The 126,535-nt window shown below is 43.8% G+C and overlaps 1 protein-coding gene across 1 annotated transcript; it reads right to left on the bottom strand.

Annotated features, from left to right (window-relative positions):
• Positions 1–24,280: 24,280 nt before the first annotated feature.
• Positions 24,281–98,457, bottom strand: LOC145392970 (uncharacterized). The gene is made up of 4 exons (XM_080267264.1): positions 98,373–98,457; positions 74,778–75,017; positions 55,064–55,283; positions 24,281–25,846 (listed from the first exon to the last, which is right to left on the bottom strand). The coding sequence occupies exons 3-4, from the start codon at positions 55,256–55,258 to the stop codon at positions 24,419–24,421; spliced, it is 1,623 nt and encodes a 540-aa protein (XP_080123390.1). The 5' UTR covers positions 55,259–55,283; positions 74,778–75,017; positions 98,373–98,457; the 3' UTR covers positions 24,281–24,418.
• Positions 98,458–126,535: the final 28,078 nt, after the last annotated feature.

Raw genomic sequence — 126,535 nt, 5'->3', positions numbered from 1 at the left:
CCGCCATATTGGCAAGGTCTTCGGACTGAAAATAATGGAAATCCATGAGCAAAGACTGCAGATGCTGACGTTTTCTGACCATAACTTTCTTAATATTGCATGTATTTCCTTATGCGATGGCGTACTTTAAAGCTCATAAAATATTCTAAAGCAAAATTAAATGCACCTTTTCTTACTTGGTCCGTGTTTGCCACAAGCTCATCTCCAAAGCAATCCACATCAACAACATGCAACATGTGCTTCTGAGCAAATACAGTGAATTTATTGATGAAATTTGGATGAAACTGAAGTGCCCACCCCCACGGGAGACTCCGGTAGGGGTGTCGCAACACCCACCCCAGGGGCAGACCACGGGGAGGCGCATATATGGTGCGCGTAAGGTGCAGATGAGACGGGTCTATGTCCCCCACGACCTTGTACCCCTCTTTCCCTCAACACGATCACTAGCAGGAACGCTGCCCCAGCAGACTGCTTTGCAGCCGGGCCAGCCCTTGCCAGGATCGGCTTGGGACCTGTCTTAGTACAGTCCCAGGCAGCACAACGACAACACCCACCGTCCGCATCAGGAAGGAAGAAATGACCACCACATGCTCTTCTACTGCTACCCCCTGCAGGACCACGGTGACGGCCACTGTCTACACTGGGAAGGAAGGGATGGCTACCGTATGTCCTTCGCCTGCAACTGTTCCTGGGAGCAGCACCGCAGTGACAGCCACCGTCTACACCAAGAAGGAAGGGATGGCCACCATACACCTTTCGTCTGCCACCTCCTCAGGGAGCAGGACCTTGGTGACGGCCACCATCCGCACAGGAAAGGAAGGGACGACCACTGTACACCTTTCGTCTGCCACCTCAGGGAGCAGGACCATGGTGACGGCCACCATCCGCACTGGAAAGGAGGGGATGGTCACTGTACATCCCTTGTCCACTGCCCTTGTGACTACCCCTACGGAGGAAGTTCCTTGCTCACTTCACCACCCACCCAGAGGCTGAACAGGACACGCTTCAATCTCTCCCCACAGGTGCAGTTCCCCGGAGGAGTAGCAGCTGGAGGAGCTCTGACGAGGTCCTATTGGGAGTCTGGGAGTCAGTGCCTTGCAGCAAGGACCCAGGCGACGCCCCCTGCTGTCAGACTGCATGGAGAAGGGACCCCGCAGGCAGCTCCTGACGTCTACTCGACCCAGACGAGACCACAGCCCCCAGACGCCCAGGGTCACTCCCAAGACCCACCAGCAGGCAGTCCTCCTCCAGGAGCAGGTGGAGGCAAGCACGCCTGCTCGCCCTGTTCGGTGGCACTATTTCACTGTGGGTAATTACTACTTTAACACTGGGGCCTGTGTATGATCTTAGTGTGGTGCGGCGTTACTATTTGGTAGAGTGTTCACTGTGATAGACCTGTATTTCACTGAATTGCTGTGTTCACTGTTTCACTGTTACCTTGCTTATTCCACCACTCTTTTATATTGTCACTGATGCTTTTCTCATTGACTTCCTTTATACTGTTAATTCACTGTTCTGCCTTTACTTCACTATGTCACGGACACTGTGCTTTCACTGTCACTCCTTTCGGGTCTGGGCATCGTGGCGGTCAGGTACAAGGGCGGCGGAGGTGACTCAACCTCATTACTGACAGGGCTGAGTTACGCCAGGGGCCTCTGTGTTCAGGGGCCACGGGATCACTCGTAGGGGCGTCCACTCTCGTATGGGGCTGCTGGTGGTGAAGGGTCCCACGCTCTCGGGGCTTGGGGCAGAAGTCTGGCCCTCAGGGCTGGGGCCGAATAGCTGCCTGAACTTCTCGCTCAGGCGCCTGACAGAAGACAAAGATCTCCAGCATCTGGATGTAGGGAGGTCCTTCCCGGGGATCCTGGAGGCGGTCTGGAGGTCCCAAGGGCTGTAGTCCCCGGTGTTCGGGGAGGCCATCAGGAGGGGGCTGCGGCATTGGTCTACGTCAGGGCCCATCGGGCGAGTCCTCTCAGGATCTGGCTGCAGGGAGAAGAGCCTGGTGGTAGTCACGGGGCCTCTCCAGTACTCCTTCAGGCTGGGGGCTCCCTCTGGGTCGAAGGTTGGTGGGCAGGAGTCAGCACCTGACGGAGGAACAGCTACCGGCCGTCTCCTACCATAGGGCCCAGCTACTGGCCATGGCCTTCTAGGGGCGTGGCTACCGGCTGTCGCTAAGGCCCGGCTACTGGCCATGGCCTAGGGGAGGGAGTGGCTACAGGCCGACTCAGGGGCACCTTCAGAGCGGCTACCGGCCGTCTCCTGAAGAAGGTGGGAGCAGCTACTGTCTGTCTCCTGGTTACCTCTGGAGCAGCTGCAGGCCGTCTCCTGTAGGAAGGTCGAGTGGCTACAGGCCATCTCTCGAGGGGCACCTTCAGAGTGGCTACCAGCCATCTCCTGGTTACCTCTGGAGCGGCTGCAGGCCGTCTCCTGTAGCAGGGTCGAGTGGCTACAGGCCGTCTCTCGAGGGGCACCTTCAGAGCAGCTACAGACCGTCTCCTGTTTACCTCCAGAGCAGCTGCAGGCTGTCTCCTGTAGGAGGGTTGAGTGGCTACTGGCCGTCTCAGGGGTGCTGACTGGAGCTGGAGTAACAGCTCCACCCCGTGGTTGTTGATGGTCAGCTCGCCCGGAAGGTAGTCTCATATTCCTGCTATGGTGGCGGCGGGCGAGCTCCGGGTCATAGGGGTGCACGGCCCAGGCGGACCTATGTCCTTGTTGCCCGGAGTCCAGGCACACTGTATATGTTCCTCGGTGGGCTCCTTCTGGGGGTGTTGAGTTGCCCTCAGTGACATTATACTGCATTTTACAAATAAACTCAGTGTGGAAGTACTGCACGTCTGCATGCATCAGTCTGAGCAGTGCAGGGCTATTTGTTTGTATTGATTTTATAGTATAAATTGTACATATTTACCTTTGAAAAGTTATTCCCTGTTGTCTAGTGCCAACTGTTCGCTTGTTTGTGTAACACTGTGGCATTCCAGAGAAGTTACAGGCGGTACATTTATAGAGTACACCATAGGAGACGATGTGCACTCGACCTTTCCAACATGGCGGCCAAGCTGGCGCATGTTTTGTCTCCTCGTTCGTTTACAGATTCCCTGCACCTATAGCGCAAGCCGAGCCATACATTAGCCCGGTCAGTGGGGTATGGGCTTATTAAAAAATTGTAAGGAGGGAGGACAGGACCTGGGGATTGCCAAGCACACATGCCCTGTCTCCTGACTGGCTTTGTGGTGTGTGTGTCTCCTCGTGCGGCATCTATGTTTATATATCTATAATGTCAACGGTACGATAATTTTCAACAAACGGTAGTTGACACCAATTCCTCATAACAGCAAAGAAACCGGGGTTAATACACATTAAAAATGTTTCATTGATTTGTTGCAGAGTGTAATAACCTGTCAGAAGCTTTAAGATGTAGTTTCTTACGCTTCCTATGTAACAAATATAATATAAACACTGGGAAATCTTAAGAAGTAGAGCCAAGAAACTCCTTTTTTATTGTTACCAGTATGTAGTTATCAATTCTGTATAAGAAAATAAACAGACCACCATATTTCAAAGAAGTAATGACTGGATTTTTCCGGCTGACGAAAGGAAGAAAACAAATTGACAAGAAAAAGTGTGCAGGATGTGGAATCAGACAATCTGTTTTATAGTGCCGCTAAATTTCCTACTATGTCTCACTGATCAGCCTTGCCTGAAAATCATAAAATGTTACCTTTTAAACATTTACAAAATGCTAAGAGGGAACTTCAGTTTTACAAAACTGAAATGAAATATGAGAGTACTATTCGACCAAATTCATGCATATTTTGGTAGGCTATACAGTGCTGTATATGAAGACTTGTCTCCCATTTTTAATATGACTCAAATATGGTCAGAGACTTCCTGGCATAGTAAGCTACTGCACTGTGCAGTTTTTATAACACAAATGAAAGTCCTCCAGAACTATACAGATTGGTACGTCTGTCTTTAGCTAATAGTTGACATTATAAGGCATACTGACGAGGTTAAATGCAATCACTCAAATCAGGATTATTAGTGTTATGCTAGGTGTTTAAGGGTCGGCTTCCCGTCCCTTGAATGTCTATGCTGCAGCTGGGTTCCCTTTCTAGACCGGAGCTTAGGAAACTAAGAGAGACACAGGGCACAAAACTCAGGGCAACAACCTTACACGTATATTGGTATATTCTAAATGTGGAACGAGTAGATGTCACAAACAGGAATCTAGACAATCATAACATGTACTGAGATCGGGAGTAGTAGTACAGTAGGTTCACACAGTGCTTGTCATCACAGTGCGCGATTCGCATTGTGCGCAAGTGACCAAAAATCATAACCAAAAACCCTTGAATGCGCGAGTTTACCGCACAGAACGAGAGGCAGAGGCAAGGAGTGGCTCAAAAATGCCATTTTCTATTAGTGCGCGACCACCCCTTACACAGCGTGTCACGTGTCGTCATGTTGAGGATATGGAGGATGCAATGTCAGAAGTGTCAGCATTGGACTTTGAAGGGTTTATGGCCGAAGTGAGTGACTTTGATGCTCCTGGGGAAGGTGCTCAAGAGGAGTCTGTGGAGGGAAGTGTTGGTGCGGTGGGAGGTGCGGTGGGGAGTGCGGCGCTGTAAGTGTTGCCGCGCCTCGGAACCCCTGTTATTTAAGGTCATCAGGCCTGTTGTCTACTGTTGTTAAGGTGACTACCCATATTTTTGTTATTGTAGCTATAGCTTTAGTACAATGTCTGAAAAATATGACCTTTATTATGTCTCTAAGGGCCAAAAAATGTCCAGGTATGAGGGGGTACTGCCCATATGTAATTATTCCCATAAGATTATGTATTCCCAGTACGTGAATTCCCAGTGCGCGAGGTCGTGGACCGCCCAATCTCTTGCACACTGTGTGAGCCTACTGTATTTCGGAGGATACTGCTTGGACAATAGTTCTGGATAAAAGTCAATAGTACAATGAACAGCCCTTAAGGTGTTGGGCAGGGGGAATCAGTCACTTACATTGAGGGAATTTTACACTGTGGTCAGAACAGGCAGCTTTCCTATAGGTCCTATGTCGCGAAAGAATTATATTACTAGAGCCGAGATACACATTCACTCAGGTCGCTGTATTCACTGCTCGGCTACTCTTGCCCTGTCACTATTTCGCTGTTGGTCTATACCTCCGGCACTACAGCACTGATAGGACTTAGGCTTAGTTTCCCTCTAATATCTTAACACACTGCCTGATGTCACTGCACTTCCATTGTCACTCACTGTCGGGGCTGGGTAGGGTGGTGGTGCTGGCAGAGGGCAGTGGGAGAGCTCACAGCCCGGCTCCTGATGGGGGTTGAGCTTTGCCAGAGGTCTTCGTGTCCTGCGGCCACGGGATCACTCGTAGGGGAGTCCTCTCTTGTCTGGAGCTGCGTGCGGCGAAGAGCCCCGCACTATTGGGGCTGGGAACTGGGGTTCGGCCCTTGGGACTGGGGCCGAAAAGTTTCCTGAAGCGTTCACTTAGGTGCCTGATGGAGGACGAGTGTCATCTGCGTCGGGGTGGGGAGAGGTCTCGCCCGGGGCTCCTGGGGGCGGCCTCCAGGGCTCATCGGCTGCTGTCGGGGATGCCCTTAGGACTGGGCTGCAGTGTCGGCCTCCGTAGGAGTCCATCAGGTAGGGTCCCTCTGGAGCTGGCTGGGTGGAGAATAACCCTGGGGATAGTACAGGGCCTCTCCATGCATCCTCGAGGCTGAGGCCTTCCTCCTGAAGGTTGCCTCGCTGATAGTGGACAGCAGGGTTGACTGCGCCCCCGCCGGTCGGTAGTTCTGATGGCAGAACGCCCTCTCGTAGTGGAGTCACAGGGGGCGAGGGGCTTTGGTGCTCCTCCCCAGCACAGCTGCCGGCTGTCACTGGGTTCCCGTGGGCAATGAAGTGAGGGCAGCTGCAGGCCGTCCCTTTGTCATAGGCATGGCTACTGGCCGTTGCCTGGGCCCGACTCCCTGACGGGGATGCAGGCAAAGTGCAGCTACTGGCTGTCACTTGCCTGTCGGCACGGCTACCGGCCGTCGCCTGAGCCCCATGTGGAGGATGACGTGCCGACAAGGAGCGGCTACAGGCCGTCTCCTGTGTCTTGTCCTCTGAGGCAACTACAGGAGGAGAGGGGACGTATCTTTCTCTCCCCAGCGTGGCTACCGGCCATCGCTGGTTCCTTTAGGGGGGTGTAACAGCACCTGATGGGGGAGCATTTACCAGCCATCTCCTGCTGCGTGGCCCTGCTACAGGCTGTGGCCTTTTGAGAGCGCGGCTACTGGTCATTGCCAGAGCCCGGCTACAGGCCATGGCTCTTAGGGGGGAGCAACGGCCACTAGCCATGCCAGGAAGAGCACGGACACCACTCATCTCTCACCCCCTGTGACTTTCCCGCCGGAGGACGTCCCTTGCTTGGCCCGCCCCTCCTATGGCCAAGCAGGACATCCCTTCTGTTCTCTCCACAGAGGCAATCCCCAGGAGGAGCTACAGCTGGAAAAGGTCTGGCAAGGCCCCATCGTGACCTCGGAGGTTTGAGCAGTGCAGCCAGCGCCCAGGTGAGACCACTCACTGTCGGACTTCCAAAGGAGAGAACGCCATAGACCACCCCTGACGGTGACCCGACCCGAGAGAGACTGCAGTCCTCAGACTCCCTGAGGCGCCCCCAGTACCCTGGGGTGTGACCTCCCCAGCCCCAATGGATGACAACCCCCTCCCCAGAGTGGGTGCAGACAAGTGTGCCTACTCTCCCTGTACAGTCCCACCCCTAAAGACCAAACTCCCCACAGAGGCCCCACTAGAGAAGGGCCCCTCTCCACACCACCCAGCAGCCCACTCCAGATAATGTGGCCCCCGAGAGTAGTCCCGTGCCCTCTAAGGGAAGGCACACCTGACGGGACCCCCTCCCACACCTGGCCGACACCTATAGGCAACTCGAGACTTCAGCAGACCTGTCAGAGTCCTCCAGTCCAGACAGTACTTCTGAACCTGTATAGTGTACTGTATTGTGACCAAATTGTATTCACATTGTGTTCAGTGGTGCACGAATATAAGATAATACATGTGTAAGGTTGGTTGACAAGAGTTTTTATGCCCTGTTCCTCTCGTAGTGTATTCTAGTTCTGGTCTCGAAAGAGAACCCCGGCTCAGTAGCTAGTGTTCTTAGGACGAGAAGTCAACCTAAAAACACCTAGCATAACAGTCTGCCACCTCCTTAAGGAACAGCACCACGGTGACGGCCACTGTAAGCACTGGGAAGGAAAAGACAGCCACATCCGCTCTTTGGCTGTTGTCTCTAGGGCCTGTAGAACCACAGTGACAGCCACTGTATGCACCGGGAAGGAAGTGATGGCCACCATACGCCCTTCGTCCACTGCCCTTGTGACTACCCCCTTGGAGGAAGTCCGTGGCTCGACCCACCACCCATCCGGAGGCAGAGTGGGATGCATTTCTCTCTCTTCCCACATGTGCAGTTCCCCAGAGGAGTTGCAGCTGGAGGAGCTGTGGCGAGGGTCCATCACGAGCCTGGGGATCTGTGCCCTGCGGCTAGCACCCGGGCTGAAGGACTCCACCAGGAAGGGATATCACAGGCAACTCCTGATGGCAGCTCGACCCGGCGGAGACCGCAGCCCCCAGACGCCCAGGGGCACCCCAGGGACTCCGGGGCGTGACCTCCCCAGCCCCACCCGCAGACGATCCTCCTACAGGAGCAGGCAGAGGCAAGCACGTCTGCTTGCCCTATTTGGCCCCAGTCCAGAGGGCTGCCTTCCTTATCAAGGCCTCACTAGGGAAGGGCCTCCCCCCACGCTGACCAGCGGCTCAGTCTGGACGACACCGCCCCCAACAGTAATCCCATGCCTCCTACGGGAAGGCACACCTGACAAGCTACCTCCCACACCCGGGCGCCATCTGTAAGGAGCCCAGACCCACAGCAGCCCAGGCCAGTGTCAACTAGTTCAACTGTGTACCCCTTAACCTGTCTGTGTATATTATTAATATTGTACTGTACTGATCGTAACTAAGGTAATAAACGTGTAAGGTTGGTCAGTCGAGTTTTTATGCCCTGTTCCTCTTGTTGTGTATTCTAGTTCCGGTCTTGAAAGAGAACCCCGGCTCAGCAGCTAGTGTTCTAAGGACGAGAGGTCGACCCAAGAACACTTAGCATAACAACCTGTATGCCAGTTCATATATACTCAAGCAATATTCTTCATCATTTTGTGGAAATACCGTACCTGATGGAGGATAATCAGTGTGAAATTTGGAATTAGCAACCCGTAAATACATGAAATAAGTAAAAATCACTGAAAGAACATTTAACAAGTTACATTTTGCAGACCTGTGTTATAACTGTTTAACCCAAGTTTTACTTAATTTTAGGATAAAGGGGGTTTTTCTTGATTTTCTCCATTTGTGTCCCCTGCCCCTTTGCTATGCCCGTTACAAATGCCCTCTTAGACTGTCACTGGGGCAGCCCTAAACAACTAAACACTTACCATATTGCATTCACCTATCAGAGTGTGTCGTATTACAGAACATATTCTTTGATTGTTAAAAAGAATGTGTTCAAGTTTCAGGAGGACTAGTGTTCAAACTGACAAATGTCAAATTATGTCAGTGTCGTTTGCAAGCTCAAGCTTTTTTTTTTTTTTTTTTTTTTTTTTTAAGCTAGAGCCCCTGCCGGGCCTGCCCTTGATTCTGTCTGTATACACGCCACTGATGTCCATCAGCAGAACAGGTATGTTTCCACTTAAGTACCCGGGGCCCCAACGCGACAGGTCGAAAGATATGCAGCAGTTCCAGCTCAAATGGGGGCAAGAGAAAATACGTGCAGCCACCCCCGAGTCGCAGGGATAAGAGTGTCCGTCCAAGAAGGACACAGGGAGCCAGTGACGAGGGCTTGTCAACTTAGTGCTTGCTAGAGGCAGCATAGCCGAGCTTGTTAGATGAAGTTTGGCATCGCAGAAGGAGTTCCAGTGCTCCAGTGTGTTTGCTAGATCCCGAGCCTGCTACAGGCGGCTTGGCAATGCAGAAGGAGTTCCTGTGTTCCAGTGTGCTTGACAGATGCAGCACCCCCGAGCTTGCTAGAGGCGGGTTAGCAACGCAGAAGGAGTTCCAGACCACGCATTGCCCAGAGTCCGGCAGGCTTCCCCAACGTGACACTGAAGCTGGAGCAAGTCCCCCACACACGTACACATCCCCTCCCACAGGTAGAGTCCCCTCCTACCTCTGAAAACGAATCTCGGGCATGGTAAAATAAACTTGTTGTCCCGAGTGTTTTGGGTCCCTTCTAACATCACTGCTAGACCCACTCTGGGCACAAATCACACAACGCTATCACCAGACTGAGGGAGAAAGAGCCAGACATAGGGCTTTCACTTTTCCGGAGCCAGGGTCGTAGTTTATCTACCCCTTGGCCTTATCGCCACTAATTCACCACACTACAACACCTGTACAGCCGTAGACTTAACCCCGGTTCCCTTCCTTTTCCAGAGAATACCCCGGCGGCGAGTGTGTCATACCCGGGACTTCTCCCTCCAGATTTCCCCTCCCCAATTCCCCTTCTCCCCGGCTGACCATTTACTACAGATAGATCTCCCCATCTCGTATGTAGTGCTGTGCATAAAGGCTGGTGAAATAATAAATCTCTCGCCTTGCCATTTGGAGTTTCTGAGTTTACTCTGTACTCTTAAGGTGTATAAAGTCCTGCTTTGGTGTTCCTCCCTATTTAGATAAACCCCATTGGACTAAGAAAATTCTAGTATAACCTCACCCTTTCTTGGATCACTGCAAAGGGACATAGATAAGTTACTTAATTTTTCACACTGATCTTGACATGGAAGCTTTGTGTTCCATTTGTTATCGCCCGCCTTTAGCAAGACGGAGCGATAATGTTTTTGCCGGCCTGTGTGTGTCTGTTGGTGTGTATTTCCCTAGTTGTGATATACAGGAAATGAGCTACGCTCGTGGGGTCCCGTTACTGTTTCTGTATGTCAAATTATGCTTTGAACCCATAAGTTTTTAGACTGGACGAACTCTTTGTCCAGGCTATTCTGCAGGCCTATGCATCTATATGGAAAACCATATTTCTTGATATCCTTCAGGCAACTTGTTTTTTTGAGTTTCATTCCGTGTTCTCTTGTTTCTCTTCCACCCTATACAAGCAGATCTTCTCTCTCAATTTTTTCTACTCCCATCTTGGCCCTGAACATTGCAATCATGTCGTCCCTCTCTCCCCTTTCTTCTAAAGAAGGTTGGTGTAGTTTTTCCTCCCTTTCCCCGTATGACAGATCTGCCAGGCTAGGGACCATCTTGGTTGCTGTTCTTTGTAATTCTCTCGATCTTGTTTATATTGAAATACCCACTCGGCGGAGCGAGCTGGACACCACCACCCCAGGAGGAGGGTACAGGGAGGTGACCCCCGCCCCACAAAGAGATGACGGGGAGGCTGTTCTGCCCTTAGAGTGGAAACGACATATCTCCCCTGTCACCTGATGTTGCTCTTCCTCGTAGCCGGACCACCAGGCAGTACGCAGTTTAAGTGCAATACACTCCGACGGAGAAAGCACTCGCCAGAATCGGGGTGGGACTTGCAACAGTCGAATCCCAAGCAGGCCCTCAAACGCCGTGTCCACCAGATCAGCCTTCACAAGAGGAGGGGACTCCACTGGAGCCTCACGTCCTGCAATACACCAGGGGAGCAGTGGCACAGTAGCATCCTCCGTATCTACTGTGGGGTGAATGACCACCGGTTCTCCCTCTGCCACCCACCTTCGGGACCCAGCACATCGGCACGTCTCCCAGACGACCTTCGCTAGATCTCCCCAGGAGGAAGGCGGGCCCAGGGGTGGTATCCACCGGATCTACCTTCGAGGGGCAGACCACCAGTCGTCCCCCAGCTGCACCAGCCCCCGACAGCAGGAGGACAGAGTCCACCGGACTGGTGGCGCCTGCCAGGAGACACATCAGGCCTCCCCCTCTGGTCGTCCCTGGGACAAGTGACCACCCGAAGGTGTGTCCTATGGATCTTCTTCAGCCACTGCCCCAAGTAGGAACCTAGGCAGTGCCTACCGGGTCTGTCTGGACGAAGGAGTACCCGCTGGGTCTCCATCTTACGCCCCAGCACGGAGTTCTGGCAGGGACCGTCAGGCCCACCAAGCCAGGGAGCAGACCACCGATTGCTCCCCCTCCATGACCCGAGAGGTTCCTGCTGAGGGTGATGCCTCTTGCTTGGCCTGCCCCTCCTGTGGCAGATTGAGGCGCCCCTCTTCCTGCCCCTCTTGTACGGAGGGTGGGAACTGCTCCCCCACAGGTACCCCACCAGAGACCAGCCAGGGTACCACCCGGAGGCCAGGCATCCTGTTGCTGCGGCACCACCCTCACCACCCCCAGACGCTGCCGGACTCCCCCAGAGCGAGTGGCCACAGACTGCCCCTGACAGCCTCCTCCCCGAAGAGAGACTACAGTCCCCGGTGTCGGTGAGCCACCCCTACTGCCCACCGCAGCTGCCAGACTCCTCCTGACACAGGCTGCCACAGCCAACCCCTGATGGCCGCCTCACCAGGACAGGATTGCGGCTCCGTGAGGGTGCTGCCAGACCCACAGCCAACCCTCGGCCTGGGCCTAGCCAAGTCTGTCCCCAGGACCCCCACCACGACAAAGAGCAGCCACCGTGCTGCGCACCTCCTGGCCCTGTTCAGCCCTAGCCCCAAGGGCTACCCTTCTCCCAGGGCCTCTACTGAGAAAGGGCCGCCCACCACTCCGCCTTTCAGCTCCAGCAGGACCCATGGCGATCCCGACAGTGACTTACACAGGGGGCACACTCCTGACGGCCTGCTCCCTATGCCCGGCCACCACCTGCGGCTGCCAGTGTAGCAGGCCCCCGGCGCACTCTAGCGCCCCTCACAACATGTACTCATGAGAAGAAAGACTCCAAGATTGTTGTTGCCTCCTCCATGAGTGTCACTGTACGACCCTGTGTGAAACAGACCTTCCCTAGTGCCCCTAGTGATACCCCTGCCCCCCTTCTTTGTGCATTGAACTGTAATTTCAGGGAAACTAACGCTGAACATTAGTGTTGGTACAAAGGCATGAGGCCCCGGCCGGCTTCCACGTGTGACCCCCCCAGTGTAATATACAGTGGACTCCCTTTAAGTATCAGTGTTGTGCCTCTGCTCCTGAGTTGTCATACACTCCCCCCCTCCCCCCCATAGTCCTATCTCGGCTATGCCGGGTGAATGCATCAAAGGTTTCACGTTCTGTGTCCAGGTTATGCAAGAATACTGTCACAATAGTGTCATCCGACCCTGTCGCATGAGTAGGTAATAGGTGATATATCTCTCCGTCCCATGTCACGCGGGTGTAACATAAGACAGCCTATATCTCGTCTATGTCACGCGGATGTGTTATAGTTGGTATGAGGTTACATCTATGTCATACGGATGTGCTATGGAATTAGAATATATTCCTGTCCCTGTGACGCGTTGTGTATATCGAGATAGACTAAAGGGGAAGTGTTGTGTTACTCCCACTTCTGTGTATATGTTAATGAGACACATCTGACATATTGTATGTTTTACGCGTGTATTGCAATGCGGAATTACCCTGTGTAAGTGTAAGGTATATTTCTCTGTATTGGTCAATTTTCTGTGGTCACTAGGTTTGGTCATGGACCGTAGCGTGTATTGTTTCGTAACTTGCTTTATTGTTAATATAGGTGTGCTTTTGATCAATCAGTGTTTGGGCTTCCCCTCCTTGTCTGCTTACTCTGGCTCTGTCGTGAACAAAGAACCCAAGGCCCGCACCTTACCTGGACCCAAGACGTCGGGCCCAGACTATGCTGCATAACATATATCTTTCTTTTTATGTGGGCACCACGCAACTGCCGCATATTCCAACCTGGGGCGAATCATGGTCACTGTCAATTTTTTCATCGTCTCCTCGTCCTTGTAATAAAATCCTATTCTTAGTGTTATACAACGTAGTCTGACCCCGACTCCTCAGGTTCAGGTACGGTGCGGGCCTTAGGTTCTTTGTTCTCGACCGGGCCAGAGTATGCAGACAAGGAGGGGAAGCCCAAGCACCAACTGATCAAAGGCACACGTACATTAAATGCAGAACAAGATACAAAGATTGGTACAATGATATACATCACGGTCCGTGACCAAACCTGATCAGTACAATACATTAACCACTACACAGAAATATAGTACACACTAACATCGAATAATTCTACGATACAATGCACATATGGCACTTACAATACACTGGGTATGTCTCACTAGAACATAAACAGAGGTTAGGATACAATAGAACCCCTAACACAGTCTCACTAGAATATACACAGACGTGAGGATTCAATAGAACCCCTGACACAGTCTATCTCGATATGCATACATGCACGTGACAGGGACGGGAATATTCTCTCATTCCATAACACATCCGCGTGACATAGATGCAACTTTATATTACCTATAACACATCCGCGTGACATAGACGAGATACAGGCTGTCTTATGTTACACTCGCGTGACATGAGACGTGGGGATATATCATTTATTACCTGCTCACGTGACATGGACGGGAGGTGACACTATTTCACATTATTTCTTGCGTGACATAGACTCACGGAGTATTACCCTTGGCACACTCACTTGGCACAGATGGGATATCACTATGGGGGACGTATTGTATACTACAACTCGGGGGGACAAAGACACAACACTGATACGTCTATGGGGTTAACTGTGTATCGCACAGGGGGGGGGGGGTGCACACGTGAGGTGACTGGGGTCTTGTGCCTTTGTACCACTATTGGCCTTAATGTGAGTTCTTTGCTGGATGCACCATTCACTGGATGGGGGGGTGGGAGAATATCACTAGGGGCACTGGGAGGAATCTATTTCGCACTAGGTCGTACTCTACCACACGAGGGGGAACACTGGCTGGAGATATAACAATAGTCTAGAGTTCTTTTACTCATGGGTACAGGCAGTGAGTGGTGCTAGGCTGCGCCGGGGCCCACTATGCTGGCAGCTGCAGGTGGCGGCCAGGCGTAGGGGGTCGGGCCATCAGGAGTGCGCTCCTGGTGTGGGTTGTTGTCAGGATCGCCAGGTGTCCTGGAGGAGCTGAAGGGGCCCTGCGAGAGGAGTGGCCCTCAGGACTAGGGCCAAACAGGGCTAGGAGGCGCACAGCACGACGCCTACCCTTCATCATGGTGAGTGTTCTGGGGGCAGACCTAGCTGAGTCCAGTACAGGGGTTGCTTGCAGGATGAGTGGTGCCATCCAGGAGCGGGAGTCGCTCCCAGGGGAGGCAGCCGTCAGGGGATGGCTGTGGCTGCCTGCACTGGGGGGAATCCAGCAGCTGCAGCCGGTGGCAGGGGCGGCTTGTTGGCACCGGGGACTGTGGTCTCGCCTCGGGGAGGAGCCCGTCAGAGATGGTCTGTGGCTGCTCGCCCTGGGGGAGTCTGGCAGTGGCTGTCGGTGGTGAGGGTGGTGCCCAGCAACAGGATGCCTGGCCTTGGGGTGGTCTCGCCCTGGTGTGTCTCTGGCGGGGTACCTGTGAGGGAGCAGTCTCCACCCTCCCTACAGGAGGGGAGAGAAGAGGGGCACCTCGCTCTGCCATGGGAGGGGGAGGCTGAGCAAGAGGCATCACCCTTGACAGGAACCTCCAGTGTCACAGAGGGGGAGCAACCAGTGGTCTGCTCCCAGACTTGGTGGGCCTAACGGTCCCTGCCGAAACTCTGTGCTGGGGCGCAAGAGGGGGGTCAGGAGGATGCCCCTTCGCCAAGGCAGACCTGGTGGGCAATGCCTAGATTCCTGCCCAGGGTAGCAGCCGAAGGAGATCCGGTTGATACTCCTCCAGGTGACCATTCATCACAGGGACAACCAGAGGGGGAGGCCCGTAGGGTCTCCTGGTGGGCGCCGCAGGTCTGGTGGACTCTGCCTTCCTGCCGTCGGGGGATAGTGCAGTTGGAGGACGACCAATGGTCTGCCCTCCAGAGGTAGATCTGGTGGACGTTACCCCTGGGCTCACCACCCTCCTGTGGAGATCCAGCGAAGGTCGTCTGTAGGATGTGTTGACATGCTGGCTCCCAGAGGTGGGTGGCAGAGGGAGGAGAACCAGTGGTCGCTCCTCCCACAGTAAATCCGGAGGATGCTACTGTGCCGCTGCTCCCCTGAGGTATCGCAGGACATGAGGCTCCGGTGGAGTTCCCTCCTCTTCTGGAGGCCGATCCTGTGGACACAGCATCCGAGGGCCTGCTTGGGACTAGGCTGTTGCAAGTCCCATCCTGATTCTGGCGAGAGCTCTCTCCATCGGAATGTAGAGCACTCAAACTGCGTACTACCTTGTGGTCCAGCTGCGTGGAAGAGGGACGTCAGGTCACAGGGGAAATACGTCATTTCCGCTCGGAGCGCAGAAAAACCTCATCATCATCTCCTTGTGGGATGGGGGTCACTTCCCTGTGCCCTCCTCTTGGGGTGGTGGTGTCTGGCTTGCTCGCCGGGTGGATTCTTCACTTATGTTCATCAAGAGATTATACGTCTCTCTATCTTGTTATGTGTTTTTCAGGTGACACATTATCTTGGACCAACACTCCCAAGCCCTCCTCTTCTCTCATTTTTGTGACTAGTTCATTACCCATCAAATAATTCAATGATGGTCTTTTGGTACTTGTACTCATTTCCAATATTTAACTTTTTTTTTTTTTTTTTTCCCCCACATCCAGCTTCAACTGCGAATCCTAACCAGGTCCTCCTGCTGCATTTTACAGTCTCCTTCAACTGCTACTCTCCTTGTGATCTTTGCATCGTCAGCAAACAGACATACAAAACTGTTTATTTCATCTACTGTATCGTTTCCATAAATCAGAAACATACGGGCGCTAATACAGAGCCCTGTGGGACTCCACTTGTTACTTTCCTCCATTCAGACCCTGTCTTTTATTACTGTCCTCATTTGTCTATTGAAATACCTACCACGGCAACTGAGCACCACCAGGACATGGGGATACCCCCCCAAAGGAGACCACGGAGGGGCTCTGAGGGCACACGCATTGCCAAGGCAGTATGGACCTATGTCCCCAACTATTTTGCGCCCTTATTCCCTGGAATGGACCTAGCGGTAATGTCGCAGTCTGAGTACGTTAACCTCCAACCGGACCAGCCCGACAGGTTCGGGTTGGGGCTAAATACTCAGTCTCAAGCAGCACCCAAGTGACGGCCTTTAGCCGCACAAATAACTTGATGGCCTGTAGCTGCACAAAACAAGTGACAGCCTTTAGCTGCACAAATAACGTGACAGCTTATAGCCGCACAAATACCAAGACAGCCTTAAGCAGCTCAACTGCTGCAACCCCCCCCTTCTCCTGCAGAACCGGTGACGGCCTCCAGCTGCACTTGAGGAGAGACGGTAATGCTCTCTCTCAATCTGCAGCTGCCACTGAGAGTAAGACACTGGTGACGGCCTTCAGCCGCACCTCGACGGCACGTCACTCCCCGTGCAGGATACTGGTGACAGCCTCCAGCCGCACCTGTGCACAGGTGACAGCCTTCAGCCACCTCTCGACCACAGTCCTGCCTGGAAGTCAGGCCCCAGTGACGGCCTCCAGCCACACCGACAGGAAAGGGATGGCTTCCAGCCGCCCTCCTTCTGTTGCCCACGGAACCTCAGTGACAGCCTGTAGCCATGCCAGGGAGAGACAAGCCAACAAAAGTCTCTCATCCCCTGAGACTTCCCCTGTGGAGGACGACCCTTGCTTGGCTCACCCATCCTGTAGCCGAGTGGGAAGCTCCTCTGTTTCTCCCTACAGAGGCAGCCCCCAGGAGGAGCATTAATTCCTGTCTGGAGGTGTGGCGAGGCCCAGTGCTGTTCCTGGGAGTGTGTGCAGTGCAGCCGGTGCCCGTGGGAGACGACCAGCTGATGGTCTCCCGCTGGAGATGACGCCGCCGTTCAACTCTCACTGCAGCCTGACAGGAGGGAGACCGCAAACGCTGGACTCTCTGAGGCACCTCTCTAACGCTGGGGTGCGACCTCCTCAGCCCTAGATGACGGCGACTTTCTCCCCAGGGTGGGTGCAGACAAGCGTGCCTACTCACTCTGTTTAGCCCGAGTCCCGAGGATCAGACCACTCAGCATGGACCCACAAGCAGAGGGCCTCTCACCACGCCCAGCAGCAGCCCACAGATGACGTCACCCTTGAAGGTCATTCTGTGGCCCTTACAAGAAGGGTTACCTGACAGGACCCCTCCAACACCTGGGGGCCATCAGACTCCTGCATCTCAGTCGGAGCTCTCTGGTCTGCCCAGTGTAAGAGTGACTGACTAGTGTATAGTGTGATGCTGGACTTCATGTTGTATACTGTGCCAAACTAGTGCTCTGGTGACTGAGGAATATGCTGTGTCTTTCATATTCATATTGTGTACTGTGTCCGACTAGTGCCCTTACCACCGCATAGTATATGATGTAATACCTATATTCATATTGTGTACTCGTGACCAAATAACATACTGTGTGAGACTTACATCCATCTTGTTTACAGTGTCCGGCTAGTGTCCTTGCGACTGGGCAGTGCTGCCAACCTTGGGAAAATATCCCCAGATTTAGGGAATCGATGGTCCGAATGGGGAAATGGGGAAAATGTCTCAATTTGGGGAAATTTGGGCGTTAAGAATTTATTGCGTAAATAATGCAATTTATCGACAAAAAAAAAAGAGAGAGATTTCCATTTAAAAGCTTGATACTCAAGAACATCAGCTTCATTCATCCCAGAGTAGTCATGGAAAGGAATGTAACCTCCATTGCACCACTAGCTAGTTTAGTTCCTGGGATAATAGGGCATGATCAGTTGAATGAGGTAGACAGGGAATGGAGGGTGTTGAGAAACACTGAACTTAATGTTCCAGATTCCACTGATGTTGAAGAGTTTTGGCATATAATTAAAGAAAGGAAGAGTGGTGATGATACACCAATGTTTCCAAATTTGTCACAACTTGTTTCTGGTCTGCTCTGTCTTCCTCATTCAAGTGCCACAGCAGAAAGAATTTTCTCAGCTGTGAACAACCTGAAAACAAAACAGAGGAACAGTCTTTCAACCAAAACACTTGTAGGATTTCTCCATTCCAAACGGTATTTGGGGGATGCTAGATGTGGCACTTTTTCTGTTGATGACAAATTAATAAGTAAAATGAATCTAGGTATGTATGAGCGTGATGCAAGTGAATCGGATTAATCAGCAACTAACATGATCTTAGCCTTCTTTTAACCAAGAGAGTTTTTTCCTTACAGAAATGTGAAGCAAAGTGTTTTTATTTATGTTATATTTGTGCAGTGTGCACATGAATATGTATAAAGTAATGCAAATAGCTTGTACACACTCTTGTTTGTAAAAAAAAAAAAAAAAAATATCTTTCCATCCAGTTTAAGGTTTTCTTTCCTACCATAAGATACATTATTATGAGATGGGGAATTCTAGGGAATTTTTGCTCGAGGATTCAGGGAATTCTGGAGCACTTTGGTTGGCAGCACTGCGACTGGGTAGTATCCTACGTGGTACTGACACAACCCAGTCCAGTCAGATCCCTCCAGTCTGCCTAGCGCATTTGAGACTGAAAAATGCATTGTGTGTAACCTACTGTATATTCATACTGTACACTGTGAGTTGTAATATAGATAATACACGTGTAAGATTGTTGTCCAGAGTTTTTATGTCCTGCTCTTCTTCTTGTGTTCTAGCTCCGGTCTCGAGAACCCCGGCTCTGCCGCCAGTGTGTCTAGGATGAGAAGTCGGCCTAAAAACACCTAGCATAACATTTGTCTCTCAAGGAGTCTTTCATCCACTCTAAGAGAGAGTGTGTGTGTGTGTGTAATTCACCGGGTCGGTCAGGATCACTTGATGGTCGTGATCGTCAGCTTTTACCCTCCCGGAAGGGAGCTGAGAGCTCATATAGTCCGATCTAAGGGCAAGACCGTGACCTTCACACACGCACACACCCGTCCCCTTGCTCAAGGGGGACGGTAACCACCCACTTCGTCAGTGAAACTTTTCGCAACCTGAGCGAGGCGCGAACTCCCGTCCACCGGTTGGCAAGCGAGAGCGTTACCACTGCACCAGCGAGCGGTGTGTGTGTGTGTGTGTGTGTGTTTTACTATTGTCAGTGTATATTCCATTATATCTCATGAACGGCTTGAGCTATCTGTATGAAACCTTCAGGATAACAAGATATGGCCAATATCTTGCACAAGTTCGAAAATGGGCACTCTAGGTCAAGGTCACCAAAATGGCAGCTAAAGGTCTAGTTTTTATCGCCCGCCTTCAGCACCATCTTATTCCATGACGGCTTGAGCTACTGACATGAAACCCTCAAGGTATCAAGATATGGCTAAAATCTTGGACGAGTTCGAAAATGGGCACTCGAGGTCAAGGCCAGAGTCACCAAAAATGGCTGCCAAAGGTCATCTAGTTTTTATCGCCTGCCTTTAGCACCATTATAAGATATCTCATGAACGGCATGAGCTATCAACATGAAACCTTCAGGGTATCAAGATAAGGCCAAACTCTTGGACGAGGTCGAAAATGGGCACTCTGCATCAAGGTCAAGGTCACCCAATGGCTGCCAAAGGCCAACTAGTTTTTATCGTCCACCTTTAACACCATTATAACTCATGAATGGCTTGAGCTATCATAAAACATGAAACCTTCAGGGTATCAAGATATGGCCAAAATCTTGGACGAGTTCGAAAATGAGCACTCAGGGTCAAGGTCAAGGTCACCAAAATGGCTGCCAAAGGTCAACTAGTTTTAATATGGATTGGCTTTTTGTGAAACATGGTGACTAAATTCTGTAGAGTTTTGTTAATTTTCTTCACATTTGGTTTTTAAGTAGCTTATAACTTGCCCAAAAGCATATTGTGGCAGGCGATTAGCATTCGGCTCCCAAATGCTTTTCTTTCATTTTAGACAAAAATGTCTCAGCGTATTCGAAGTTAATAATCCCAGTTGTAGAGGTGCATCATTGGATGGCTTGTGATTCATAACTGTTAATATTTCCAGCCTGTATTAGTAACATTTTGTTTGTCTTGGAAAGCATTACAGTAGGTTTTGATGAGAATAATGAGTTCTTGTCATTGGCAACATCTATCGCCTATCTTATATCAGTAAAGTAATGCTTGAGATTAGGCATGCTCTTTCTACACTGTGTGTGTTCTGGAACTTTCTTAAACTGTAAACTCTCAATTATCCAGCATAATTCAGCCAAGTCCTATGCTGCATATTGCATAATACCCCCCATTGGCTCAATACTCGGCACTGAGCTGGATATTGCGTTTTCATCCATCTCACCTTTCTATCCTAAAAGCTTTCCCATTATTAAGAGATGAAAATTAAGTGTAAAATACAGTAATGATAAAATACAGTAATACACTGCTGGTTGGCTACCGTTTACAAGCCGGTTGATACACCTCTGTGCCGGATATTGCACAGAACCGCCAGTTCAGTGCTGGATATTGCATAATTTTGCCCGATATTGCATAAATAAAGCTGAGCCAGCAGCACTGGAAATTGCATTGGGTCAGATACTGTGACAACGGATAATTAACTGAGGGTTTATTGTATCAGCATCAAGCCTTTAAAATTTCACACTTCTTTTCCAGACTCATGGGAACCCATCACCTTCCCCAACAACATCCTGCCTGTTGTCCTGCTCACAGCAACAGCATCAGCCAAAGACCAAAGCCAAACACTGGATCCACTGTTCCAGTCCAAACCTTCCCTGTTCCAGCCCAATTGCTCATTCACCAGCCAGTTATAATGCTCTCTCCAGACATCTTTAATATCCTGATTGTCCACCACTACCTTTTCTTCATCATTCTGCACACACTGTTCACCTAAGTTCATGTGCCACAACAATGACATCAATGCTGTCACTGCCACATCACTGCAAGCATTTTGAATGTCAGTAGAGGGAAAATGAATATTGCTCAGCTATTTTGCGATTCAATATGTGTTGGGGTAGACGTTAGCAGTGGTGTGTTAAATGTGATTTGCGCAAACTCGTTGAGGGGCCGTCTTTGGCGGCCTCTGCTCGATGTCATCACTTCCAATCTTCAGGAATGAGTCATAACTCAGGGACTGGTGGCCCAATTGGACTGGCAATTATTTTATTCTACAAGTATGAGGATTTTAATGGTACCATGCTGTAACAAAAATCGCACTACCTTGCATCGTCATATTTTTTTAAAATCAAACTTCCCATAATGTGTACTAATTTTGCTCGTATTACATATTTCTAGTCATTCCAAACCATTTCAGCAACACTGAATCTTGTTTGTTTGTGCTTGTTTTTGTGAAAATATAGATATTTCTTATTGTGGTGCATTTGTTTAGTTTCCACAGACGAGTACGCGGTCATTTTGCAAATTTTTCAGCAATTCATAATAAATTACAGGATGGGTTTAGGAAGCTAAAAATTACATTGCCAGGTGTGCCACATGATTCTCTTCATGTTGGTAAAGAAAACAAAATATTTTTGAAACTTGAAAAAATGGTCCTGGAGCCAGCGTAATTGTGGACATTTCTTAGTGTGACGCTTTTGGTCAGTTTCCACAGGTGTGTATACAGTCATTTTGCGAATTCAAGAAATGAGTCATAACTCGGGAACCGGTGGCCTGATTGGACTGGAAATTGTTTTATTCTTCATGTTAGAGCATTTTAACAGTACCTTGCTCTGACAGAAATTGAGCTACAATGCGCCGCTTTTGCTATGTTATGGTAACAGTTGGACAAACAAACATACAGAAATTGGATCATTATAATATAGGCCTAGATGGAGCATGCACAAAATGAGGGTCTACTGTACCTTTACTAAGCTACTACTGAATTTATCGGGTTGCAGTTTTATAAAGTAATCCATCCATCCATCCATCATCTAATCCTACGTTGCCCCACAAGGAGCGTAGGAGCCCGGGGCTAGGAAAGTTGGTCCTGGCATTTAAGATGAGAGTGACCAACCTCACTCATCCCTGAGAGGCATTATGTGAGCAATAAACCCCAACCATCCCTTGGATATAAACCTTCACTGGCTCAATCTGATTAGAGCACCTTTATTACCCACTAAACCACCAGGAGCCAAAATTTGGTTATATGGTTACCACCCAGTGCAGTAAACCATTTGGCTTGTCACTCAGTGTAGAGTCACCCACAGGCAGAAGGAAGAGGAAAGAATGAAGGAAAGAAAGACACAAAAGGGAGTGTAAAGTCAACCGCAGGCAGAAGAAAGAGGAAAGAATCTCTCCAATAACTGATGTAATAGAGCCAAAGTCATGTCCAGAAATTGGGTTTGTCCAGGAATTGAGAAAATGCCTCCTGGACGGGTACTTATGGACCCTAACCCAGCCTAACTCAAAAAACCACCTACATAACTCCCCACCGGACATGTATAGCACCTATTTAAGACCCTATTCACACAAATAAGGGACAGAAAGCATGAAATAAATGAAAAGGAACCAAAGAATGAGGAATTAGAAGTGAGTATGGAAAATATTTAGCAGTGTACAAGGTACTTACAACTTGTCCGTGGCCGTTACAAAGATTAACCCGTCTCCTCTAAGGCTCTGGCAGTGGTGAAAATGCTCTTGAAGCACGTACAGTAATCCAGTGTTATGCTGCACTTAATCCTTTGCACTGTGAATTTTAACTATTTAACAGGGCACATTCTGTTCTTACTTGCGCCATGCCAGTTGCAACATGCCAGTTTGCACTCTGCACTTAATCTTTTACACTCTGAACTCTAATTTTTTAACACTGCACAACACTGTAAATTCCCATGTGGTCTAGTGGCAAGGTATTACAGTTTATTCACAAAATCGAGAATGTGCGGCAGCCATTGCGACAAGTGTCTACTCTAGTCAGGATGGTAATTAGGTGGTAACTGGCGAGGGGAGGAAGCAGGGGGCTACCCTACTATGCGTGAAAACACAGCTGTTCAGCGCCGGCACCAAGTTCAAAGTACGATTGAAAAAAAAAAATGTTGATTTTCTCTTTTTTTACTTTTCTTGCCATTTTTGGGTTCTGAATGCCCAGCCGGAAATTGGGGTGTCCAGGAATTGGGCATCCAGTTATTACGGGGATTACTGTACTCTGATATTTTGCAAACTTACAAAGTGTACACAACATAAATGATATAATAAAAGTGTACTGACTGACAGATTTATTTTTATCTAATAAATTACATGACTAAACTTTCTTAATATTATGCTGTACTTGGTTCTGTACATACTGAGTTCACTTATTTTCTATATATTCATTGCCTACTGTCTTTGGAGTAACAAGGTGTTTTACTTTTAAAACTGATCATCCTTGACCACTTACCTCTGCCCAGATGACAATCAACACACCAGTGCTTCCATGTGTAAGACAATTTTGATGAGTTCAGTAAAGAAACTAATTCCATGACTACAATAAAAGTAAACTGAACAATGATATTTGCATTTAACATTCAGTAGACAGTCTTGTTTAATTTTTGTTACTTACAATCAGTTCTTGAATACTGACTGTAAAAGGGAAAACTTGTAATTCATTACTGTACTTTCATAAGCATCAAGCAGTACAGTACTGTAGTGGGTTTGAGCACAAACTGCTGACATGGAGGCTGAACATCTGATCTCACCCAAAAGCCACTTGCTCATGTAAGAAAGGGTGTCCATTTGCAGTGGTACAGTGCCCAAACGAAAGTCCTGTCAATATGGACAATGTCTTGACCCCACAAGAGGGGAGTGCATTACATACAACAGATTCATCATCAATGCAATTTTTCTTGTTTCTACTGCAATCCTTCCTAATAAGCCCTCACAAAACTGCATAATTATGTGTACAGTACAGTACAGTACTGTAATGTACTGAGCTGTGTTATGCAGAATGATTAATATTTTGACATACTGAGTGTTTCTATACCTGATCATACAAAAAGCACATGTAAACTGAAACAAAAGGATGATTCATATGATGAAACAGGTTCATATCTGTGGGTTAGGAAATACAGTAAACACTTTAACATACATACTGATAAAGCCAAAGCCTATATGAATGTGAAATTTACCCAAACCCCCCCATAAATCATACAATTGCCCAAAAAATTATCCTTGCCACAAAAGCACAACATATTAACACAAAACATGAATATAAAATATGCATTAACATATAATACTGTACAGTACAGTATCTGGATACTGGTCATACATTTTGTTTTTGTTTTTCCTGTGTGGTAGCGGCATAGAGATGATTACATCTTCTCCCCGTCCTCTGCCCTAGAGTCAACTAAAGTCGACTGATACAGATAATGACATGATACGGATAATGCACATACAGATATTGGGAAGCTTACTGTACATAAAACACTGCAGTACACTGCCAGGTATCTTCACAATATCATCAGGTGCATCATCTCAGGCCCTTCCACATTTAGGTCCCAGTTCTTTGTCCTGATCTCATTGCTTAATTTTATTCTATCATTCTTGTTTATAGCCCAAGATGAGAGTGGCCCAACAGTGTGTAGGTAAGGGCATTCATCCAGAAGTCTCCGGAGGGCAGCAAGGGTCAGCATTGGGCGATACAAAAATAAAGTCCACAGATTATGTAGGCACCCTGTAGCTAAAAGTCTGTACAGCACTTCATCCTCTAGCATCTCTAGGTTGTGAATGAGAATGTGCAATTCTCTTAAAAGTCTGCAATGGCTGACCAATACTGTCAGGTCCTCTGCTGTGATTGTGGCACCCTCAACCATCAGATGTGACAGGGACTTGAAGTGTGACAACTGCCGGCCAAAAGAGGTGTAAGGCACATCAGGCTGGATTGGTCTGTTATTGAGCTTTAGTGTAAACTTAAGGAGGTTTGGGCAAGTCTGAATCACATTCTGGAGGTGAGTACGGGTGAATGTGAGGCTGACAGGTGCCATTGTAAGGTGCTGGATGGTAAGAGATGAGAGACTCTCACCCTTTTGTTCCAAGTACCATAACAAGGCTTGCATACTGCAGTTCATTACATTTAAGGATTTCAGTTTCAGGCATAACAAATTAGCAAGTAAATTTCTGTCCATTCTTTCCACCCCATTACATCGTAACATAACCTCCTCCAACTTGGGACAAGTTCTGACAATGAGAGCTAAATCATTCTCATGAAGCTCCATGTTAGCATGTATAACTTTAAGAGAATATCGTGCACTAATTTCCTCATGCCTCTCTGGATCATTACCATGCAATGTTGTAAAGACATCACCAATGTTAACATCTGGGGTTACATTTAACTCCTCTATATTAGGACAGAAATATAAGAGCATTACTGCACTCGCTGAACAGGCTAAAGTATATTCTAAATTTATTCTTCTTAACTTTGTACAAACAGATTCAGAAGGCATTTGAACCCCTCTTTTAATCATGGAATAAGTGTCTGGTGTCGGGATATGTCCTGCAAGATGAAAGATTCCCTCATCATCAACATCAGTACACATCTCAATATCTATATCCTCTAAATGTGGGCATGTCTTTGAGAAGAGTTGAAGCATGCTATTACTACACATCTGAGAACACTTTAAGGTTGTCAGGTTTGTTAATGTTCCAAGAAAACTGTACAATGGCTCAAACTTAATGACTTGTTGATAATAACTATTCTTCTCTGAGTCAAAATCCATATGGTCTTGAGCACCAGTCATCTTGAGAGTCTTCACACTATGCCCATTCATTTCCTTCATCAGTGGCATGATGCTCTGGCTGTAACTGATCCATATGTAGCTGGCATGTAGCTTTGTGCAGATCACTAAATACTTTTGATTGAGTAGTTCAGGAAATACAATCTGAAAGTAAAAGATCTAGTCATACTCTGCAAATATTCAAACAACAGAATAGTATGAGTTAGTGCATTACATATATGCATAGTATGTTTGCATTAAAAACACACAGTATTAAGACTGATCAAACATACAGGCTTCAGCATACAGTACTGAAAGTGAATATATATCAAGTCAAATTTACAATGCCTTGTCTTATATGAAACATGTTATACATTATTTGGTAAAATGTTTATATAAAATACTACAACATTCTAAATTTTGTGAAAGTCAGCTTCTTAAAATAGAAATATGTCTCTCTTCATTCATTTGTTTATAAAGGTTCCAACATGTTTGCATGCATTGGCACTGGTCACCTAATGGTGGCTCTCCATGCTGCTCAATCTCTAGCAGCATCTCTATTCAATCCCGTTTTCATGAGGTCACATTCTATGACCTTGTCCCAGGTCTTTTTCGATCTGCCTCTTGCAACCCTACCTTCGCGATGATACCTCTTACCCTCCCCAACCAGCTGTCATCCCCCATCATCTCTACATGCCCAAACAATTACAGTCTACTCCTTCTCACCACAGAACTATACATTTAAGTTCAATAGTTCAATCCTTCCTCTCGACTTTTCATTTGCAATTCTAACCTCCCCGTGCCTGTCTTTCAAGGACACACTACACATCCATATCATCATTATCATCTCCATATGTTTGAGTCTATGAATATCCTCTTTCTCTACTGCACAAGTCTCACTACTATAAAGCATTACACCCCTAACACATGCTGCATACAATGACCCCTTGGCATGGTGGGAAAGCCCACACAAAGTCAAGAGAGACAACTGCAACACCAGCAGATTTATTGATCTATCTATTGTCAGATGCCTTAATATCATAAGGAGGTGGCCACATACGAACTGCCTCCATGACAACTTGTCTTCTGGCATCTGGCTGTCCTCTTTCCAGCCCATTCCCCCATCTCATCCTTGGACTCTCTCTTCCTCTCCACCTCATGCTTTCCTACTCAGCTTCTCATTCTCCATCTTCTCCACATGATCTAATTATCTCAATGTACTTCTAATGTTTTTAGCACATCATCATCATCATCACAGCACTCCTTCACTTCCTCTTTTTTTCTGTCTGCCACTTCATTCAACTCCACATGCTCCTCTCAGATACTGTAATTCATTTCCACTGCTGTAACTCCTGACTTGTGTACTTACAAGAAGATCCAAGCTTTACATCCATACACCAGAGTGACTTTTTAATTTCCATATTCACTTTTCCTATTCCTTGCCACTGCTCTCAGTAAACCAGCAAGCTTTCTTGCTTGTCCAATACAGTATTTTATAAGCAGTCTTCAATATAATGTTTAGTACCAGATGATGATGATGTGTAATTTCTATTTATTAAAAAAAAAAAAAAAAAAAAAAAAAAAATGCTGTCAATCAACAGCTAAAACCAGTCTACAGGATCACTGAAAATGCTGGTCACATTATCATATTCTCATGCTTCTTAACCTTTTCACTGCTGGATTTTCTTTGAATTCATACCTTTAAAACATCTGATGTTGATGTGTAGAAAAATCTAACTGCCCAAAGCACAAACTGTTAAATCGGAAAAAATGGATAACTTTTTGTCCTCTCTATAAGATTTATGATTCTGAAATATATGGATGGAAAGAAGAGCCACAGGTGGGGTATGCATTAACTAATAAAAAGGAGATTTGTCTGAAAGAAAAAAAAAAAAGTTCCATCTTAGCACTGGCACACTTGAAGAATTTTGAATAGTTAGCGGAGTTAAAGAAGAGTCTGAAGTACAGTGCTTGACAAAAGTATTGTGCGCCTATGTCAAGGTGTGCAATACTTTTGGCGAAAAAAGAATCACCCTTTTTTAGGAGAAAAAATTTAGCCAGAAGTTTTGGGAGCTAATATGACGTCACGGCAGCCTGAGGCCTTACTGCACGCTGGTTGGCTGGCGCCTCAGTTGCCTGCGGGCTGCGTGAGAGAGGGGAACCCAGCCGCTCCTCCCATTCTTGTTGCGCCATTTTTTACTTAGTGAACCGCAGTGTTTTGGCTTTCGCTACTTTAACTCCTCAGTGGCCGCCAGCGTTGAATGACGTTTAGCCGATAAATGGCAGCCAGCGTCGTTTGAGCGCGGCCTATAAAAAACTGCAAAATTTTTTGGGAAGTGAATGGACGTTCTGAACGTTTTCGCATTGATCTACACTACACTCCCATACACCCTATCCAGCAGTTCAGAGCCTGCTGCTGTGATAAGTGGATTTTCGATTATTTCACTCCTGGCCATGCCTTAACAAGCATAACTACACCCATTATCTCGACCCAGGCAGAACATATCATCTTTGTCCTCTCTTGCAAAATACACACAACCACCTGTTTACGATTAAGAAGTAATACAGGCACATACAAAAAAAGACATGATAATAACAGAAAAATACATTTTTGTCTTGGTATCTTTACCTATTTGCTCAGGTTTGCTGTAATGGTTTGGATCATTTGATGTAATGCAACTTGTAGAAAACTGTGAAAACTTTCGGGAAGTGAATGAAAATCTGGCACATGAGACTGACCTTGACTTCACCCTCTCACGTATCATCCATCAGTTCACCACCTGCTGTCGTGACAAGTGGATGTATGATTTTTTCGCTCACGGCCATGCCTAAACACACACAGTTACACCCATTATCTCGACCCAGAAAAGAAAATACAATCTTTTTCTTCCCTTGCAAAACACACACAACCACCTTGTTTACGAGACAGCAATTTATATTGTGCAAATAACATGGTAAAACAAAAAAGATGAATGTAAAATGATAAAGATGAACATGTTATTACGGAAAAAATACGTTTTCCCTCGTCCGTAAACATATATATTTCTGCTTTGTATCTGTATTCGTAATAATTAGACTTATTCTTAGTTCTGAAACTGCATTATGATTCTATTTTTAGCCATGCTCGTGGTGTGGGAGCTGGAAGTTGCGACTTAACTTCCTTATTGCTAATCGGACTGACCCTCCACTTTATTCTCCCGTGGCAGAGTCTAGCCTTGAAGGACGTGCAGTTTTCTCATTTAGGACTGAAAATTCAACTCTTTCGCTCCCTTTTCCAAGCATGGGCACAACGATAACGTAAAAAATAACTCGAAACTACCATAAACATATTTTATATCAAAAAGGTGAAAATGTATAATACTGTATTTTTTTTTTCCAGCCATTCCTAACAGATTATGTACTGAAATCATTCAATATAATCATATCTCATATATGCATAACATTTCAGCACCATTCGCATTGTTTTAGGAGGTAAAAAAAAAAATAATAACACCTGCCCAGTTGCGATGCGGCAGTGCCCCTGGGCGGCGATATCGGTTGCTGATATTTCTGCAACTTCTGCGCTTCACTGCAAGCCACAAAATGCGTCTAGGAAGCTGGGATTTGCACTGTTAGGTGCATCTGAACTTTCTCTTCAATATGGCAAGAAAAAAAAAAAATCAATTTTCGAAACTTCAAAAAATGGCCCCGGCGTCAGCCTGGGGTGCACAGAAAATTCCAGGCCTTCGGCCACGGAGGGGTTAATATGGCCTCTACCCATGAACTGTCTAGTGAAATAATACCACAGATCATTGCTCTAAAGGAGGCAGGCCACCCCACAAGGAAATTAGTGATTTGGTTGGTGTGGCTTGGTCGACAGTGCAGAGGCGGTGTGCCCGTTACCGAGTGGAAAATAGTGGTGATGTTCCTACAAAGAAACCACGGTCTGGTAGGCCCAGGAAAACTTCCCCGAGGTCTGTTAATGTGCTCAAATGTGCAGTGGAGTCTAATCCTCGTGTGACTGCAAGGAGAATTAAGGAGAGCAACCTGGAAGTGTGTGGCGAGGTTTCAGTGCACACTGTTTCTCGAGGAGTCTATGAACTTGGTTACACAAGCCACAGGCCTGTGAGAAAGCCTCTTCTTACAAGTAACCAGCGACTTCGTAGGCTTGCCTTTGCTAACAAGTACCTTACCTGGGGTAAGGAGCAGTGGCTGTCAGTGTCGTGGTCTGATGAGGCAACGTTTACCGTTACCTATAATCGAGGAGCGCGCATGTACCGGCGCAGAGGTAGTGACCCGCTTGACCCTGTTACGTGGAGAGCGCAGTTAAACACCCGATTCACTAATGGTATGGGGTTGTTTCTCTGGTAAGGGGTTGGGGAAGCTTGTTGTGCTTTCCAGGAACTGCAGAGTGAATCAGGACGTTTACTTGGAGCTGCTTTGTGATCATTTACCTGAATCCTTTGAGCTCACTGGTGCACAAGTGTTTCAGCAGGACGGTGCACCCGCTCATAAAGCCAAATCTGTCACCAACTGGCCTCGTGACTGCGAGGTCTCCTTCATGAAAGACTGGCCAGGCAATAGCCCTGACATCAACCCGATAGAAAACCTCTGGTACCTCATGAAGAAGAATCTCTAAGGGAAGGACGTGAGCTCTCTGCCTAAGCTGGAAGCAGCCATTCGTGAGTCCTGGGCAAGTATATCACCCCAGCACCTGAGGAACCTGCCCCTTTCACTTCCACGACGTCTCAGGTCCGTGAAGAGGTGCAAAGGAAACCCTATCTATCTATCTATTGCCAGACGCCTCAATCCCGTTTGGGGTGGCCACAAACAAATCACCTCCAAGTCGCCCTGTCCCCTGCCATTTCACTGCCCTGCTCCCAACTCACACCCCCCTCTTTCATATACCTCTCCACCCCATCCCTCCATCTCATCCTTGGCCTCCCCCTCTCTCTTCCTCCCTCCACCTCACTCACATACACTCTCTTCGTCAGTCTTTCACCCTCCATCCTCTCCACATGGCCAAACCACCTCAGTGTGTTCCTCATAACGCTTCCTATCACATCCACATCCCCACCACAACGCTCCTTTATATCCTCATTCGTCAGCCTGTCTCTCCATGTGACTCCACAGGCTCCTCTTAAATAACTCATTTCCACTGCTCTCACTCTTGACTTGTGTCCTTCCAACAACGTCCAAGCTTCACTTCCGTACGTTAGAGTTGGTATCACAATATTGTCATGTAATAACTTTTTCACTTCCATGCTCACTTCCCTGTTTCTTATCACTGCTTTCAAAGAACCAGCAACCTTTCTTCCCTGCTGTACCCTTTCAAGCACTTCACCCTCCAAACCTCCATCCTTACTCATCACACTACCCAAGTACTTAAACGTACTCACATTTTCCAATTCCTCACCATCCAACCTCGCTGTACATTCACTGACTTCACCTCTCTCAAAGACCATCACTTTACTCTTCCCTACATTCACCTTTAGATTCTGTTTCTTACACACTCTCCCAAACTCATCCACCAAGCCTTGCAGCTCCCCTTCGTCTTCACTCAATAACACAGTATCATCTGCAAACAACAGTACAGGGAGTTTCCAAACACTATCCTCTCTCACCAGGGCCACTCCAATATCCACTACCCTACCTTGTACCTCTTTTATTACCCCATCCATGTACAGATTGAACAACCATGGAGACATGACACATCCCTGTTTCAACCCAACTTTCAAAGAGAGAAATTCACTTAGTTCACCATCCACACGCACTGCAGCCTTCACACCATTGTACATACTCTTCACAGCATTCAACAACTTCCCATCTACTCCATATATTCTTAACACTTTCCACAATCCTTGTCTATTCACCCTGTCATATGCTTTCTCCAAATCCATGAAAGCCGCATACAACTTCTTTCCCTTCTCTAGAAACTTTTCCACGAAAGATCTAAGAATGAATATCTGATCTACACAACCTCTTCCCTTCCTAAAGCCTCCCTGTTCTTCTCCAACTAATTTCTCTGTTCTTTCTCTAACTCTGTCAATAAGTATCCTACCATACACTTTTCCTATTATACTAAGAAGACAAATGCCCCTATGATTACCACACACTTCTTTTTCCCCTTTTCCTTTGTACAAGGGAATAATTATACCTGACTTCCAATCCCCCGTGACTCTACCTTCCTCCCAGGCCAATCTGCACATCTTCCGCATCCATTCTACTACCAAGCATTAATAGTAATTATAATGCAATATTTACATGTTTTTTCCATAGTTGAAAGGTTTGTTTTGTTGGGGGGGCACTGGGCAAGCAATACTTTTGTCGAGCACTGTACATTTTAGCAAAGTAATTAGAGGCAGGTATGATAGAAGGAAGCCAAAGTTTAGAGTCTGAAGTACAGTACACACTAGCAGTGTAGTTAGGGATAGAGAAGATAGCAGGAAGCCAAGGCTTAGAGATCTTAAAGATTAATATATATATATATATATATATATATATATATATATATATATATATATATATATAGTATATATATATATATATACATATATATATATATATATATATATATATATATATATATATATATATATATATATATGTATGTATACAGTACATCCCCACAGTATGTGAGTTCCGAGTACGCGATCGCCCTTGTACATGAAGACCTATTTTTTTTTAAGTTTTTGTGTATTTTTTATTAGTATGCGAACTGAACTCCTTGTAAGTGAGACGGGCAGCGAAGAGTGACCCAAATCCGGGGTTACCCTGAGTACGCGACATTACCCCCCCAAGAAGCGATAACGGTTACTTACACTCTGCCCACCTTGTGACGTCGATGCTGCGCACTCGTCACGTGATGCCCACATGCGCCGCTTAGAGGGGGTAAGAGTCCCAACAGAGGAAACACATGCGCAAAGAGGGTACACTTGCTGTTCCAGCTATGTTCCTGTGTACTCTGAGGCTAATTTTTTTGTGAGCCAAGATGTCTGCCCCCTCCTCCGAGAAGAAGTGAATCACCCATGCCATGAAGATGCAAGTCATTTGGAAGAAGGAGAGTGGGAAGGGTAACACGACCATTGGCAAGGAACTGGGCTTGGCAGAATCGTCCGTGCGAACTACACGGGCTAACAGGGAGGCCATAAAGAAGACTGTGAAGACATATGGGATGGTGGCATTGGACAGGAGAAGCAGGCTGACCAACTAGGCTATAATTCTTATGAAGCAGTACCTGGCTACATTTACCCTGAGGAAGGAGAAGGAAGGAGTTCCACTAAACAGGTGCTACATCAGGGACCAGGCCAAGATTTTCTACAAAGCTATAGCTCTAAAGCTTGCTGTAAAGAAACCATTTAAAGCCTCTGTGGGATGGCTCTGCCGCTTTCTGAAGAGAAAGAAGCTACATCACATTCGCCTCACGGGGGAGAGTGCATCAGCGGATGAAATGGTGGCCAGGGATTATCCAGCCATCCTAAAGGGGATAATCGACAAGGGTGGCTACAGCAGGGACCAAATTTATAACAATGATGAAACAGCCCTATACTACAAAGCTATGCTGAAGTGTACTTATATCAGTAAACAACAGTGCCAGGCCCGGGGCAGACAAATCGTCATGTTCGCTGTGAACTTACCAGGCTCACACAAGATTCATCCTGTTGTGATGCATACCGCAGCACACCCCAGATGTTTCAAGAATCTTCGCTGCATGGATGACAGCGGGGTATACTGGTACAGCAACTCCATTGGTTGGATGACGAGTAGCATCATTTTCGAGTGATGTTGCGGCACTTCATCCCTGATGCCAAGGCTAAATCCAGGGAACTTGGCATCCCCTTCAAGGTGCTTCTCGTCCTCGACAATGCCCCAAGTCATCCAACCTGGCTAGCAGACCTCAGCAAGGAATGAAAGATCATTTTTCTGCCCCCAAGAACGACCTCTCTCATCCAACTGCTAGACCAGGAGTTGATTGCAACAGTCAAGCAGCTATACCAGCAACGCCTCTACGATCACCTCCACAGCAAGACCGACAGATGTGAGGAACTGCAGGCAATTCTTGACTTGAACACAGTTGGGAGTGATGTCATGGACGCCGAGGATGTTTGGACTCGCCACCCACTTCATCCTCACCACGCACAGCACCCGCACAACCAACTTCAACTCCTGAGAAGACTATTATGGCTTTTTGGCGGTCAGTCAACCTCAAGGATGCCATCACTCTCTTGTTGCCCTCTTGGGCAGATATAACCACTGCAACAGTTAACCATGCTTGGTGCCTCCTCATACCGCACCTGTGAGAAATCGCACCGGGAAGCAGCTTTCAGTCCCTGGCCGCTGCCAAGGCAGCCACTCTCACAAGTGCACAAGCTGTGCCCAGGTTTCAGGCCATGTCGCTGGAGGAGATCAGGGGTTTACATTCGCAGCAGAGCAGGATCCCCAGGAAATCGTGCAGCGAGTGGACAAGGCCGACGCAGAGCAGGAGATCGCAGCAGAAAAGCCAGCAACACCATTGATGGAGAGTGAAGATATGTCCATGATGGAGATCAGCAGGGTACTGTGTGCCCTTGATAAATTCAAGGAAGAATTCAAGGACATCGAACGCTCTCAGATGCGAGTGGAGGAGATGTCTTCACTGGACAGAACCTTCTGCTAGTACACCATCAAGCACAACCAGGAAGTAAACAGACAGAAGCAAACACTCATCACCTGTTTCCTTTGGCTTGAACAAAATGAGGAATCACTCCCTTCAACATCAGAAAAGCCATATCCTGAGGAGGATCAAGAGGCTGATTCGATGTTTGAGGTGTCAGAAATACACTTTGATGGGTGTATGAACGAAGTGAGTGCATTAGGTAGTGAAAGTGTCGAAAGTGCTGGTGACGAAAGTGGTGAGGAAGGTGGTCTGTCGGGTGGTGTGGTGGGTGATGCAGGATATGCACGCCAGGTGCCTCATCCTGCCTCGGATCCTCTTCTTACCTCCATCATGCCTGTTGTTCTCTTGGGTAAAGGTGGGCAGCCATATTCTTGTTGGTTTAGTTAAGCCATATCCTTGTTGATTTACCTAGTAAAGCCATAATCTTGTTGGATTACTTTATCTTAGGTAATATGTCTTAGACAGTTTCCCTGTACAGCAAGTTCGCCCCTAACATGAGGGTTTCGTTCCTAACGTGGCGTGTTTGGTGCGAATCAGCGTAAGTTTTAACTACTCCATATTTTGCTCCCTAGACCCCCTAAATGTGGTGTTTTGCAGTTTTCTGTCATTGGTAATCATTATGAAGCACTTTAAGTGGTTAGAACGTTTATTTAATGTTATACCTTACAAATAGAGTACTGCACAGCAAAACTTCAACGTACAAATACATAAACACAAGGCAACATTCCAACACCGATTGGTTTCGGGACCATCACAACAATAACAAGACAATTCGCCGTCATTAATGAGCACAATATATGACTGCTATTTACAGAGATAGGTAGCATGAGAACAATGGCAGTATGGACAGCAGAGGCAAGTCCAGAGAGAATCTGTAAAATTAAAGCTGGGACACTGTGACACTGTGTATACCTTTCTGTCCTAATTCCCTCCCAGACTACAAGGAAAACTGTTACACTAACTGAGCTTCCAGAACACAGATACATTTTCTACTTTACTATTACAAACTTTGTACATGACAGTTACATTATTTCAGCAACATAAATGGAAACAAGTCACTCAATACATGGAGATTTAACTCAATTACATATTATTACTGACACTTTTACTGTTCCATAATGACTCACTTATGAGTATCGCATATTTACATGAATTCTTACTTATTACAGAATATATCTATCTATTGCCAGAGCCTTAATCCCATAAGGGGTGGCCACAAACAAATCACCTCCATGTTGCCCTGTCCCTTACCATTTCACTGCCCTGCTCCCAGCTCACATCCCCGTCTCTCATATACCTATCCACTCCATCCCCCCATCTCATCCGTGACCTTCCCCTCCCTCTCCCCCCCTCCCTCCACCACACTTACATACTCTCCTCATCAGTCTCTCACTCTCCATCCTCTCCACATGGCCAAACCACCTCAATGTGTTTCTCCTAACGCTTCCTATCACATCCACATCCACACCACAACACTCTTTCACTTCCTCATTTATCAGTCTGTCTCTCAATGTGACCACATGCTCTTCTCAAATAACTAATTTCCACTCCTCTCACCCTTGACTTATGTTCCTCCAACAAGGTCCACGGTTCACTTCATGTACTACAGAATAACCACTATAATTATCCCCAAGATCAGGGACTAACATTAATTATTGCTGGCTATCGAGCAGAAGCTAAATGGTGTTTTTAACTGACATTTAGAGCTTGTGAAATTCCCTTGTCTTGCACACTCACATTCTCCCCATCTTAGCTACTTCCATTCACCAGAGTCCTACACTTTGATCTTAGCAAAAAGGCTACACACAGATGCATGCACGGTCTCCTGATATCCACCCTTCTGAATCCTATCTCCCTCGTGAGGACAGGGTCCACCTGGCCAGGCTGAGATGTGGGCATCATCCAGCCCTCTTAAGTTACCAGAAGAGGCTGGATGACTCCGTCGCTGATGCCTGTCCAAGATGTAACACAGCACCCCATACTATTAAGCATATTATGGAAGACTGCATTGTGCACAATCACCTATGCCAACAATACAACAGACACTCCTTGAGAGCTCATGGGAAAGCCCAGTCTTGGCTGTGGCCTTCCTTAGCCCCTAAAGCGCGGCCAATGGACAGCCGACCCCCCCCCGGGTGGCAGAGTTGTATTGCGGTCTGAGTACCTGTAGGAAAATATTAGCCAAAAATCAGAGATTAACCCTAGAACATTATACTTGGTATGGCAGATAGTACTTAAATTCAGCTTTCTCCAGAGACAGGTGTTGAGCCTTCGTGGACTACCCAAGGACTTGTGGAGATTTGCAAAGTTGGGTAACAAAATCTTCACTTTCACACCTCCAGCAACCCGGTTTCCCCTCTACCACAGCCTCATTCTGTCACAGTAAACTTTATACTACAACGTACAGGTAGTTTGGAATCCGTATTTGTACAATAAGCACTGAAAATAAGGCTAAAATCAACGAAGCGTATGGCTGACATGCAGCACGGCGGCGGTCTTCCCGTCACTCAACAAACATTTCCATTTTCACAGCTAAAAACATGTATACTATATTATTTTCAATCATATTACATCCCAAAAGATCACCGCGGCGTGCTTTTTATTCTGCCTTACGCCTGTCATTTTATTCTCGTTCCTGTCGGCCGCTCGCACTGACTCGGAAGAGCTAGAACTCGCCACATTGTCACTTTGAAAGCCTGCGGTAAACTGACGCTAAACAGGGGCAAACCGTGAGAAAAAAAGCTAGTGTGACAACTGGGGAAACAAGCGTTTCCTATTAGCATAAACTGCTTGTGAGAGGAGAGCGCAGATTTACAGTTCTGAGTAGTCACAGCGCTGCCATGTATCACAGCCAGGCTGGCCGGGCCGTGGTGGTGGGTGGGGGAGGGGGAAAAACGCGATACTTGGCAACAACGGAGGTGAGTAGTACAAAGGTTAAGTATGCTAATTGTAGCTAAAGGGTGGTGGTACTGATAGACAATACCAGCTGGAACATCCTTGCTCGCGTTGATTCAAAATTAACTCGAATTGCAAACGCGACGATCCGCCGTCATGTCTTTTTTGGCGAGCGTTGCAAACGCGACGACCCGCACTTTAGGGGTTAGGGACTCGAGGCTGTTTGGCCAGACTGCCTAGGGAACAACAACTACTAGTGCTACTACCACCACCAGATTCTTTTTGCTGTCCATGGTCATGTGACCATCTACTCCTCTCAGCAGACCATGCTGTGTCCTGAGACATTCCCAAGTCTGTCCCGCCTGCCAGCCACCTAAATCTGTTCTCTGCTGTTCACCCTTATGACTCTGCTTGTATCTGGTTCCTGGAACTGACTTGCCCCTCCCTCGAACTGTCTAGCTCAATATCTGAATCACTTATAATAAAATTAATGATGCTTTTAGCGGTACCATTCTCATGACCTCTTACTAAAATTAAAGAAGATTGACTCCATGCCCCACAAAGGATCCTTGTATTCCACAAAAGTCAGGCCTACGTTAAAAGGTTTCAAGAACTTTTGCATATTTCACTGTTCTCTCCTATTTTCACTTCTTATTTCTTCCCTCTTCTGCGATTTTCCTTTGCCCCATAAAGGATCCCTGGTACTCCACAAGAGTCAGGCCTATGTTAAAAGGTTTCTAGAACGTTTGCATATGTCACTGTCCTCTCCTATTTTCACTCCTTATTTCTTCCCTCTTCTGCGATTTCCCTTGTCTCCCACCACCTCTAAGTTTTCAATGCAGCTTCTCATGCCTCCTGTGCTTTTGTTCTAATCTCCTTATGGTGCCTACTTTTAACCGCTTTATGGGCCACATTCAGCAACTTGCGACACTCTTGGTGCATAGCAGTTTTTTCCTCTTCTTCATTTTCTCCTCCTTCTCCTCCTCTGTTGTTGTTGCCTGATCCTACATCGAGATTAATGGGTGTATCAGGCAGGCTCAGAGGTCAATAGGGAGACTGCCTCGTATGTTTATTTGTTTTATAAGTTGTTGCCTCACACATGATCGCTTTGGCATGGTTGGGATCAGTAGCACCATCCAGTGTTTGGCTGTCCCAACAATTTATTAAAAGGGAGTGAAGTGTGTAGTTAAATATGAGTAGAACTGAAAGCAGGTGGCTACCTACATAAGTTATGGAACACAAGGGAGACAGGCTGGTGCCACCTGCATGCATATATACGTAAACACTTTATGACATTCATCAGATGGAGCTACCTGTACAGGCACTAAGTGCTCTCATGTTACTCACTGACCATCTTTTGTCGAATCCCACTTCTTGAGAGACTGGACATCCCTTGGGTGCTTGGCAGGAGGGGGAGACATGCACACACATACCGGCACAACGGCAAGCAACACAAGCCCCTGCAAAAGCTCTGGTATGGCAACAAAGGCCACACTCTCCATGACAAACTTAATGCACATTACCAGACAACTTACTCTCTGTGACTGACGTGGATCAGGCAGTGGCCTTTGTTTTGACAGGCACTGTTAGTGGTGCGTGGGTTATGTATAGCAGCTGGCAGCATGAAAAATTTGGTTTCTATGTACACCACTGATAATTGCATTAATAATCTGACATTGCTTTAATTCTGCCAAACACTTTGCTTTGTCAGACAGTGATGTATGTTGGATATGCACCATCAAATAAACAGGGAATTACTGTAATATTTTTAAGTTGTGTGTCTGAGGTACAGTGGTGTAGTGTTTGTGCACAGAGGCTTGAGTTGTGGTGGCAGTTGTTGTGTGTGAGAGTGGGAATTGTTGGGAGGGGGTGGAGAGATTGGTAGTGGATGTGACATGAGTGTTCGTGGAGATGTTACATATATCACACACCCCTGTGGTGTGGTGTTGTCTGATACAGTAACACCTCGATATACAATACCCCTAGATGCGATATCCCTGCTTAATGATGGGGGTAGAAATACCATCATACCCCACCTAACGATGGGCAAACCCTAGTTTAACAAAGGGTTTTGATTTTTTTTTTACCGATTTTGATTATATTTTAGACTAAAATTGTGTGTTTAGGTTGATTTATAAACTGTTTTTAGACTAAGATTAATGTGTTTTAGCCATAGGTGGGGTGAACACTGTCATTTTGGGGTACATTTTACTAAGCTCGATTCCAAACTTATATTTGATGATTCTCAGATTTTATTTGTTGGTTTTAACGAGTTATTTACAGGTGTTAGGCTTAGGTTAGCTTCTTTTACAGCTGTCAGGCCATTTAGATTGGCTTTAAACTTGTTTTTGGACTCATTTGGGTGTGTTTTGGACTCGGTTGGGGGGAAACCCAAGGCTGAAAAACGCATCCCATTACATGTTAAATCTACCACGATATACGATAACCCCCCTAATGATGGGTTTTTACCTAATCAATTGCATCACTAAACTGGGGTATGCTTGTATTTGTAAGTGTAGTGCATGTGGTGTAGAGTCATTCTCTGCAAGAAGTGCACCGAATAAATCTGTGTGTACATGTAGTGCCTGTGATCTGTAGGAAGCAAACCACTCAGGTGTACTGTGTTTGGGGCATGGGATTGCTGTTACTGTCTCCTGTGAGTGTGATAACACAATTGTTTTCACCTAAGGAGTCCAGCAAATTCTCAGGTGTACTGTGTTTGGGGCATGGGATTGCTGTTACTGTCTCCTGTAAGTGTGATAACACAATTGTTTTCACCTAAGGAGTCCAGAAAATTAGTGCGTATTGGAAATGGAAATCTGTCCGGGATAGTCAGCGCATTCACGTGTCTGTAATCTATCACTGGTCATAACTCACCCCCTTTCTTTGGAATGAGAAATAGTGGACTGTTTCACGAACTGTCAGAGTGTTCAATGACCTCGTTGTCCAACATGTCCTGAATAAGACGATCGGCCTGTTGGCGTTGGCTCTGTGGTAAACGGTAGGCAGGTATATATACTGGCTGAGCTCCAGGCTGTAATGTAATGTGATGCTGAACTAAGCTTGTTTTGCTCATGTTCTCACCGGGTAGGGCTATGACTTCACAATAGTCTCACATGAGATTAAGCAACTGACTTCTGTATTCTGGGTAATCACTGTATTTCACATGTGATTCTAGATTAGATGGAATGTCAGTGGACCGAGTAACTGAGCACACATCTGCAACAGAGAGTGGGAAGTCTTGGCACACACATACAGCCACTGGGTATACCAAGAAATCATCAACCTGTGTCCCCATACGCAGCTTAAGTGGGGCATTAAAAATGTTGGATAAGTGCAGATAGCATAACCTATCCTCCAGCACCACACACAATGTTGACTCATAAGCTAAGCCATTCACACAACACGTCTCAGGTAGGGTTAGTACATCCACTCTTGCTTTCACACCCACAACACGAACACGGACTTTGACAAATTTAGGCGGTAACAAAACTGTGCACTGATTTGTTACTGCACGCCTTGTCTCTGCGTGTTGTAAAACATCATTCACGCTATGTGAGGTACAATGGAATTTCGAATTTAGACAGTTTAGAATTCGACGATTCGAATTTCGATGCGTTTTGGAGTGGTCCACCTACCACACTTTTCGATACAAAATTGCGCTTTTTGATGCTCTCAGGATCGGACTCCAACCAAAACAAGCAAAGATAATATTTTTGATGCAAACCAAAATGCTAGAAGTGAAGGAAAATTATAAGAAAAAGTATGAGCCTAATCAAATATATGACATGTGTCAAGAATGAAAATCAACATCATTTATTCATATGTGAAGCATACAAAGATACAGTTCCGAGACAATTCACCGTTCAGTCAATTTGCCGTCAGATAATTCCCCGTCAAAACATGGACGCAGTCAAAGGAGAAATTGCAATACAGGAAAGGGCAGACATACACCACGTATACACTTGCTGACAAGGCGACATACACTTGTTGACAGTATGGCAATACAATGCAGAACTACAGTTACTCAACCACAATTATAGTTCATAAAGTTTACAGGGGGTGTGGGCAAAAAATCATAATTTTATGTAGTTAGGTTTGGAGGCCCCAGACCCAAACTAATTTTTCCCATAAGAAGTTCAGTTTAAATTTTGATTATTTGAATTTTGTGGTGATTTTTAGGCACCTATGCCCGTCAAAATTCGAAATTCCACTAGAGTTAAATGAGACGTGTCTGAGTCGGCAAATGTGCCACTGTTAGAGGGGTTGACATGATCCATAGTTGAATGCTCAGAGGGTGTATCCACCGATAAATGCTCAGAGGGTGAATCCACCAATAAATGCTCAGAGGGTGTATCCACCGGTAAATGCTCAGAGGGTGTAGTACTCAATGTTAGTGAATTTAGCTGTTTTTGTAGCGGTGTGTCTACCTCTTTACTCTCAGGTAATGGTGGAATCACGTGAGTGAATAACTGAGTTTATTTGGGAGAGTACCGGACAAGGATATTCCATGCTAGATATCTGGAACCCATTGATATCTATGCTATGACAAGCCAGTAATAGGGCAATTGCTTGTTAAGCCATTGTCGGAAAGCCAATGAGAGTATCCGCTGGATAATTAAGGTCATTGGTGACATGAAATTCAGTGTCAAAGGGTTTTAAGGCTTAATCAAGTTGTACTTCTAAAGTGACATCCCCTTGATCTGAAATTCTGAGTCATTCACGCCACGTAGGTGAATGTCAGGTGGTTCGAGGAGCCCAACCCTTTTCGCTGTTTCCCTAATGTTGTTTAGAGAGGTATCGATCAAATTTACAACAGATCCGGTGTCCATGAAGAAAGACCTTTGTACCCCTTCGCTCCCTCCTAGAATGACTAGGCCTAAAGAAGTTATGGATCCCACCTGGCGAATGGGGAGTTGATCTTCTGTTACATTACTTTCAGGCACAGGCGGATCTTTCACTATTATGTTGCATTTTTCCGATTCGAGCACTTTTCCCCCGACTGATGGCTCTGAAGGCAACGACACTCGTCAGTGGAGTGAGTTGTACTATTCTTGTGATATCTGCATGTAAGACGATGGGATCGCAAAGGTGTGCGCTGCTGTTCCTGTGAGCGAAATTGTCTTTGTTTCCGTGCACAACTAGACTCTCGATGACCTACGTTACCGCAGTGCCAGAACACAATCGAGGATTGTTTGCTTCGTCGCACACTAGATTTGTCATGACTGCTAGATGGTGATCAATACTGTAAGTGAGAATGATTACTAGGTTTGCCTTTCATAGTTGGCCACGAACGTGAGGAATCCGATGAAATAGTGGTGGTGTGCAGTACTCTTGCAATACTGCCCGTGGAGTGAGAGGCTGAGGTGTGAGTACTGACTAGGCGGGTGACGTTTGATCCTGATCTTTCTACTATGGCCTTTGAGATGTTAACTATTTTGTCACCGGGATTAAAGCCAATCTGTAGGGCTATTTCCCTCTAGTGATCTGTGAGCCGGTTAATAAATCTTATGTAATCCCACAAATCTCCAAAATCGTTTAGGGTAAGCATAAGCTGGCCATTGACTTCGATTACCCATTGAGTACCACGGAACAATTAGCGCATCTCAGAACTCATTGCCTACATCTAGCGGCTGCTTCAATTACTATTGCATGTTGGGGAGGTATTGTCATGCCCTCTTCCATCTGTTTAAGGAGATTTGTCAAACCAATGAGAGATGCGGCATTGGAATGTTGACAATAAAGCTGAATTAATTGTTGGTGGCACGCATCAAATGTCTGACAATCTTCGAAGTGCCCTGCAAGAATAGCAGCTCCTATTAGTGACCTGCCTTGGTGTAGTCGACCCATTAGATAAGAAACGTTTAAGGGTTCAGTTGTGATTTGCCGATTATGAATGTCTGTTTTGACCTCTCTGAGGAAGTCGTAGATGGAAACTGTACTGTCATCTCCTGTAAATTTGGGTCAGTTAGCATCGTCCAAATATATGGACTGGGGAGGTGGGGGGTCCTGATTCGGCATTGTAGGAAGAGGGTAAGGCTGCGAAAGTGGGGAAGTAGGCACGGTAGTAACCTGAGACGGTGCGTGAGAAGGAACTGTTGTAGCGGTAGTGGTGAGTATCGGGGTTAGTGGTGGTGTATGTGTAGTAGAAGGTAAGGATAGAGGCTAAGGAGAAGGCCGTGTAACTTCAAGAGAATCGGTTGGGGAAGATGATAGAGTATCTGGTGTCGATATATCTGGATTAAGGGCAGCAGTAGTAGGGCTGGTATAGGTGGTAGTAGGTGAGGTAGGAGAAGTAAGAGTAATCGTAGTCGTAGTTAGAGAACTTACGGTATTCTTGTTGTAAGATATGCCACCACGAAAATATGTTATATCATTACTTTACATGTTAAATCTACCCGATATAGGATTATAGGATATCCCCCCCAACAATGGGTTTTTACCTAACCAATTGCATTGTTAAACCAGGGTATGCCTGTATTTGTAAGTGCAGTGCATGTGGTGTAGATTCATTCTCTGCAAGAAGTGCATTGAATAAATGTGTGTGTACATGTAGTGCTTTTGATCTCTAGGAAGCAAACCATTCAGGTGTACTGTGTTTGGGGCATGGGATTGCTGTTAATGTCTCCTGCAAGTGTGAGGAGTAACTGCCCCCATGTAGTAGACAGTGTCCTGGCAGGTTCATCAAGTTCCTCTACACCTGCAGTGCCAGTGCCATTTCATGTGGGCTCTCCCCCACTCCTTTAATTGATATAAATACAGCAATTTTGGGTTTCACATGCATTAGTTTCACTTGAAAATATTAATTGAAGTTGTTTTTGGTGATAGGTGGTTTTACAGTATAATTATGGAATCATGTTTCGTATTTACGATGCAGAGCAAAGAGCTCTACTTTGCAATTTCAGCTAACTTTGTAGAAAATGGAATATGAATCCTCACAGCCATGAAACATCTGAATGAGGTTAAATATATACAGTAATCACTCAATTATCCTGATGCTCCATATCTGAATGTTAATCCTTGGCTCTATTATTTCTGTTTCCAGATTTATTTGCCCATATCTGAACATAAAATTTCCGACATCGCGGGTTGAGCAGCCCACAAATTTTAAAAATCGGTTTGGCGGCTGACCAGCCTCTATGACCAAGTGCAGGTAATAGAATCTAACCAACCAGCTACGCAAAAATGGCTGTCTACCTCCTCACCAAACAGTCAAACTCCCCTGGCTGCCCGGATCACTCAGACGCTACTGACCACGTGTGAGTAATACAGACCCTTACCCACCAGCAGAACAGAAATGGCTGTATGGCTTCTCACCAAACAGTTAAGTCCCCTGGCCACCCAGATCACTCAGATGCTATTGGCCGCGCATGAGTAACACAGACCCTAACCCACAAGCTAAGCAACTATGACTGTTCACCTCCTCACTGAATGGTCAAAGTCCCCTAGCCGCCTGGATCACTCAGATGCTACTGGCTGTGTGTGAGTAACACAGACCCTAACCCACAAGCTGAGCAAATATGGCTGTCTGCCTCCTTACCAAATGGTCAATGTCCCCCAGCTGCACGGATCACTCAGACACTACCGACTGTGCGCGAGTAATACAGACCCTAACCCACAAGCTGAGCAGATATGGCCATCTGCCTCCTCACCGAACGGTCAAGATCCCCTGGCCACCCAGATCACTTGGATGCTCCCAGGCACGCGTGGCCATCTGTTTCCCTACCGAATGGTCAAAGTTGCCTGGCTGGCCGGATTGCTCAGACATTCCCCGAGGCCCTGATATACAGGGATCCAGTGTTTCTGCCGTGTGGCAACACTTGCCTGGCTGAGCAAAACTGACCTTTGAGCTCATAATCAATTTGGCACTTTTTACTTGTGTACTTATAGCCAAGAATGGGTAGAGACATGGCAGCACTGCGTTCACGTGGTAGTACTGCACCTCAGTTCCCACCTTTCTCTCGCAAATGTGGACATGCTTGGTCTGGTTGTAACCATGGCTACTTCCATTGTTGCATATGTGGTGGCTCCCTATTTTCTTCAGGCCTTGATTTTCCTCTGTGGCATTCCGGTGTGTGTGATGATGGCCCCACCACAATCCGAGACGCAAAAAAGGAAGGTTTTGACTCTGGAGACGAAACATGAGATACTGTACAGGCATACCCCGGTTTAACGATGCAATTGGTTAAGTAAAAACTCATTGCTAGGTGAGCTATTGGGGTAGATTTAACATAAAAAGTATGGGGATGTGTTAAGGGTTTCTCCCCCAATCAAATCCTAAACCCACCCAAATGAGTCCAAAAACAAGTTTCTAGCTAACCTAAACCCCCAAGTAGCTTTAAAACAAGCTGAGCTAAGCCTAAAAGCAGTTTATAACTCACCTAAACCCAAAAATAAAATTAGAAAATCATCAAAAATAAGTCTGGAGAAAATCAAACTTAATAAAATGTATCCTCAAATGACAATGTTTACCCCACCTGTGGCTAAAACACATTAATCTAAGTCTAAAAATAGTTTATAAATCAACCTAAACACAATATTTAAGTCTAAAATATAATCAAAATTGGTTAAAAAACAAAAATAAAAACCCATTGTTATACCAAGGTTTGGCCATCGTTTGGCAGGGTAGGGTGGTATTTCTACCCCCATCGCTATGCCAGGGGTATCGCATCTCAGGGTCTGCCTGTACTGAGCAAGGCTGAGTGGGCTGAACCACTTCACGCACTCTGCAGGAATATGATCTGGCCTGTTCAACCTTGTCTGATATAAAAAAAATCACGGGCCATGGGGACCTACACAATCCCTGACACCCTCCCTGTCAGTGCCAGTAACCGTATTAAAGTCGCCCAAGACCAGGAGTGTACAATATCCTGTGAGGGGCACTGATCCACAACAGAGTCAAGTTTGGTGTTGAACAGCTCTTTCTCTTCAAGATCACTCATGTCAGCACCATGCACTGAAATAAGAGAGATGAAGCCCAAGGAGTGCTTCAATCTCACCAGCATTATACGCTCATCAACCGGAGTAACCCTGTCGACACAAGAGACAAAGTGAGCAGCAATTGCCACAGCAACACCCCTAAGATGCGCACCACTGTCACAGCCAGACCAGCAGTAGCGTAACCATCACTAATGATTTCACCATGCCTAGGTCACCTCACTTCAGAGAGTGCAGCTATGTCAACCCCTAATCGCTCCAACTCTCATGGCAACAAAGGCAGCTGATCATCCTTTGAAAGGCTTAGAACATTCCATGCCCCCACCTGCAGTGCCTTCCAAAGGTTAAACCTGTGCTTGGGGCCTTGGGCTTGTGCATCCTCTGCGATACCACGACGCGAATCAAAAGTAGAGTCTGGGCTAGGGGGTCCCCCCTCCATCATCTGGTTGCTTTACCCAGCAACCATCATGGTGGGTGCCAGCATGAAAGGGCCCAAAAGACCCTGCCAGGCCGTGGCCTGAGAGAGGACCCCCTGCAAAACTGGGTCAGGGTCAGACAATATGCACTCACCCCTATTCCTCTTCCTTTTCTTGACATGTGCAAGGTAGTTTTTTTACAGGGAAGAGATGCAAACCCCACCTCAACCTCCCATGTCAGGAGGGGGCTCACCACTAGCCTATGGACAGGGGCATGAAATCCCTGATCATGACTATCCAGGTTTTACCTCAGAGTTTTCCTTCTCCTAGCTGGATTGCTACCCCAGGCTAACAAGCTCCACCTACCCTACTAGATGGCTGCTGGCATAAATTACTCATCTGCCCTTTGACAGGCCTGTTTTTCATCCTGCACGGTGTCTAGTCACTGATGATATATGATAAATCATTATGCGATCAATGTTTTTCAAATGCATCCTCATCATAAAATGAGGGTGTGTTACATACATACATACAAATAAGCACACACACACACACACACACACACACACACACACACACACACACACACACACACACACGAGAGACATTGCAGTGGTATACGTTCCCCCTAAGACAAAGGCATGGAAGGACGATGAATATCAGATATTGTCAGACATGGTTAGCTATCTTAAGAAAGTGACTGAGAAAAGCAATAACATAAGTATGATGGGGGATTTTGTCTGTAAAGAGGTGAACTGGGAGGAATGGGACTCGGGAAGCAATGAAGACTCCTTGGGCACTATACTGTATTGTTAAATATTGCAATGAATAATGTTATGACCCAATGGGTCAAAGAAGAGACTAGATTCAGAGGAGACGACACGCCAGCAAGATTAGGTTTACTACTAACTACAGAACTTTATGTAGTTGAAAATTTAAAATATCAGTGTCCTATAGGAAAAAGTGATCATGTGGTCATTGAGTTCCAGATGATAAAATGGAACATGGTGCCAAGAGATGAGCTTTATGGGCAGGGAAGATACAACTATGGGAAAGCAAACTTTACAGGATTGAGGAAATATTTCGAAAATGTGAATTGGAGAAAATACAGAGAAACAAGAAAGATGCAGAGGAAGTGGGATATCTTTCTAGACCTCTATAATTTGGGAATCGAGAAACATGTTCCAAGAGTAAATGAGAAAGAAAACAGAAAGAAGGATTGGTTTAACAGAAGGTGCATGATAGCAAAAAAAAGAAAGGGACATGGCATGGAACAAATGGAGAAAGAGAGGTAATAATAAATTAAAGGAAGAATATAAAAGTACTAGAAATGAATACATGAATATGCAAAGAGGAAGAAAGGAAATTTGAAAAAGATATAATTGACAAGTGTAAGGAAGAACCCAAATTGTTTTATAGATTTGTTAATGGCAAACTGAAACAAAAGGAAGGAATCACCCAACTGAATTAGAAGGAGAGGTCTACAAAGATGCAGCTATGCAAGCTTAAATAATGAACAAATGTTTCCAATTGGTTTTCACTAACGAAAGGGATTTTGTGGAGGGGGAGGGTGTGACTAGAAATGTAGTGATAAAAGACATAAAAGTGGAAGTGCAGGAAGTGCATAAATTACTGGAAACTCAAGATGTAAGGAAAGCCCCAGGACCAGATGGAATCTCTACCTGGGTACTGAAAGAATGCAGAAAACAACTGGCATATAAGATTCACGATTTAATTGTGTGTTCTCTGGAAGAAGGGAAAGTGCCTTGGGAATGGAAGAGGGCCAATGTGGTACCAATTTATAAGGGAAGAAACAAGGAAGAACCCCTGAATTATAGACCAGTGTCCTTGACCAGCGTAGTTGCAAAATTGTGCGATAGAATACTGAAAGACAGATGGATAAAATATCTGGAGGAGATGAACATATTGTCTGAGCCAGTTTGGATTCAGAAGTTGAAGGTCATGTGTTTCCAACTTGTTGAACTTTTACTCACAAGCAATTGACATGCTACAGGAGAGAGACAGCTGAATGGATTGTGTGTATCTAAATTTGGAGAAAGCCTTTGACAAGGTATCCCACAAGAGACTAACGTGGACATTGGAGGAAATGTCCTGGAGTGGATGAGAGACTTCTTGAGAGACAGACAAATGAGGACAGTAATAAAGGGCAAGATGTCCGGATGGAGGGAAGTAAGAAGTAGAGTCCCACAGGGCTCGGTGTTAGCGCCAGTAATATTCCTGATTTACGTAAATAATATGGTAGACAGAGTGGACAGTTATGCAAGTCTGTTTGCTGATGATGCAAAGATCTTGAGGAGAGTAGAAGACGAGGAAGACCGTAAAATGCTGCAGGAAGACCTGCATAGGATCCAAGATTGGGGCCAGATGTGGGAAATGAAATTTAATCCAAAAAAATGTAAAATATTGGAAATGGGTAAAGAATGCCAAGAGGCCATCACTGAATTACATAATGGGTAATGAACCAATCAAAAGTAAGAGAAGAGAAAGATTTGGGAGTGCTGGTCCATGATAGTTTGTCACCAGAAAAACACATTAACAAGAGAGTTAGAGAGACATACAATCTCTTGACAAACATATGAGTGCCATTCCATTACATGGATGAAGAAATGATGAAAAAGTTGATATTGGCCATGATCTGCCCCAGGCTGGAATATGTGGCAATGGTGTGGTCCCCACACAAGAAGAAAGATGTAAATAAGATCAAGAGAATACAAAGAACAGCAACCAAGATGGTCCCCACCCTGGCAGATCTGTCTTACGGAAAGAGGCTGGAAAAGCTGGACCTGCCTTCCCTAGAAGAAAGGAGAGAGAGGGGAAATATGATTGCAGTGTTCAGGGCCATGCTGGAACTAGATAAAACTGATAAAAATTATCTCTTTGTATGGGATGGGAGAGTAACAAGAGGACACGGAATGAAACTGAAAAAGCCAAGTTGTTTGAAGGATATCAAGAAATATAACTTTCCATACAGATGCACAGACCTGTAGAACAACCTGGACAAAGAGATCATTCAGTCTAAATACTTAAATGAAATTCAAAGCAAAATTTGACTTAATGAGAAAAAGAGACGGGACCCCACGAGCGTTGCTCATTTCCTGTATATCACAACTAGGTAAGTACAACTAGGTAAATACACAACCTATTTATATCTGCATCTATATCTATCTATCTACAGTATCTGTATATATACAGCATTTGTTACAGTCAGCAGGTTAAAGGCATTGCACAGTTGTTTCCAACTTTTTTGTACTCACAACCCCTTTCTCTAAAGCCTGAAACACATGTGACCCCCCTGCCATCAGCTGATGCAGCTTTACAAATTTTCTGAGAAGGAAAGGGGAAGAAAGAGAAAACAATCATTAATTCATCAATTTTTACAAAGTTCTTCTCCCAAGACTACCAAGTTCTCCCAAGGCTTTTCAATCCCCTAGCCAACCCTCTGCAATTCCCTGGAGAGTTGCAACCCACAGGTTGGGAATCCCTGGCATACCATTTCACACTGACACAGAGGTTGAACCAGGACTAAGGCAGGGAGGGTAGTAAAAGGCTCCAGTCTCTTCAAGTGTGTCAGAGACCACCAGCTACTTCAACAATTGAGCAGTCATTCAAACAGTGCCACAAGAGTCCCAAGCATACATATTATTCACCTGTACAGCAGTTGACTGGAGAATAGGCAGGGAAGTAAATTACAGAACTTCACCTTATAATTAAAGGTTAAAGAGGCTGCCGCTCTTAGTAGCCTCAGACAGCTGAAGCTTGGTCAGAAAACAAAGTTGAGACCATGAAAACAACAAGGTATAACAAGAGATGAAAAAATATGAAAGCCTAAGTTAATGATGTTGTAAGGTGTTGACATGGAGGGTAGAATGTGAAATGCAATTTTTTTATTGATGTATTGTACAGTAGGTCCCTGCAACTAAAATTTTTTTGACTAGTGATTTCAAGTCTAGCAATAGGAAAGAAACTGTCTTCACTTCATAACTAGTGAAAAAACCTCAAAACTAATGACTCCGTGGCAATCGTTGTCTAGCGAGTGAGCCGCGAGGCACATTTTGACGATTTCCTAGTGAGCAAGTCTCGTCTACAGAGTGAGCCACACCTGCCGAGTGAGAAAGTACAATGTTGAAGACAAGAAGAAAATCATTACACTCATAGAAGATGGCTTGAAAACCTGTGAAACTGTGAGGCAGTTGAATGTTCTGGAATCGAATGTGCTTAACATAAGAAGAAACAAAGGCAAGGTAATGGAAAGTTTGAAAGTGGCAGACAGATACTTCACACATGCAAGTGGTAGTGGTGGTGATAGTGGTGGGGGAAGATGAAGGGCCAGATGTTGCCCCACTCAGCCCCACTGAACCTAACAACTATGAAGGGTTTGAAAGTGATGATGAGATACTACAGGAGATATGGAGAAAGGCTGGTGCTCGAGAGGGTGGTAATAGTGGAGAGGAGGTTAGCAATGGTGGTCATGGCACTTCCAGTAAGCAGGCACACTCCCAGCCCCCAACTTTTTCTTTCAATAAACTACATTTTGAGCATTTAATGGTGACTTTTTGTTGCTTTGTCCTATTAATTATAATAAATATATAAAACTGTGACTATTTAGTGGATAAAAGTACACATAAATGAAAAAATAGTCAAACTTTCTAAATGTTCCAGTCTATTTTTATTTTTCGCTATATAAAGTTTGCCTCCAAACTAGCGGTTTCACGACTAGTGAGGTATCATCAGTCTCTTAACCCCTTAAGACCGCAATTGTTTCAGGCAGGGTACCTCCCACAACCGCAGTTCGGGGGTGTTTTGGCGAATTTCACCAAGGGCAAACTGACTGTGTTCTGGCTAAAGAGGAAGAATTTACACACCTGACAATGCAATCCATACCCCCGTAGGACTAATGGTTACCGCACAATCGCGTCAAAGTTCAAAAAAAGTTTATGATAGTTACCCATCAAAAACAATCGAAACCATGAAAATTTTGATAACTACCTATTTTTCTTATTGAAACAGGTCATTTCAAAGTGTTTGTCACACCAACCATGAAAACATGTGTATGTAGGTGTGGGGAGATTACTAGACCATGGGGAGATAAAGCAGGCTGTGGAGAGTAGGCCTACAGTATAGGTACGGGGATTGGAAATAACCAGCTTTTCACATGAAAAGAAAGCACTTCATTGTGTTCTGTAACATCTACCATGAAAACAGGTGTTTATGTATGTGTGGGGAGTTAACTAGTGTGGGGAGTAGGCCTACAAGGCCTTGGTGGTACTTGGGGAGAAAATTTTTGGCAACAACCAAATTTTCTTGTGGAAACCCTCCACTTCAATGGGATTTGTCATACCAGCCATAAAAACAGGTGTGCATATAGGTGTGGGGACATAAAACAGGTGTGGCGAGTAGCCCTACAAGGCCTCATAGTCATTCCAAAACTAACACAGACACATATAAATGTTTATAACCATCAAGGACATCAAAATAAAGTTGAATAATGCTATAAATGCATGCATAAGAAAGGAAAAATTAAAGCAATAATTTGTTTCCGATTTCTCTCTTTACTGTCCCAACTTATCATTACACATTTATCACACAATTACAATTATCACATTATCATTACACTTCATCACGCTTATCATTTCAGTTTCAGCAACAACCAAATTCTCCTATGGAAACTCTCCATTTCATTGGAATTTATCACACCAGCCATGAAAACAGGTGTGTTTGTATGTGGGGTGATGAAACAGGTGTAGGGAGTAGCCCTACATGGCCTCATAGTCTTTCAAAAACTAACACAGATGGACACTACTCAGAGGTGCTAATCTGGGCAGGTAGGGAGAATGAAAGGAAAAAAAAAAAAAATAATAATAATAATAATAATAAAAAATAAGATGAGTCGTATGTAGTACAACATACAGCATCCTCCAACTATGTATGTACAGAAACTGGAAACTGGTAGGTACGAAGTGAGAAATGAACAGAGTAAGGTGTAAAAATTTGGGAAGAAGTAGAAATAATATGAAACAGGTAAGTACATCAGGCCTGACACTTGGGGACCTGTTGCGGGTTGGAAGGGTAGTGAGGGACAAGGAGGGAGAGATGGGGTGGAGTTTGGGGGGGGGGGGAGTGGGGCAAGAGAGGATGGGAGGGGACACAGGTTATTGTGGGAGTAGAGAAGCAGTTGCATTGAGGGGTGGGAGAGTAATGGGGGACAAGGAGGGCGTGACTGAGTGGAGTAGAGGGTGGCATGGAGGTGGCTGAGAGGGGGATGCCCCCCCACCGCCCGGGTTGGTCCGATCCCCCCCTCACGCTACATCAGGGGCGAGTTCTCATTGGCCTGAAGTCATGTACGTCATAATCGGGGGGGAACAAGCGCTCCGCATTTATTTACAGGCCGCATTCAATTGATGCGATTAGGCATTTTGACATAAAACTCAAATCGCATCAACTGATGCGATTATGCATTTTGGCATAAAACTCAAATCGCATCAATTGATGCGATTAGCACTTAAGGGGTTAAGATCACAAGTTGCGAGACCCTACTGTATATGCTATCACGAAATAGTTTTTATGATAGTATATATATCCAAATTATGGTGCCTGGTGGTTTGTGGGTAATCAAGGCGCTCCAATTGGATTGTGCAAGTGCAGGTTTATATCTAAAGAGTGGTTGGGATTTATTGCTCATGTAATGCCGATCAGGGAAGAGTGAGGGTGGTCACTATCATCATGAATGTCAGGACCAACTTGCCTAGCCCTGGGCTCCTACACTCTTCATGGGGCAACACTGAATTAGATGATGAATGAATATAGAGTACAGTACATAAACTCGTCTGTTAGGTAACAACATATCATAATCTCAGCCAATTTTCCCACACAACAAATTTATAGTGTCCAATATCTGTTATCTTAAACAATGTTGTTAAATGCAATGTACTACAGTTGAAAAACCGACATACTAGAATACAGATGAGATGAAATGCAGGATCTGTAAGTACAGGTTAACGATACTTTCACAGCCTGCCATATACAGTAAACTATGTAATATCCGGACGTCCAATTCCTGGACACCCCAGTTTACGAACATTTTGGGCTTGGGCCTTCTGAACACAAAAATGGCCAAAAAATGAAAAAAATAATAAAAAAAAAAAATCCAAAGTTTTTTCCCACCCGTAATTTGAAATTGGCACACGGTGCCGAACAGCTGTTTTTACCATGGCTACCGGCCCCCTGTTGTTCCTCCCCCCTCTCCAGTTACTGCCTAACTACCCTCATGAGTAGATGCTCACTCATCGCAATGGATGCCACACATGCTCGTTTTTGTGAACAAACAGTGAATAAACTGCAATACCTCGCCACTACATGACATGGGAAATTACACTGTTGTGCAGTGTTAAGAAATTAGAATTTAGAGTGCACAGGATTAAGTGTGGAGTGCAAACTGGCAGTTGAAACTGGAGTGGTGCAATTAAGAACAGAATGTGCAGTGTTAAACAAGTATAACTCACAGTGCAAAGAATTAAGTGCAGCACAACACTGGATTACTGTACATGCTTCAAGAGCATTTTCACCACTGACAGAGCCTTAGAGGAGGCGGCCACAGATGTGCTGTAAGTACCCTGTACACTGCTAAGTATTTTCCATCCTCACTTCTGATTCCTCATTCTCTGGTTCCTTTTCATTTATTTCATGCTTTATGTCCCTTATTGGTGTGAATAGGGTCTTAAATAGGTGCTATGCATGTCTGGCAGGGATTTATGTAGGTGTTTTTCTGAGTTAGGCTGGGTTAGGGTCAATAAGTACCAGTCCAGGAGGCAGGGGCCCAATATACGGATGGGTCCAATTTCCGGATATGTCTTTGGCTGTATTACATCAGATATTGGGAAGATTACTGTATATGCATATATTTTTTACATAAAATGAACAGAAAAAGAAAAAAAAAATACATACAGCAGATTACTGGGGTCCTCCATTTAGGAAAAATCTGTAACAGTTGGACTTGGACTGCTGTAGACTGAGTTTGCGGTGTAACTGATTTGGGGAAGTGAGTTCCAGAGAAAAGCAGTTCTGGGAGTAAAGGAATGTTGATATGCAGAAGTTCTGCAATACGGCAGTCTAACAGTCATGTGCTACCAGATGCCCATGTAGTATGGGGGAAGGCATGGAGAGGTGACACAATGGATGCAACTTCATCTAAGCATTTGCCATAAAGTATCTGTAAAATAATGCAAGGGAGGCAACATTCCGTCCTATATATTTTATTTGCAATTGTCAGGTTTAATTATTCTCACAGCTTTGTTTTGAATTTTGTCCAGATGTTTTAAAGTAACTTCTCCACATCCACTCCACAAGGGTGTGCAATATTTAAACCGGGAGTGCGCACGACTCTTGCTCGTCAGTGATGAAGTTATAGATTCTGTACAGTAATCCAAGTTACTGTAATATGAGATCTAGACAAATAGCTACTGAATAACATTATACACATACCTTATGTGAGTCATGAAGAAGTGTATGACAAATATCAGCTTGGATCTGAGGAGGCAGATGAAATCTAAAGTGGTCAATGACAGGTTTCAGATCCTCTACTGTAACAGCACAGTCATAGCACAGCCTCCTAATTAGATGTGCCACAGTTCTTAATGTTAATGTCTGCAGACTGCTCACTGGTTTGAAAGGTGGCATTATGCTAAACCCTTCAATTCACAACCTGAAATCAAGATGTCATATTTAATTTAAAGTTGCTTACGGATTATTTTAATGTACCTGGCAACAGTTTAGGTATTAAATCTTTTCACTGGAAAAAAATGTCTATGGTATGTATGAACTATACTGAAGTAGCGAATAACTGTTACTCTAACTTCAAGATAAATTTACATTTTACACTAGTGACATAGAGTACATTACTGCATTTTTTCAGAATTAATATTGAAAACAGAGATGAGGTTGAACATACTGTACCATCTTGCCCAACCCCTTCATCCATGTAAATAAAACCTCTAGCATTAATAACAATAATAATAACGACCGATCTTTTGTTTCTCAAAAGTGCCAGTTCTTCTAAGGCATTCACTATTGCTCAAGAGCTTGAAATAACACAGCTATCAAATCATATATAGTACTGCATCAGAACAGTAGCACCTACAAACTCTGTAATCCTCCACCAACAGGATCATAAAGTTTTCTGGAAATAAAAATCTTGAGTTATGTCTAATGATTCTACTGAGGCTGGCTGAATTATTGATATGAGGAACTTTAATACTCTAGATGCCATGTAGAAAAGGGGCATCCTACAAAAGAACATCCCCTTACTGCTCTAGGCTCCTAAAGATGTAAAGGATAATCACTACTACAGGTACTAGCAAGAGGAGATAACCTTTCACCAACACAATTACCTGTAAGTTCACCAAATTTACAATAATCAACAACCAAGAAAAGAAATTACAGTAAACTCAATCCTGACTTTTATTGGAAACCAATGCTCTCTGCTTAAGAATGGAATAATAGGAGCCCTTAGAGGAAGACCAAAAATTAGTCAAGCAACCATGGTACTGACTGAACCTTTCTCAGCAAATAATTACTTACTGGACGGCAGATTTACTCACAAAGATTCACAGAAGTCAATGCAAGATATAATGAATGAGTGAGTGAGTCAATGTCTATCTATCTATCTACCTATTGCCAGATGCCTTAATCCCATATGGGGTGGCTACAAACAAATAGCCTCCATGTCGCCCTGGTCCCTGCCATTTCATTGCCCTGCTCCCAGCTCACACCCCCCTCTCTCATTGTCAAAGACTTAAAATACCTATGAACAATTTCACAGCATACAGATTTTGCATATGAAATCTGCCAGTCTTTGCTAAGGAATCTACACACTCTTTACAGACCAGTTTCAAGTTAAGGTACTATATACAGTACTCCATTATAAAATTCACAAATTGTCCTCAGATTGAAGAAATGAAAGGAGACCATTTCTAACCCATTCAGTCCAAGGATGTTTCTCCTCAGCTAAGTAAAACTGTTTGGCATTAGACAAAATATAAGACAAAAGATGTTCTTGGACTGAGTGGGTTAACATTACTTAAGTGAAGGGCCTGAATATATCATTTGCAACTAAGGACTTGACCATATCACACGGGCAATAAATTCTGGCTGAAGATTCCTGGTAATTTCCTATACTGTACAGCATTATGAGAAACCATGATGACTAGACCTGGAGCGGCGGCATTTTCGCCGTGGGTCTACCCCCCAGAGGCTGTCGAAGCAGAAGAGGAGGACAGCATGGGGGGCAAACCACCACAAACCCCCCAGCCCCTCATGGGGCCCGAAACCTGGGAGTGGCTTCAGTTGCCCAGGCGAGTACCACATCTCTCAACACAACACACACAACAACACCGTTTTTTCTACATTGAGAAATGACTCCCTGGTGGTTATTTCTCGACAACTTCTAGACAGGGACATTGACAGCAATCCAGAACCCACCAACAAATACATATGTCCAATGTGCTCGAAACCTATCATTTCGAACCAACAGTCAAAGGATTCAGTTCAGTGCAATTCCTGCAAGAACTGGACCCATTACACCTGCACAACACTTACATCCAGAAAACATTACACAAACACCTGGACCTGCTCCTTATGCTCCTTCCCTTCACCCACTAACCCCCCCACCAACCCTACTCCTACTTCCTCCACACCTCATTAGCTTAACCCACTGATCCTTCCCACACCATCCAATCCCCCAACCCCTTTCATTCCATCCCAACCTAATCCACCCCAACCCTTACCTCCATCACTACCTTCTCCCACCCCTTCCCCTCCACCCACACCAACACATCCCCCCCATGCTGCAGCACCCAACACACATTGCACACACAACATAAACATCCTTCAATTAAACACAGATGGCATAAACACCAAAAAACAAGAACTCACACAATTCATCAAACAACAAAACACACACTGCCATCTTACAAGAAACAAAACTACACAGAACACAAAAAAACACCTATATTTAATAATTACACCACCATTAGACAAGACTGGGTCGACGGCAGTGGCAGTGGTGGTGGACTCATCACCCTGGTACACAAATCCATCAACTTTTCAGATACAGTACCAGTGCACACACAGTCACTTCTTCCCCCGCTTGACACCACAACAGAAATACAATCAATTAAAATACGCACTGGTAACAAATCACACATAACAATCGCCAACACATATATTCCCCCCCAGTTGTCCCCCACAGTACTACACAATTACTCTCCACAAATACACCACATCACTAACATATCCAACATCATTCTAGGTGGTGATTTCAATGCCAAGGCATCAGCCTGGCATGTCAACAACCCTGACACAGACAGAGGGCTGGTACTACAATCCCAAACAGATAATCATTTCATACTGAATAATCTCCATCAACATACCCATATACCACACCAAGCCCTCATCCTCCCATCATCCCCAGACATCACCATTCGCTCCCCAAACCTTGTCCCCACAAATCCTGGAGAGTGGTCAAAACCCTTGGCTCTGACCGCCTCCCGATCATCATCACTATTAAAACCAAAATCACCCCAGCTGGCCACAGACACACATACACTAATTATAAGAAAGCCAACTGGGAGGCCTTCACAACTGAAACAGAACAACATTTCAAAACACTAAACAGTACACCCATCACAAATGTCAACACTGATGTGCACACTTTCAAAACAATTATACAAAATGCAGACAAAAGACACATCCCTAGAGGCAACAGAAAGACACAACCCCAGCTTCACACCAGAAATTCAAGGCCTCATCAGTCAACGGGACACACTACGATACTCCCCAACACGACATACACAAGACACCATACAACAAATACAAGAACTCAACACTCAGATAAACAATAAAATATCAGAACAGCAAACACTAAACTAGAATAATTATCTCTAAACACTTGACCACAAAACAAACACCAGCAAACTCTACAAAACACTAAACAGCATCACACTCTCCAACAGCAACACTACATAATCATATGCTGCCATCACAACAACAGACACCATACCTTCAAACAAACAATAAGCAAACGCTCTCATCACTCACTCTTCATATGTCGGCCATATAAACCCTCATCGCAACTACCAACATATCATCCGACATATGAGACAGTTCTCCACACAACCACACTTCGCACCTTTCACTTACAACCTGACGAAGCACATCATTAGCAACCTTAAACACTCATCTGCCTGTGGACCAAACAACATAAGCAAAATATACCTTAAACACCTTGGACCACAAGGCACACAAGCACTCACCAACATATCAAACTACAGCTACTCACACAACATAATATCCAACATCTGGAAGCATGGCATTATCATCACTATCCCTAAACCCAATAAAGGTCCCACGTTACCTTCCTCACACCACCCAATCACACTCTTCTGCACCTCCTCCAAAGTCACTGAACGACTGGTACCACAACTAGTTACATCTTACACCCCCTCTAGCCCCATCACAACACGGTTTTAGGCCACTACACTCCACAAACACTCTTCTTACAGACTTTACATAGAGAGTTTTTGATGGCATGAATTCAGCCAAGCCACCACACAGAGCACTCCTAGTCACACTAGACATTAGCAAAGCTTTTGATGCCAACCCCTACCACAACCTCGCAAACAAAATATCAACACAAACATGCACAATAACACAAAAAGACAGCTGGCAAACTACATAGCAGGCAGATGTGCACATGTAACATTTGCCGGCCAGTCTTCGAGCATCAGAAACTTCACAAATGGCGTCCCAAGGATCTGTTTTGTCCCCTACACTCTTTAACCTATGCATGCATGACATATCCACACCCCACACAACACAGATACACATGGCTCCCTATGCAGACAGCATAACACTTACATATACACACCAAAATGCAAAAACAGCCGCACACATCCTCAACACACTACACGAATGGTTCACCACAAACAAGCTCAAAACACCCCCAGCCAAATCTACAATGACCTTTCTCACAACCTGGACAGCAGAACAGTCACATTCTACACCTCACCTTAAACAACACTCCCCTACCACATATACACAAACCCAAAATCCTTGGTGTAACATACGTCAATGTCATTTAAACAACACATCACAAACATTAAAGATAAATTAACACCAAGACTCAATGTCTTGAGGTCATTTGCCCATATAACATTTGGACACAACAAAGAAACCACCACCACAGTATACAAATAACATATACATTCAGTGATGAATTATGCAAGTCCTGTTTGGGCTCCTAACCTCAATAAAACACACTACACCATACAGAACAAGACCCTAAAAATAATCACAGGCTGCACAGCTACTACACCCACAGACCACCTACATCAAGACACCAAAGTCCTCAAAGTCAAGGATCATCTAGACATGAGAGGCACCCAAATTCTCACTGCAGCCTCCACAAACCCACAACATCCGCTACTCTACATGGCAGCACAACCACACACACACACACACCAAGGAACATCAAAACAACACCCAGCACACAATATCATGTACAAATACTGTCATCTCTCTCCCCTCGCCCACCTCAGACCAGCTTCCAGACGCATATCCATACTCAAATCACTCGCCGCTCCATTTAGTCACTTAAAGACAACACACAGCTGCATGCACGGCCTCCTGATATCCACCCTTCTGAATCCTATCTCCCTCGTGAGGACAGGGTCCATCTGGCCAGGCTGAGATGTGGGCATCATCCAGCCCTCTTAAGTTATCAGAAGAGGCTGGATGACTCTGTCGCTGATACCTGTCCAGGATGCAACACAGCACTCCATACTATTAAGCACATTATGGAATACTGCATTGCACACAATCACCTATATCAACAGCACAACATACACTCCTCTGTGGGAAAGCCGGGTCTTGGCTGTGGCCTTCCTTAGGGACTTGGGGCTGTTCGGCCAGACTGCCTAGGGAACAACTACTACTACTACTACCAGGATGACTAAACTTTGCCTACAGTTGTCACTACTGGCCCATGGCAAGGATAACAAACTACCCTCCTGAAGGTCACAACTTCCGTCAAAATAAAACTGTATCTAGAGCGATAATTTAACAGCAACTTATTTCTATAACAAAAACCACAATGAGAAAAATGGTATTCAGTATGCACCTGCAGTATCATTCTACTTTCCTTAAAGGATTCTAAAGACTTATACAATTCTAGATCTGTATCTCATTGAATATCAGTGTTGCTATAGAGTAAAATATACATGAATTTTATTTCTTTTTAAAAATTACAGTCATCCTTTAACATTCGTGGGGGTTAGGTAACACAGACACCTGCGAATGTTAAAAGTCCGCGAATATCTGCTGCTCCCCCTTAAAAACACCCCTGGACCCCCCATTTCCTTATATAACTAAAGAAAAACCCTATGTTCATGTTTACAACCACTTCTTTTAATACAAGAACACTAAACAACTACTTTATATAATACAAGAACACTAAAAGTTGAAATTAATGAATAGTGTACTCCTGCATGGCCTCTTCTGACAACTGTGCTCATCCCAGCTCCCTCCAAAAGGAAGAGCGTTCCAGTATATTTCATTCACTGGATAATGCCATTACTGTACTAAAACAGCCAAAAACTGTGCCTGGGATAATGTTACAATGTCAGGAGAGTTCAATGAGATTTTTTTTTTTTTCTGTAGCCATCCGTGGATATTCAAAACCGTGAATGTCAAAACCGCGAATGTTAAGGTATGACTGTATAACCACACACGAAAAATTCATTTGCAACCTGGAAACATTTATACAGTAATCTCTCATTGATCTGGGCATAATAGAGCCAAAGGCATGTCCAGGTAATGACAACATCCACATAATGAACACTATTCCCCTACCATACCCAGACCCTACCTATACCCAACCTCCAACCTTTACCTAACCTATTTGTACAGTACATATACTTAATTTGGCAGTGTTTTTCAGTCATTTGGGCATATTTAGACTTCAAAACACACAAACAAATAACCAAAGTAATGCTAAACACCAAGAAAACCACACAGAAAAACCAATGAAAACCATAAAACACCCTACCTGTACAATGCTGTATGTACAGTACCCCTCCTTATTTTGGCAGTGTTTTCTGGTCATCCTCCCATATTTTCTATCTATCTATCTATTGCCAGACGCCTCAATCCCACACGGGGTGGCCACAAACAAATCGCCTCCACATCACCCTGTCCCCCGCCATTTCACTCCCCTGCTCCTAACTCACACCCCCCTCTCATATACCTCTCCGCCCCATCCCTCCATCTCATTCTCGGCTTCCCCCTCCACCTCACTCACATACACTCTCCTCGTCAGTCTCTCACCCTCCATCCTCTCCACATGGCCGAACCACCTCAGTGTGTTCCTCCTAATGCTTCCTTTCGCATCCACATCCCCACCACAACGCTCCTTTATATCCTCATTTGTCAGCCTGTCTCTCCATGTGACTCCACAGGCTCCTCTTAAATAACTAATTCCACTGCTCTCACTCTTGACTTGTGTCCTTCCAACAACGTCCAAGCTTCACTTCCATTCGTTAAAGTTGGTATCACAATACTGTCATGTAGTAACTTTTTCACTTCCATGCTCACTTCCCTGTTTCTTATCACTGCTTTCATGGAACCAGCAACCTTTCTTCCTTGTTGTACTCTTTCAAGCACTTCACCCTCCAAACTTCCATCCTTACTCATCACACTACCCAAGTACCTAAACGTACTCACATTTTCCATTTCCTCACCATCCAATCTCACTGTACATTCACTGACTTCGCCTCTCTCAAAGACCATCACTTTACTCTTCCCTGCATTCACCTTTAGATTCCGTTTCTTGCAAACTCTCCCAAACTCATCCACCAAGCCTTGCAGCTCCCCTTCGTCTTCACTCAACAACACAGTATCATTGGCAAACAACAGTACAGGGAGTTTCCAAACACTATCCTCTCTCACCAGGGCCACTCCAACATCCACTACCCTACCTTGTACCCCTTTTATTACCCCATCCATGTACAGATTGAACAACCATGGAGACATGACACATCCCTGTTTCAACCCAACCTTCAAAAAAAAAAATTCACTCAGTTCACCATTCACACGCATTACAGCCTTAACACCATCACAGATACTATTCACAGCATTCAACAACTTCCCATCTACTCCATATACAGTATTCTTAATACTTTCCACAATCCTTGTCTTTCCACCCTGTCATATGCTTTCTCCAAATCCATGAAAGCCACATACAACTTCTTTCCCTTCTCTAGAAACTTTTCCACTAAAGATCTAAGAATGAATATCTGATCTACACAACCTCTCCCCTCAGTAAAGCCTCCTTGTTCTTCTCCAACTAATTCCTCTGTTCTTTCCCTAACTCTATCAATAAGTATCCTACCATACACTTTTCCTATTACACTAAGAAGACAAATGCCCCAATGATTACATTTTCAATTCCAAGAAAACCGCACAAAAAAACAATGAAAACCGAAAAACACCCCACTGATATACTACTGTATGTACAGTACCCTTCCTAATTTTGGCACTGTTTTCAGGTCAATCTGGCACATTTAGACATCAAAACACAAAGGAATATCCAAAGTAATGCTAAACACCAAGAAAACCATAAAAAAAAAAAAACTGAAAACCAAAAAAACACCCTACCTATAAACTACTGTACTGTATGTACATTACTACCCCTAATTTTGGCACTGTTTTCAGGTTAATCTGCCATTTTTAGACATCAAAACACACACTGGAATATCCAAAATAATGCTAAACAGCAAGAAAACCATGAAAAATAACCAATGAAAACCAAGAAACACACAACCTATACACTACTGTATGAACAGTACCCCTCCTAATTATGGCACTGTTTTCCACTCATTCTGCCATACTGAGACATCAAAACACACATAGGATTATCCATATTAATGCTAAACATCACAAAAACAATGCATAACCAACAAAAATTCACAAAAAACTTGAAGACGGTTTGAAAATCAGTTATCTGTAATGAGCGGTTGCTCTCAGGGCTCAAAAAATATGCCGCTGGAAATAGGTTATATTGGTATAAATGGTATACCATCATCTTCGCTAGTGTTTATACTAAAAGATAAGCTAATAAAAACATATAAAACTGATAAGTAAAAGTACAGAAATGCAGTGACAACAGGGTTCAGGAGTAAAATTTACTTTCATATAACTTCCCACCAACCTAGTGTAACATTTTGCCAGCACCTTCCAAGAGTTAAGCATATGTCTAGATGCAGAATTTCATGAGCTTTCTCGTGGTCACTTTGGGATTTCGATATGACCAATAGTAGTCAAATAAATCACAAAAAACTGTGAAAATTCATGAGTCAATATCATCACCACTAAGGAGGGTAGGGACTGAGGGAAGAGCTGGGAGGGTATGGAGGAGGGACGAGAGGAGGGTAGAAGTGAAGCTGTGGACAGGATTCTCCCCCTTCTGTCAACAGGAGGACAGGCACTTTTACTGTACATTTACTTGTGGCTTGCGGTCTGTTGGATCCCGAGTTGCCATGCGGAAAAACACAACTCATGGTGACTGGGGGGCTTTTGACATTCAGTAGAGAGGTGGACCGCCACTGTCACTGAACATGTACTGTACTTGTGGCTTGTGGTCTGTTTGATGGTGGTGGCAGATGGGAAAGACTTAGCCTGGTGGCCGCGCGACACTGAACATTCGGTGGGGATGTGTACGGACGTTTTGACACCGCGTGTGGGTTACAGTTGTATTACTCGGCTGCTGGAGGTTCATTGGGAGTGATCGGACAAGTGTGAGGTTTTGACCATTCAGTACTGGGGCGGACAGACCTTTTAGCTCTGACTGTGGGCTACAGACTACTTCCTATTCACGGCTTAAGCCCAGCGGCCACAATGCCAAATGTTTGAACATGTCGGTTGGCAAGCCAAAATTTTGGGGGACTTTTACGTCCTATGGTTTAAAAGAGCCAAGGTCCAGCGTCCAGATAGTGAAAAAGTCCGGATACTGAGCATCCGGATAAATGAGGAACTACTGTATTTTGATACCATGGTCATGCAGTTACATATAAGCATTTTTTCAACTAATGATGGCAATTAAGAGTAATACTGGATATGTGGCATGCCACCAATTATTATGGTAGTTGTTTGGGCAATATTATACCCTCACTGTCACCAGCCCATCCACTGTCTGAGGCATCTGTCAGAAAAGCCATATGCAGAGGAGAGGGATCCAAGGAATTACAGTTCTTCAGGGGTTAGGGTTTCACCACATCTAAATCTGTCTTCTGACTGAAGGAGTAGTGACCAACAGACTGTCTAGTGTTTTGATGTCAATAGATTGCTTCTTGTACAGCTAAAGGGACCTGTGAACCTGGCACCCATGAAGCAGACCCAAGACAGAAAAACTGTGGGCTGTGCTAGTCCCTGGCACTGAAGACAAAAGCAGATCTTGGCTCATGCCACTTGACTGAAGCTTTCCACACCTTAAAATATTCTTAGAGGAGTAGATGGCTGAACTGGAGGTGTCCCAATGCACCCTGTACAACTGTGAACTTCATATAGGGGTCATATTTTGTAAAACCTTAGGTGGAATATACAGTAGCTCTCATGTGTGATGGTACTCACCACATACAACTCTAACAACAGGGTCAAGTCAAAGGCTTTTCATCTTATCAGCTCCCATCCTCTGCTTGACACCTTTCAAACTCCTGCTCTTTGGCACATCATTTGCATAATTTGCCTTATAGTACTGATATTCAAATGGTCACCACTCTTATGAACTGTTTGCATGCATCCTTACCTCAACTACAGTGGGAATGAAGCACCTGTCTGGTAACAGACTCTCGCCTCTCTTCTGTTCAGGTCCATATGGCAAGAATGACTGTAACTGATACTGTCAGTCCTCGTTTTCAACAGGTCAACTCTGGAACTGTCTTCCTCAGCCTATATTCTTCTCTAACTACGATCCTGAATCTTTTAAATGCAATATGTGATAGGATCTCAAAAGGAATTGTTCCACAATCTCACTGTTTTGTTCTGTTTTTCCTGAAAAGAACTTTTCATAGGCTTCCAGTCTCTGGTTCATTCTTCTTTGCATAAAAAGAATAAAGATATGATATAGCTATACCCCGGTTTAACAATGTAATTGGTTAGGTAAAACTCCACCATTAGGCGGAGCATCGTATATTGGGGTACTTTTAACATGTAAAGTTGTAATGGGAAGCGTTTATCAGCCTTGGGTTTCCCCCAAAACCAAGTCCAAAACCCACCCAAATGAGGTTAGATTCTTTGACAGCTGTTAGGCTGTCAAAGAATCTAACCTAAGCCTAACACCTGTAAATAACTCACTAAAAACAACAAATAAAATCTGAAAATTGTCAAATATATGTCTGGAAAAAATCAAACTTTGTAAACTGTGCCCCAAAATGACAATGTTCACCCCACCTATGGCTAAAACACATTAATCTTAGTCTAAAAACTGTTTATAAATGAACCTAAACACACAAATTTAGTTTAAAATATCATCAAAATCGGTAAAAAAAAATAAATAAATAAATAAAAACATATTGTTTAACCGGGGTCTGGCCATTGTTAAGGGAGGTATGGTGGTGTTTCTACCCCCAACGTTAAGCTGGAGTATAGCATCTAGGGGTATTGTATATTGAGGTATTACTGTAGACTGTTGTTAGCCAGACTGACAGGAAAGTCACAACCAGAGTGTGGAGAATATGAAACCAAGTGAGACTGACGTGCACACACTACAAACATCAATCTCTGGCTTAGGAATGAGTAAGGTTTACAGTAACTCGGAGGTTACAGAGATGGGTTTCCAATCAACAGCCTCACACAGCTGATTCTTAGTTAGAGAAAGGTGAGTGATAGGGGGTGGAGACTCCAACTCTAATGCTCACCAGGCTGGGATGAGGTATGTAATGGTCCTGAGGCAAATAAGTTTGTGAAGACCTTTTTATATAAGGGGAAATAAATAATTATGTTGCTTTTTCTGCAAGTCATACATACAAAGGCGTATACTTTTGTTTATTTAGGAAATATTTCAGTGTTAAAGCAGTACATGAAAATACTGTAGACCCTTGTTGTGTTGAACTAATTTAGGTGAAACCTTGTTTGGTGAAACCAAAAGTCTGATAAACCCAAGGGTCATCTCTCCCAGATTTATATTCAAACACACGACTGAAAATAAATAGCAACAATATAATATTCTAATACTGTAAATGAAAACTATATCAATTTTACATTAACCTGGCCCATAATCTCACCCTTCTGCAGCTGATTTAAAATCCTCGTCACAGCGCATCTTCATGACTAGTCCAGTATTACTGTAATGTTATTACAACTCAGCAGTCATGATGGGAAGAGGGTAGTTTCAGGCCAAGTTGGAGTAAAAAGGGTAGGAAATACATGTACATGTATTGTATGTATTGTACACTGTAAGCTGTACACTGCTTACACTGCCACTCATCCTGTGGGATGTACACTGGATGAACTTCCACTTATCATCACTTCTGGTTGCTCTGGTGTCACATCTGGTATAGAATTCTGAGATGCTGTGCGTTGGGGTCCTGGAGGCTGTAGCGCTGGATCCTGAGGCAATGTAGAGGCAGGCTGAGGCTGATGCCACAGACAGTGGAGGTCTCTGGCAGGGTGTGGCTCCTCTTGGCAGCAGGAGAAGGCAGAGCCTTGAAATATTGGCAGATCTTAGGCTGGCTCTTCCTTGGCTGCTACTGTTGCATTAACTCCAGCCTGATGAGCCACGTGACCTTGTAATGTCTGATTCTCAGGACTGTATATGTAGCATCAATGCCTACAGCTACTGTAGACATGGCCCAGGTGTCTCCTCCTCCTCCTACTCTTCATCCTTTGCTGGTGTCACATCTTCCTGGAGATCTGCAACAATCTCCTCCTCCGTCTGGTGATGGTAGTCAGGCACACCAGCATCCTCATCCAGCCACTCTTGCAGCTCCTCAGCAAGGTTCCCCTACCCTGCAGCTACCAACAATTCTGCAATCCTTGGTGGCTCGAATCCCTTGAAATCATGCTGTGGTGCTGGAGTCTTGGGGATTTTGAGGAGTTTGCATCACCCATTCCTCAGTATGACAAATGGCACATTCTTCTAGGTCTCAGCCCGAATGAAGATGGCGTCCTTGATGGTGTAATTCTTTAAGTTCTGCAGAGTCTTCTTGCCCCTGATGTCCTCATAGCCCTCTAGGTCCATCCCATCCTTAGTCACAATGGGACACTGTTATAGGTACAGATTTTTTTAGTGCCTCTTGGCACTCTCCATGACTCCCTGGTCCATGGGCTGGATCATGGCAGTGATGCTGGATGGCAGGAACAAGGCCCACCTCATCCATCCTTGCAGCACAGTTTGGTAGTGGAAGGATGGGCTGGTGCATTGTCCAACAGCAGCTCCGCCTTCATTTCATCCAGACTGATGCCATACCTTTTTTGGTGGAACCATTCATTTATGATATCCTGCGTAAACCAGGCAGACTTGTTCCCATGGTTCTCCACGGGAAGCTTGGTTATTATGTCCTCTTGGCTACTATGACTGGCTGTAGGCGATGACAATCATCAGCACTGGCACAGTCCAGAAGGGAGAGCCTCTCCACTGTTTTATGACCTGCAGTGTTGCCAATATCTGTGGAAGCCTGTGTGTTATGTGGAAGAGCATGCCTGAAGAGCCCAGTTTCATCAGCAATGTTGATTTGGAACTCATGCAGGCCCTCCATCATACAGAATAAGAAATTATGTAATTACTGCTCACTGATGTTTCCAGTTGCTGGCTGGGACTCCTGTAACTGAACTGAGGTGTGCAAAACATACCACTTGCCTTGTAATGAGGGGAAAAAAAAAAAAAAAAAAAAAAAAAAAAAAAAAAAAAATCAGGTTCCAAAGATGTCATACAAACAGCTCCATAGCATCAACATTGGCACTGAGCAGCTCTTCAGTTATGGCAGTTAACAATGCCATGGTGCCTCCTGAACTTCCACAGCCAGCCATCACTACACTTAAAATCTTTAATTCCAAGATGTTCAGCAAGCCTCTGTGCTGCATGTTGGATGTCCTGGCTAGAAACAGGGACACCCTCAGCTCTCTCCTGTGTTGAGCACTTAGACACAGCTTCGGTCATCTTCTCATTGGGCAGCTTCCTGGTCCTGAACACATCCTTCCCCTTCTTCTCATTTTCTATTTTCATGGATTACTTTGTTTTATCTTTCGCCTTTACGATGTTATGGATGGCTGTCTTCTTGAGGTCATACTTGCACATGAGTTTGGCCCTGCTCATACCTTTCTCATTGGCCTCAATCACTTCAAGCTTCTCAGGAATGGAAAGATTCCTCCTCTTGGCTTTCACAGAAGAAGAGGTGGTGGGAGATTCCTTACTAGAAACCATTCTTCATAACGGAAAACGCTTGGCAAAGTTGAGAAATGTGAGATGCGAATGAGAATGTCAAAACAAAATGAAAGACATAGCTAAACTCAGGCCAGTCACATATCACAGTGCCCACAGACTCTGGTCCCACCCAGTCCTACCAAAAGTAGCCTTAAAACTGCCCAACTCATCCTTTATTTCCACCAGCAGATCTCCAACCTAGCCCAACCGAGTGGGAGAAACTGCAACCTTGCGAACTGTACTGACACCCCACACTGCCAGTGGTTTGGAAGAGCTGTGTGAATGCACCTCATTTATCAAATCTAATTCAGTATAACTGAAAAAAAAGTTCATTAGGCTCAGAAGCATTTGATATGTCCCAAATCTATTACATCAGTGTTCGATAGTGAGGGTTTACTGTATGATTATTTTTGTGCTTCACAAAAAATTGGTGACATTAAAGACACAAGGAACTACTGCCTAATTAATCTTGCTGTGTAAAAACTTTTCACAAAAGTCCTTAGAAATCAAATTACTTCTACCGTATATTTACATATGCAAAAGAGAACAGACCATATTCCACTGTGGTTACTTGATAACAAACTACAGTATATCCTGGTTATTAATCCTCAGACTGAGAAACTGCAAAATATAAGAATCCTTTGTGCACAGCACTTGTTGATTATGAGAATGAATGTAACTTAGTTGAAACAGCCACAGTGATGAGAGCATTTTGAGGACAGGGTGAGGATGCAATTTATTTACAGAGATAGCATGGCCATCAATATATATATGGGTAAGACAATGGGACACAATTTCACCGGTTATTCACTATTTACAGGACATTTTCAGAAATTCAAAATGGGAGGGCAGATGAAGTTATACTACTGGTGAGCAAATGAATAATTTTAGATCTGCAGATAACACACTCCTTGTCAGTGAACTGGGGAGGAAACTGCAAGATATGATAGATGATCAGAACAAGGAGAATCTGTAGACAGGCTTGAAAATCAATATGAAGAGGATGAAAATTACTGTATGTTTAACAGACATGTTCAGGCCCTTCTAGTAATAACAGATGAACTAGAATGGACTGCTGAATACATACACAGTACAGTACCTAGGGAAGGCAGTTAGGGTACGTGGACATGCAGAGACTTTCTGGGGGATATATACTCATACATTAAATGAGCACACTGTGTGTGCTGAAAACCAAAACAGATTAATTTTTACCACATACTATGAATACCAGTTTTCTGTCAAATAACTTAAACAGATACAACACCAATTTTCTGGCATCAGATGGTCCAGCATCTCTTTTAATCCAGACAAAGTTACAAGAGGACACCTGCAATTCTCGAGCCTGCCAGACAAGTTTACTGTACTGGGTGGTCACAGATAACACTGAGTGAAGCCTGTAATCACTCTCACAGATTCCACTGCATGTCTTGGTGCTGATCCCTGTATTATGTCTGATTCATATCTCATTTTACTTACATTTAACTCTAGCTATGGCTTCTAAGAAAGATGCAAGTGTCAGTGGTGGTGTTAAGCGTAAACAATACTTCCATGATCGTGGTTAATTGGTCTGCCAAACTACTGCAATGATAAACCCCCTCAATAACCAAATAAAGCAATAAATGGGAATAAATATTTACTGGTTCAGGAACCATAAGTTTACACTCACTCTTTTGCCTAATACCCAGATAATAACCCCTAAAAAGACAGGAGGGACTGGGTCAGCAATGTTTACACCATTTCTGCTACTCTAACTCATGAACAAGATGACCCTTTTCCCTCATATCTGCAACCAACTTTGTGTGTCAACATTGTTATCGATGTATTTTGTCTGTGAATACAAAATTCTCACGATTAATCCTTCCTAACCATCAATCTGTTCTTGTGAATATGACACTTCCCATCAAATTTCTCGTTTTTTAAAGTTATGTTTATCCATAACCCATCTGCGCCCAGTGTCCAAAGTATAGGACGGAACTGGGCACATTCAAAAGTTGATAAAGAAACGAACCCCGGATTAGGACCTACCAGCGTCGCAACTATGAGCTGACTGGGCAGAGGGCAGTACACTTAGTCCCCTTCCAGCACAATCCCTCACACAGGAACCCTGGGAACTAATGGGTTAACCCCTTATGGGCGGGCAACTTATCAATTATACGACCGTGTGGGGTGGTATATTTTCAGAAAAATAAAGTATCAAGGAAGAAGCCTAAACATGCACAAATAGATGAAAATGGATGAAAAACGAAGGAAAGAGGTGTTACATGCATGGTAATACATCTCTGCTGGCTCTGGGAGGAGGAGGAGGAGAGGAGGAGTGAGGGAGAAGCGCAGGCAGGTCGCTTATCACCAGGCGCAACTGGGGCAAGGTTAGCAAACTATTCTCTCATTTGCTTTTTCTTCACCACTGAACACCATATTTATCATTTATGCATTCTTTACACTATTCACTGTCTCCAAAATCTTATGTATGTGTTTCCTGTTTTACTTGAACATTATAACAATAAAACTTTCATACGTTTATACCATTTTACTTGAACAATTATAACACCACAACTTATATATGTATATTCTATTTTACTCGTTTCAAGGCTTGGGAGAGTAGAGGGCAGGACAATATGTGACAAAGATGGAGGGGGAAAGAGGGAGGGGGAGGCCGAGGATGAGATGGAGGGATGGGGTGGAGAGGTATATGAGAGAGGGGGGGGTGAGTTGGGGGCAGGGGAGTGAAATGGCGGGGGACAGGGCGACTTGGAGGCGATTTGTTTGTGGCCACCCCAAACGGGACTATGGTGTCTGGCAATAGATAGATAGATAGATAGATGCCTTATCACCCAATTTCACCAATAAATTTGGAACAAAAATGGCCGGATGTTATATAACGTCGCTCGCCTTCTCACACATGGACATTACGTAACGTCGCCCGCCTGTTAGGGGTTAATGTATGTCACATTAACTAACCATATGAGATGTTTGCCGAGGCAAAGATCCTGTAGGAGAAAAAAAAAAAAAAAAAAAAAAGAGTGACACTGTGGGTGAAACTAGTCAGTTTTAAAAACAGTCAGAAATACTGTACAACTGTGCAAGTCATCTACCATTCATTTCCATGCTGGTCATCCACACTCCAGCTCCAAGTAGCCACCTGTTATTTGGAGGGGCTGACAAAAGTGTAGAGAAAGAAGGGATCATCTAAGAACCATAGCTGGAATGTGAAATTTGGATCATCTATCTATCTATCTATTGCCAGACGCCTAAATCCCGTTTGGGGTGGCCGCAAACAAATCGCCTCCAAGTCGCCCTGTCCCCTGCCATTTAACTGCCCTGCTCCCAACTCACACCCCCCTCTCTCGTATACCTCTCCACCCCATCCCTCCATCTCATCCTTGGCCTCCCCCTCCCTCTTCCCCCCTACACCTCACTTACATACACTCTCTTTGTCAGTCTTTCACCCTCCATCCTCTCCACATGGCCAAACCACCTCGGTGTGTTCCTCATAACACTTCCTATCACATCCACATCCACACCACAATGCTCCTTTATATCCTCATTTGTCAGCCTGTCTCTCCATGTGACTCCACAGGCTCCTCTTAAGTAACTCATTTCCACTGCTCTCACTCTTGACTTGTGTCCTTCCAACAACGTCCAAGCATCACTTCCATACGTTAGAGTTGGTATCACAATACTGCCATGTAGTAACTTTTTCACTTCCATGCTCACTTCCCTGTTTCTTATCACTGCTTTCAAAGAACCAGCAACCTTTCTTCCCTGCTGTACCCTTTCAAGCACTTCACCCTCCAAACCTCGATCCTTACTCATCACACTACCCAAGTACTTAAATGTACACACATTTTCCAATTCCTCACCATCCAACCTCGCTGTACATTCACTGACTTCACCTCTCTCAAAGACCATCACTTTACTCTTCCCTGCATTCACCTTTAGATTCCGTTTATTACACACTCTCCCAAACTCATCCACCAAGCCTTGCAGCATCCCCTTCATCTTCACTCAACAACACAGTATCATCTGCAAACAACAGTACAGGGAGTTTCCAAACACTATCCTCTCTCACCAGGGCCACTCCAACATCCACTACCCTACCTTGTACCTCTTTTATTACACCATCCACGTACAGATTGAACAACCATGGAGACATGACACATCGCTGTTTCAACCCAACTTTCAAAGAGAAAAATTCACTTAGTTCACCATCCACACTCACTGCAGCCTTCGCACCATCGTACATACTCTTCACAGCATTCAACAACTTCCCATCTACTCCATATATTCTTAACACTTTCCACAATCCTTGTCTATCCACCCTGTCATATGTTTTCACCAAATCTATGAAAGCCGCATACAACTTCTTTCCCTTCTCTAGAAACTTTTCCACTAAAGATCTAAGAATGAATATCTGATCTACGCAACCTCTTCCCTTCCTAAAGCCTCCCTGTTCTTCTCCAACTAATTTCTCTGTTCTTTCTCTAACTCTGTCAATACAAAGGCAATTGTAAATACCCTTACTTCAGTAGAAACCTATCTGCAACATGTTATGCATAAAAGTTAATATTATAAAAGATTATTTTCATGTTTGCTTATGTTCAGGCACAATGCTCTAACAACAATGCATGCAAAAAAATAAATAAATAAATAAAAAATAAAAAAATAAAAAAAATCTGGAAACTTCCATTTTATGGAGATTTTGAAGCAGCTACCTCATTTGTCTCATGATAAATCCAGCACTGACTGGAGAGGTGATATTCCACAGAGAGGAGATATGAAGAAAGACTGCATATTAGAGAAATCTACAGAGTGTCACACAAAGGTCCAGGATATCTCATTTGGTCATCGCAAGGAGAGGAGTTGCAGGTGGGGATATTAATGGTTCCCCCCCTCCCCCTAAAACTCCTAGGCTAGGTTTTGGAAAGCAATTTAGTTAATGATGAATTAGTAATGAAACTCTGTAAAATGTATACAGTCAGGTGTAGATAAGAGGGTATGCTGGAATATGCTCCATGTTACTGAAACAATGAAAACTGATAGTAAAAGAAGATGGTCAGGAGATGTCTTGAGGGTTACTTACACAGGAGATCTAGGTCTCAATATCACCAACTTTCTGTGGTCCTTGGGTCTACCACCAGGTTTGGCTGGTGCTACTGCCTCAACCTGAGACACTTGTGTTAAGAAAATCTGAGATCTCTGTTCAGGTGTCATTTTTCTGTTGGAAAACCAAAAGTCTTGCAGGACAGTACAGTATAGTGCAGCCCAGTTCATTAGGACAGAGCACCAATCTTGTTTAGCAACTGATTCTGATATGTACCCTTCATCCCACACAGTATCCAAGTCAAACTGAGTATTGGTGGGAAAAGGTGATGTAACAGTAGGTACAGATGTTGTCACACTGAGGCTGACGGAGGGAAGAAGTCTGGTTTTAAATCTTGAAAGTGTGTGGGGGGAGCTGCATTCACCTACACTAAGAAAAGGCTGGTTCTAAGGATCTGTAAAAGACATCGTCATCAAGAGCAGTTGAATCTTTTGATACCCAATTGATAATGTTGTCAGGAGCAGTGGAGCCCTCTGAGTCAGTCACTGGGTTTTATTACAAGACTGAGCAGCAACTGAGGGTTCGTCAAACATGGCTAGCAGAGTTTGCAGAAATGATATAGCAACAACATTATTACTGTTTAAATCAGATTGTACTGCTGAAGACCGAGACAAAGGAGCTACTACCTCTTTAGGAAAGGGTGAAGAATGAGCGTCCTGAAAAGGTCCAGCTTCTCCTACTGTTGTGCTGTTGCCATGGGCAGCCACCATCTGTACTGTAGCAATGTAACTCCTGGGCAGGCTATAGGTTGCTTCTGTCCTCTTAGGTGCTGCAGACTCAGGTCATGAGTAGTTTGAGAAGAGGGTGGGCTCAACCATGAGTCTGGCCTCTCTTCTAACCATACATCGGGGCATTCCTTGGTCAGTCTAAGGGAGTGAGGGAACTCATGTGAGAGAGAGAGGAAACTGGGAAAACTGCATATGTCTCATACAAACTCACACTGGCAACAAATGTTCAGATTTTCATCAGAGGGGGAAAAAAAAAATGGGAGGGGGGGGGGGGCTTTGCTGAAATGCCACAAATTTTTAAGATGACACAACCATCCAGTGTTCTATGAGTGCAGCTACCTCTATCAAGGGTGGAAGAAAACAGTGCAGTATGGGCACTTCTCAAAATTGAAGCAGCCTTGGTCATAGCACAGATTTCAGCAATGAAAATGTGTAAAATTACAGGCTTGAAATGTTATTATACAATGCAAACGCATGCACTTTTCCTTGAACACAAAGGTGGAAGTGACAACAGACATCATGGGAATACAGGAAAGCAAATGCACTAGCCATAATAATGGCAACATCTCATTCTCTGACAGAATGTCAAATATTTATCTACTGTATTTACAGTAAAATTGTCAAATGTCTTAGTCATGGAAGAGATGTGCCTCCAAGTCTCTTCTTCCATCAGGCTGCCCACCCTCCCACTCACACCACCCTCATTCATGTACCTATCCCACTGTCTCTCCATCACATCCCTGGTTTCCCCCTCCTTCTTTCACTATCCACTTCATCTAAGAATCATACCATCTCAGTGTAGTTTTCACTCCAGCACATCCCCATCATACTGTACTACAATGCTCCATGTTCCTCATCTGTTTGTTGTCTCTCCAAGTGATTTCACATCTTTTTCTCAGATAATTCATATCCACTCCCTTTATGCCACATGCATGAAGAAAATTCTCAAAAGAGGGTGAAAAATCTCCACAACCAGTTACATGATGTCCCATCCTGAGAGAGAGAGAGAGAGAGAGAGAGAGAGAGAGAGAGAGAGAGAGAGAGAGTTTAGCAAGATAAACTATATGCACCTCACTCTTGGTGTCTAGCTGGAGTACTTTCACATGTTGACATAAACTGCATCTCACCAGTGGCATCCCACTCGAGTGATGCATTGCACTGACTCATAACATAGGTGAGATGTCCCATAGCATATAGAAGTGACCTGTCCTCGCGCTAGAGATGTGATGTATCCTATGTGTCAGCCATAAGAAACAATAAATGAAGGGGAATGACACAATGGAAAATAAACAGCAAAATGAAGCACCATGATAGGCATACTATAGTCGGTTTCACAAAGTCTGACGCAGTGATTTTGCCAGCTGAGGACAGGTGGATTTGGTAACACTGCGCGAAGCTCTCGGACGGTGATTGGTCAATTTCCTTCGTGTTTGAAGTTGCACCAGATCAACTTTGTATTCCAATCAAGGCCCTCATTTACTTGTAAGATACCAGATTATACAGATACAAATTAAAGCAATGATATCTCTAAGGATAAATGTCTATCTATCTATCAATTGCCAGATGCCACAATCCTGTAAGGGGTCGCCACTTGACTCTGAGTTATTTGTTTTACAGGGAGGGGCACTAACTCTCCACCAACCCACTTGCTGACACGTAGGGAGCACGTATGGTTTGGTTAAACGGTTACCACCCAGCGCTGTAAATGGTTTCTTGGCTTACAGGAAACCATTTAGCTTGCCACTCAATGTAAAGCCACCTGTAAAGGATAGAAAAGCAATAAGAAGTGACAGGAAAGATGGGAGAAATAGGAAGAGAGGAGGGCAGGCACAGAAAAAGAATGATAAAGGCTAAGGGAGAAGTAGGCAGCACTACATCAAGTGAGAGGATGATAATCGCCACCACCTACCACCAATAATTGCCTTTCAGATTTCAAGAGATAAACCTGAATGACACTGATAACAAAACTAAGTAAGGTCTCGACTGGACGCATACGGACAACAGTCAGCAACTGATTTCAATACATTTCGTTTGATTTTGTTCACACTGTACGTGGTTTTATTACAGCAGCATACCGGTAGTTCAACTATTATTTTCCCACAGGGTTTGCTTTTATCTTACATTCCTTTCTTCCACCATTAACAAAAATTCGGTTCATTCTACACTGCTGTAATCCATTACTTTCCCGGCTCCTCTCGATTGGGGGAACAGATAAAGTATGCATGAGGAGAGGGTGCATAGTGGCTAGGGATAGGGTGTCTGTCTGTCTGTTATGATACTTATGAAAATGTTCAGGAAAATCAAAAAACCAAACTTAGTAATGTAAGAAATAATTCTACTGAATCTGGCTATGAATACAAACAAATGCAGATTTTTAAAGTTACTGTTACCTATGAAGGTAAGGAAAATGTGTATGTCGGCTACACTGTATATACTGAGAATAGCACGTACTGGCCCCAGTGAGAGGTGTGTGTGTGTGTGTGTGTGTGTGTGTGTGTGTGTGTGTGTGTGTGTGTGTGTGCTTATGCAAATCATAATTATTAAAAGATAAGCTAAGCGTATCTAGGGTTAGGCTGTATATTAGTAGATGAGGTAATGAAGGGCATGGTGCAGACTGTGACTCTGTGTAGCAAAAAAAAAAAAAAAAAAAAAAAAAAAACATTCGAGCCTTAAAGGACCTCGGGACCACCTTGCTATGAATGTCTGAATTCCCGCCACAGTCGCTGACTGTGTCTGTATGCGTCCAGTTGCGACTTTACTTAGTTTTGTTATCAATGTTGTTCAGGTTTATCTCTTGAAATTTAAATGGCACATTTATCATTAAAGATATCATTGTTTTAATTTGTATCTATATAATCCGGTACCTTACAAATAAATGAGGGCCTTGGTTGAAATATACGGTACCTTACAAATAAATGAGGGCCTTGGTTGAAATATAAAGTCAATTTGGTGCAACTTCAAACACAATGGAAATTGACCAATCACTGACCGAGAACTTTGCGCAGTGTTACCAAATCCACCTGTCCTCATTTGGCAAAAATCAGTGCATCAGACTCCATGAAACGGACTACAGTATATCCCCACAGTACGCGAGTTCCGAGTATGCGATCCCCCTTGTATGCGACGACCAATTTTCTTTTTTTTTTAGTGTATTTTTTATTAGTATGCGAATAGAACTCCTTGTAAGCGACACGGGCAGCGAAGAGTGCCTCAAATCCAGGGTTACCCCGAGAATGCGACATTGCCCCCCCAGGAAGCGATAACAGGTAAAGGTCTATCTATCTATCTGTCTATCTATTGCCAGATGCCATAATCCCGTAAGGGGTGGCCATTTGACTTTGAGTTATTGGTTTTACGGGGAGGGGCACTAATCCTCCACCAACCCACTTGTTGACATGTAGGGAGCACATATGGGTTGGTTATATGGTTACCACCCAGAGTTGTAAATGGTTTCTTGGCTTACAGGAAACCATTTGGCTTGTCATTCAGTGTAAAGCCACCTGTAAAGGAAAGAAGAGCAATGAGAAATGACAGGAAAGATGGGAGATATAGGAAGAGAGGAGGGCAGGCTCAGAAAAAGAATGATAAAGGCTAAGGAAGAAGTAGGCAGCTCTACATCAAGTGAGTGGATGATGGTTGCCACCACCTACCACCAATGATTTACCTAGTAAAGCCATAATCTTGTAGGTTTACTTTATCTTAGGTAATATGTCTTAGATAGTTTCCCTGTATAGAACAATACTTAGGTCTGAAAGGCATCTCGGGGGTTGCCCATGAAGGGGGGTGCCGCCCATATGTATGTTTTCCCATAAGTTTACGTATTTACAGTACACAAATTCCTAGCACACGACATCCTCTGCTGCCCACATAGGCCCGTACTAAGGGGATGTACTGTATTTGCATACTGTCAGGTGAGGGGCCCAAAGATGAAGTTTCATATAATCCTTGCCAAATACAGGAGGGAAAACAGACTGAATAGGGAGGCTGCCAAAGATTGGGCAGCATGGAGAACCACCATTCAGTGACCAAGGCCAATGCATGCAAGCATGTTGAAGCCTTTATAAACGATATGATGATCTCAGGCTTTGCAGCCAGTCTGTTAAAAAATACATCCTCTAACTAGGAAGTATTACAGTGCAAAGTATTCCTTTACCATAAAAAGGATTAACCTATATTTCTTGCTGCTTTTCCCTACCTAAATACCTCCCTACCTATTTACCTTCCTACCTACCATACCTCCCTACCTACCTACTATAGTACTGTTCCTGCCAACCTAACTCCCAACTCAACTTCCTATCAACCCACCTGCCTACCTACCTACCTCTCTGCTTACTTAACTACCTTCCTCCTTACCAACTTCACTGTCAGCCTGTACCACCAAATGAGTTCATGACACAGGTGTGTATTTATTGTTTTTCATAATTTGTCAGAGCCTAGTGGACAGGGTTGGCAAAAAAAAAAAAAAAACTTTTTTTGAAAAAGCCCAACCCACCTGGGTTTTTTCAGGTTTTTTCACAAAATACCCCCAAAACCCCAGGCAAAAGTAGGTTTTTCAAAGTTTACCTTAAATTTAAATAATGCTTCTGCTATACATAATTATGAAAAGCCCAATAAAATCTTATTTTTCACAGTTATTTGAATGTGGGAAATAAACACAATTATGTTTTGACATGTTTGGCTGTTATCCTTGGGCTGCATGCTACACAGCAAAACATGCTTCACCATGAGAGGCTTGAGAGCACTGCACAACTCATGAGCTGGCAAAGATCAGTCTACACTACACAATAGTAGGAGAAGGAGTCACTTGCCTTGCTACTCTCCTTTCTTTGGTAATTACATACCTGCATTTCTCAATCTTGTAAATAATTATTATTGAAAATTCTGTTGCATACGTGATTTCACACATTATCTTAACAGTAATACTAGCTTTTGGTTACCAAATATCTAAGCCTATAAAATACATCTGTTTTAAACAAAGAAACGTTTATATTTCTATAGAATTATTGATATTTGGTAATGATATGAGACAACATATAGTATAAGTTAACTCCAGTAATGATTGCTGTTATATAACATACTTACCCCACTCCTTAACCTGCGGCGTCCCGTCGACGTGAATTAATGTCCACACGTTTTGTCACTGCCAACCCCGTTGAAGTTCATAAACGCGAATCAATTGCAAGGTCCCTAATTTGCACAATTTTCAATTTTCGCGAGTGATTTTTGATACGTATACACGGGACACCTTTCTCTACAAGATGCCAGGCAGGGACAATGCCTTACCCAGCATGACCTCCCCCCCCCCACTACACCATTGTCTCAGCAATTCACCTGTTACCAGTGACCTGGCCAGTAAAGCCATGTCATGCCACGGTACAAAATTCAGGGCCAGAGTGATTCCACAATCGATGACAATGTGGAGGACACTTTACATAGCATTAGAGGAAGAAACAGTCAGAAATGATGATCAGGTAATGTCGCCAAAAAAGGTCAGTTATGTTGATGTGTTTCATGAGTGAAACAATGCTTATATTGCCTATATTACTGTGTGAAAACCAATATTTTCTTGTATTACATATAAATTCGTACCAAATAAATAAATAAATACCGTTTATGAGTGGTGTGGAATGGTTACACTCCCATAGAACTCGTTTTCTTTGGAGCCAGCCTGATAGAAAACACAGTAAAGTGAGGAGGTACTGCTACCTGTTTCGAGTATTTTAAACCTCAGGTGAGCGATTTCTCTATGATTTTTCGATGTTTCTCACCAAAAGCGGAGGTCTGAGACAAAAAAAAAAAAAAATTCCAAAAATGGTCGGGATTGGGGGGAGTCAGTGGTGGAAAAGTGGGTGGGATAGGGGAGGTTAATAAAACTAAAAACCATATGTATCAAAAACAATTATACTCTTAATTTTACAACTTTCAAAATTAGAGACAGGTAGTACTGGCTGTAAAGTTTGTATTCACCAGATGAAAACCAAGGAAATTTACCTTGGCTTCTAGCTACATACTATTAGGATTTTTTAACCCAATCTTAAACACAGGTGTCATGTTTGCACTCATTTTGTAGAAAAGTATGACCAAGGTATTAGTAAGAATGAAAAAACTGAGTGCAAAATTTCTTGTTTAGTTCAGAGAACAGAAATATGCCTCGCACAGCTGGTTCAGGTCGAAAAAAACCAGTAAAGTGGGTAAAATAGTGTTTTTTTTCAAATGGGTTTTATTGAAAAAACCCAGGTGGGTAAAACTGGGTTACCCACACTGTTGCCAACCCTGCTAGTGGACTGTATCAAAATTGTGATGAGGACATAAATTGCTGCAATTCAAATACCCTTTCCAATAATACCAGTGTTATGCCTATACTATACACTTGTAAATAAAAACACTTTTGTTCACTCTGATGGCTGTCCTAAGTGTACTGATCCCTCAAAAAAGGGAATACCATCAGGTGAAGATGATTCATTTGATGACCCTATCATCAAAATAGGCGTACAATATTTGTTCAGAAAGTATTCGACCTTAGGCTAAAAAAAAAATAAATACTTAATCTGTTGCGTTAGGACACTAATCCCTCTCAAAGTGGCATATTCTGACTTGTCACACGTAGCCCAGCGTTCTTTCCACTGCCTGAAACATTTTTCAAAGTCCATTTTCGGTATCTCCTGCAGATGCTCTGTCACATTCGTCATGATCTCTTCTTGGATGAACATTGCTCAAGGCATGTTGGAATGTGCAAATTGCAATCCATACTTTCTGAATATTGTTATCACTGGAGATGAGACTTGGGTGTACAGGTATGACTCAGAAACCAAAGCACAGTCGTCCCAGTGAAAACCTGCACGGTCATCTTGGGGGAAAAAAAAAAAAAAAAGCACAAAAGATCCTCAGCTAGGTGAAATGCACTTGCATGCTGACAGCTTTTTTCGACTATCATGGTGTTGTGCATTACGAATATGCACCAGAAGGTCAGACTGACAACAAAAATCACTACCTCGGCATTATCTGTCATCATCATGACGCAATCTGGCAGAAGAGACCAGACCTTCGGAAAGCGGCAAGTTGGAAGCCGCACCATGCTAACGCCCCTGCCCGTTCTTCTCAACTGATTCAGGAGTTTTTGGCTATGCACAAATCCCACAAGTCCGGCAAACTCCCTACTCACTAGACATGGCTCTGTGTGACTTTTGGTTATTCCCCAGGCTCAAAACTCTGCTGAAGGATCTTAATTTGAGAAAAGAGAAGAGATCATGAGAAATGCGACGAAACATCTGCAGAAGATACTGAAAACTGACTCTGAAAAATGTTTCAGACTGAAGAATGAATGCTGGGCTACATGTGTCAAGTCAGAAGGGGTCTACTTTGAGGGGGATTAATGTCCTAGCTCAAAAGGTCAACTAATTACTTTTTTAGAGCCTAAGGTTGGATACTTTCTGAACAGACCTTGTATAATTACAGCTGCCAGAGCATACACTGCTGGATGCATGGACAGACAAACAGAAAACTGTCATCTGGCTCAAGCACACTAAGGCCCTCAGCTTAGTCTTCAAGAATCCCTTGGGTGCTATGTGCTGCATCACACTGACCCATGTTGAGGGTAAGGAAACCTACAGCACACGAGGAACAACATGTCTTAGAATCAACATGGTAACCATGGGTAAGGAAAAAGACCTGAGGGAGAGTTTCCCCCCCCCTCCCCTCCCTGGCCAGGGTCATGCCAAAGGGCGTATAAAAACGACACATAATTATGTTTTGCATCTGTCCAGGACTCTGAATCAGTCTAAAGGATATTAAGGTGTCCTGCAGACTGACTGTTGAAAGGGAACAAGACATGGGGTATGATGCATAAACTGTGACTCTGCTCAACAACCTGCAGGGCATTGAGAGAGACAGGGAGTTAGATGTGGAAAACCAATGACTAGTGCCTGTTTCCCTAGTAGACACAGTTAAGGGGAAATAACCCAGAGGGAAACCAAACCTTATGTGACAGTAGCAGAAATTTTGTCCTCAGAGTAAGGTGTAAGAAAAACCTGGGAAAAAAAAAATAAAAAATAAAAAGAACATATGACTATACAAAGGAAAATAACTTCTCAAACAGGTGAACAACAAAGAAAAGTGGCATATGGGAGCCGTGTCCCTAAGCACAAGCAGGCTGTCCTCAAAGAAACCATAACACACGAAAAAAAACTACATCTGGTTGAAAGAATGGTACTGCACATGTGAACTCTGAAGTGCCATGCAGGATATAGCAAAACACATTAAATGCATTCACAAGGAGGTCCTAAAAGTCAAAGTAAAATGGAAGAAAAAACACACAGGCAAACCATGGGCAAGTCCAGGGGTCTGTCTGTCGAGGGCCACAAACTAACTATGAGGACTTTTGATCTACTATTCACTCACTTGAATCTGACAGTAATTCAGTTGCAAATAATACAATGGCTCAACATCCTTTTCATAGCACTTTTAACATTAATCTTCTTGTTTTAATCAAAAACTTATCATTCAAGGTGGAGATATGGCAAAAGTGAATCATAGTACAATTTGGTTTATGTCTAAACTCAGTGAAAAGCAAATTTTGGTGTTAGGTCCATCTCTCCACCTGTTCCAACCCATCTTCCCATCCCCAGCACCCCAAGGCCAAGATTCACAAATGTACTTATGAGCAATGGGGTACATGCAATGGTTTTGGATATGCTGAAGATAAAATTTTGAAAATATTTTTAGTCTATATGCTTGAAGGCCACCAAAAATGTCCATTTTGGTGATATCATTTTTATTTATGAAACAAGGGAAGTCATATAACTTCCTAGCTACCAATTCTGGATGTCAAAGGAACTTGTAATCATCTTTTTTCATTTCCTGTAGGCATATTTTTCTGTTTTAAAGTTTGCTGAATTAAGAAGAAAGTCTATCTATCTATCTATCTATTGCCAGACGCCTCAATCCCGTTTGGGGTGGCCACAAACAAATCGCCTCCAAGTCGCCCTGTCCCCCGTCATTTCACTGCCCTGCTCCCAACTCACACCCCCCTCTCTCATATACCTCTCCACCCCATCCCTCCATCTCATCCTCGGCCTCCCCCTCCCTCTTCCCCCCTCCACCTCACTCATATACACTCTCTTCGTCAGTCTTTCACCCTCCATCCTCTCCACATGGCCAAACCACCTCAGTATGTTCCTCATAACGCTTCCTATCACATCCACATCCACACCACAACGCTCCTTTATATCCTCATTCGTCAGCCTGTCTCTCCACGTGACTCCACAGGCTCCTCTCAAATAACTCATTTCCACTGCTCTCACTCTTGACTTGTGTCCTTCCAACAATGTCCAAGCTTCACTTCCGTACGTTAGAGTTGGTATCACAATACTGTCATGTAGTAACTTTTTCACTTCCATGCTCACTTCCCTGTTTCTTATCACTGCTTTCAAGGAACCAGCAACCTTTCTTCCCTGCTGTACCCTTTCAAGCACTTCACCCTCCAAACCTCCATCCTTACTCATCACACTACCCAAATACTTAAACGTACTCACATTTTCCAATTCCTCACCATCCAACCTCGCTGTACATTCACTAACTTCACCTCTCTCAAAGACCATCACTTTACTCTTCCCTACATTCACCTTTAGGTTCCGTTTCTTACACACTCTCTCAAACTCATCCACCAAGCCTTGCAGCTCCCCTTCGTCTTCACTCAATAACACAGTATCATCTGCAAACAACAGTACAGGGAGTTTCCAAACACTATCCTCTCTCACCAGGGCCACTCCAACATCCACTACCCTACCTTGTACCTGCAAAGTATGTCATATCAAGAGGGGGTTGGAAAGCTTTCATGCAACCTATTCCATCGAAATTTAGATTTTTGTTCAAAGGAAGACCAAAGACATGGCAAGTTTCAACTCTCATCTTTCCTTATCCCTAAAAAAAAAAAAAAAAAAAAAAAAAAAAAAACCTATACTCTCTTCTTGCAATTTATGGTATTTCATTTTATGGAAAAATATATTATAAACTTTCCTTGTTACACAGAAGGAGAGACAAACAATTGAAGATAGGCAATGTGGTACTGATGTGGATGTGAATGACTGAATACAGCAGTAGGAGAAGGACTCATTTCCTTTGTTGCTACAACTTTCTTTGGTACCGGTAATTTTACACTTACATTTCTCATTCTTCTTACATGTGACAAATCACTTCCATTAGTGAATGTATCACTACATCTTAACAGTAATAATAGCCTTAGGGGAACAAATCTCTGTCTATCAAATAGACCTATATTAAAAAAGTAGCAATGTTTATAATAAATTTTTTTAGATTATTGAAGTTTGGTAATACCGTAATATGAGACAACCTAACCCGGCATCGGCTTGTGTGTGTTAAGTTTCTGTGATACTGGCTCATATTACAGTGAATTTATGTGATTAAATACATTATGTTGAAAAAAAAAAAAAGTAAAGTGGGTAAAATATACAGTATATATATATATATATTTTTTAAGTGGGTTTATGGAAAAAAAACCCAGGTGGGAAAAAACCAGTCACCCACTTTGGTGCCAACCCTGATTAAGGCATTTGGCAACAGACGGATAGACTAATGTCATTCTCTCTTAGACTAATGTCATTCTCTCTATATCAAGTGCTTTGATCAGAGATGACACAGTGGATGTCATGCCACTAGCATTGCAGGAGACTGAGATTCCACCATTCTAATCATCTAATGAGTTAGAATTTTTTTTCTTTCAGGTCAGACATGATGGAGTAGGCAAGTGACCTTCCCACCTGAATGTGAGGCTCTATTTTTAAAATGCACTTGAACAAAAGGATTTCTAATGTTTATTGTATCTATTTTCCTGTTTCAATGGCTGTCTACAGTCACTCCCTCCTTCATGAGCTGGGTCAAGTGCATGCCACCTAAATGCAAATTCAATCTTTAAGAACTGCTGCCACAAGTTTTGTGTACTGTAGCTACTGCACTCTAAACAGTACTTCAACTGAGGTTGCTTTAACCCAAGTGATGCCATTGTTAGCATCTCCTCCCACCTTGAAAGAAGGTCCATCACTCTCTGAGTTCACAGCTTCAGGCACTTGTATCTTGCTAAAACATGAGTGACAATTATGAGCTCCAACATTACCTCATACGAAGTCTGTCTGACTGGTTGTAATATACAGTACGGTACCTTACGTGAATAAGATTTTCAGCCTTGTACCATAAAGATCCTGGAAGGAACAGAATTACTTAAATTTTATGACATAATAAACTGTCATTTCTAATCCTCACTCTAAGCTTGGGCCCAAAGCCGAAGGAAATGCAGCTACCATGAGCAAAGTTTCATGCAGTTCTCGCTCATTTACCATTTTGTCAGCACCCAAGGAAGGCTCAATCCTTAGAAAAACTTATTCTTGATCCTGAAACAAATGCAAAGTCAAAAGCAGACAAAGGAGAAGAAGGCAGGATGGAAAGCATATGAAAGGGCATTTCAAACATGTTTTATGATACATTACATAGTACTATACGAGGTACTTAGTTGCCTACAGGGTTAGGCACCATGATGACTGAAATCGAGTTATACCCACCATAGCTGCCCCATGCCCTTCCACTATCCCAGGAAGTTGAGAGGTACCCAGAATGTAGCCTGCAATAGGGTTGAAAAGCTAAAACAGCTAACACACCTTCTTTGCCTTACAGTATGGCAGTGTGGTGTGTGTGAGTCCTGGTTGCACACCGGTCTAAGCATCAATGCACATTTCCATGGGGCAGGCCATCATGCGCTACCTAGTGTACCGTGTGGGTCAATGACAGCCAATCACTCTGTTCCCAACATGGTGAGTGCCATCTCAGACCACCTGTCCTGTGGAACCTTGCCCTGCAGCTAGTGCTCGCCTCCCACTTTTATGTGTGTGTTTTTAATGTAATATCTGTAGCCATGTCTGATACCAGTGGTGACAGTGATATACCAGGACCCTCTATGGACAGGAGAAAAAGCCCCCATCCCAAGATTGGGCAGCAAAATGCTGCTAAAAAAACAATGCAACCTTGGTATCACAGGGTATGGTATGATACAGTACTGCCTAGTTTGAGGAACAATGTAATTCTGTTATCTTTTTATCTCCCTATCTCAACATTACCTTAGTCACTATACAGTAAACTCTCGATATAATGAATCCTGTCATTGCGAAATTCGGATATAACGAACGGCCAAATCGTTAGCTTCCCTCGGATTCTGCGAACAAAGGTCGCAAAATGAGGGTGAAGTTCGGGAATCAGCCCATGGTGACAACAGAATCCCTTCCTGGCACAGTGAGTGTACTTGAACAGCATCTCTTCCTGGCACACTAAATGTACTGTAACAGTACTACATTATACTGTGTTCTTATTATAGGTATTGTACAGTAATACCTCAATATACGATACCCCTAGATGTGATACCCTGGCTTAACAATGGGGTAGAAATACCACCATACCCGGTACCCCGCTTAACGATGGCCAAACCCTGGTTTAACAATGAGTTTTGATTTTTTTAAAATCAATTTTGAGTCTTCTTTCCTTCCATCTTCTTCTGTCTTTCTTTCCTTCAGTCTTTCCTCGTCTTTCTGCCTGTGGGTGACTTTACACTCACTCTTCTGTCTTTCTTTCCTATTCCTTCTGCCTATGGATGACTCTACACTGAGTGACAAGCCAAATGGTTTCCTGTAGACCAGGAAACCATTTACTACACTGAGTGGTAACCACATAACCAAATTTTGGCGCCTGGTGGTTTAGTGGGTAATTACTGTATTGTGCTTCAATCAGATTGAGCCGGTGAAGGCTTATATCCAAGGAGTGGTTGGGGTTTATTGCTCACATAATGCCACTCAGGGATGAATGAGGTTGGTCACTCATCTTAAATGTCAGGACCAACTGCCTAGCCCTGGGCTCCTACGCTCCTCATGGGGCAATGTAGGATTGGATGATGGATGGATGGATGGTTATTTTAGTCTAAAATTGTGTATTTAGTTTGATTTATAAACTGTTTTTAGACTCAGATTAATGTGTTTTAGCCACAGGTGCGGTGAACACTGTCATTTTCGGGTATAGTTTACTAAGCTTGATTTTATCCAGACTTATATTTGATGATTTTCAGATTTTATTTGTTGCTTTTAGTTAGTTATTCATAGGTGTTAGGCTTGGGTTAGCTTCCCTGACAGCTACTTTTAGATTGGCTTTAAACCTGTTTTTGGCCTCATTTGGATGGGTTTTGGGCTTGGTGTGGGGAGAAACCCAAGGCTAGTAAACGCTCCACATTGCTTTACATGTTAAAAGTACCCTGATTTTTGATACCCCGCCTAACGATGGGGTTTTACCTAACCAATTAAATCATTAAACCGAGGTATGCCTGTATTTATATGCACCACTTCATACAGTATTGTAATTACATGTACAATTTCATAAACCATTGAATTCTCCACGTAAAACTTCATAGAGTTAATTTTGGCTATGTTTGAGCACGTAGGACCGAACTACTCCACGGAAATAGCGACCCTGGGTCGGTAATCCCTCGGTTAATAACGACCATCGGATAGTGAACTTTCACATATAGCGACCCACCCCTCCCCCCAATTAGTTCGTTATATCGAGGGTTTACTGTTTATGCATCTTAACATTTTTATCCTGAAAATACCTGGTATGGTTACCTGGTGTTTCAGGTCACTGACATCATCACTGCACTATCTTCCTATCTTTAATCTCAGTCTTAGTACCAGTATCTTATTATCATTATTATAATAAAATTCAGTACGGTATCATACTTTCTTTAAGTTTATTATGCTTGTCAACGAGTATTTTGGTGTTACCAATATAATGATTTTGCTGGTCTGAAATTGCAGAGATATAACAGAGGAATTAGTTGGAGAAGAACAGGAAGGTTTTAGGAAGGGAAGAGGTTGTGTAGATCAGATATTCATTCTTAGATCCTTAGTGGAAAAGTTTCTAGAGAAGGGAAAGAAGTTGTATGCAGCCTTCATGGATTTGGAGAAAGCATACGACAGGGTGGATAGACAAGGATTGTGGAAAGAATTAAGAGTATATGGAGTAGATGGGAAGTTGCTGAACGCTGTAAAGTGTATATATGAGAGAGCTAAGGCTGCAGTACGTGTGGATAGTGAACTGAGTGAATTTTTCTATTTGAAGGTTGGGTTGAAACAGGGATGTGTCATGTCTCCATGGCTGTTCAATCTGCATATGGATGGGGTTATAAAATAGATACAAGGTAGGGCAGTGGATGTTGAGTGGCCTTAATGAGAGAGGGCAGTGTTTGGAAACTCCCTGTACTCTTGTTTGCAGATGATACTGTGTTGTTAAGTGAAGGGAGCTCCTAGGCTTGGTGGATGAGTTTGGGAGAGTGTGTATGAAACGGAATCTAAAGGTGAATGTAGGGAAAAGTAAAGTTATGGTCTTCGAGAGAAGTGAAGTCTGTGAATGTACGGTGAGGTTGGATGAGGAGGAAATGGACAATGTAAGTAAGTTCAAGTACTTGGGTAGTGTGACGAGTACGTATGGAAGTTTGGAGGGTGAAGTGCTTGAAAGGGTACAACATGGAAGAAAGGTTGCTGGTTCCTTGAAAGCAGTGATAAGAAACAGGGAAGTGAGCATGGAAGTGACAAAGTTACTACATGACAGTATTGTGATACCAGCTCTGATATATGGAAGCAAAGCTTGGACCTTGTTGGAGGGACACAAGTCAAGAGTGACAGCAGTGGAAATGAGTTATTTGAGAGTGACAGCAGTGGAAATGAGTTACTGTATTTGAGAGGAGCATGTGGAGTCACATGGAGAGACAGATTGACAAATGAGGATGTGAAGGAGCATTGTGGTGTGAATGTGGATGTGACAGGAAGGGTTAGGAGAAACACAATGAGGTGGTTTGGCCATGTGGAGAGGATGAAGTGAGTACTGACAAGAAGAGTGTATGTGAGTGAGGTGGAGAGGGAGAGGGGGAGGCCAAGGATGAGATGGAGGGATGGAATGGAGAGGTATATGAGGGAGGGGGGTGTTAGCTGGGAGCACGACAGTGAAATGGAGGGGGACAGAGCAACGCAGAGGTGATTTGTTTGTGGCCACCCCATATGGATTTAAGGCATCTGGCGATAGATAGAAATTGCACCATTTATTATTTTTTTTACAAATCAATGGTGGGCCTCTTAAAGAAAACTTTCACATATCTGGACCCTGAAATGTTCCTGCCACTGTATAAGGCACTAATCAGGCCACGACTTGAGTACACCATCCAGGCCTGGTCTCCAAATACCAGGAAAGATATACTGAAATTGAAACATGTGCAATTTCGAGCCACAAAATTAGTTCCAGAACTGACTGAGCCTCCATATAAACACAGGCTGACTTGCATTGGTATCACATCACTAGAACAGTGCAGGATGAGAGGGGATATGATTGAAACCTACAACATATTACAAGATTTTGACAAGGTCAAGGATGGTTGTTTCCTACAGCTAGCACCAAGGGATACCCACCTAGAAACACAGGGACAGAGTCTAAAACTAGCAAAGCCCTGACACAGAACAACCCAAAGGAATAACTTTAGTGGACAGAAAAGCCTATCTGAGTCTGTAATTAGTAGCCCCAGTATTAACGTGTTTAAGAATAAATACTACCAGCATGAGACTGAGTTATTGAGAAGAGGAACCCTTTATGAGCTTTGACTCCCTTGTCTCTTTTACTATCACTAAGGTAAGCAATTGTATTATCATCCATTTCTGATGTCAAATCTCTAGAGATTGGTCATGCATATTATGGTACAGTAGTATCTCATACTCAATACATAGGTCAAACAATGAAAATCAGTGTGATATTTTAACTATTTTTGGTCAAGTTAATATTTAACATAGCTGGGTCTTTTGGGTGTGGGCAATCAGACAAGTTAGCTGCCTACTGCGACTGCAACACAATGGCGAGGTGTTCAGGAAGTTAGCCAAAGAAACCTTGATGGACTCTGAAAGAACAATAATGGCCCCCAGTCCCGTGCAGCCCTTAAATGGGCAGGGGGTGCTAAGAATCTCAGGGTTGCCTCAATTACAATCTAATTCCTTTGTTAATGCAAAAAATACAATTAAAATTGGTAACTGGAATGTGAGAACGCTAAATCATGTCGGTAAAATCGATGAGTTAGTGAAGGTTTTTCAAAATTACGGACTTGATATTCGTGCTCTGACAGAAACTAGATTAACTGGAGTCGATAAGTTGGATTTGGAGGATGGTATACGTTTATTGATATCTGGCCGACAGGACGGAATGCATTATCAGGGAGTAGGATTGTTGCTGGGTTGTAAGGCAAATAAGGCTTTATGTGAGCGGGATCCTATAGATGAGCGATTGTTATACGCACGGTTTAAATCAAATCATGGCAACATCAGTCTGTTTGTGTGTTATGCACCTACTAATGATGCACTCGATGAAAGGAAAGACACATTTTATGAAAAGTTGCAAGAAGGAGTAGGAAGGGTACCTAGACATGATGTTTTGATCTGCGTTGGAGACTTTAATGCAGTAATGGGCTGTTCAAATGAGGGATTTGAGGCATGTATGGGTAAGATGGGAGTTGGTAGTAGGATGAGTGAAAACGGAGTGAGGTTTGGAAGCTTCTGTCTAGCAAATGACTTAGTCATCGGGGGCACACTCTTTCAGCATTGCAATATACACAAGACAACTTCGGTGTCGCCGTGTGGAAAATATAAAAATCAGATTGATCACATTGCTATCAGTAGGAGGCATAGAAGTTCTCTGCTAGATGTTCATGTTAAACGGGGAGCGGATATTGGTAGTGACCATCAACTCAGCATTGCAAAAATAAGGTTTAAACTTAAAAATCAGAAGAAGGAAAAATCTGGTGTTGGTAGATACGATATTGTTAAGCTTAGAAGGGAAGGAGAAGAAAAGGAGGAATTCAGATTAGAATGCAGAAATAGGTTTTTGGTGTTGGAAACGTTGGAAGAGGGGGAGAGAAGTGTAGCTGAGATGTGGGAGGATGTGAACAAAGTTTTGCATGAGACTGCTGAATGTACGATTGGAAGGAGACATAGATTCAGGAGAAAGAAATGGATATTAGAGGAAACGTGGGATATCATAAAAAAAGAGAGGTGAGGCTAAATTGAGGAGTGAGATGCAATGTGTTGATGAACGAGAGATTGAATTAGCAAGAGCTGCGTACTGGAGTTTGAATTCAGAAGTAAGAAGGTTAGCTAGGAGAGATAAAAGATGTGTGGATGAAAAGGTTGCAGAGACTGAAATCTTAATAAACAAAAATGATGGACAGAGTCAAAGAATAGCATATGAATCGATTAGAGAACTGAGTGGTAATGCAGGTAAACGCAAGGAAATACCAGTTAGAGACAGGGAAGGAAATTTATTGACCAAAGATGGAGATATTAAAAATAGATGGAAAGAGCATTTTGAGACAGTTCTTAATAGACCAATACCACCAGAAGAGGATATACCGTCTGCTCAGGAAGATTTAAATATAGAAACAGGAGAGTTGAGGCTTGCAGAAGTGGAGAAAGCAGTAAAACAGTTAAAGAATAATAAGGCACCAGGGGAGGATGGTTTATTTCCGGAAATGTTTAAAGTGGAGGGGGATAGATTAATAGTTATCTTGACCAAGCTATTCAATAAGATATGGGTGACGGGGTTACTACCATCAGTTTGGAAGAATGGTGTAATTGTTAAAGTTCTGAAGAAGGGAGACCTGAGTGAATGTGGTAATTGGAGGGGAATCTCTTTGTCACTGATAGCTTTGAAAGTTTTCAGTAGAGTGTTGTTAAATAGGTTGGAGCCGGTGGTTGAGGGTATTCTGAGGGATGAACAGGCTGGTTTTAGAAAGGGACGTGGTTGCAATGATCAGATCTTTATAGTTAGGCATTTGATGCAGCAAGTTAATGAAATGAGAGTACCGTTAAGTCTTTGTTTTGCTGATTTTGAAAAGGCTTTTGATAGTGTTTCGAGAGAGACTATGGGGAAGATCATGTGACATTATGGAATACCAGAGGAGTTTGTGAGGGTCATTATGAACATGCATGAGGACACATTTTGTAAAGTGATGGTTGATGGTTGTCTGAGTGATTCGTTTGAAGTCAAGTCCGGAGTAATTCAAGGTGGTGTTCTATCGCCTTTACTATTTATATTGGTCATTGATTACATTATGAAACGCGTTGGAACAGAAACCAGTGCAGGTATACTTTGGGGAGAGAACATGAAACTTTTGGATTTAGATTATGCAGATGATATAGTTTTGATTTGTGATGGGCCAGAAGAGATGCAGAGTGTTGGACTGTTTGGTGAGTGAAGGTCGCAAGGTGGGCTTGGTTATTAATTGTGGAAAAACTGAAATAATCAATATGAATATGGAAAATGCGCAGGAATGTGTAATTGGAGGTATGGTTGTAAAGCAAGTTGATAGGTTTAAATATTTAGGTACTTATTTAGCCAAGGACGGTTCTTTGAACTTTGAATTTGAGGAAAGGTTAAAGAAGGCTAATCAGGCAATGGGAATGCTTAATAATATTTGGAATAATAACAATTTTTCTGTGCATACAAAAATCAAACTTTATAAGGTAATGGTTAGGAGTATCTTAATTTATGGACACGAGTCTTGGTACAGCACAGTGACTATGGAAAATAAATTCTTGGTGTTTGAAAACAAAGCACTTAGAAGAATATTAGGGGTTAAGTGGTGGGAAAGGATACCAAATAGTAGAATTAGAGAAATAACGGGAGTGCAGCCAGTCGATGAATATGTTAGGTTCTCACGATGGAAGTGGCTAGGACATGTGTATAGGAGACAGGGAATAGTACGAGGTACACCAGGGTGGGTGGCACTTGGTAGGAGAGGTAGAGGAAGGCCGAGGGAGACGTGGGTGAGGACAATGAGATGGGAAGCTGGAGATGAGTGTTGGGGAGATCTTGAGGAGTTAGCACAAGATAGGATGTGGTGGTGTGAGTTCATCGAGGCCCTATGCATCCCCGAGGGTGCCACAGGAAACGATTGATAATATTTTACGTGTGGGTGGTATCCTGGGATGTGTATCTGAAAGTAGAGAAAAATGCATTCATTGTTTCATCTTCCGAAATGCCTACGAGGTACAGTGCGAGTATGAAGATTTCAATACGACAGCATTAAAATAAAAATTTTTCCTTCACTGCACCCATCTTATTTTTTCATCTTTTTTTCATTAACGATTTTTAATGAGTTTCAATCAATTGAGACAATTTTGTTGCAAATGCTACTTACCTCTGCTGGTGTGTGATGTAGGATAAGGAATAAAATCAACAAAATCGATCGAAATGCCACTTGAAGTCAGATATGGAATAAAATTCAACTTGATTGAAATGCTGTTGATATGTTAAAAACCTCCAAATTGAAACTAACCTATCATGACCATATTAAACCTAAACTTGTCCTAACTGGGGGAGCTCTGCTCTCTCAAACCCTCAGCTACCATTAACCAGGCCAAAGCTAACCTAACTTTGAAAGCTGCTCAAGCCTTGAAAAGCAGCTTACCTTAATGAAAAAGGTGTAGTTTAGGCCTCTCCAGCTGCCTCAGCACCGCTAGGGATGAAAGCTATTGCAGGGTGAAGGTCACGCATCACGATCAGAGAAATAGCTTAAGGGACGATATTGAAACCTTCATAAAGACACATTTGTGACAGAACTGCCACAGTCCCTACTTTAGGGATACGATGACACAAGGCGCAATGAAAGAAGCGATGGATGTGGAAGCTATCTATCTATCTATCTATAGCCCGACGCCCTAATCCCGCAAAAGGGTGGCCGCAGACAAAACGCCTCCAAGTCACTCTGTCACCCACCATTCGACTACCCTCCCCCCAACTCACCCCCCCCTCCCTCATATACCTCTCAACTCCATCCCTCCACTTCATCCTCGGTCTACCCCTCCCTCTCCCTCCCTCCACCTCACCTACATACACCCTCTTAGTCAGTTTTTCATTCTCCATTCTCTCCACATGTCCAAAGCACCTCAGTGTATATCTTCTAATCTTTTCAACCACATCCACATCTACCCCACAACGTTCCTTCACTTCTTCATTCGTCAACCTGTCCCTCCACGTCACTCCACATGCTCCTCTCAAGTAACTCATTTCCACTGCTCTCACTCTTGACTTGTTCCCCTCTTGCAAGGTCCACGCCTCGCTTCCATACGTCAGGGTAGGGATCACAATACCATCATGCAGTGACTTTTTAACTTCCATACTCACCTCCCTATTTCTCATCACTGCTTTCAGTGTACCAACAACCTTTCTTCCCTGCTGTACCCTTTCACGTACTTCATCCCCCAAAGTTCCATCCTTACTCATCACACTACACACTACCCAAGTACTTGAATGCACTCACATTCTCCATATCCTCACCATCCAGCCTCACTGCACACTCTGTGACTTCATTCCTCTCAAACAGCATAACTTTACTTTTGTTTACATTAACTTTCAGCTTCCTCCTCCTACACACTGTCCCAAATTCATTCACCAAACCTTGCAACTCCCATTCATCTTCACTCAACAATACTGTATCATCAGCAAACAGCAACATCGGAAGCTTCCAAATCTCACCCTCATTCATTAGGGCCACCCCCACATCCACTGCCCTACCTTGCACCTCCTTTACAACCCCATCCATATATATATTAAACAGCCATGGAGACATCACACACCCCTGTTTCAGTCCCACATTGAGATCAAAGAACTCACTCAGCTCACCATCCACTCGCACCGTAGCCCTAGCTCCCTCGTACATACTCTTCACAGCACTCAACAATTTCCCCTCCACTCCATATATTCTTAATACCTTCCACATACCTTGCCTATCTGTTCTGTCATAAGCTTTCTCCAAGTCTATGAAGGCAGCATACACTTTCCTTCCCACTGAAGTACAGTCAGGGAAAGTTCCGCGTTACCCACCTCTCGAAGCACTGGTGTGAGACAGGTGAATGAAAAGCGGCAGCCAGACTTCGTGTGTCTGGTAACTGTGAGTGTGAAGGAGGGGGAGGCGGGGGATTGGGGGCAGAGGAGGGTTTGGTGATTGGTTGGGAATCACGTGTAAGTCTGCACTGTATGCCTTGGACGGTGTGTTTGAGTTAATTTAGTAATGATAATTAACAATATGACCCTAACACTTTATTTTAAAAATTATGTAGATGTCTTTACATTGAGTGACAAGCCAAATGGTTTCCTGTAAGCCAAGAAACCATTTACAATGCTGGGTGGTAACCATATAACCAAACCATACGTGCTCCCTACGTGTCAATAAGTGGGTTGGTGGAGGGTTGGTGCCCCTCCCTGTAAAACAACTAACTCAGTGTCAAATGGCCACCCTTTGTGGGATTATGGTGTCTGGCAACAGATAGATAGATAGAGACAGATGTAGATGTCTGTAGAGTCAGTGTTGTCAGGAAAGTTATGGAAGTCTGCTGGGTTAGGACAGAGGTTTGAATGCATTCATTCCCTCTCGACTTTAACATGAGACGTTTCTTCATGAGATATTCGTAACGATGTAACATACATTTATATTTTGTGTTGACTCGAATGTAAATTGCTATTAATTTATTTTTTAATTATGTGTTCTCTGTCATCCCAGTAAAAACATCCGCCTGCAAACATTCTCAGTGTTATTTTGGAAATTATTCATCTCCAACTTAGAGTCTAGGGTAGTGGGTAATAACAATAAAAATAATAATAATAAATCTATATGAGCAATTAACCAACTTCGTTTTCCTTTAGACAGAATGAAACGTGAAGTCATAATTATAAGATCAGCCTCTGAATCGAACATTACAAAATGTAGGCAAAGAAACATACCTTTAACAGTAAACATGTATTATATATGCAGTACTGTAGACACACTCAGAGAACAGTGTAATACCATACAAACAACATACCGCTTTTTCACTTTGAGAATACGTCGGACGCATCATCATTGGCTATTGATACTGTGACGTGAGCAGCGCTCCAAAACCTCCCGCCCCCGGTCACCCTCCCTCCCACTCACAGTTGCCGGACATGTAGGGTCTGGCTGCTGCTTCGTGACTATACGTCGACCACTGATGCTCCGAACAGTGGGTAATGCGGACCTTTCCTTGACTGTACATACCTTTGGCTCAATAGGAGTGTTCGCGCGACTGGAGAAATGCCAGATATCACCGGTATTTTAATTTTTTGGATGAAAAAAAAATCACGTCAGGCAATGATTGAATGGCCTTTTTCATGAATCTTATATATTGTAAAAATATGTAAATATTCTATTTCTTCTCTATAAAACAGTGCCTTGTCAATGTAGCATGAAAAAATATATTAATATAAAAAATATTTCATTGCGGTTGCAGCCTGGTTTATGCATGCATAGAAATATATATATATATATATATATATATATATCTTTAACCAACAATTATAGTTGATTATAATTCACACTAACACATTAAACTCCCTGTGAGTAAGAATAAAACTTAATTCGCTTCAAGAATGCATGTCGATATTTAGTTGCTGCCTCCGGTACAAGTTTTCCAAGCAAACCAAAACACCCGTGCTTTCACTTGTACTGTGATCTGCTCCATCAGCTGGCTTCCTTCGTAAGTCTGGCAGCGCTAGGCTTCGATACGCCGTAACATTTTAGAGTCTAATAAATATTAAACTATTGATAGACCATATTAGCCATTTTTTGTACAAGTCAGATTATATACGGATGTCATTATTCAAACGCCTTTTTCGCTTCTTACAGTCCAAAAACAGTCTTATTGACAGATACTGTCCTAACCTTCTTAGGGAAGAATATATAAATATACGAATTTTTAGGTGATATTTTGGGTGAAATAGAACAAGTAAGAGTAATTTACATTTTTTAAAAGGTATTTGTTTAACCAATATCGTAAATATCGATCAGAAAAAGAACACTGAAGTTTAACTAAGACCCCCTTAGCCCGTCAAAATGAAAATGAGACGTAGTTTCTGGTGGTGTCTGGCAGATTTTCCATTCAGCGCGAATGCTCCTATTGGAAAAAATGAATAAATTAATTAGCAGTTACCAAGATATGACATTTTTAAGTCACAAAACTTTGAATGCATATTTCTTTCATTTATTTTGTTGCGTTGTATGCAACAAGGAACCTCATATACCATAGTATGTCAGTGAACTAAGAATCAGTGATTTCCTGCCGATAGGCGGTTACTATGATTCCTGTGGATGTTTATGAATGAGATGGTGTCACGATTCCTGAAGTTTGAATCGTTAGTGAATGAAAGTGTGGCTCATTTAACTGGGCAAATTACGGATTGGTTTCTCCCTCTATCAGGCCTTTTTCTTGTTCGACCCAAACTCAACCCATCCTTAAGCAAAGTGGAAAATGAAGCTTGGTTATGATGAAAAAATTTTTAAACTGGTGCACCTACTGGAAAATAAGTCAGAGTCCTATTGATATGTACAAAAACATTGACGTGTACCTTGTACCTTATACAACGCACTGTCCGATAGGAGTTTATGAAAGTTTTCTAGTTTATGCCCAGATCAGCTGATTAGGTAAAACTGTAAACACAAGACTTCCTTCTAAAATTGCCGACCATACTACCGCCCTCATAAAACCCCCTCTACTACACCGCATTAGCTCAGTTGGGCAATAAGTGAACTAAAAAGTGCTATTATACAAGTTTATGATGACATAGTCAAGAATAGACACTTAAAAACGTTTATTTCTGTCGTCGAATGGTAGCGAATTCAAAATAAAGACACTATAATCAGTCTGGTGCAGAGAATAGCATCAGTCTGGAATCGCAAACTTATAGTAAATTCACCTAATCTAACCTACTAGCTTAATCTAACAGTAATCTAACTAAACCTACTAGCTTAACCAAATTTAACCTAAACTACTAATTTACACACCAACAAACCTAACTGAAATACACTCCACCGCGGAGATACCCACCCTAGGACGGCCCCACAGCTGGGGTGGGAGGTGAGGTCGCCGTGGGTGAGTGGGGGGTCTGTGGTGAGGGTGTGGAGTTGGTGGAGGGTATGGTGGGAGGGGGAGTGAGTTTGGCCAAATCGGTTTCAGACCTCACCTCACGCGCTCACTTGTGATTGGCTGAGAACCGGTCACGTGACATATGGGCGCCATATTGCATCCTCACCTCACCAGTCACCACCTCACCTGACTGCCATAAGAAAGCATAGAGATCAAGGGGGACGCAACACTTTCTATCGCCATATCACCTGCAATATACCTATATTTGACCACCAGATGGTATACTGTGCAGCCTGGCGATGTTCCAACCGCACAGGTATGGGAAAATAATGTACAGGCTTCCTAGGGATCCCACAAGCAGGAAAGAATGGGAAATTAAAGTCCGCCGGAAAGACTGGACACCACACAACAATTCCTATTTGTGTTCTGTATGTAAATTTGTTCTCATTCTCTCTAATCTTTTTGTTCATCCGCCTGTGTATCTGTCTCTTAAGATTCCTGTCCGTTCTAACTATTGCTGTAGACTTAGACGTACTAAACTTATTAGATAGGCTGGAGTTACTTGTTTTCGGTTCGGTTTCATGTAAACTGAGGAATATATATATATATATATATATATATATATATATATATATATATATATATATATATATATATATTGTGTGTGTTAGGAAGAAATAGGTGAGGAGATTATTCACTGTAAGGGTTCATATCTACGCCAAAAAATATTCGCAAAAATGAGGCTCATCTCTGTAAGTCTGGAGGTGCAATAGGAAGCAAAAGCATTGCTATAAGATTCGCTGTAATGAAGTATAAGTAAAACTCTTCAACGTACACTACTTTAAGGCTGTAGGTTATAGTATGTCCTGTATATAAATATTTTTACTCCGTATATAGAGAAGTGTTATAATAATGTATAAATGAAGTGGTGGAAAGGAATATGAAAACATTCAAGGACCTAGCAGCTTTTGTACAGGATTTTCAAGCTAAAACAATGTTATTCCTACTTGTTAGGCGGGTGTTGGGGAGGCTTTGGTTGGGTTTTCATTTTCTTTCCTCCTGTTATTATACATTAAAAACGTTCCATCATAATCATCAGCCATATATGCATGTATATGTGCATTTATGCATAGTTATATATATATATATATATATATATATATATATATACACCCTAGATAGATAGATAGACATACATGGGTAGATATATACATGTATACTTATATATATATATATATATATATATATATATATATATATATAATACCTGTACTGAAATAAAAGGCTGGGGGGTTGATATTTGTACTTTTAGTATTGTTTTCATACGCCCGGTCGGTGACGTTTAGATGCAATATGGCGCCCAGTACAGCGGTTGGCCAAACTCTTCCTACTCAATGGCTCTGGAGTGAGGGTGAGGAGTGTGATGGTGTGAGATAGAAGGTGTATGAGTCAGTTTTGTGGTCAGGGGAGGCGGGTTGTGGTGTGCCGTGCTGGGTGGGGGAGTTAGTGTGGCGTGGTTGAGAGGTGGCGGGTGGGGTGCAGAAGAGATGCATATGACAATTGCGATATGAGCTGGGGTGTTGTGATGTTGGATGGAGGAGTGGAGACCGTGTGGCAGGCTTGGATAGCTGGTCTCCGTCAGGCAGCTGTGAGTTGCTCCCGCATGTCATGAAAGGGGCACTGGTGATGTCATGCTGAAAATTCCCACAGATATTTGGAAATCTGGTTGGTATTTTTGTTAGAAGGGGGGTGGGGCGCTTTTTGTTGGGGCGCGCCCTGGCCCTACTGCTTGGTGTTGGTGAGACTGTGTGTCTGGGGGGCGTCCGTGGTTTTGGATGTGGTGCCGGATTCATCAGGATTCCACTCACTGCACCGATTTGTTGTGGGGTGGTGCGAAGGGCGAGGCGGTGGCTCAATCGGTAGAGTTGGCCTGCAGTCCTGACGGACCCAGGTTCAAATCCCGCTGAGGCAGGGAACAGTTTAAGGATTTGAATTTCATAAAATCAGACTTTACTGATCTACCAGAAGACCCGCCGACATGTAAAAATACCCCCGCTAATACCAATACACCAGTCCTGTATGAGACGGCCCTAGCATGTATTCAGTATGGACGGTGGGTGTTAGCGACGAAGTGGTGACATGTAGAGGTGTGCGTACGTACGAGGACTACTGGGTCTTGAAAGCAGGCTGTGAAGCCTATGCCCAGAGTCGGTCACTTAAAAAAAAAAAAAGATAAGTTGAACATCCTTGTCAAGGTCTCCCATTGGGTCGAAGATTATGAGATGTTCTCTTATGGTGCAGGGGAGGATCCTTACAAGGGTATTGAAGATAATTTGTGCTTGGGTGGCTGTGTCGGTCTCCAGGTAAGCGGCGGTGACGAGTTGTCTGGCTTGGATGAGTGTGTTGTCCAGGTTGCCGTCATAGGTGAGGGCGTTGAGCTGTGAAGTGGCTATGACTTTCCCCAAAGATGGCGTGACTACCTGCATCACGATTTGGGTATAAAATGCGTGGCTTGAAAAACAGTGCCCCCGAAGAATACCATAGTACCCCCGATGGCAGGGCAAGCCAAAAACAGCTTAGTATGCCCGCAGATGCGCCGACACTCCCACACGGATCCCACGGGGTAGCCGCCACCAGCCACCACCACTCCGGGCAACAGCGACACATGTCAGCACGGGCTGTGCGCCCCTGTGTCATGCAGCCACCACACCGCCGCCACCGTAGGAGAAGGACACTACCTTCACGGAGTGGAATTGCTGAGCCAGCTAGGGGTGGAGTTAGAAAATATACTCCAGACGGCGCCCCTCTGGTAGAGACGATCTATGGTCGCTCCCAAAGTGTTCCGGTAGAGACGATCTATGGTCGCTCCCAAAATGTTCCAGTAGAGACGATCTATGGTTGCTCCATCCTCATGAGACGATCTATGGTCGCTACGAAAGTGCTCTGGTAGAGACGATCTATGGTCGCTCCCATCCTCGTGAGACGATCTATGGTCGCTCCGAAAGTGCTCCGGTAGAGACGATCTATGGTCACTCCCATCCTCGTGAGACGATCTATGGTCGCTCCGAAAGTGCTCCGGTAGAGACGATCTATGGTCGCTCCCATCCTCGTGAGACGATCTATGGTCGCTCCGAAAGTGCTCCGGTAGAGACGAACTATGGTCGCTCCCATCCTCGTGAGACGATCTATGGTCGCTCCGAAAGTGCTTCGGTAGAGATGATCTATGGTCGCTCCCATCCTCGTGAGACGATCTATGGTCGCTCTGAAAGTGCTTCGGTAGAGATGATCTATGGTCGCTCCCATCCTCGTGAGACGATCTATGGTCGCTCCAAAAGTGCTCTGGTAGAGACGATCTATGGTCGCTCCCATCCTCTTGAGACGATCTATGGTCGCTCCGAAAGTGCTCCGGTAGAGACGATCTATGGTCGCTCCCTCCCTTGTGAGACGATCTACGGTCGCTCCCTCCCTCGTGAGACGATTTACAGTCTCTCCGAGGGTGTGCTGAGAGAGGTGAGTAGAGAGACGTCCCCACGGCAGGAGACCGGAGCCCAGGCTTCCTGTCCCAGAGTGACCCAGACAGGCCTCCCAGCCTCCCCTGGTCTCTGTTCTCTACGCCTGGCTCTAGAGCAGACGCACCTGACGGACCTCAGTGGAAGTCGCTGCCGCAGCCCTCCCCTGTCGGCGCCCCTAGACGCTGGAGACCGCAGCCCACAGTCTCTCTCGGTTCTCCCCAGGACACCCGGGTGTGATCTCTCTACGCCCCCACGACACCGGGACTTATCACAGAGGTTCCCGGAGCTATTCGGCCCCAGTCCCGAGGGCCACACGCCCGAGCCAAGCCCGGAAGCCACGGGAAGCCCAGGACGCGAGAGGACGCCCTTACGAGTTATCCCGTGTCCTCTCGGCACGCCTCACATTGGTGGTGCCCCTAGCCCAGCAGGATCGCCGACGACATGTTCCTGCCTATCCCCCTGATGAATACGTGTGATATTGTAGGACGAGTGATTTAGGTTAAGTGTGATTTCCCCTAATGTAAGTATTGTGCAGTGATTTCATATAGTGAATATCGGGGTAAATCAGATCACAATGAGAAGTTAAAGGACGAGAGTGTGGAACAAGATCTGATTGACTATACGTGTGAGTGACATCCCTGTTATACAATTAATAAGCCTGTGCCGCCGGGAGATTCCCCATAAAGACATACCCCCATTACTGTGAAGGAATATTGTGAAAGGAAGTATTAATGGTATTCTCTCCCTCCCCCACGCTACCCATAAATCTTGTTTACCACCCTCTCTCACTCCAATATCCCGAGTAAGTGTAAATCAAGAATAAAATCAATTACCAAAGTATTTTGGCTAGTGAAAATCATATAAACTTCACGGCTAATATCTGCCGCCCTCCAGTATTACCATAACTTTCCCCTAGCCGTCACAAGTCATTCCCCGCACCTCCCCTATCTCCTCCTAGTGAGACTTAATTCCCCTCCCGCGCCCCCGCGCGCGCCTATATTTACTGCACTCCTGATACACTAGGATTGTTTGTGTTGTCATTACTATCAGAGAAGCAAGTATCCTGCGAGATACACATATCCTAGATAAGGTTTTATATTGCTATTTATTGTGTTGTAATATCTGCTGATTTGTCCTGTGTCTGATTGTGGTAATATACGTGTAAAGGTTGTTGCCTAGAGTTTTTGTGTCCTGCCTCTCTTTATTGCACTATATAGCTCCGGTCTCGAAAGAGGATCCCGCTCCACGTTAGGTGAAATAGGAACGAGAAGTCGAGCCTAATTTCACCTAGCATTACAGGGTAAATTGCTCCCATATTAGTTCTGGGATGATCTTTGAGGCTAAAATGCAGTATAATGTCACGGAGGGCGACCTAACACCCCCAGAAGGAGCCTACCGAGGAGCATATACAGCGCGCCGGGACTCAGGGCGACAACGACATAAGTCTGCCTGGGCCGGGCGTCCCTATGACCCGGAGCTCGCCCGCCACCACTATAGCAGGAATTGCCTCTTACGACACGCAAGGAATACGGTGGCAGAATTCTTCTTTACACAATCTGGCCGCAGAATAGTAGTACCACCCCATAGAGCGGCCAGATTGTGTCCCCCCGCCACAGGGGGTAAAGCTGAGGTACTATGGGTAAAAAGGTATCGGTACACACAAGGTCCAATGCCTACCGAAAACATTCGTTTATTACCAATGTCTCATTCTGTATGAACAATGTCTGTTTTTATATAAACATAACATTTGCTACATGCTGGCAAGAGGATATTGCCTGTTGGAGAAATATAACACCTACCGACATCAGTTCTGTGGTCCCAGATGTTTCACGCATATTGTGCACCAATACTTTTTTGACCCACAGTACACTAGCAAAACACCGTGGATCTCTCCCTCTCTCTCTCTCTCTCTCTCTCTCTCTCGTTGCCTCAGTCCTAACTCTGCCCGTCACTCGCTGACTAACTTTCTAACGGATTCTCACTGTCAGACTGACTCACTGTCTGACTGACTGTAACTGACTCTCCGCCACTCACTGTCACTACTATTCCCACCACACCACAAACAGAGGGGGCGGTTCCTTTAAATACACCCGCTACTTTACCACTATCACAGCACAGAATATTTTAGGGCAATGGAGAGAACTCACATGTTCTCGCGGATTGATGTACTTAATAAGCAATATACAGTGACAATAATGACAAGAACCAATTCGTAAGGTAAAAGAGTAAGAAAATCAAATTGAAATGTCGAGGTTTCTAGAATTTTCCTCACATCTCCAGGTATAAACCACTAACCTAATACCATCGGCACACCATTATTTTATATTTTATCCCTGCTACTGGCCCTTGGGAGGGACACCTTCACGTGGTGGCATCAATATGATCGTCCGGTGGAGCTGCCAGGTTATACATACATTCTTGATTTCAGTCCCCCTCTCTATCCCTCGGAAGGAGGATAATAGACAACGGAAGAGCCTTACGTTCAGATGAGCTTGAAACTGCAGCTATTACTAATATCCATCTTTACAGGGGTAATCGTAGGGGCATTTGTCTTCTTAGTGTAGTAGGAAAAGTATACAGTATGGTAGGATACTTAATGACAGAGTTAGGGAAATAACAGATAGGATTGGATGAGGTTGTGTAGATCAGATATTCATCCTTAGGACTCCAGTGGAAAAGTTTTTAGAGAAGGGTAGGAAGTAGTATGCTGCCTTCATGGACTTGGAGAAAGCATATGACAGAATGGATAGAAAAGAAATGTGGAAATATTAAGAATGTATGGAGTAAATGAGAAGCTGTTGAATGCCGTGAACAGTGCAGTATGTATGAGGGTACTCAGGCAACAGTGTATGTGGATGGTGAACTGAGTGATTTGTTCTATCTGAATGTTGGATTGAAACAGGGATGTGTCACGTCTCCATGGTTTTTAAATCTGTAGGCTATATGGATGGGGTTATAGGGCAGTGGATGTTGGAGTGGCCCTAATGAGAGAGGGCAGTGTCTGGAAAATTCCTTTTCTGTAATTTGCAAACGATACTGTATTGTTAAGTGAAGACAATGGGTGACTGCAAGGCTTGTTGAATGAGTTTGGGAGGGTGTGTAAGAAACGGACTCTAAAGGTGAATGTAGGGAAGAGTAAAGTTATGGTTTTCGAGACAAATGAAGTTACTGAATGCCCAGTGAGTTGGATGATGAGGAAATGGAAAATGTGATTGCATTCAAGTGCTTGTGTAGTGTGATGAGTAAGGATGGAAGTCTGGAGGATGAAGGGCTTGATAGATGTACAACAGGGAAGAAAGGTTGCTGGTACTTTGAAAGCAGTGATAAGAAATAGAGAAGTAAGCATGGAAGTAAAAAAGTCGCTGCATGATAATATTGTGATATCAGCTGTAACGTGTGGAAGTGAAGCTTGGACCTTGTTAAAAGAGCACAAGTCAAGAGTGAGGACAGTGGAAATGAGTTATCTGAGTGGAGCATGTGGAGTTACATGGAGAGATTGACATATGAAGAAATGAAGGAGCTTTGTGATGTGAATATGGATGATTGAAAGCGTTAGGAGATATACACTAAGGTGGTGTGCCCATGTGGAAAGGGTGGAAAGCGAGAGACTAACGAGGAGAGTGTATGTGAATGAGATGGAGGGGGGGGAAGAAGGGGGAGGCCGAGGATGAGATGGAGGGATGGAGTGGAGAGGTATATGAGAGAGGGGTGTGTGAGCTGCGGGGAGGGCAGCGAAATGGCGAGGGACAGGGTGAAATGGAGGCGATTTGTTTGTGGCCACCCCATACGTTACTAAGGCGTCTGGCAATAGATAGATAGGTAGACTACTATCCTTGCTGTTGCTAGACAACTTTGTTCAGCTTCAGGGGAAATGTCTCGTAGTGAAAGGGTTAATGACGATGTAGCTAATCTCCCCAGTTCGTCAAATTTCTCCTAAGCCGAATAAAATCGTCTGGGAATAATAAGAATGAAACGAAAAACTACCACATCGTATTTTTTTTTTTGGCCGAGTTCTTTCGTCAGAGCTTGGCCCAGATTTTCATCATTTTGCAGCTTGCTCATCAGTCAAGTAACTCACTGGCAGAAAAACGCAGATTCAGCCCCACGTCCTTTCCACATTTTCGTGACTAGCATCGTATTCCAGAGTTAATCTCTTGTTACAGTTAAGTGGCAGAGACAATACTATAGCTCTACATCCTTTCCATAGTAAGCCACTTCCTCGTGGCTAGCATCATATTCTAATGTAAGTCTCTGCAGTTCAACGGCTGAAAAATACATAATGCTCTACCTCCTTTCCATAGCATTGCTTCGTGACTCGCAGCTTATTCTAGTGCTAATTTAGTGATACAAATCAGCATTCAAGATGAAGATGGCAATTTTGGGCCAAGATAAACTAACAAGGGTACAGTAACAATGACCCTTTGAATCCAATGAGGGACTTTCAGAGTGCTGAGTCATTCCCAACTCGGTCCTACACCAGCCCTTTGCTGGTTACAATGCTTGTAATTGACGTGTATTATTTTTACTCCAGTGTCGAACTATGAGATGTATTGATGGTATATGCCACTGAAATTACTAAACTATCATTTCGAAAAATCATAATCAGTAGGAATTATCTCCTCAATTTGCATAATTTTAGGATTTATGATCATAGACTCGATCCCTTAGCTTACCTAACCTCACATCACCTTACAACACCTAACTTTACCTTACCTAAGAGAGAGAGAGAGAGAGAGAGAGAGAGAGAGAGAGAGGTACCATTTACACAGTGCCGATGAGAGCAACTATTAGAACTAACGTAAGCGTGGAGGACACTGCTCCAGCCCACCACGGCCTGCAGTTCGTTCATCTTAGCTTGGCGGAGATTTTGTTTTTTTGCAGCTGTTTTCCCGTAGCCTAGTGGCAGAATAACAATATTACGGCACTATAATCTTTCCCATAGCACTTTCTCCGTGACTAGCAACATATTCTAGTGATATAAGCTTTTGTCACTGCTCAGCGTTCAAGTTGGAGAGATGGCAATGTTGAGCCTAACTAAAGTGAACGGAGTATAATGATGTGCTAATCCCATCGCCCAGCCCTTGTGTTGCATCCATTTTTTTGTTCCTCTTACGGCACTGAAGGAAGAAAGATTGTGCTTGGCGCTTCCTGTCTTGTGCTTCTCCCATTCCCATTACCTTGACAGTGCTTCTCAACCTGAAGAGGGAAGTGGGGAGAGGACTCAGAGGAAAAGTATAGTGCCCTCAACAAGTGTGTGTGTGTGTGTGTGTGTGTGTGTGTGTGTGTGTGTGTGTGTGTGTGTGTGTCACGATGAACCATTGCTTTATATTCCGTACTCATATTCTGTCTGTGTGTCAGCCTTCAAAGCACGTTTTCCTTTGTGCCCGCTTAGTAATTTTTGTTTCTTTTCTGTCTGTCGCCTGGCCATTTTCTTGCTCTTTTTCCTCTGTCTCTAATCTGATTGTTTCGAGAGAGAGAGAGAGAGAGAGAGAGAGAGAGAGAGAGAGAGAGAGAGAGAGAGAGATACCATGGAGTCTTATATTAAGGGGATCGCATCCCAGCTAAAATATTCCCCGTCTCTCTCTCTCTCTCTCTCTCTCTCTGTCAAAAGAGGACAGTAGATTGCAAAAGGGTTAAACCAGCCAGTATTCATCCGAGTTAGCGCCCATTTTAACCCACAGCAACAATAATAACAATAATTCAGGAACAAGGGTTAGAGTCAGGTGATGGCAGGAAGCGGGGGTGGCGTTGGGTGGGGGGGATGTGGATGTGTCGACCAAGGCTGAGGAGTGCACCACCCGAAAGAGGTGAAAATTGCTGCCCTACAGTGTCTTCCTCTCTCACTCTTATCGCTTGGTTTTACCTTTAATGGCCTAGTGTTCCCCCCCCCTCTCTCTCTCTCTCTCTCTCTCTAAGTTAAACAGCTACTACACGAGATGCACAGCTAATACTTTAATGCTCTTTCATCGGACAAAGTAGTTACCACTCTTGCATGTCTGTGTTTATAGTTAAAACCGTACATTGCAAAAGAAGTGGGGTTGGTGTTCATTTGTGCAGTCTCAGTATATCATGGGTATACAGTGTACACTCATTTTATCTATCTATCTATCTATATACCTAGGCTGCTTCCCCCAAGGAAAGGGAGGTAGCCGAGACAGGACGACACACTCTCCATTTACTCATCCATTCAAACACATTCATTCACATCTTAGCCCCAAAGGGGAGAACGGACAGATCCTCACCGCACCACACCGCACAAGGGTCAACTGCGCAATGCAATCAGTGACATCCGCAGCAGGGCCCGACAGCAGAACTGGTTTACCCCTGCCACATCATAACAGACCCATCCCCTTACCCGCACCTGACCTGACTAGCTGATCAGACCAAATGCGGGAGAATATCCCCTCAGGGCTGCGTCATCACTTATTTATTCACAATTTCTCTCCATTTATTTCTGTCACGCACAGCCACTCTTCCTTGCTCAACAGACATCCCTCTCGCATCCAGCGCTCTCTTCACACTGTCCATCCATCCTATTCGTGGTCTTCATCTCAGCCTTACACCTCTCACATCAGATCTAGTTATCTTTTTCACCAATCGCTCCTTATCCATTCTCTCCATATGCCCAGACCATCGCAACACCCTCTGCTCAACTCTACCAGCCATCTCCCGAACAACTCCAGTTCTCCTTCGCACTTCATCATTTCGCACTCGATCTTGTATATGCGCAGTACATAATGTGCTGTAGATGTGAAAGTGGAAAGAAATGCGCAAATGCGAGGGATGAAAGGTTAATAATACAAACCAGTGGAAGTGAAATAAGGAGCTGATAGAAAGAATGTTCTGAAAGGCTGATGAATGCAAATGTTGAGAGTAGAGCGGCTGTAAACGTGATTGGTTTTGGTGGGGCGCAGAGAAGGAATGTATTGCCTAGAAATGTAACGTTGGTAGAAGTGAAGAATGCTGTGAACTGACTGAAGAATGGGAAAGCAGTAGGGGTTGCTGAAGCGTATGCAGAGACGGTTAAATGTAATGAAGAAAGAGAAATGAAGTGTTTGTTCGAGAGATGCAAGACGGCATGGATGAGTGATACTTTTTTTTTTTTTTTTTTTTTTTTTTTTAAATAACAGAACGGAGGAAGGAAAAACAAATGGAGAAAAAAAAATAATCCATACACCAGATTACTGGTGTCCTCTGTTCATAAAATATCTGTAAGAATTAGACTTGAACAGTTGTAGGTTGAAATTTGGAGGAAAACAACTCTGGGGAAGCGAGTTCCAGAGAGATGCAGTTCGGGGAATGAAAGAATTCTGATAGGCAGAAGTTCTGCAATGTGGTTGAGTGACATTCCAGTCATGAGCGTTACCAGATGCCCGTGTAGCACGAGGGAAGGCATGGAGAGGTGGCACCATGGACGCAACTTCGTCTGAGCATTTGCCAAAAAAATAACTGTAAAATAATGCAGGCAACATTCCTTCTTACTTGCAGGGGAGGTAGTTTATATGTAATGGCAGGGTTGTTAATGATTCTAACAGCTTTATTCTGAATTTTGTCTAGTTGTCTTAATGCAACCTCTCCACAACCATTCCACAAGGGTGAGCAATATTCAAGCTGAGAGCGCACATGACTCTTATAAATTATAGCTAACTGCTCATCGGCGAAGAAGTTACGGACTCTGTACAATAATCCAAGTTTCCTTGAGGCGGTTTTAGCAAGTGATCTGACATGAGAGGTCCAGCTGAGGGCACTGTTAAGTGAGACACCAAGAATTTCAATACTTTTGGAGATGGGAATATTAGTAGCACTGAAGGTAATGTACGAATCTGGCAATATCTGTCTATTAGTAAACTGTATATATTTAGTTTTACTAGCATTAAAAGAGACAAGGTTGTTTTGTCCCCATTCACTGATTGTAGATAGATCTTGATTTATGGAGATGGCTGTATTGAGTTGAGAGGTAGAGATATTAGACTTTGTAAATGGATGTCTGAGTGTGAATGAACTATGTAGTGTTGAGTCATCTGCATATGAGTGAATGGGATTGTGAGTGACAGATAAGAGATCATTAATATGAACCAGAAATAGGGTTGGCCAGAACTGATCCCTGTGGCACGCCGGCGTTAATTGAGTGGAAATTCGAATATACATCATCTACTTTTACTCTTATTTTCCTGTCACTAAGATAAGAAGAAATCAGAGGAACAAAAGACGTTAGTCCATAGCAAGGGAGTTTGGACAGCAGGGAACGGTGCCATACTCTGTCGAAAGCTTTAGAGACATCAAGAGCTACTGCATGAGTTTCTCCAAAAGATCAATTGATTGATGGATGGTATGAGTTAAGAGATTGAGTATGTCAATGGTGGATCTTTCGTGGCGAAAACCGTATTGTCTATCATTAATTAAGTTGTTGGATTCAAGATGTTTAACAATATGCTTATTAATTAAAGTTTCAAATACCTTACCAAGAGAAGATGTGATAGCTATTGGTCTGTAATTGGAGGGGTCAGACGAACTTCCTTTCTTCGGAACTGGGTGGATATTGGCTTCTTTCCATGAATTTGGGAATAAAGAAGTACGTATGCATAGTCTGAATAATTTAGCTAGGACAGAGGCAAGTTCAGGGAACACTTTTTCAAAACAATTGGCGGAATTCCATCTGGACCTGGAGCTTTGTTGGTAGGTAAATTGTCTAGGATGGATTTTACAAATCTTGTCTGTATTTTAAGTGGGGCAATTTCGGGAGAATCAAGTTCCAGTACTGAGACATTCTGGCTGGTATCATCTATGGTAGAGTTTCTTGCAAAGGTACTAGCAAAGATATCTGCTTTCCCACGTGGGTCATTTGTAATATTGCCATCTGAAGATTTTAGTGGGGGAAGATGACTTGTTAAAGTTATTATTGAAAGAATTAAGAGTTGACCAGAATATTCTGTTGTCATTAGGGTTGTTAAGTAGTTTTGATGCTTGCTTTTGAAGAAAGTTTGATTTAGATAGATTTAATACAGCTTTTGCATGATTTCTAGCAATTTTAAATTGGGAGAGTGATTCAGGTGTTTTTGATTTTAAGTAAGAGTTATATGCTAATGACTTTTGGGCTGTTGCTCTGCTTTAATTGCCATCAAACCATTTTGGAGAGTTTGATCTTTTAGTGAATTGTTGACTTGGTATGAATAAATCCATACCAGCTAGTATTAAGTCACAAATGTGGGACTGGGTAGAATTGGGATCACTAGAGAAGAAAGACTGCCATGGAACATCAGCAAGAAAATTTCTAAATCCATCCCAGTCTGCCCTGTCAAAGTGCCATCGGGTCACCCTGACAGGTTCGGAATGGGGGAGATGTAGGAGGGTTAACTAATGAGGCTTTGATGAGATTGTGGTCAGAGGATCCAAGTGGAGACAGTACCTCTATCCTGTATTGATCTGGATTATTTGTCAAGAATAAATCCAAGAGATGGGCATTATGGTCAGGATTATCAGGTATTCTGGTTGGTTGCTTTACCAACTGGGTGAGATTAAACGATTCCGCAAACAGCTCGCATTCCAGACCAGCGTCGTCAGTCCGGGCAGAATGCAATAACCATTCAACATTGTGTATGTTAAAATCACCCAAAATGGTAATTTCATTGCCAAGGGCAAGGTCAAGGTTACTCAACTGAGTGGATATGGAATCAAATACACTGGGTTCCGAAGAAGCATTGGGGGAACGATAAACTACACAGATATATTTGGTAATGTTTTGGCAATTTAATTTATATAATGAGTAATCAAAACTGGATGAAGTGAAGTTTAAAATAGTGTCAACTGCATATTGGGATTTGATATAACAACAGGTGCCGCCCTTGTTTCGAAAGTTTGTAAGGAGATGGTAACCTGGAAAACAAAATGGAGATATATCGGTAGAGGTGAGATTTGTGGTTCTGTGAGGAAAAGGGCCAAAGGGGATATGGACTGAAGGAAAAAATGAACTGAGTTTAAATTTGTGGTAAGGCCGCGGATGTTGGTAAAGAATAAGGCCGCACCGTCACCTCTTTGCCGATGAGCAATCCCGGAAATAGCAACAGTCGCTGCTGGCACAGTCGCTTGATAGCGACCGGGAGGACCCTGTGCCTCCAGCCCTACCCTGCCGGTGGTGGCAATCCGAGATACCACCTCATTTGATTGTGAGATTGCAGCGGCCATTACTAAAGATGTGAATAGAAGGTGTGATATGTTATGCGCATGTAGTGTGGTGTAGACAGTTGAAGGTAGAGGTATCATGAGAGCATGCTGGCCTACTCTCTGTGTAAATGAATGCACTGAAAATGTTCAGAAAAGGGAGATGGTCAGGATCAAGTCCTGAGGGCTGGTGAAACGGGAGCTCCAGCTCTCCCTGTCACCAGCTTGCCATCAACCTCGGGAGTACTGCCCTGTTCGACTGGTGTTACAGTCTACTCCTCTACTGTGCCAGCAGAAAGGAAAAAGGCTGTAGGTTACCGCTGTACAAGAAAATGACGAGCAAAGTGAATACAAAAATAATTGTGGCGTCTGTTGAATTGTCGTAGGCGAGGTATACTGTAGAATTATTATTGAGAAAAGCGATATATCAGAATGTCTGGTGAGTGACGAACAGGGTGGCTTTAGGAGTGATAGAAGATGTGAGGATCAAACATTTGCAGCGAGAAAAATAGGACAGAAAGCTTGTGAAAAGGACTTAAAGATATTTATGGCAACAGAAAAAATCGGTGGAAGGTTTCGTGCATGTCTGGTATAGAGGGTAAAGTGATGAGTGCCGTTTAGAGATCTTGCGAAGGTAGTGAACCGTGCATAGAGGTAGGTGAGCATCGAGGTGAATGGTTCAAAATCATTGCTGGTGTGTGATATGGTTGTATGATGTCCCCCATGGTTGTTCTATAATATGGTGTTATGGGAGAGGTAAAAACACGAGTAATGGAGAGAAGGAAGAAGTTGGTAATGAGTGATGGCGTACTAAATTAAGGCGGTTCAGCCTGATGGATCCGGTAAGGGTTTGTGAGCAGTAGGGGTAGGCAGCCGCGCCCAGGGAAGTTGTGGTGGGCGTATCGATACCAAAGTATCGATACTTTCAATACTACCTTCATATCGAAAATATTGATACAAATCGATTATTTTACTCCCTTCCACTTTCTCCTGGCATTGTGGTCGTCATACGTCTGGCATCACATTATTGCGGGGTCTCGGGTAGTTGGATGTTAGGTTAGGTGAATCGGAGGAGGGGAGTAGCGTTCGTAGCAGATTTTTACCTTTTTCATATTGAGAATAATGACAGTTGTTTTAAGAGGTACATTATGTCCCATTATTAATGATACAATAAAGTCTACCAGTAATTTACTTTGGCAAGCAAAATTATTTACTAGGACACTCGAATTCCCATTTGTTGTTTATCATGTCCAGTCCACTGAGTGTCTACAGTAGTGTCTAACACGGTAATTAAAATTTTCACATGTTCGTCATTGGGAGTGAGAGCGGTTATTATAAATGTCTTTTACTGAAAATGAGTAGTGTAATACTAATATTTGCTACTGTATATTGGCCTAAGTAAGAAATGCAAAATACTTTAGATGGGATAACCTGTGTTTAATGGAGATAATTTAATTTGGTTTGTAGTTATAGTGCTAGGAAATGCACTATTTTTTTTTCTAAAAAGTATTTGCTGCATTAAGCCCGTGTCAAATGAAAATACTTAAATTTGGTTTGTGCATTTATACTGCATGGAAGTACACTGTATATTACTTTCAAGAAATTATTTATTAATTTCATTTCTTAATATAAATGCCACATTGATTTCAGAAGTAACAAAATGAATCGGGGGGGGGGGGATGAAACAAGGGCTGGAGGGAATCTAAGAGAGAATATATGTTGAAGATCTGCTGAATGGTTTTCACCCTGAGGGGGGGAAAGTATCCCTGCAGGAACCCTGAGGATGGAGGATTAACTCGTAGAGGCCTTCTCTCGTAATTTTGAGTATTCATACAAGTCTCTCTTTTACTCAGTCTCTCCTTGTAAGTGATTCACAAAGTTGACTGACAACAAGGTACCTACTGTATATTACTGCTAGGTGAACAGGGGCGAACTTGTGATGCAACACTTGTGTCCAGAAGAAATCTGCTCCGCCCAGGTATTGAACCTGGGACCATCTTATTGTCAGTCAGACACTCTAGCACTGCCGCGAGGCCAAGAGCGGGAGAGAGACAGAGAAAGCTGCTGTAGGCTATTATGTCTCCACTAAACCTGTTGCTTCACCCTGGCCTCTGTATATGATTGCTGACTGTATAATGTATATAGGAAATTATTTTCCTGTACAGTTCTTGAAATAACCGATACTGGACGATGAAGTACTCGGTATCGGTACTCGATACCTCGATATTAGAGTGGAAAATACTCGGTATCTTATCGAAAAAAAATCAGTGGTATCACCCATCTCTACAGGGAAGTACTACCGCCAAGGTAACGGGAGACTCAGGGAATAGCCTGGATTCCATTTTCTCTCCTAGGCCTTGGTAGCTGGGTACACATCTTTCTGCCTCAAACATCAGAGGGCATCAGGCTGCCCTCTTTACACAACACACACATCCACATTATATCACATTGCCTTAAACCAGCTATCCTCTCTCCATAAAACACCAATCTTGTCACTACATATCATACATATTTCAAAATACATCCCTGCTCTCCCACCCTCCCATAAAAAAGAACCATGGCTGCTGCTATGCTGGGAATCAGTGCGGTGGTTTCTCGGGTGACTACCACCAGCAGGGCTGCGTCGTTTGCACACGGCCCTCCCTGTCGTCATCAAGCGACTGTGCCACCTCCAGTGTTGCGGCGCCTTAAGTCTGCTCGTCAGTGCAGTAAAATTTTCTTTTGCGAGATTAGGGGAGTTCACTCCAACATCAATTCTTTTCAAAATTTCCTCCAGTTTGAATCCCCTGATCTGCTATTTCTGACAGAGACACAAGTAAGCTCCACCTCTGATTTAGCTAGATTTAATTTTCCTGGTTATATCTTCATTCAAAATTTCAGACCCAAAGGAGGCGTATGTTGCCTTGCTAAATCAGAAATTGCCCTGGAGGAGATTACTAAATTTAATTGTCCTTATTTCGACTATTCCATATGCAAATTAAATTCTTTTGGTAAAATTAAGTATTTCTGTTGTGTTTATCGTTCCCCTAATGCCCCTCCAGACCCGAGTTTATTTGACTCTCTTTCACAACTGTCCTCAACATTAATACTGCATCAGAAATTACTATTCTGGGTGATTTTAATGTCCATAATGTTGAGTGGCTCACTTATTCACCCAGAACTGATGACTCTGGTCTTGAATGTGAGCTATTTGCAGACTCATTTAATCTCACCCAGTTAGTTAGTCAACTCACCCGTGTACCAGACAACCCCGATCAAAATCCCCACCTATTGGACTTGTTTCTAACAACCAATTCAGATAATTATAATGTCGAAGTGAAGTCCCCCCTCGGATCCTCGGATCATTGTCTGATTCAAGCCACCAGTTTAACACCTACCACACCCTCCTGCTCTGAACAGGTAGTGGTGACTAAATGGCACTACGACAGGGCAGACTGGGAGACTCCATAATTTTTTCATGGATGTTCCTTGGACCTCCTTTTTCTCCCATGATGCAAATTCCACATTGGGCCACATACAGGATTTCATTAAAGTCGGCATGGAAACATTCATTCCCCATCATAGTTACAGAAAAAGATGTAATTCTCCTAACTGGTTTGACCACAATTGTGCTAGAGTAACAGAACATAAAACAATAGCCTATAACACTTATACAAGGACCAAAACCAAGGAAGCCTTTGACTATTATAGAAATATCAGAAACCATGCTAAAACTATCATCAATCTTTCTAAATCAAACTTTCTGCATAGACAGGCTAACAAACTACTAAACAACCCAAATGATAAACTATTCTGGTCAACCCTTAATTCATTCAAACCTAACTTCACTACCTACTCTGCCTGTCCACCTTTACAGTCCCCCAATGGAAATCTAGTAAGTGACCCACGTGGAAAAGCCAAACTTCTTGTTGACATTTTTTCAACAAACTCAACCCTAAATACAGAAAATTACAATATTCCTGTACTTGATTTTGATTCCTCTCAAATACCTCCTTTCATGAAGCACACCAAATACCTACAAGCTGTATTACAGAATCTCTCAGCAGACAAAGCTACTGGTCCAGATGAAATTCCTTCAATAGTACTTAAAAATTGCTCCTCAGTGTTGGCTCCTGTATTGGCAAAATTTTTCCGATTATGCATCCGTACCTCAAGTTTTCCAGCCTCTTGGAAAGAAGCAAATATCCATCCTATGTCTAAATAGGGGGCAACTTCTGATCCATCAAACTATAGAGCAATTGGAATAACTTCCATTCTTGGCAAAGTTTTTGAGACGCTAATTAACAAACACATAATCAAGCATCTAGAAATCAATAAATTAAAAAATGATCGGCAGTATGGATTTAGACAAGAACGTTCAACTGTAGACATTCTTTGCCTCCTTACCTTCTTACCCATCAGATGAACAAAACAATAGACCAACATGGTGAAACACACACAATAGCGCTAAATATATCAAAAGCATTTGACAGGGTATGGCACCGGGCCTTATTGTCTAAGATGTCACACTATGACCTTGCATCACTGGTTCCTCTAATTTCTTCTTACCATCATAATAGAAAAATACGGGTCATAGTAGATGGTATTTATTCTCAGTTTCATTCCATAAATGCCGGGGTACCTCAGGGATCAGTTTTGGCGCCAACCCTCTTTCTCATTAATATACTGTAAATGACCTCCTATCTGTCACTCACAACCTAATACAAGCTGATGACTCGGCCCTTCATAGTTTTTTCACATTTAGTACCTCTTTTACACAATTTGATATTATAAATTCCCAAATAAACACAGCTATTTCCCTGAACCAGGACCTTTCTAAAATCAATCAATGGGGACAAACAAATCTGGTCTCATTTAATGCTCAGAAAACTAAATACATTAATTCCTCCAACAGAAAGTATCCCTCAGACTCGCACATAATTTTATATGATGTCAATATTCCCATATCCACTACAATTGATATCCTAGGTGTTACTCTAAACCTCAACCTAAGCTGGACAGCTTATGTTAAATCCCTTGCTAAAAATGCCTCCCAAAAATTGGAACTTATGTACTGAGTTCGTGAGTTCTTCACTGACGAGCAGATAGCCACAATATACAAAAGTCATGTGCGTTCTCAGATCGAATACTGTTCATCACTGTGGAGTGGATGTGGAGCGGTTGCACTGAGCCAGTTGGACAAAATTCAAAATAAAACCATTAGATTAATCAATAATCCTACCATAACGCAGGACCTTCTTCCAATATCAGTACATAGAGATGTTGCTTCTTTGGTATTATTTTATAGATATTTTTACCGTAAGTGTTCAGACGAACTGGCTTCAATTGTTCCTCCCATTCACATATTCTCCCGAAATACTCGGGCAGCTGGGAGCGTCCATGAATTCACACTCTCTCCCCCGCAATGCAGAACCTCTGCTTATCAAAATTCATTTATCTCCAGAACTACTACTCTCTGGAATTCGCTTCCTGGGAGTTGTTTCCCACAAACATTTGATCCACTTCAGTTCAAGTCCAGTTGTTATGGGTATTTTATGAATGGAGGATGCCTTTAGGCACATGGACTTATTTTTTTTCCCCTTTGTTTTTCCTTCCTCCATTCATTATCTATTAAAAAAAAAAAAGGTGTGGTTGGGATGTATTACCCACATAATGGCACTTAGGAAAGAGCGAGGCTGATCATGCCTGGCTTGGCACTGAGTAGCCTTATCCTAGGCCCCGAAGTTCCTGGTGGTGCTAAAAAGATTGAATGATATATAGACAGACAGATAAATAGGTAGACAGACAGTTAGATAGATGGATCGAAACAAACTTCGAGAAATATCATGCATTTGCTCACAAATGTTGGCTGTCTGTTTGTGATTTACATTCGGAAGGAGTAAGAGTCTTCCTGTTTATCGTTCTTTCTGCAGAGACAAGCCTAAGTTACGACAAGGAGCTGACCATATGTGTGTTGGTGTATCTCGGTCCGCACATCACACCCACCTCTTACACCACTCCTCCGACTCACACTCGACCACCACTTCCATTTTGACGTCAGCTTTAAGGGGGAGGCCAAAAAAGGAGACAGGGAAGGAGAGATGTATGAAATTGAGTGAAGGAGAATGTGACTATACTCAGCTAATATTACTTCACTGCAGACTGGTGTTATGGTGTTAGAGCCTTCACATGTCACCACTTGGGCACCGATATCACCGGTCCATTAGTTAATACATGCTGCGACTACCTTACGCTAATTAGAATGGGTGGATGAATGAATGAATTTTTAGCAGTTGGGGTACACGGGCCTGGCAAGAAGAGGCAATTTCCCTGTAGCCATGTTAGATAATTACGAGTATATGCAGTGTACTGTACGTACCAGTCAGGGAATGAGGTAAGAGCAAAAACAGATATGCTTGAAAATGTTGATGATGCTAGTAAATGATAAACAAAAAACAAGTAAACAACTAAAAATATGAAGGACAGGCTAAAAGAAACAAAATGCGGGGTGTTTATTTGTACCGTCCTTTTTACGACGACGTATGACGTATTTTAATACTACTACTCCCCACACGCTTTTATACACTTGATTTGTAGAAACCTTTCCCTTTCAAGCTCAGGGAAATAATATCCATTAAATTCATACATCATGGAAGATCTAAAAGCTAAATTAAATAGTTTCTTGTATGAAAAATAAACCTCGCTGAAGGAGTCAATCGGTTAGCCGTAAAATTAGCATTGTACGTCAGCTTGCACCTCCTTAGCTTGCTTTTTGAAATGCTAAGCTTAATCCCCGTAGACTTGTGTGTGTGTGTGTGTGTGTGTGTGTGTGTGTGTGTGTGTGTGTGTGTGTGTGTGTGTGTGTGTGTGTGTGTGTTCAGCTTAGTTCCTGTAGAACTGTGTGTGCGTGTGTGTGCTTTTTAGCTTAAAATCCATATATTTGTGAGTGCGTTTGTACCATGTGTATGTGTGTGTGTGTGTGTGTGTGTGTGTGTGTGTGTGTGTGTGTGTGTGTGTGTGTGTTTAGATTGTCTCGTAGATGAGGAATGAACTGCTGTATTTATACTTCTGCCTCAGGCTATGGTTCGTAGATATCCTATTCTATAGTATGTTACATAAGTCAAAATATGGCAATATACAGAGGAAACCATTACTGAAAAGAAAAAACTGAGTTGTACCAGAAAAACACCAGAGAATGTAGCATCAGTTCAACAGCATGCACTCCGTAGGAGATTGGGAGATCTGAAGTTTCTGATTTATTGCCTCTCAGGACTTTACTCCTTATCATCTTATGCTGACCTTTATAACTGCATCAGTAACAAGAGGAGTTTCCCAGCATACTCTTCCACTTTCTTTATCTCTACCTACATCAGGCTACATGTACATTACATGTTACATTATCAGCCCTTAATTACTAAAAAAAAAGAAAAAAGTGGTAGTGAAACAACCAGCTCCGGAGGCCCTAGGGCACTGGTTGCCAAGTTTTTCCGTTGTTTGGGTCCCTGGTTAAAATGCGATAACATCCATGGCCACCAGATACCTTACTGCATTTGCCTCTGAAGAAGCGAATAGTGGGTCGTCGCTCGAATGAAGATATTGGATGTAAGATTTTAACAACTCGGGTTATCAAAACTAAGGATGCGGCGCATGCAAATAACTGAACTCTCGAAAAGTTAAATGAAAACTCAGCAGTGTTTTGAACTGCAATTTTACTTCCAGTCAGGATATCAGTGATTGTGTCATAGCAGGGGCACAAAAGCGGTCATCTTTAACAAGAAGCCACTTAAGCCGCATCGATCTGATATACAACATTTTGGAAAACACTGCTTCGCAATGATTGGTAGGATACACGAAAAATACAGAAGCACTCGGATAACAGTTTTGCTGACTGAGGATTAGCGACTCCAAGCCAAAGCTCCATCACGATCATCTTTCAGAATGTGTCTTTAGCAAACAGAATTGCTTTTAACCACCGAGAATTTATCGTTTCTTGCTTTCATTTTTTTTAATGCAAGGAAGAGGAAATCAAACTCCAAGAGCCCGCAAACCGTTCCTTCCAAGAAAAAAAAAAAAAAAAAAAAAAAAAACAGAGCGCCAAATTCAAGATCCGTTCATTTCGAGTTGCCTGGATACATTGCTTTGGAAAGACTGGAGATCATAGGAAGTAGGAAATACAGACAGAGGGAGACAGTTCCAAAGTTGACCTGTTGCGTAAATGAAGGACTGGGTTAACTCTTGCATTAGAGAGTTGGGCAGAAAAGGGATGAGAGTTTGTTTCTAGACGGGTGTTATGCGTCCGTCGCAGAGGTGGGAGGATGCAGGCAGACAGTTCAGAGGAGCCGTGACCATTGAAATAGCGATAGAAAAGAGATAAAGATGCAACAGTGCAGTGAAGAGACAGAGGTTGAAGGGAGCCAGTAAGAGGAGGAGAGTTAATGAGACGAAAAGCCTTTGTCTCCATCCTACTATGAAGAGCTGTATTTGGGGAGACTCCACACACATCAGTTATATTCTACACAGAAGGGAATAAAACCCGTGTATAAAGTCAACAACTGTGCAGGGGTAAAGACGGTACGGAGTCGGCTTAGCACACCTAATCTCTTGGAAGTAGATTTTACAAGAGATGTAATATGATCTTTCCAAGATAAATCCCGAGAGAATGAATCCCTAAGTATGTTTAAGCATGATGCAGGATTGAGCTGGATATTATTAACATTAGAGGGTACTTCTGTGGAAGATTTTGTCTGGTTGATAGGCGTAAGAACTGAGTCTTGGATGCATTAAAAACAACAAGATTACTTTTACCTCAGTCAGAGATACGAGCCAAGTCAGACATCAGGTGTGCCATAGCTTCATATCTTGTTTACTGAAGTAACTGCTGAGACGGAAGTTGCGGGAACCGAATGCAAAGGTGAAGGGTGGAATCATCAGCGAATGAGTGGACAGGGTAAGATGTACAGCTTAGGTCATTGAAGAATAAAAGGAAGAGAGTTGGTGATCGGACAGAGCCCTGAGGAACACCACTGTTGATAAATGTAGAAGAACAATGGCCGTCTACAACAGCAGCTATAGAACGACCAGAAAGGAAGCTATAGATGAAGGCACAGATAGAAGGATAGAAACCGTAGGAGGGCAGTTTGAAAATTAAAGATTTATGCCAGACTCAATCGAAAGCCTTTGAGATGTCAAGTGCAATGGCAAAGCTTTCGCCAAAGTCCCGAAAGGAGGATGGCCAAGAGTCTGAAAGGTAAGCGAGAAGATCGCCAGTGGAGCGTCCCTGACGGAACCCATACTGACGATCAGAAAGAAGGTTGTGATAGGAAAGATGCTTTAAAATTTTTCTGTTAAGAATTGACTCGAAAACTTTTGAGACACAGGATGTTAAAGCAATTGAACGATAGTTAGAGAGTATACTTTCTGCGAGTAGGGAAGCGGAAAAAGAAATTCTCAAAAAAAAAATTCCCAAGGAAAATGATCAGGAAAATCTGTGACCACAAATATTCGAGATTACCTCACCCCCCCCCCCCACTACCCGAGGAACACACTATGGTCCCACAAGGGGGGACCATGACCCCCAGGCGAGCCGGAGAGGCGGGGTGGTCATTCATGTTTCCACCATAGGCCCCTTTATGGCGAGATCCAGTGGGATATATGGGACCATTGTCTGACATCTTGATCAGTTTCTAGAGCGTTAGTGGCATTTCCATCTGTCTGTTGAGCACCACCTCTCCTCTGTCAGCCACACCTCATCCACAAAGGAACTCATGTTGATGAAAAGACCTCTGAGAACAGCTCCATTATCGTATTTTCTCTGTATAAATTCCACAGCCAAAGGTGGCTGTTGTGTGTATTCAACAACAGCATAGCTTGCTCTCATATGCCTGAACTTCAGTAATGTGAATTCTCCACACTCTGGCTATGGATATCTTGTCAGTGATTAACCAAATATAACAGCAAGTTATCGACCTAATTCTACAAGCTCCTCCAAATTCTTTGGCCATACCATTTCTAAAGAGAAACACTCTCTTTCCATCTCTCCTTTTACTGAGATTTCTGTTTTAGATTTCGGTGTTCACTACCATCTTTGGTTTTCCTCTCCTTCCACTGATCCAATTGATGAGGAAACTTAGCATTTTTTATATCTTGAATGATCTATAACACAGCAGCTTGCACAGCACCCTACCCACATGTTCCTTCGCCCTGGAATACAGTAATGTTTTTTCTTACAACATATCCCTGCATTTCTAGTATTCATTAGGTCCATTAGGCTTCTACGATCACAGTCTTGTATCAGCAACCTGTCCTATAGCTTCACCTGTGGGCCCTCCTAAGAAGAGAAGCAGCACTTCGTCGCCACTGTCTGGAAGGCCTTTAGGCAATAGTTCTTTGATTTTTCCCTTGGATGATCATTCTTTCCATGGCCGAGAGTTATCTAAGCGTGCTCTCACATTACAGAGGGTATCCGCTCGACCACAGAAACATACAGTAATGTTATCTTATCCACGGCACTGACTAATGGCCCAAAACGTTGGTTAAATCACCATGTCCACAACATCGAAGTGGCTTCCAAAGGGTAATGGTGCCAGCCTGATCCTGATTCATACACACTATACATTTCTGCCTGGAATGCGCTTTCTTTTGAATCGTGCAATGAACTTTTAATTTACATTCCTCCCGCTCCTTCTGTAACCTTGCCAAAAACCTCATCAATATCTGTACACCTTTCTTCTTCCCTCCTCTTTGCTACTTCGATGCTCTGTAGCCCCTTCTACATCTGATAAAGTTAAACCCTTTGCTCAGACTTTGGCCTTTACTGTGGAGAAGATTGGTGTCCATCTTCTCTGACTTCCTAGTACCTGTCGTCAAAATTTCTCCAAAAGATTTATACTCTTTCAGCCCTCAATGGCTTCAGTACTAATAAGGCGTATAGTTCTGATGGGGTTCCTCCTTTTGTTATATAAAGAAAAAAAGTGCTTCTGTGCTGACATCCTGCCTAGGCAAACTCTTCATATTTATCTGCCAATTTGTACGTTTCCTTCTTGCTAAAAGTTTGCTTAATTTCAGCCTGTCCCGAAGAAATGTAACAGCTCCCGGCCCACTAACTATTGCATGACTAAATTAGTCTTTTGTCTTTCTAAAGTTTTTCGATTCTATCGTCAGCAGGATGATACTGAGACGTCTTTCCTTTCATAACCATCTTTTACACCGCCAGTATGGTTTCAGTCAGGAACGCTCCTCTGGTGGTCTTACACACCTCTCACAGATTCTTGTTCATCCTCTTTTCGTGATTTTTGTGAAACCTTTCCTATTGCGGTTGACGTCTCAAAGACTTTCAACAAAGCCTAGCACAAGTCTCCACCCTTCAATCTGCCTCCTACTACTTCTAGCCCTCTTTCTGAACCTTCGTCTCATGTTTCCTTTCATGTAGATCTATAGGTGTGATTGTACACGGTTACTGCTCTTCGTATAAAATTGTAAGTTGAGGTGTTCCTTGATTTTTTTTTTTTTTTTTTTTTTTTTTTCACGACAGTGTCTTGCTTCTATTCATCAGTGACCTTCTGAGCTGTACATATAACACTGTGCACTTATAAGATGATAATTCCAGCCTTCACATTTCTAGCCATTCTTCACGGTGTTCATCACAAGTTTACAAAAATCGTTGGATGACGGCTTCAGCAGCTGACTTCTTACTTGTCTCTTATTTCTGACCGAGGAAAAAGAAACCCTGTTACAGTTTCGGAAACTTTTCATTTAATTTTCAACTCGGCACAAGTTTGCACATTGCTATCCTCTTATCTTCAAAAATGTCTGTTAATATTAGTGATAAAAAAAAATCTGCCTCGGAAAAAACACACTACTTCTCCAAAACAACCTTACAGAAGTTAGGTGTGATGAAACACCATGCCACTTCATCACCATTAACCTCCCAAGTTGTTGACTTTGTACAGGGACCTTATTCATCCCTGTCTGGAACAGAGTTCTCGAGGTGGGATGGAGGTCACAACATTCAGCCCTTCCAAGCAATGTGGAGCCAAAGGCTTTTCATCTTGTATCTCATTTTTCCGCTGACTCCCTCCAACCTTTCTCTTTCGCCACAATGTTGTATCACTCCGCCCCCCCCCCCTCTCTCTCTTCCCCTATTACTACTCTCTTAATTATTGTTCATCTAAAGTCTCAGCCTGCATTCCCTTCCCTTTGCAGCGGGCACTCAGCACCCATTCAGCAGCACAGTCTCATCCTTTTTCTTCCTGACTATTACAAGAGTTAACCGGCACTCCTAGTCTTTCGTGTATGCAACTGATCTTTGTCAACTATTGTTTCCTACTATATAATATGACCTCCAGCCTTTTGTGGGGGAGGCGGTGGCTGAATCGGTAGAGAGGCGGCCTGCAGTCCTAATGGACCCAGGATCAAGTCCCGGCTGGGACAAGGAACAGTTTAAGGATTTGAATTTCCTAAAAAGCAGACTTTCCTGATCTACCAGGTGACCCGCCGACATGTCGTAAAAGTACCCCCGCTAATACCAATACACCAGTCCTGTATGAAACAGCCCTAGCATGTATTCTATATGGACGGTGGGTGTTAGCGCCGAAGTGGTGACATGTGGAGGTGTAGGAGAACTACTGCCTTGGGATAGGTGACTGCCCCCAAGAAATAGGCCCTGAGCCTTTGCCCAGAGTCGGACACGTAAAAAAAAAAAAAAAAACGCAGTGTATCCAGGCATCAATAAATGAACGGATCTTCAGTGTAACTTTCTTTTTTGCCCATTTTCTTTTGAAGAGATACGTCTAGTAAACTCTCAGTCTTTGGTTCATTCATTCTTTCTTTTCTTTTCTTTTTTCTGTTTTCTTTTTTTTTTTTCTCTTCCCCCTGGGGAAGGGGGAAAGAATACTTCACCATTATTCCTGCTTCCCGTAAGAACAGACTAAAAGGGGCCTTTTTTGTCCCCAGCATTTCTCTCGTTACTGTCCTTTTCTTTTCTGTCCTTTCTCTCTTCTTGATATTTCTGTTTCTTCCGGCCTTTATTTTTCCTTTACTCATATCAGGTTTAACATTTGCTTTTATGACATGAATAGTTTAAAGAACTCCCATTGACGTCTATCCTTCCTCCCTTCCTGGGTCAATCGTTTCAAGCAAATGACCAATCAAGCCACTTCATCACCAAGCCACTTCATCACCAAGCCACTTCACCACCAAGCCACTTCATCACCAAGCCACTTCATCACCAAGCCACTTCATCACCAAGCCACTTCACCACCAAGCCACTTCATCACCAAGCCACTTCATCACCAAGCCACTTCACCACCAAACCACTTCACCACCAAGCCACTTCATCACCAAACCACTTCACCACCAAACCACTTCACCACCAAGCCACTTCACCACCAAGCCACTTCATCACCAAGCCACTTCATCACCAAGCCACTTCATCACCAAGCCACTTCACCACCAAGCCACTTCATCACCAAGCCACTTCATCACCAAGCCACTTCATCACCAAGCCACTTCACCACCAAGCCACTTCATCACCAAGCCACTTCACCACCAAGCCACTTCTTCATCAGACCACTTCAGCACCAAGCCACTTCATCACCAAGCCACTTCATCACCAAGCCACTTCACCACCAAGCCACTTCACCACCAAGCCACTTCATCACCAATCCACTTCATCACCAAGCCACTTCATCACCAAGCCACTTCATCACCAAGCCACTTCATCACCAAGCCACTTCATCACCAAGCCACTTCACCACCAAGCTACTTCATCACCAAGCCACTTCACCACCAAGCCACTTCATCACCAAGCCACTTCACCACCAAGCCACATCATCACCAAACCACTTCACCACCAAGCCACTTCATCACCAAGCCACTTCATCACCAAGCCACCTCTCCTCCAAGCCACTTCATCACCAAGCCACTTCAGCACCAAGCCACTTCACCACCAAGCCACTTCTTCATCAGGCCACTTCACCACCAATCCACTTCACCACCA

The sequence above is a fragment of the Coenobita brevimanus genome, chromosome 23 (genome assembly GCF_032717465.1).
Source record: "Coenobita brevimanus isolate Jiangsu-jjx chromosome 23, ASM3271746v2, whole genome shotgun sequence".
NCBI classification, from domain to species: Eukaryota; Metazoa; Arthropoda; class Malacostraca; order Decapoda; family Coenobitidae; genus Coenobita; species Coenobita brevimanus.
Note: the sequence above shows the minus strand (reverse complement) of the source record. Positions and strands in the feature narration are given on the sequence as shown.

Bases quoted from the DNA above. Each gene is read 5' to 3' on its own strand.
- LOC145392970 (XM_080267264.1), bottom strand. From the start codon at position 55,258: ATGCCACCTTTCAAACCAGTGAGCAGTCTGCAGACATTAACATTAAGA. The intron at 25,847-55,063 runs GTATGTGTATAA...TTTTACTTTCAG, and splicing joins TTCTTCATGACTCACATAAG to ATTGTATTTCCTGAACTACT.